This window comes from Cetorhinus maximus, chromosome 14 (genome assembly GCF_964194155.1).
Source record: "Cetorhinus maximus chromosome 14, sCetMax3.hap1.1, whole genome shotgun sequence".
NCBI classification, from domain to species: Eukaryota; Metazoa; Chordata; class Chondrichthyes; order Lamniformes; family Cetorhinidae; genus Cetorhinus; species Cetorhinus maximus.
Genome location: NC_135892.1, coordinates 71,497,361 through 71,615,225, shown reverse-complemented (window position 1 = coordinate 71,615,225; position 117,865 = coordinate 71,497,361). Strand labels below are relative to the sequence as shown.

Below are 117,865 nucleotides of genomic sequence, written 5' to 3'. Positions count from 1 at the left end.
GCTAGTATCAATAGTAGCAACCATGACACGACCAAGTTATTATAAAAACCCATCTGGTTCACTAGAGAACTAGAGAAGGAATGTGGTTTGGTCTATAAGTGACTTCACAGCAGCTTGGTTGACTTTTAGCTATAGACTAAAACCAGATAGACAGTTGGGCAATGAACTATCCACCAGACACAGCAAAGGCACATCCAGCCTAGTCAATCCTGCAAAGTGCTCCTCATTAACATCTGGGGACTTGTGCCAAAATTTGGAAAGCTGCCCCGCAGACCTATTAAGCCACAGCCTGAAATGATCATACTCATGGAATCATACCTTTCAATGTCCCAGGCTCCTGCTTCATCATTCCTGGCTAGGTCTTGCATCACTGGCAGGACAGATGCACCAATGGTGATGGAAGAGTGAGGAGGCCCTGGGGGAAATCAACATTGACTCCAGGCTTCATGATGTCTCATGGCATCAGGTAATGCATAGGCAAGGAAAAGTTCTGCGGATTATGTCCTACTGCCCTCCCTCAGCTCATGAATCAGCACACCTCCATGTGGAAGAAGCACTCAAGGTAGCAATGGTGCAGAATGTACTCTTGAGTGGGGGAACTTCAATATCCATCATCAAGAATGGCTTTGTAGCACCACTACTGATGTAGATGGCAGAGTTCTGAAGGGCATACCTGTCAGCATGGGCCTGCAGCAGGTGGTTACAGAAACATAAGGAAAAAAAGCTTAGGTTCTTATCCTCAACAACGTTCCTGTCACAGATACACCTGTCCATGACAGTATTTGTAGGAGTGATCACCTCACAGTCCTTGGAGATGAAGTTCCGTCTTCACACTGAGGATGTACACTCAATGTTTTTTGAAATTTGATGATGGGATGTAGACAACAGTAGCCAGGCCAGCATTTACTGCCTATTTCTAGCTATTCTTGAGGTGGTAATGAGCTTCCTTCTTGAACTACTGCAGTCTGTGCAGCATTAGGCACATGCTCAGTGCTGTTGGGTTGGGAGTTCCCAGGGTTTAGATCCAGTAACAATGAAAGAATGGCAAAATATTTCCAAATCATGATAGTTTTTGATTTGAGACCTTGCAAGTGATGGTGTACCCATGTGCATGCTGCCCTTGTTTTTCTAGATGGTGAAGAAGGTGCTGTTAAAGGAGCCTTGGTGAGTTACCGCAGTGCATCTTGTGGATGGTGCACAATGTGGCCAGAGTACTGCTAGTACAGGGAGTGAATGTTTAAGGTGAATGGATGGGATGCTAATCAAGCAGGCTGCTTTTTCCTGACCATCCTCAATAAATGAGAGTCTAATCACCTTTCCTTGACATTCAGTGGCATTACCATCGCTGAATACCCCACCATCAACATCATGGAGTTACTATTGACCAGAAATACTGTGGCTGCAAGAACGGGCCCCAGACTGGATATTCTGCTGCAAGTGACTCACCTCCTGCCTCTCCAAAGCCATTACAGCATTTACAAGGCACGAGTCAGGAGAGGGATGGAATAAGCACCACTTGCCTGGATGAGTGTAACTCAACAACACTCAAGACACTTGACACAATCCAAGCCACAGCAACCCGCTCAACTGGCCATCCACCACTTGATAGAGTTCTTCCTCAAAATCACGTCTAATCCACTATGTTACGTTGTAAGGCATCACCTCAAAAGGGCACATTTCATTTTGGTTTTTTTTTGTTCATTTACAGGGTGTGGGCATCGCTGGCTAGGCCAACATTTATTGCCCATCCCTAATTGCCCTTGAGAAGGTGGTAGTGAGCTGCCTTCTTGAACCGCTGCAGTCCATGTGGTGTAGGTACACCCAGACTGCTGTTAGGAAGGGAGTTCGACCCAGCGACAGTGAAGGAATAGCAATATATTTCCAAGTCAGGATGGTGAGTGGCTTGGAGGGGAAATTCCAGATGGTGGTGTTCCCATGTGTCTGCTGCCCTTGTCCTTCAAGATGATAGTGGCCATGGGTTTGGAAGGTGCTGCCTAAGGATCTTTGGTGAGTTCCTGCAGTGTTCACTGCAGGACTGCTGCCACTGTTTGTCAGGGGTGGAAGGAGTGAATATTTGTGAGGAGGTGCCAATCAAGTGGGCTGCTTTGTCCTGGTTGGTATCAAGCTTCTTGAGTGTTGGAGCTGCACTCATCCAGGCAAGCGGAGAGTATTTAATCACACTCCTGACTTGTGCCTTGTAGATGGTGGACAGGCTTTGGGGAGTCAGGAGGTGAGCTACGCATTGCAGGATTCCTAGCCTCTGACCTGCTCTTGTAGCCACAGTATTTATATGGCTAGTCCAGTTCAGTTTCTGGTCAATGGTAACCCCTAGGATGTTGATAGTGGGGAATTCAGTGATGGTAATGCCATTGAACGCCAAGGGTTGGATGGTTAGATTCTCTCTTGTTGGAGATGGTCATTGCCTGGCACTTGTGTGGCATGAATGTTAATTGCCACTTGTCAGCCCAAGCCTGGATATTGTCCAGGTCTTGCAGCATTTGGACATGGACGGTTTTAGTATCTGAGGAGTCGCGAATGGTGCTGAACATTGTGCCTTCATCAGCAAACATCCTCATTTCTGATCTGATGATGGAAGGAAAGTCATGGATGAAGCAGCTGAAGATGTTTGGGCGGAGGACAGTACTGAGGAACTTCTGCAGTGATGTTGTGGAACTGAGATGATTGATCTCCAACAACCACAACTATCTTCCTTTGTGTTAGCTATGACTCCAACCAGTGGAGAGTTTTCCCTGATTCCCATTGACTCCAGTTTTGCTAGGGCTCCTTGATGCCACACTCAGTCAAATGTTGCTTTGATGTCAAGGGCAGTCACTCTCATCTCACCTCTGAAGTTCAGCTCTGTTGTGCATGTTTGAACCAAGGCTGTAATGAGGTCAGAGGCTGCATGACCCTGGTGGAACCCAAACTAAGCGTCAGTGAGCAGGTTATTGCTAAGCTTGATAGCACTGTTGAGGGCCCCTTCCATTACTTTACTGATGATGGAGAGTAGACTTATGGGGCAGTAATTGGCCAGGTTGGATTTGTCCTGCTTTTTGTGTACAGCACACACCTGGACAATTTTCCACATTGCTGGGTAGATGCCAGTGTTGTAGCTGTACTGGAACAGCTTGGCTAGGGGTGCGGCAAGTTCTGGAGCATAAGTCTTCAGTACTATTGTCGAAATATTGTCAGGGCCTATAGCCTTTGCAACATCCAATGCCTTTAGCCATTTCTTGATATCACGTGGAGTGAATCGAATTGGCTGAAGACTGGCATCTGTGATGCTGGGGACCTCCAGAGGAAGCCAAGGTGGATCACCCACTCGGCACTTCTGGTTGAAGATTGTTGCAAATGCTTCAGTTGAATCTGGCTCCTCTGTCATTGAGGATGGGGATATTTGTGGAGCCTCCTCCCCCAGTAAGTTGTTTAATTGTCCAACACCATTCACGACTGGGTTTGCAGTACTGCAGAGGTTAGATCTGGTCTGTTGGTTGTGGAATTGCTTATCACTTGCTGCTTATGCTGTTCGGCATAAGTAGTCCTGTGTTGTAGCTTCACCAGGTTGACACCTCATTTTTAGGTATGCCTGGTTCTGCTCCTGGCATGCCCTCCTGCACTCTTCATTGAAACAGGGCTGATTCTCTGGCTTCATGGTAATGGTAGAGTGGGGGATATGCTGGGTCATGAGGTTACAGATTGCGTTCGAGTACAATTCCGCTGCTGCTGATGGCCCACAGTGCGTCTTGGATGCCCAGTCTTGTGTTGTTAGATCTGTTCCAAATCTATCTCACTTAGCATGGTGGTAGTGCCGCACAACACGATGGATGGTGTCCTCAATGTGAAGATGGGACTTCGTGCCCACAAGAACTAAGTGGTGGTCACTCCTACTGATACTGTCATGGACAGATTAATCTGTGGCAGGCGGGTTGGTGAGGGTGAGGTCAAGTATGTTTTTCCCTCTCGTTAGTTCCCTCACCACCTGCCACAGACCCAGTCTAGCAGCTATGTCCTTTAGGACTCAACCAGCTGTGTCTGTGGTGGTGCTACCAAGTCACTCTTGGTGATGGACATTGAAGTCCCCCACCCAGAGTACATTCTGTGCCTTGGCACCCTCAGCACTTCCTCCAAGCGGTATTCAACATGGAGTAGTACGGGTTCATCAGCTGAGGGGTGCATGGGGGATGGTACGTGGTAATCAGCAGGAGGTTTCCTTGCCCATGTTTGACCTGATGCCATGAGACTTCATAGGGCCCAGAGTCGATGTTGAGGACTCCCAGGGCAACTCCCTCCCAACTGTATACCACTGTGCCACCACCTCTGCTGAGTCTGCCCTGCTGTTGGGAAAGGATATACCCAGAGATAGTGATGGTGGTGTCTGGGACTTGATCTGTAAGGTATGATTCCAGGAGTATGACTATGTCAGGCTGTTGCTTGACGAGTCTGTGAGACAGCTCTGCCAATTTTGGCACAAGTCCCCAGATGTTAGAGGGACTTTGCACGGTCGACAGGGCAGGGTTTAACGTTGTTGTTTCTGGTGTCTAGGTCAATGCTGGGTGGTCCATCCAGTTTCTTTTCTTTTTATTGACTTTGCAGCAGTTTGATACAACTGGTTGGCATGCTAGGCTATTTCAGAGGGCATTTAAGAGTCAACCACGTTACTGCGGGTCTGGAGTCATATGTCACCAGACCAGGCGAGGATGGCGGTTTTAATTCCCTAAAGGACATTAGTGTTATCCATCCTTAGGCAATATTATTAATGATTGTTAAAATACTTACCTGTTAAAATTATCAAATATTTAATTGCATAAATATGAACAAATCAAAAGAACTTCAATTCAGTTACTGAGGAGAATCCTCAATTAAGATAAAGGAAGACATATCAGAAACACTGGGAGAAAAGGAGGCATCATCAGAACAGGTGAGATGGAGACTGGAAAGGATTCCCCTCCAGCTTAGTTAACATGGCCCATGTCCATACCATTTCCCACTCTTCTGTTCTTACCCCTTCCCTAACCTCCCAGAAACACAATAGGGCTCTGCTTGTCCTCACCTTCCATAACACCGATCTTCACATTCAATGCATCATTCACCCTGATTGGGACACCAAACATTTCTCTCCCCCCGCCGTCCCCCCCCAGACTTTTTCAGCATTCTGAAGGGACCATTTCCTCCACGATACCCTGGTTCACTGCTAAATCATCCCTAACACTGCAGCCTCCACCCCACCCACAATTTCTCATGGGACCTTCCTGTGCAAACACACAAGATGAAACATTGCCCTTTGTCCCACTCCTTTCCCATGGTATAGGGTCCCAAACACTCATTCCAGATAAAATAGCAACCTAGACATAGGAGAAGTAAGCCATTCAGCCCATCGAGTCTGCTCTGCCATTCAATGAAATCATGGCTGATCTGATAATTTTCAATTTCATTTTCCTGCCTTTTCCTCATAACCCTTGATCCCTGACGGATTAAAAATCTGTATCTCAGCCTTGAATATACTTAATGACGCACCCTCTACAGCCCTCTGTGGTAAAGAATTCCACAGATTCACTACCCTCAGAGGGGAAATTTCTCCTCATTTTTGTCTTAAATGGGCAACCCCTTACTCTGAGATTATGCCCTCTGGTCCTAGACTCTCTCACAAGGGGAAACAACCTCTCAGCATCTACCCTGTCAAGCCTCCTAAGAATCTTATATGTTTCAATAAGGTCGCCTCTTATTCTTCTAAACTCCAGTGACTACAGGCCCAACCTATTCTACCTCTTCTCATATGAAAATCCCTCCATACCCAGGATCAACCTAGTGAACCTTCTCTGGACTACCTCCAATGCCAGTATATTTTTCCTTAGATAAGGAAACCAAAACTGTTCACAGTATTCTAGGTGTGGTCTAACTAGTGCCTTGTATAGTTTTAGCAAGACTTCCCTATTTTTATACTCCATTCCCTTTGAAATAAAGGCCAACATTCCATTTGCCTTCCCTATTACCTGAACATATATGTTAGCTTCATGAAGCTATGCTGACACTGTTTGATTATATTATGCATTTCTAGATGCTCTATTACATCCTTTATAATAGGCTCATATATAGGATAATGGGAACAAAGGAGTAGGCCATTCAGCCCATCAAGCCTGCTCTGCCATTCAAACAGATCATAGCTGATCTTCTGTTCCAAGGCCAGTTTTCTGCACTATCCTCATATCCCTTGATGTCATGAGTATCCAGAAATCTATCGATTTGTCGAACACATGTGATAGAGAACAAGACACACACAGATAGGAAGCAAAACATGGGGGAGATGAACATGTATACAGCAAAAGTGAAAGACACAGAGGAAGAGATGTAAGCAAGAGGAAAGTCCATTTGAGAGAATCAGACAGCGAAGAACAGATGATTTGGATGTGAGCATGAATGCAACTATAAGAAAGCAAGTATGGTTTTAAGTTGAATTGCTAGGGAAATACAGTATAAAATTGAGAATTCTATAATTAAGTAGAAAAAGGCATTAGCAGTCTTGTATGTAGCTTTGGTCTCCATATGTGTTAAAGAAATTTTGACGACTTGAAGTTGTTACTGGGCGGGGGGGGGGCGGGTGTGTGGTGGGGTTGCGGGCAACCAAAATGATACCCAGTCTTGGAGCTGGTCTTTTCATTCAGTCTGCTAGGTTATTTTGGACGGATGAGAGAGAGTCAGGGGGCATTATCGCAAAACTTAGGTTAAATGCTAGGCAATATTGCTATTCAGTTATTGCCCTCTAACTCCCTGCATTCTTCAGTAGTGTGTTCCAAAGTTATAATAGGTGAATTTCATGATACCTGGGATTAGGGAGCCTGAGCAGTTATCATGTTCTCCTGGAGTTCAGTTCATTGCTTTAGAAGATCGGAGAGGAATTTACCAAAACTTCTCTTCTAGGCAAATGCGTGATTGGAGGGTTCGTGCAGTATATGGATGGACTATGTCTGGAACGGAAAAGGCCTTATGTCTTTTCCTATAGTGCTTGTGGCTCAATGCTGTGTGTGAATTGACTGTCATGTTTCCTACATTACGATAGTGACTACACTTCAAAATTATTTAATTGGCTTAGTGCTTTGCCACTGGTAAACGCTCATTAAAATATTTTTCTTCAATATGGCTTTTGGCTCTCTGCCACGTTAAAATCAAAGCAGAAAAACTGATTTTTCAGAGGAGAAATCGACTTATGTTGTAGAAACAGGAAACTGAAAAAAACCTACGGCAACAATAACTATATGGGATATCAGAAAGTGCAGTATTCCAGGCTTTGTGCATGAGCAATAATGAGTTCAATTCCACACATACTATTGTTTAGCAAGCTCTTTTTTTAATTTATCATTTAAATCCATTACTATGAAACAGGATATGGTGTGCAACAGTTACAAAATTCTGTAGTTAGGCAATTTTACATGAATTAAGTTCTTTGCTGCAGAGCTGTGCAAACTGCTTTTTGAAAAGCGCTGATTTAGTCAGTCATTGGTGTGGTAGAACAATCCATAGCAGTGCAGACACCTGAAAGTTTCAAACAAGCCCCTGGAAGTTCTTAGTTTAAATCTGAAGAACTAAATCACACACTTAGAAACTTTTGGTTACCAGAAATCATTTCTTCTGGTATTTTCTAATGTAGATACCATACCCACTTAAGAAATGCAATTCCCACTTTGGTTGTGATCTTACAAAATAAGCAGGATGTTGATATAACTTGGAAATAAGGGCATTCAAAGAGGCAGAACTTGTCCAAAGAGGTTTGAAGTGGGTCAAAATCATTGTCAATGCAAGCTTTGATAAGATAAAAATTATCAGCTTCCATACTGGGACTTTGGCTGTTTACTGGAATAGTAGAGAATTAGAACTCTGCTATCAAGAGTACTATGCAGTACTGTACTAAAACACTCAAGCCTCCAGGTTCAGCTCATTCAGGTGATGTACGAGATTTTCAGTTTTTACATGGACTGTTATTGTCCGTTTCCCAGATCTCAACCCATCTTCAAGCAAACAAAAATGATGTTATTTACATGAAGCCAGTAATTTTGGATTTTTTGTTAACAGTAAGTAAACAGGATACACTGGCATCAGAAACTGATTGTTAGTCAGCTAGTATTGCGTTTTGAAATCAAGAAACTATCACGGGTCTGGAATTTTCCTGAAATCTGTTTTATACATAAACACATTCATATGTTGGTTGCTCAAACATCATTTGATAATTGGTTCAAATTTTATCCTCCAGCTTTCAAAGTGTGTTAGGTTCTCTGATCTTATCAACTCAGTAACTGATTCATCTCAACTAATACCAGACACCACCACAAAGCCTTTTGTAAGCAGGGCTAAAAAGTGTCTAAGAAGTTTGACTTTTAAGCATCAAAATGACTGTGCATGCATGTTCTAATATTATTACATCTAAAAATGTGGTTTCTCTATCACCAGTCTTGTGCAGATTACTTTTTGCTGGGCTTTTTCCTTCCATGCACTGTACAGATTGCATAGAATTTATCTTTTGAAGCAGAAAAATCAGCTTTCATTTGAATGATGGAAATGAAAGACCTCCATTTGGATATGTACCAAAAACACCCTCATACTAACCACGTTGATTGAGAGCGTCAAACTAAAATTATGGCCTCTACTAATGACCTGTTTTTTTCCCAATAAATTAGAATAGTTACTGCTGCTGGTGTTATCAAACAAAAAATGTTTGGTTAAGACCTGAAACTGGCTTTATTCCAGTACACATTACAATGCTATATTTAAGAGAATTGTCTGCCACCCCCACCAAAAATCATCCAAATTGCCTTTACATTAATTCTATTGGTGGTATTGCTAATTCAGTCAGCATATATGTGCACTGGAGTGAAAATAAAAATAAGCATTATGATGAATTAATTTACAGCCTGTACCACACATGTTCTAAGTATGATTAAATATTGTCCATTTAATAAAAACAATGCTATTGCTGTTGTGTTAAATACTTCACTTGAGTAATCTTGTTTTTATGCAAGATAACTCATTCATGTCTGGAGCATTTTCGACTTGGGAATCTTCTAGAGGAAGTATACTGTCTATAATATTTACTATTTTTTGCTTCAATAGCACCCTCTCTTCAGGTTTTTAAACTTTTGCACATGACCTTTAAAATAAATGCATTTTGAAGCCATCCAGATCAAAGAATGCAGAAAGACAATTAGAATGGGATTTGTACCACTTCAATATACCTGTAAGAATGGACATTTGTTGCACCAACATGATGTCAAAATTAGTGTGTATTACAATGGAAGTCAGACAATTGAGGAATTAACAAATAAAAACAAACTTCAACAGGCTCAGTCACCTGGGAGTGGACACCTCGTGTCAGCTTTTGTAACGATGCTTATGCTGGTGCTTAGTGTACACTAATATAACTGTAATGCAACAAAAAAAACATTAAAAACAAGTAATACTGACAAACAAATTGTAGTAATTCTTTGAACTTGGAATTGTGTTTAGTGTACAACTTATGTGCATGAGAATACTGTAGCATTTTAATAAGTCCTTGCCAACTAAAATCCAAGTTTCTATTGTAGTGATTATATCTCACAAACTGTGATCCTGACACGAAGCCTCAATCTTCCTGTGGCGAGGAGAAGTGGCTCCCTTTGTTGGTGACTGTGAGGCTGCACCATTTGGTTCACTGCCTGTTTCAGGACCAACAGGACATGATGCTAACTGCTGGGCTGCAACAGTTTTTTTCCTGCTCAAAAACCCTCCTTCAAAACTATTTTTCTTCTTGTTCTCAACTTTATCAGTTTCTTCATCCTGCACCTTTTTCTTGAACTCAGCCAGGCTTTCACTTGCTCTCAGAGTCTCTGGTGCCCCATCCAGACTCCTGCTTGCTCGAGTGTCAGTCATCTGGGTCCTTCTGTCATTAATGCTACATTCAATGACTCCAAGTTTCTTTCCTTTTAGCTCACCTTCTGACTGTGCTGAAGAATCAGTCTCAGAAGCAGTGTTCCCTTTATCCAATATATTTTTACTGAATGTAAATGGCTGAAAGTCTCGGTAACTGTGAAAGCTTTCTGTCCGCCTTGCTCTTGCTAGCAGTGGACTCTCCCTATATGGTCTCACAGAACCATATGTTGCAGTCTCATGAAGAGCATCTGTGGCCTGAAGCTGAAGACTGAGGTAAAATACAAAGAAGAAAATCAGAGATCACTTGTAGTGAGCAAAATTATTTTGCTGCGTGTTCAACCATTACCAGCAAAATGTTACAGAATATCATTATTTTTTTAATGTTTCTGCCAATTTTAGTCTACCGCAGGAGGTCTGTAAAGTGGTGTCCCTGCCTCTGAACCAGGAGCTCTGGGTTCAAGACCCATTCCAAGACTTGCTGGCCATGGAAGAAGCACCCATGGCCTGGTTCAACAGGCTGATAATCAGCCTGTTAATCCTTCCAACACTTTGCCACTATTCCCCAAAGGGACAAAAAGTGCGTGAAGATACAAAACAAACAAATCCATTACATTGCTAATATATTACTAAAAATTTACTTCTGTGCTAATTTGAGATTATACTTTCTTCCTTTTCAGGATGTGAGCATGTTATGTGGAAGGTGCGGCATAAATTTGTATTCCAGCACACTCAAATACCACAACAATACTGCTGCAAATTGGATGCAACTGCGAGCCTGATGGTGGCCTATTATAGTGTGTTGTTGCTACCTTTATCATTTTGCAGCTTTCAGCTCCAATGTTATTCCAATACAAAGAAGGGTGGGCAAAGCTAAGGAAAAATTGCTGCCTGTGATGTAAATTATACGTTTCAATTTCCAATGTCATTCATTAAAATCACCATTTCCCATTTTTGTACTGTCCATTGGAAAGACTTATAATTCAGTACAATGGCATAATAATAATGGGTGGAATCTTCTGGATTTAGTCCCTGCCAGAACAGCGGGACCATTTTCGGGTTGGGAACCCAGTTTACTAATGGACAGGCTCAGCTGTGACTCTTTAATTCAGCTATAGCATCAGCATCCCACGTTCAGGTTGCCCAACTAATTGGGAAGAGTGGGCAGAATGATGCATCCATTCTGTGAAAGGAAGGATTTGTAATTAAAGGGACCATAGCATGGGTTAAAAGGGCTCATCCAGCACTTGATCACAGCAGCTGCAGGAATTGAGATGAGACCTGTGAAAGTTGCTCACTGGGTTTTTCATTCTCACCTGGAGGCCCTGCTGTGGTATCTGTGTAGTTGCAATGAGGTGAACTCTCCCAAGGACAGGAGTAAGGAGGACAATCTCTCCAACAAGCAGATGTAGGTAGAGGTGACTGAGTCAGCAGCAGAAGTGTGCCCCCTCCATGGTGAAGGCACTGTACCCAGGGGAGCCAGGAGTGCAGGAGAGGAGAGAAGGACAACATCTGCAGAGAGTGACTCTAGTATGATGGCAGGAGTAAAATAAGATGATGGCGAGTGTTGGCTGCTCAGGAGAGCAAAGCCTTCCCAGCTTTCAGTTTTACTGAAGAAGCCCCCTGCTGTGCACTTGCCTCAAGATCACTGAAAGAAACTATGGCCCTGGCAAGTTGCTGATAGGTTGGAAAACAGGTTGGGAAATTCAGAAATGAGGATTAAAATAGTTCTTATTTGGGCTTTTTAGTTATCTTAATAATTTTCCCACAGATCCAAAGGGGCTCCCTGCTCACCTTCAATCCCACTCCGCAGAAAACCAGAAGAGGGTGGGATGATATTGCGATCCTGTTCAAGTTCAGGGGATTTAACTCAGTGTATGCATGCAAACCCGCCCTTCCTTGCCCGGGAAAATTCCCTCTGATGGGTAGTTAGGTGCTTTGGCCGTCATTTCTCAAAAACATTGAATTTACAACTACTGCAGCCAGAGACAGACCTATTCTCCTCCAATCAGAACAAGGTGCATTCAAACATAGAAATGAAATTCAATATAGTCTGATGTTACAAATATGAAGTTTATAGGATTGTTATGTTTTGGGATGCACCTTAAATTTAGGGTAACACAGAGGAATGAAAGGGGGTCATGAGATCTGTTCTAATTCTGCTGTCAGTAAACCTGGGTGGTTTGATTGTTAAAGATTAAAGAGGGGCCCAGATTGTTTTTTTAGGAATAAGGTGCAAGGTATTCACACTTGTATACAATGGAAGAAGCATCTGTGCTGACAGTGGATGGACTATTAGTCTCCAAAGACCCAGGAAGGAGCTAAGAATGTCAGGTTTTGTAATGGTTATACTTTAACCGTCTATTTAGTTTTAAAATAGAATGGAACAAAAGAAATAGGAGGGGTAGGCCATTTGGCCCCTCAAACCTGCCCCACCATTCAACAAGATCATGGCTGATCTGCCCCAGGCCTCAACTCCTCTTTCGTGCCAGCTCCTCATAGCTCTCAACTCCCCGATATTTCAAAAATCTATCTACCTCCTCTTTAAATACTTTCAGTGATCTAGCCTCCACAACTCTCTGGGGTAGAGAATTTCAGGCATTCACAACCCTCAGAGAAGAAATTCCTTTACATCTCAGTTTTAAATTAGTGTCCCCTAGTTCGAGATTCCCCCACTAGTGTCTCCCACTGATTCCCAGGAATCAGCCTAGTGAATCTCTTCTGAACTGCCTCCAATGCCAGTATATCCTTATTTAATACGGGGGCCAAAACTGTACACAGTACTCCAGGTGTGGCCTCACAAACACCCTGTACAATTGTAACAAGACGTCCTTATTTTTAAATTTCAACCCTCAAAATTCCATTTGCCTTTTCAATTACTTGCTGCACCTACATACTAACTTTTTGTGTTTCATGCACAAGAACACCCAGATCCCTCTGTGCTGCACTTTTTTAGAGTGTCTCTCCACTTAAATAATAGTCTGCCTTTTGATTTTTCCTACCAAGTGTATGACCTCACACTTTGCTATATTAAACTCCATCTGCCAAGTTTTTGCCCATTCACTCAACCTGTCTATAACCCTTGCAGATTCCTTATGTCATCATCACAACATGCCCTCCCATCTATTTTTGTATTGCCTGCAAATTTGGATACATCACACTCTGACCTCCTCCTCCAAGACATTAATATAGATAATAAACATTTGAGGCCCCAGGACTGATCCTTGTGGCACTCCACTAGTTACGTCTTTCCAACCTGAAAAAGACCCATTAATCCCAACTCTCTGCCTTGTGTGTTAACCACAATCCATACTAATACATTACCCTCAATACCTTGAGCTCTTATCTTGTGCAATGACCTGTTATGTGGCACCTTATTTAATGCCTTCTGGAAATCCAAATACACTATATCTACCGGTTCCCCTTTATCAACTCTACTTGTTATATCCTCAAAGAATTCTAGCAAATTTGTCAAACATAATTTCCCTTTCACAAAACCATGTTGACTCTGTTTGATTGCGTTAAGCTTTTCTAAATATCGTGCTATTTCTTCCTTAATAACGGACTCTAGCATTTTCCCAACGACTGATGTTAAGCTGGCTGGCCTATAGTTTCCCGCTTTTTGTCTCCCTCCCTTCTTGAACAGGGACGTCATACTAGTGGTTTTCCAATCCACTCTCCTTTTCACAGGGCCCTCCTGGAATCTAGTGAGTTCTGGAATATTTCAACTAATGCCTCCACTATCTCTGCAGCCACTTCCTTTAAAAAAATTGAATGTAAAGGATAGCTAATTAGCATTTCTACCTTGATATATGACCTATGTGATTGATGTTGCCTTGGAGATGGACTTTGAGAGGGGAAAAGTCCATAGGAAGCCCTCTGTAGGATCGGGTTACAGGCTTTCCAAAAGGCATCCCTGAAACTCTCAAAGGTCAGCCTGCCAGGATCTGAGAGAGAAAGGGTAGAGGCAGCCAGTTTCTATGGTTCATCCTGCAGGTGGGAACTTGCTCTTGGATTGAAAAGTCCAAATCATGAGGATTTTGAAAGACACTGCAAGATTTGCCTAACTGGAACGAGAGGGAGAATCTCTAGGGAAAACCCTCTCTGTGAAGGACAGTTCTGGGGTTAAAAGTTAACCAGCTGGGAAAGGAAAAGAACAGAAGTAAACCCTCGGGAGCGAAGGATCACATCGTTGCAAAAAATTCAGATGAGCTTTTGTTAACAAAAAACACATTTTTAAGTATGGGGTTGCAATTCCAGCCTACAATAGGCAGAACACGCTGCTTGAGTAAGAAGAAGTCGCTGTTCAGGCCACAACTTCCTTCCAGAAACTAATATCACCTTACTTACTCTCCACTCGATACTGAGGCACAAAAAAGAACATTTCTATGGCGATGAGAGGGTTGAGGCACAAAGTCAGGCCCTAGCTTTCCTTGGCAAATGGAAGTAAAAAGAAACAATGAGTTCCAAGGGGGCGGGCACGGGAAAGCATAAAAAGTGGGAAGCGAGAGAAATAATCGGTAGGTATGCATACATTTGGAGGAAGGAGGGATACAAAGAAAAGTGTGAAGCGCACACAGATTAAAAGATTTTCAGAAAAGGAATGCAAAAGATGGAAGGGGAGATTTATTGTCGAGCAAGGAAGCTGAGGGCTGAGGGCAAACAGTAAACATAAAGGAATGGAAAATTCTCAAAGCAAAGGGGTAAACAGGAAAATTAGAAAATAGATAGCTGCAGAAAGTTCCTTTTTCATCTTCCATGTTCGTGAAACAAACTAGTTCTAGTGCGGTCTTTAGTTTGATGAAGCACACAAAATGACTTAACAACACTGCAAGTATGTAGTCAGAAAACATTAAAATATACAAAACACTGCTCCTGTTAACCTTCAGCTAATGCTCAGTGATTTGGCAATTATCTCCACTTTGTATATAAGACCATAAGACATAGGAGCAGAAATTAGGCCATTCGGCCCATCAAGTCTGCTCCGCCATTCAATCATGGCTGATAAGTTTCTCAACCCCATTCTCCCGCCTTCTCCCCGTAACCTTATGTGCATATAAGGTTACATACATATACATATGTAGCCTTATGGGATGAAATAGCAACTGGCTTAAACTTCTTAAGTGAGATAAACATGTACAAAGATTGTATTACAAAGTAGAAGGCAAATTCATGTAATTTTCTTTTCTTAAAAAAGGACCCCAAGATAGTTTTTAAAGTATATTTGTTCATGGGATGTGGGTGTCGCTGGTCAGGCCAGCATTCATTGTGCATCTCTAATTGCCCTTAAGGTGGTGGTGGTGAGCTGCCTTCTTGAACCACTGCAGTCCATGTGGTGCAGGAACACCCATGGAGCTGTTAGGGAGTTCCCAGATTTTGACCAAGCAACAGTGAAGGAACGGCGATATAGTTCCAATCAGGACGGTGTGAGACTGGGAGGAGAACCTGCAGGCGGTGGTGTTCCCACACATCTGGTCCCTATTCCTTCTTGGTGGTAGGGGTCACAGGTTTGGTGATGTCAAAGGAGCCTTGGTGACTTGCTGCAGAACATCTTGTAGATGGTACACACTGCTGCCACTGTGTGTCCATGGTGGAGGGAGTGAATGTTGAAGGTGGTGGTTGGGGTGCTATCAAGAGTGCTGCCTTGTCCTGGATGGTGTTGAGCTTCTTGAGTGTGTTAAAGCTGCATTTATATAGGGAAGTGGAGAGTATTCCATTACACTCCTGACTTACACCTTCTAGATGATGGACAGGCTTTGGGGAGTTAGGAGGTGAGTTGCTTGTTGTCTCTGACCTGCTTTTAGCCACAGTATTTATATGGCTGGTCCAGTTCAGTTTCTGGTAAATGGTAACTCCCAGGAGGTTGATAGAGGGGGATTCAGCGATGGTAATGCCACTGAATGTCAAGGGTAGACAGGTTATTGCCTGGTAGTTTGTGTGGCGTGAAATGTTTCTTGCCACTTATCAGCCCAAAGGTGAATTTTGTCAAGGTCTTGTTGCGTATGGACACAGGCTGCTTCAGTATCTGAGGAATTTGGAACGGCGCTGAACATTATGCAATCATCCGTGAACACGTCCACTTGACCTTATGATAGAGGGAAGGTCATTGATGAAACAACTGAAGATGGTTGGGCCTAGGACACTACCCTGAAGAACTCGTGCAGCAATGCCCCAAGACTGAAATGATTGACTTCCAACAACCAGAACCATCTTCCTTTGTACTAGCTGTGACTCCAACCAATGGACTCCAGATTTGCTAGGGCTCCTTGTTGCCACACTCGGTCAAATGCTGCCTTGATGTCAAGGGCAGTCACTGAGTTCACTCACCTGAGTTCAGCTGTTTTGTCCATGTTTGGACCAAGGCTGTTATGAGGGTCAGGAGCTGACTGGCCCTGGCAGAACCCAAACTGATCATCAGTGAGCAGGTCATTGCTGAGTAAGTGCCACTTGATAGCACTGTAGACAACACTTTCCATTCCCTTTGCTGATGATCAAGTAGACTGTGGGGTGGTAATTGGCTGAGTTGGATTTGTCCTGCTTTTTGTGGACAGGACATGCCTGGGCGATTTTCCACATTGCTGGGTAGATGCCAATGTTGTAGCTGTACTGGGGCAGCTTGGCTAGGGGTGCAGATAGTTCTGGAGAACAAGTCTTCAGTACTATTGCTGTAAGGGCCCATAGCCTTTGCAGTACCCAGAGCCTTCAGCCAGCGAAGCCCACATCCCCTGAAGCAATAAAAAAAAATCATGTGGAGTGAATCAAATTGGCTAAAAACTGGCATCTGTGATGCTTGGAACCTCAGGAAAAGGCCGAGATGGATCATCCACTCGGCACTTCTGGCTGAAGATGGTTGCAACTGCTTCAGTCTTGTCTTTTGCACGGATGTGCTGGGCTCCCCCATTATTGAGGATGGGGATATTTGTGGAACCTCCTCCTCCAGTTAGTTGTTTAATTGTCCACCACCTTTCACAATTGGATGCGGCAGGACTGCAGAGCTTAGATCTGACCTGTTGCTTGTGGGATCGCTTATCTCTCAATCGCATGCTGCTTCCACTGTTTGGCATGCTAGTCCTGTGTTGTAGCTTCACCAGGTGGACATCTCATTTTTAGGGTATGCCTCAACGAGTCATAGAGGTCTACAGCAAAGAAAAAGGCCCTTCGGCCCATCGAGTCTGCACCAGTCAAATGAGTACCTAACTATTCTAATCCCATTTTCCAGCACTAGGCCCATAGCCTTGTAAGCCATGGCACCGCAAGTGCACATCCAAATACATCTTAAATGTTATAAGTGTTTCTGCCTCTACCACCCTTTCAGGCAGTGAGTTCCAGATTCCCATCACCCTCTGGATGAAAAAAATTCTTCCTCACATCCCCTCTAAACCTCCTGCCCCTTACCTTAAATCTGTGCCCCCTGGTTATTGATGCCTCCACAAAGGGGAAAAGTTCCTTCCTGTCTACCCTATCTAGGCCTCATGCTGCTCCTGGCACGCGCTCCTTCACTCTCCAGTGAACCAGGGTTGAACCCCCAGTTTAATGGTAATGGTAGAGTGGGGGTTATGCCGGGTCGTGAGACTACAGATTGTGTGGTTGTATACAATTCTGCTACTGCTGGAGGTCCACAGCGCCGCGAGGGACGCCCAAGATCTGTTCAAAATCTATCCCATTTAGCACATGGTAGTACCACACAACATGAAGGAAGTATCCTCAATGTGTAGATGGGACTTTGTCTCCACATGGACTGTGCGGTGGTTACCCCTACCAATACCATCATGGACAGGCGCATCTGTGACAGGTAGACTGGCGAGCACGAGGTCATCGGTTTTTCTCACTTGTTGATTCCAACACCTGCTGAAGACTCAGTCTAGCAGCTAGGTTCTTTAGGACTTGGCCAGTTCGGTCAGTGGTGGTGCTACTGAGCCACTCTTGGTGGTGGACAACGAAGTCCCCCACCCAAAATACATTCTGTGCCTTTGCCACTCTCAGTGCTTCCTCCAAATGGTGTTCAAATGGAAGAGTACTGATTCATCAGCTGAGAGGGGACAGTAGGTGGTAACCAGGGAGTTTCCTTGTCCATGTTTAACTGATGCCATGAGATTTCAAGGGTCAAAAGCTGATGTTGAGGACTCACAGGCCAACACCCTCCTGACTGTATACCACTGTGCCAGTGCTTCTGTCCTGTCAGTGGGACAGGACATACCCAGGGAATGGCGATGGTGGTGTCTGGGACATAGAATTTTTTAAAAAGACATTCATGGGACGAGGGAGTTGCTGGCTAAGCCACCATTTTTGATGTCCAGCTCTAATTGCCCTTGAGAAAGGGGTGGTGAGCTGCCTTCTTGAACTGCTGCAGTCAATATGGTGTAGTTATACCCACAGTGCTGTTAGGGATGGAGTTCCAGGATTTTGACCTAGCGAGAGTGAATGAACACGAATATAGTTCTAAGTCCGGATGGTGTGTAGCTTGGAGAGGAACTTGCAGGTGGTGGTGTTCCCATACATCTGCTGCCGTTGCCCTTCTAGGTGGTAGGGTTTGAGGGTTTGGAAGATTTGGCTCTGTGAACATGACTATTCAGGCTGCTGCTTGACTTGTCTGTGGGACAACTCTCCCATTTCAGCACAAGCCCCCAGAAGTTACCAAGGAGGATTTTGCACAGTCAACAGGGCTAGGTGTGCTGTTGTCACTTCCGGTGCCTAGGTCAATATTGGGTAATCTTCCGGTTTCATTCCTTTTAGACTTTGTGGTGGTTTGATACAACTGAGTGGTTGGTTAGGCCATTTCAGAAGGAATTTAAGAGTCAACTGCATTGCCGTAAGTGTGGAGTCATATGTAGGGCAGACCACATAAGGATGACAAATTTCCCTCTGTAAAAGGACATTAGTGAACCAGATGGGTTTTTATGACAATTGACAATGGTTTCATGCTCACCATTAGACTACCTTTTAATTCCAGATTTATTAATTAACTTTAAATTCCAGCAGCTGCTGTGGTGGGATTTGAACCTGTGTCCTCAGAGCATTAGCTGGGCCACTGGATTACTAGTCCAGAGACATTACCATCACGCCACTGCTTCCCTTCCTGCCACTACCTCAGAGTTGGTTCCAAGATCTAAACAAGTTATCTGTTAACTAGTCAGTAGAGAATATTTACGGTGTTGAGTATATTCATTCACAGGATGTGGACGTTGCTGGTAAGGCCAGCATTTATTTCCCATCCCTAATTGACCTTGAGAAGATTGTGGTGAGCCATCTTCTTGAATACAACCAAGTGCCTTGCTAGGCCATTTCAGAGGTCAATTCAAATTGGCAAAGGTAGCCTGGAGGATGAGTTCATAGAGTGTATTCAGGACAGTTTCTGAAAACAATGTGTTCTGAAACCTACAAAGGAACAGGCTATTTTGGACCTGGTAACATATAACGAGATAGAATTAATTAAAGACCTCATAGTAAAGGATACTCTGGGCAAGAATGATCAAAACATAATGGAATTTCACACTGAGTCTGACAGTGAGAACTGTGGGTCCAAAACTAGTGTCTTAAACTCAAATAAAAGCAATTGCAAGGATATAAGGACGGAGTTGGCTTAAGTGGATTGGGGGTAAATAGGTTAAAAGGTAAGATGGTAGAGAAGCAATGGCAGACATTTCAGGAGAAGTTTCATAACTCTCAACAAAGATATATTCCATCGAGGAAGAAAGATTCTACCAGAAGAATGCACCATCTGTGGCTAACTAAGGAAGTTAGGATGCTAACAAATTGAAAGAAAAGATATACAATGCTGCAAAGATTATTGGTATGCCACTAGGATTGGGCAAGTTTTAGAAACCAGCAAAGGATGACTATAAAAAGGGAGAAATTGGGAGTATGAGAGAAAACTAGCAAGAAATAGAAAAACAGACAGTAGAAGCTTCTATAAGAAAACAAACAGTAGCTAAAGTGAGCACTGGTCCTTTATAGGGTAAGACTGGGAAATATAGGAAACAAGGCTACAGAAGAGGTTTTGAGCAAGGGTATTTTGTATCCGTCTTCACAGCAGAAGACACAAGAAGCATTCCAAGAATAGTAGAAAATGAAACGGCAAAAGGAGGGAGGAACTTAAAACAATCACTATCACTAGAGAAAAAGTAATGGGAAAACTATTGGAACTTAAGGCTGATAAGTCCTTGCTTTGATGGCCTGCATTCTAGAGTCTAAAAAAAGTGGCTGCAGAGATGGTGGATGCATTGATTGCAATCTTCTAAAATTCCCTAAATTCTGGAAAGAACCCAGTGGATTAGAAAACCACAAATGTGACAGCTCTGTTCAAGAAAGGGTGGAGATTAGAAGGCAGGAAACTATAGACTAGTTAGCCTAACGTCTGTCATCAGAAAATGCTAGAATCCATTACTGAAGAGGTAGTAGCAGGGCATTTAGAAAATCATAATACAATCAAGCAGAGATGACATGCTTTTGTGCAAGAAGAATCGTGTTTGACAAATTTATTAGAGTTTGTCGAGGATGTAACAAGCAAGATGGATAAAAGGGAACCAGTAGATGTAGTATATCTGGATATCCAAACAGCATTTGATAAGGTGCCACATAAAAGGTTACTACAAAGATAAAAGCTTGTGATGTTGGGTCATTTTCAGGTTGGCAAGCTATAACTAGTGAAGTGCCACAGGAATCAGTGCTGGGGCCTCAACTATTTACAATCCATACCAATGACTTGGATGAAGGGGCTGAAGGTACGAAAGCAAGTTATGAGGAGGATACATAGAGTCTGAAAAAGGATATAGATAGGTTGAGTGAGTGGGCAAGAATTTGGCAGATGGAGTATAATGTTGGGGAAATGTGAGGCTGTCCACTTTGGCAGGAAGAATAGAAAAGCAGAATATTATTTAAGTGGAGAGACACTACAGAAAACTGTGGGACTGAGGGATCTGGGTGTCCTTGAACATGAATCACAAAAAGTAGACATGCAGGTACAGCAAGTAATTAGGAAGGCAAACTGAATGTTGGTCTTTATGCAAGGGCAATGGGAGTATAAAAGTAGGGAAGTCTTGCTACAACTGTACAGGGCATTGGTGAGAACGCACCTAGAGTACTGTATACAGTTTTGGTCACCTTACTTAAGAAGGGACATACTTGCATTGGAAGCAGTTCAGAGAAGGTTCAATAGGCTGATTCCTGGGATAAAGGTCTTATGAGGAAAGGTTGAGCAGTTTGGGCCTGTACTCACTGGACTTTAGAAGAATGAGGGATGATCTTATCGAAACATATAAGATTCTGAAGGGGCTTGATAGGGTAGATCCTGAGATGATGTTTTCTCTCATGCAGGAATCTAGCACTAGGGAGCATAGTTTCAAGGTAAAGGGTCTCCCATTTAAGATGGAGATGAGGAGGAATTTCTTTTGAGGGTCGTTAGTCTTTGGAATTCTATTCCCAAGAGAATTATTATTCCTGCTCCTGTTTCTTATGTTCTTACGTTAACATATAACCACATTACTTTGGGTCTGGATTCACATGTAGATCAGGTAAGAATGGCAGACTTCCACCCCCCCCCCCCAAATAACAACAATCCAATAGTTTCATGGTTTTCCATTACTGATGCTAGCTTTTTATTCCAAATTTTACTTAACTGATTGAATTTAAATTCCCCAGCTGCTGTGGTAGGATATGAACCCATGTCTACTGATCATTAGTCCAGTCCTCTGGATTACTCATCCAGTAACATAACCACTATGCTTTTTTTTAATATAAAGCAAGTGCATTTTTTCCCTTTGGAATCCTTGAAGCCTCCCCAAGTTAGGGGAATCCAATTAATAAAAGCAGATTTATACAAAATATGTTGGTTCACCACTCAATTCTTCCCCAACCTCAAAGTTTTGCACTACTTCCAAGAACTGTATGAAAAAATGGACAGCTTTGCAAGTTATGGAAATTAGGTTTAAATAAAAACAGAAAGTGCTGGGAAAACCCATTAGGTCTGGCATCTGTGAAGAGAGAAACAGAGTTAATGCTTCGAGTCCAATGTGACTCTTCCTCAGAACTGGATTCTGAAGAAGTCATATCTGACTTGGAATGTTAACTCTGTTTCGCTCCACAGATGCTGCCAGACATGAATTTTTCCAGTACTTTTGGTATTTATTTCTGATTTCCAGCAACCACAGTATTTTGCTTTTATTTTAGGAATTAGGCTTTATTTCAAGTAGAAATCAGGGACCCACAACGATAATATGAGGCGCAAATATCCAAATAAGAACATGTTTCATAATAACTCAAAGAGCCTTTAACAAAAATGCTGTGACAGCATTTCTAATGACATAAAAGTGTAGAATTTTTAAAAGAAGCTAGAAAAGCCTCTACCTACACTATCCACTGGGACTGTCTTTTTTCTTCTTTGGAAAATCTGCTCCTGCTGTTAAAAGATAGCAAATAAAATAGTCTGTTTGATAACCAATACCTTGAGCTTGACTCCCGCAGTTTGGTATGTTGTACTAGAGAGGCAGCTGGACTGATGTTAGGAGTAGCACAGCGGGATGTGCTCAGATCACACTGATCCAGCAACTTCAGCAGCTCTTCTTCAGTGGGGCCTCCAACATCTAGAAGAAAAAGAATTCATTATTTCATGAACCATACATGTCCTTTTACTGATAGTGGTTTAAATTAGCCATCTGTTGCTATATAAAAGGGCACCAAAACAGACAATTTCACAACTGTGCAAAGTGCTTCGCTTTTAACTGTAGCTTTAAGTTAAACTCTATACTAATTTCTGTATTTATTTCAGCTATGATCTTAAGAGATGCAGATGTGTTTTTAACAGATCCAAACTGTCAGATCACTTCATTTACATTATGATTGTACACATGGCAAGGAATCTGAACTATAGCAAAAATTACCATTAAAAATAATCCAGCAATACACATAATAGACTCTCATGTGTGCACAGAAGCATACACATGATTGCACATAATACCAAATAACAGTAAATGGCTTTAAGTGCCTTTGTATAATTTTCTAATTTAAAGGGCTATATAATTACAGTTTATTGTGGGTGAAAGGGTAATCCAATTTCAGGTTTGCAATAACCACAAAGGACCCAAATTTTGATATTGTCACTTATAATCTCTTGTAAATCCCTGATTGGATTACGTCTCTTCCTCTTGGAGATGCGCTACTCCTAATAGGTTCTCAATGGGCATTATCCATTATTTGAAATGGAACTCACTAACAGCCAGCCTTTTTTTTTTAAAACAGAACTTCCAGAGAACTCTCTGGTGTTCCATATTTAACATTCTTTGCTGAATTCATGAGAATATTAGTTCCAGTCTACTGGCGGCAGAACATTAGAGATTTGTACTTTTTAAGTATATGCTATTTACCAGTTCCTAGAGCTGGAATTTGGTTAGAGGTGGTAACTCGTCATTGGACCTGTCTTAGTAAAAAGCACCTTGACACACATGGGCCAGGATTTTCCTGTCGGCGATTTGGGGACGGGGCCCGCTCATCGACAGGAAAATGATGCAGGATGACGTCGGGAGGAACCCAGTGGGCTCCTGATTATACATGAAACTTCATCCACTGGCGGGATGAGGTTTCATGTCCGTTTTTAAGAAGTTTCATAAAGTTTATGTGTTTCTTATTAACATGTCCCATCTCATGTGACATTGTCACATGAGGGGGACATGTTAATAATTTTAATATTTTTCTATTTTTGGAGTTTTTTTTTAACCTGTCAGTAATCTCCCTGAGACAGCACTTGGTATCGGAGCAGTGCGCTCTTTCGCGCGCATGCGTGAAAGAGCACACTTTGACAGATGGGGAATCCACCCCCCCCCCACCACACAGGAAGCGTATAGTGCTTCCTGTCGGGCAGGCCGCTGGGCGGGCCTTAATTGACCCGCCCACTCAAAATGGTGGCGGGCCCCGTTTTGGCGGCGGAGTTCGGCTGCGAGCCGGTGGGGCCCACCCGCCCACCAAGGGCAAAATTCTACCCATGATCTTTGTTCTAGGGGACAGGCAGTCACGGAATGGAGTTGAGCATGCCGAGCCCAGAAGCAGGGTGTTGGGGTACATGGGGGTGCGCAAGTGCCAAGGCGGGCTGGTTAGAAGGCCCACCTCTATTCTCTGCAACATCATCCCAGTTCTATTAGAAGATTTTAGGCCCTCTAGCTGTGACCCCTCATACCCTCTCACCCCCAACAATTTTATATCCAATTTGGGGGAGGTGGTGGCATAGTGGTATTGTCACTGGACTGGTAATCCAGAGACCCAGGGTAATGCTCTGGGGACCGGGGTTCAAATCCCACCACAGCAGATGGTGGAATTTGAACTCAATAGAAATCTGAAATTAAAAGTCTGATGACGACCATGAAATCATTGTTGATTGTCGTAAAAACCCATCTGGTTCACTAATGTCCTTTAGGGAAGTAAATCTGATGTGCTTACCTGGTCTGGCCTACATTTGACTCCAGACCCATAGCAATGTGGTTGATTCTTAACTGCTTCTGAACAAGGGTAATTAGGGATGGGCAATAAATGCTGTCCTAGCCAGCGACACCCACATCCCATGAATGAATATATAAAAAAAAAATTAAACTTATCACAGCATCTACCTTTAGTTAACATGTCAAAAAGGTGGATAATACATCTCTGAACTGCACTTATTTTTTCCCCCTAATTGCAATAGATTTTCATCTCACCTCTCTCTTCCCCTTTGTTTACCATGTCCATGGCAGTCGTCAGGTCCCACATCTGAATGCTTCCATTTCCATGACCTGTGAAGAGGTACCTCCTTGGTCGAGAACCCATCCGACTAGAACCTTCACATTCCCTCACAGTAAATGCAGTTATTGTCATGCCGTCTACGGCCTGGATCTCACAAATCCTGGAATCAAAAATATCAAAGAGCAGGATTTCTAATGTAATTAGGTGTTAATCATAGTATATGAATCATTCCTGAAGATGCAGGAAAAAAACTGTTAGACTTACCTTTTCCCTGTAGAGGACAAACGGACAAACAGCTTATTAGTGACTGGAACAACTTTCTGGATGAAAACCTGTTGGTCATCCCTCTCCCCAAATGGTCCTATAAATCATGAAATATTCAAAGTTGCAATCAAACAATACACAAAATCAGCACTTAATAGTTTAGTTTGATGTTTAACAGTTAACTCATGCAGCCTGAAAATAGCCACATCATTTCCATCAAAGGTCATAAGACAAATGCAAATAAGGAATGCTATTTGATCCATCTATTTAGGCTCTCCAATCACTCACTGCATCCAACAGGTTATTAAATGCAAGGTTTTTGCACAATTATCTTTTCCAAAGTTCCTTTGTATGTGTTGATCTCCCCCATGTGTGTTAGTAAATTCCTGATGTCCTATATTTGTCTTTCACTAACTTGAACCTGAGGCACTTCTTCTCTCATCAGGGTTCAGCTTGAAGAAATGTTCTGGATTTACCTTTTCTAATCCATTTACAATAGTTTAAGAAATTGTGAGATTCCTTCCTTTGGCACATCAAACAGGCATTTGTTTCCAAACCAATTGATGTTTCCTGATTTACACCAAAGGAATGAATGATGCACTCTACAGCACAAAGCAGGTGGGAAATGAGGCCATCTTTACACTGTGCCAACAATGCAATTAAGCCATTCAAGTGTCATTTCCATTTGTTATACCTGCCAACCTTAAGGCTTTTCAGAAGGAAATTATAAATTAGTGAAACTACAGGAACTTTTACAGATCTGCATCTACTAAAAACTGAGTTCACATTCTCAATCTGAATTCATTTTTGATCATGTAATAGTGATTAGGCAGGGAAATTGATCCTTCTAAACACATTCACTTCTTGTCTCTGCGGTGAAAGAACAGAGTTCCAATGTTGTAAAGTAACGCAAAAGGTGGGAAAAAGAAATTAATACTGAGGTATTGTCAAATGTTGGAAATTAGCACATCTGAACAACATTAACTTCTGCTATGATTTCTAAGTATTTTAACGTCAATAGCTTTATCTCTGAAACCCTGATATTTACCTATGTCATTTCCAGCTGCATAACTTCCATGGCTCTCTGTCTCCTCTAATGAAAGTATTTTGAAAGAGGCCAGCGGGGTGGAGCCTGGCTGTGTGGAGATCATTCCTCTGAAACGAGTGACTGTCCAAGTTCTCACATGATTATTATCGGCACACACTGCACGACAAAAGCAGTTAATCATATCAGCTCACAAGCAACATTCAGAGATAAATAAGGAAAGCAAAAAACATTCAGATTCATTTCATAAATATTTACAAATATAGAAGTATACAGCTTTTACCATGTGAACACCATCAGTACAGAACAAAACAGCACTCCCTTTCAAGCACTTCACATTAGCAGTTAGAAGAGAATAATCCCAATTACTGGAAAAAATACATGTACCATCTCAGATGTATATACGAAGACTGTCTCTAGTCAATATTTCTTGTAAGATAAAGTTTTTTCAAATGCACTACAAATATAAACCAGAGGAAGTATTTATCAATGCTTTTAACTCATGACAAATAACAAACAGAGCAATTCTTCTCCATAGGTTAGACTCAGAAGCCATTCATAATATTACTGTATGTAATTTTCATCAGTGTATAAGCAGAAAGACAGGTACTTCAAGCAATAACCCAGTGGATAAGTATTATGAAAGGTGGATTATTAAAATCCAAACATGTCAAATAGAAATCTGCTTTTGGCATAATAAGAAGTAGGAAATCTACACATGACAACTCACAAGTACTACACTGTTGTAAAACAAAAGAAAATAGAATTATACAGCACAGAAACAGGTCCTTTGGCCCATCGTGTCCATGTCGGCCAAAATGTTGCAGCAATTCTTGTTAAAGACGAGCATTGGCAATGCTCCTTCTGAGTTTTGGTATAAAACTCAGCCTGACCCTACTAATTCATAAAATTGAAAGCACTGGTTTCACTGCACCACGTGCACTCAGCAAACATTTAACGTATTCAAGCATCAGGTTTGCACAGAATTGCTCAATAAGTCCCTTCATATGTAACATATCATGTAACCATCAGCACAGCAATTATATGCTGTATGTGATGTGTAAGGATAAAAGTACAAACCAAATGTGGTGGTGGAGGTAGTTTTATAAGGCATTGGTCAGATCCCATCTCGAATTGTGTGTGATCTTCCAGTCACTTCATCACAGAAAGCATGTTATTGCCCTCACGACTGGTAAGGAATAATGATGATTCAGGGTATCAGGAATTTCTGTTATGAGGAAAGGTTAAAGAGAATCCAGCTTGTATTTACTGAGTGGACACCCTAGTAGTTGAATTGAAGTTGAAGATTATGAAGATCACTGACAACAATGCTCCAGGTAACTTGACTTAGGTGAGTAAGAATTCAAGTACCAGAGGTTAAAATTAGAAACAGGAAGCTAAGTGAAATTGATCTTTCTATTTGAAGGTCTATGGGATGGTGGAATGAAGTTACCAGAAAAAACTACTGAAGTGGAAAATATCAATTGGTTCAAGAGACAACTAGATAGATGTACTTCTGAAAAGAGAAGACATTGACATATATAGTGAAAACCTGCATAGGAGGGGTTAGTCCAACTAAAAGAAAGCTCTGCTCCATTCCTATAATTTCCTATTACGATCTTCATCTGTCTTCTCACCTGTCTAATTTCTGTGGAATTACATTTCCTAATTTGTCTTCTTGTTAGGTTATTTGTATATTTTTTAATAACTGAAAATAACTGAAAATTAAAAAGGCTTACAACAGCTACCACACACTAGGTTATACATAAAAGTTAATTGGGAAGACATTAATGCAGACACTATTAAAAATGTAAACAGAGTCATCTCATATCCAAACAAAACTCAGAAGCTTACCAGACACCAGATATTTTTCAGACAGCATGATTTTAGTTACTGGGCTGCGGTGAACTGTGAAGGTCTGAAAGAGCTGGGGACCTGACCCTACAGTTTCAGGATGTTGGACTATTACACGCACTGCACCAGAACTGGTTCCATATGCAATCTCAATCCAATTGCCACTCACACCTAAAAATGGAGCAAGAAGCATTTGTTCACCATGTATTAGCTGAAACTTTTAAAAACTTGATTATATCCAAAGTCTCCAAGTGTGATAATTATTCAGCCAGAACCCATTCCTTCTTTTCCCTTTTCTCGTTAGACAACTGACTTGTGCTGGGGTACAGCTTCAGTACCTTGCCTGGCCAACTCAAGTAAGCCCATGCAGTGAGTAGTGGAAAGCTATTCTATTGTTAAGGATATTACCTTAAGGCCCAGTCTTATCTCACTAACATACACATCTATTTTCCAGCAGGGGCATCAGTAATGTTCAGGAGTGGGAATTCTGATTGATTTGTAAGTCAAGGGGGCAGCAAGAGCAACAAGTTTTACTTCTACGACCCACTCCTGCTTAAATGAGACCTTAATAAAATTGTTTCCTCCGAGCTTCACTGTATCTGAGCACCACAATTGAATCTACCCCCACAATCTCTCACTGACATTAGCATTTCCGTTTCCCATCACATCATTCAATCCCTAGGAAAGCTTGTTGCCCACTGGAGCCTCTTAAATGGTACTGTCTGCTGTTTTGCCTGGTAATCTATGAGTGATATTAGCAATGGCTTAGTACACACTTCTGTGATTTTAATTAATAGACTATGTTATATTGGTCATTGGCAATGTACATACTTGTTTTTGGAGTGAGGTACACACTTAATGCAGTGATGGCATCGTTTGATGGATCATGATAAAGTTCAGTCACTAGAAGATCATTATCCTTCATCCTTAATGGGAATTTCTGCATATCTACAACCCAGAACAGGATCAATATTATTATTAACCAATGTGCTATAATTTACAGATGAAAAATAAAACATTAAATCAATCAAGTCTGAGAGTAGATGTAACACTTTTATGCTTACATTTTGGAATAAAATACACAAGGGGAATTGTTTGCAGGGTGGAAAAAACATGTCAGGAGACAAATGGCAATATTTAAGGTCAGATAAAAAAAATAGAGGTGAGTGTCAAGTAAGTCACAAGACAAAGTGCAAAAAGGTCAGCAACAAGCTTCAAAGATGTATGCTGGCACACTGGCAAGTAGCTCATAATTTGTATACTTGAAACTGCCAGAATGCTAATCAGATAGAACAGCTACTTTACTGCAAGAATGAGAAATAAGGTAAAGTGAATCTAAACACAAATGAAGCATCAACTTCCTTGGCAAGCATTAAATGAGTGAGGCGCTTATAGTGGAATCTCTATTATTCACCATATAGGAGTGGCCCAATGGTGGGTAATGAAAATCAGCAAATAATAGATGGTCTACAATGTTTTACCATATTCTTATGTGAAAAAAGGAAATCAAGCATCCTGAATGTCAGATGTTGACTGATGCTGCACAGCTAATGTCCATCATTACTGTGTAGTCTCCGAATCCTGACTCCATGTTGACTATCCATCATTGGGGTAAGTAACAAAAGATTTCAAACAATTACAACAGACTTCTTACCTATGTAATATACTGATCCATTGTTACAGCCCAACAGAAGGAATGTCCCCGCTGTGTCACAGCTTGTGATAGGAACGACCTCCTGTACCTGCATATTTCAAGAGAATTTTAAGGAAACATGGATCATATTGCAATTATTGATATCTTCACTTGGCAAAGATAACATTCAAAACCAAAAAAGCAGTGAAAATTGTTGTGATGGAACATATTTAGTCTCAATTAAAAACTATGACAGTTTTGAAAGACTACCAGAAAGATAGATTATAAACAAAAAGTTACACTTACATACATACAAACGAACTAGGAGCCGGAGTAGGCCACTTGGCCCTTCACATCTGCTCCGCCATTCAACAAAATCATGGCTGATCTGATTGTAACCTCCTGCCTACTGCCGATAACCTTTCACCCCCTTATTAATAAAGAATCTATCTAGCTCTGCCCTAAAAATATTCAAAACCCTACTTATACTGTCTTTTGAGGAAGAGTTCCAAAGACTCACGACCCTCAGAGAAAAAAAATTCTCATCTGTCTTAAATGAGCGACTCCCTATTTTTAAACCGTGACCCCTAGTTCTAGGTTCTCCCACAAGAGGAAACATTCTCTCCACATTCACTCTCTCAAGATCCCTCAGGGTCATAATTCTCACCGATCATGTACAACAATCCACACTAACGTAATCTGTCAATTTGTATTGCACTCATGTCTATCAGAAACCGAGTGTGCCAGAATTATTTAACATGTAATACCTATAGCCAGTAGGCAGAGACTAAGTTACACAACACTTGTCAAAACAGAGGTAAAAGAACAATGGGGCTAAGATTTCAGTCCTTGCAGCTGTCTTTGCCTGCCACAAAGGTAGGAAACTGGAGACAGGCCTCGTGCCCAGGCTGCATTTTAAATATGCTGCCTCAGGTTTTATGTTTACTGGGGACAAGTAGCTTGTACCAATCCACTGCACATGCCTAATTAAACCTCCAAATCCTGGTGGCTTGTATCAATCTGACGACAGTATGCATAGCTCCTCTCAGTAAGCAGAGAAATTGGAAGTGACTTCCTGCTTCTCTTGAAACTGTATCTGCCTAGGACTACCAAGTAGTTTTTCAATTTGACCCCAACACTTTGGTTTCTTTTGTTAAATTTATTTCTGACCTTTGTTTTAGTTGTGTTTCAATTTCATTTACTTGGTTTTCATGTTTCTTATTCTCCATATTACCACACATGAAACAGGATGTTTTATTTAATGTGCAGCAGCCCTGTTGGTTGAATGGAAATTCCTGTGGAATTCCTCTTGCTTTCTAGGGAGCTAGAAATCAAGAATCATCAGAGGGATGTGTCTGCCTGTATCTGAGACGAGTGGCACTCTTCCATCATTACCCAGGTAGGCTGGTCCACAGCTTTCACCAGAAATTCTTGGTCATGTCATACAAGGCTTCACAAGGAACTTGGTTTTCTAGTTTGGAATTGAGGCTTAAGGTGGCCTCTGTTCCACCAGCAGAACATTTGTCTCAGGAGGTTGGAAAATAAAATAGCATACGCAAAGTGACAGGCATATACAATTTGCATATTAACCTCCGTGTCAGTAACTGCGATTGCATCATTCAACTTGGTTGATCTCAAATAACTTGATTTAATGGCTTGAAAGATGTGACTATTGTGTGGTTTACAACTCTATCTTGCAAGGAGTGTTCGCCTGCACCATGGGTATGATTGCGATACAAAGTCTGGGCTGTAAGGTTGAGAGAGAACATTGCCTGGATGAGAAGAACCTAAGGAACAAATCACATTTTGTGGAAAACAACTGTTCGATTGTCAAGATGCATTTGCCCTGGGGCCATGTTTGATTGACCAATTCCTACATGTGGACTAATTCTGTCTCTTGCTAATTCTAGCTCCTGCATATTTGGGTATAGTGACAGGAAGAATGGAAGATTTTGGTAAGAGTTGACTACAGTCCTCTTAATATGAACAAATACAGAGATCAGAAGCATGGAACAGAATACTGTTTTAAAACTGAGGAGCAAACAGGCCACACTGGATTTAGTGTTGTGCAACAAACCAGAATTAGTTAACAATCTGACAGTAAGCAACATCTTGCAATAAGTCAGGATAATACATCGGAATTTGATAGAAGGTCAGAGGTGCAGCTGGCTTTAAATTTAAGGAAGGCAAACTTTGAAGAGATCAGATCCAAGTTGCCCATAGTAAACTGGCTGAACAGTTAATGGGTAATTTACACGCCAACACAGGGAAGTATTTGATATGATAGAAAACTAGGGGACAGAATACCCTGAAAAGGAAAAGGTCCCACATGTAGTTAAACAACCATGGTCAATAAACAAGCTAAGGGGAGATAAAAACAAATGCAAAGAAAAGCAGACTATGAGAGCTATAAAAAGCAACAAAAAAGACAAAGTGAATGGGTTAATCTATGGTAACTGGAGTTCAATGTGGGGAAGTATGGGATCATTCACTGTGGCTCTGAGAAAGGCAATTTGAATATTTTCTTAGGTGATGCGAGGCAAGGAGCTGTGGAGGAGCAAAGGGATTTGGGTGCACATCTAAACACATCCCTGAAAGAAAAAGAGTAATTAAAAAGGCTAATGGAATGCTGGGTGTTATCTCAAGGGGATTGGAATTCAATAATGAGGAAATGGTGCTTCAGTTGTACAGGTTCTTGTTTAGACCCCATTTGGAGTACTCGTTCAGTTTTGGGCACCAAACCTCAAAAATTATATTGGGCTGAACTCCGTACAGCACAGATTTACTAGAATTATATCAATGTTTGAAGGGTTAAATCATGAGTGCAGATTGCAGTAATATGGTTGTATTGCTTGGCATTTAGAAGGTGGAGGGTCAATCTAATTTAGGTCCTTAAATGATAAAGAGATTCCTTTGTGCAAATTTAAAGAACCTGATTCCTTTGCTGTGGTAATCAAGAACAAGGGGACATAATCTTAAAATTAGAGCCAGGCTATTTAGGATTGAAATCAGGAAGCACTTTTTTTCACACAAAGGGTAATGGAGATCTGGAACTTTTCCCAAAGGGCTGTGAATGCTTAGTTAATTGAAATTTTCAAGGCTGAGATTGTTAAGATTTTTATTAGGTTAAGGGTATCAAGGGATGTGGGCCAGAGACAAGCAAAGGGGCTGAATGGCCTATTCTTGCTCCTATTGTCCTATGGAAAGCACATAGTGTTAAAGCAGCTGATCACCTGTTGCAAGAAATAGAAACTCTGGTATCCTCTAAATTGCATAATTGAGCAAAGCTCCTCAGACCCATTTTAAGCAGCTACATACTAATTTAGTCATCCTTCAACCAGGGGAATTGGGCGATATTTCACTACTTCATTTGCCCACAGAACTTGCTTTGTCTCTAAATTGGATTTCCTTTCACTTAATTTATTTGCAACACTTATCCTGTCCCATCTTTGGCAAAGGCTGACAAATGTCTGAAATTCATTTAAGTTTGAAGACTGAAAATAATATTTGTCCACATGTGCAGATATTTAAATTCAAAAGGGGAACACAGCTTTTTAATTTGGTCTTGCTGGCTAGAATTCCCATTTATCCCATTTGGCTTGCTCCCCACACAAGTGTAAAGCTGTACTGGCAGCTAGGTATAATTATTTGAATGAACTGAAACAGTTCAATTTCAACAATGAAATTTTGAGTAGTTGGTGCATTGCTTAACCTTTTGCACCAGCAATACAACAAAAAGCCTAATTTTGTGCTGGTGACAGTATTTCAGCCACATTGGGCAGGGGGCGGAGCCTGCTCGCTGACGCATAAAATGACGCGTGGTGACGTTGGGCGGAACTCTTGACATCACCGTGCCCGATTTAAATTTTCAGGAAGGCGGGGGCGCAGCAAAATCAGCTGCGCGCCTGCCGACCTGTCAATGGCCAATTGAGGCCATTGACAGATCAATTAAAGTAATCAGTGGACCTGCCCGTCCAACCTTAAGGTTGGTGGGCAGCCTAGGAGCTCAGGTGGGAAGTAGAAAAAACATGAAACCTTATCCACAGGCGGGATGAGGTTTCATGTAGGGTTTAAAAAATTTTAACAAAGTTTTTTTGGAAATTATGAACATGTCCCAACTCATGTGACATGAAAGGGAATTTTTTAAAAATATTTTTGAAAGTAGAGGCGTTCTCCCTGAGGCAGCACTTAGCATCAGGGAGATGAGTGCGCTCTTTTGTGCGCACTCTCGATTTTAGACATTCCCCCCACCCGCACAGCATAGTGCTTCCCTGCAGACATCACGCTGGGTGGGCCTTAAATCGGCCCACCCACGTAAAATGACGCCACGCCTCCGACTGGGGGCGCCGTTCAGAACCGCGCCCGCACAGGCCCGCCCATCATCCTCTCTCTCTCTCCCCCCCCCACCCCCCCCCCCCCCACCCCATTTCTGCCCATTATGTCTAAGTCTCTGAATCAGCTGTTTTGTACTCGGCAACATTTTCAGTGAGATTATGAATAGAAGAATTTCATCCCACCCCACCTTCCAATGGTGGTTGGAACATAGGACTTAGGAGTAGACCATTCAGCCCTTAGAGTGCTCTGCCATTCAATAAGATCAAGGCTGACCTGGTTGTGGCCTGAACTCCACTTTGCTCTCTGCCCCCCCATAACCTTTGTCTATATAAAATCTAACTCTGCCTTTAACAAATAACAAGTAACCAGTCTCCAATGCTTTTTTGCCACTGGATTTTGCATATCTTAAGGCATGAACGAACACAGGAGCTTTGATGCAGTATTGCCAAATTACTAATTTGCTAAGCTTGACAAAAAAAAATTCAGCACCCTGTTTGTTCTGACCATTTGCGCACATGAATCCCTATGGATTAGATTTATACTAAACCTGCATATTTGTATGAATGAATGATCCTGGATACAGAAAATAATTTACTCAGCATCTTACAACATTTGCAACGAATGAACGTGAGGAGTCAGCGAAATAGATATGGTCACCTTATTCTATTCTATCTCCAGCATAGGATCAAAAATGGTAAAAATAGCAAATGAAAGTTAACAAGATTTCCTTAAGGTTGTAGCTCACCTGCCAGTGTTGGGTGACTGCATTCCACACTCCTACTTTCCCAGTGTGACTGGTTGCAACCAGCTGATTTCCAATAAAGAAGAGTGCATCCACTGGGACGCCAAGACTAAACACACCTACAAATCAAAAAAAGCAGACAAGTTTGTTTCTACATTTCGCAGCAATTCCCTCATTTTAGAGCTGACAAATGTAGTAATGAATAGGATCTCTCTTTTATTGAAACTCAAGGTCATGAGGTGGTAACATCACTGTGCGATGAACACCTTTTTCTGACATAAAAACTGTCTTTTCTCCTTTCAACTGACAAACATTTTATTAAAATAAATGGTATATCATAACTTTGCTTAAATATGTGGATTAAGTGGAACTACTGTACAGATAAACGCCTGTGATTGTTGTTTTGTTTTGCACTTCTATAAAACCAAAGAATGACAACCAACCTGCACATTTTTGAGCCATGCAACAGAGCTGCAAACAGCTAGCAGATCCAGAAGTAAATAACAGGCCTATGAGCAATGCCACTCTGCATTTCTTTTTAATTCATGTTTACAGGGTTACAAGGGAACAGAGAAAATGAATGCAAAGAGTGTAGATTACTCCAGAGGGAGGACACACTCAGTGAAAATTATTCACAACAGCATGTCAACTCCTTCCATATTTGAAGTGTCTCTCCTGTTTAGTTTAAGCAGTCTTGAAAGCTGCCAGAAAAATAAAGTATTTCATGAAGAATGACAGGATTGCTGTCCTGAGGGTGACAGAGGGTGGGGTGCAGCGAAAGTATCCCAAGGAGCAGTAATGGAATTGTGTTTCCTTTTAGGAAGGAAGGTGCAAAACCACAGGAGGCAGACAGTAATAAATACAATATGTCACTGGGCACAATTTCCTTTTAGTTTTGGAAGATGTTTGCATAAATTTCTTTACACTGACAGTGTAAAAGTGGTTCCCATCTTTTGGAATTTTGAGTCATTTAACAGTGGCCTTCAAACTCTTTACTGTCAAGGACCCTCAACTAAAATTCTGAAAGGGATCAAACTCCCACTGACATGTTGGAATGTGGGGTTCTGTACTTCTTAGCGCACCACCATTTTATCATCAAAGCCCCACTACATTGTGCTAAGTGTTCCCTTTTTAGAAAGGCTTACAGGATTACACAACTGGTTGGCTTGTTTTATCTACAGCAACTTGTAGGAGGCTTTTATTTATAAATTGTGTACGATAGTGGATTTTAGCAAACTAGGGACTGTCATAGGAGAAGGTAGAAAGGGTATTACATCAAAATAAACACACACGTTAGTGAATTCAATAATGCCATTAACTACCAGCATTATAGTAAATTAAGACTTGAATTTGTTTTCAGTAATGACCCAGGCTTACTGCTACCATAGAATGCAGTATATCTTTGATGTGGTAGAAATTATGGTGGTTTTCCTAGCCTTTAGTGGGCTTTGGAGGGGCCTGTGGCCCTGATCTGCCAGTTAATCTTTTTTTAAAAGGAAACTTTTAATCTGATCAAAATTGTAGCCTAAATATGTGCAATTGATCTTCCTATGATGAATGGCATTGGCTCGACAAGCCTTAAAAAATTAAACACCACTCATATAACAATGCTGGATGCAAAGGGCAAGTAGATGCCTTCTGAATTCAGCGCTATGACACAGATGACAAAAGAAGAATATTCCCATTATTTGAATATTAAAATATTCCTGCCCATATTTGGATGGATGTACTGTATGCCACCTGCCACTTGCAGAAAGAAATAGGACAACTATTAAAACAGACAAGGAACTGGTTTAATGCGTCTGCAGCCCATTTGTTGTGGGTGGTGGAAAATCCCAGCCATTACCTCAACTTCAGAGAGAAAAAAAGTGGTGTGTGTGTGTCTGTGTTGGAAATAAAATCAAATATTGTGTAGATCAGAGACGTTTGTCTAAAAAAACTAAGATTCCCTTATCCTCACTCATATCTAATTACATAGAATTGAACAAGACATGCATATATTGAGAAAAGGATGCTTACCATGCCAGTAATTTCTCTGGCACAAGATGAAGCAGAATTCAAATACAATCCTTGCTGTGATAAAAACATAATGCAATGCTCGCTTCAAGTCATTGATATAACTGAATTACAATTCTAAAAACTTTACTTGCTGATCTATATGGATCTGATACACTCGATTGGAAAGGGTATTAAACTGCATCAGACTTTAAACACTGTTCAAACCAGGAATGGTCACCAGTTGGAGAAAAGGCAAGCAGAATATTTGAAAGAAGGAATGCAGATGATAAAACTAGAGATTCAGTCCTCAATGAGAATATTTTTTAAATGCTTTACAATGGTATGTTAGCCACTTAACAGTGACATTGAGGTCACTGACAGACAGCAAGGCTATTTCACAAATCTTTATGTCAGTCTTTAGCCTACAATCTCTCTATTGCTATGTTTTCATTATCACTGTTACTATACACACTGAAGTTTGATGTTTCAGTATATATTGCAAAAAATTAAAAATGAGGCATTTCATTAACTTATGGATTTCACTTAGCTCCCCAGACAATATGTAATGTATATAGATTTTCATGCAAGAAACTTGCAACATGTTCTCACTGTCGGAGTTAGTCAAAATCAGAACAAAATTCAGATATTTGAAGAACAATATTTTATGCATTTTCCTAGACTTCAATATATTTTATTTTAGATGATATTGGACATTTAAAATGCTATTTGGAAGTTATGCCAAATGTTAAGTTACTGACTTGAAATGTAGATTCTCTATAAATGTTATAGCCAAATTTTAAACACAAATACAGTCCCCACTGCATATAGCGAGCTATATTCCAGTGAGAATTTGTCTGCTATACACAGCAACCAATATCGTCCAAAATCTGAATACAAATTGCAGCTAATGTGTCTCCACTTTCCAACTGTTTCCCATAGTTGTTACCAGCAGAAAGAGTGACTAAAGCGGCTTGATGATCTAATTTTCTCTGAAATAAGCAAAGCTTTTAAAATAGTAAGTACCGAACTGCCAAAGTAGCCAGCATGCTTAATTAGTTTTAAGTGATGACTTTGCAATTGACACTTATGGTTATCACAAAAGGTTAATGCCATTTGCCTGATATAGCCCGCTGTCCGTAATAAGCTTGGACAATGCAAGTCACGGGAACTTTATAAAGAAAGCATTTATGATTTCACTGCAAAGAATAAACAGTAAATTTCCCTCTTTTTAACATGCAACCGTGGGAGGCAGGGAACAAGGAGAGCAAGCAGTGGCTAATACAGAAAGGAAGGGAAAATAAATAAACTAAGCAATCTGATAGGTCATGTCTGCACACCCTTAGGACAACTTTAAAGGTGACATTGGTGGTGAAGATCTGGAAATAGGCTGCTGCCCACTGCCCATTCCTTTGATGCATTATGGTGCTGCAGAAATTATAAACAAATATTAACAAAGAGTATCTCAGTCTCAGAATAAACAAATGCCACATAACCACATTAGGACATTCTGTAGCTTTATCGTCATTATACTACATGAAAACTCCTTCATGCAGAGATATTTCTCTTACGCATTAGCAATATATTTCCTTCTGACTTCAAGCCATTATTATGCCATAGGTTCAGCAGTTTATATGATCAATCTATATGATCTTCATTAGGAACTGGTGTGGCCCTTGGAGTGGTCTAAGCACATTTTTGACACATGCATCTGTTTAAACTCTCACAGTAGGATGTGCAATTAAAACAATGTTGTCATATGTATAACTTTTAATACAATAATTAAGAAATTTAAACCTAGTTGGTGCCCTTCTTCATTCCTGACTCAGTGAAATTCAGTGTTACCATGACAGTGAGTTGTCTCTTACTAATAACAAATTAAACAGACCATAATTCTTTAACATGTGAAACAAAAACCTATACAATGAAATATTGCAGATACATTAGTGAGAAGTAGGAAGCAGCACTTTAAAATCCCTTTTAGGGAAGTCAATCTTTCCTAAGCAAAACTACTTGCTGGAGAGCACCCACCATGTTTAATTCCACTTCCAGCCTCATGCACGTCAAGTGTCATAAATATTCATGCCAATTAAATAATGCTACAATTTACATAAACATCTGTTGTGCATATTAAACCCCCTTTTTCCAATTGTATGTTGACAACTGGTAACTTGTAATAAATTCACCTGGGGAGAGGAACCATCTCCCGAGCTCAGCAAAGGAATGACAGCCTTACAGGCAGGCACAGTAATGGTGATAACTTGCTTTAATTTATTTTCAAAATATGCATTAGAAGCTATTCTGAAATAGATTTGGGTTGACACATAAATCTGCTTATTTGCTGGGTTTGTCCCTGTAGAAATCTACTGTGCAGCTTGCAACAAAGAAACAATAGGTATGAAAAATGCAAAATCAGGGATTTTCAGAAACATCTCTCTCTCTTAAGGAGCCTTGAATTAAAAGGCTAAAACTGCTAGAAACTTCACAAAGGCAAAATAGTGCAGATGCTGGAAATCTGAAATATAAACAGAAAATGCTGGAAAGGCTCAGCAGGCAATGAAGCATTAATGTTGCCTGACCTGCTGAGTATTTCCATAATTTTCTGATTATAAGCTAGAAACTTCAGATTTCATCAAAATAAAGTTAAGGAAAAGAATGCCTCAGACATAGTTGATTCGCGCAAAATACCAATTCTTTGAGTAATCTGCCAGATTATCGTGTATGCAATATAATTCCTTTTCTTTCTGCAACTCCTACCCACTTAACCCTGCTTCAACCTTCAATTCTCCAAAAGTTGGTAACTCATGTTAAACCATCGTTCATGGATGCCTTCGGCTCTCTGGTGCCTGTCAAGTGACTATTTTTACCAGGTGACACTACACTGAGTGTTGGCAAGCCAACTCCCTGCTAGCACATCACAGCTGAGACCATTACTGCCCTTACAAGACATCCCACACATGCAAGGTGCAGCACAGATTACTGGACACCTTGAGAATCATCTAACATTTCCCCTCCCTAGACCAGGGGTTACAGCCAATTATAAGCACCTTTACAGACACCCCAGGAATGATCAGCTTACTCAACATACTCCAAGAATCAAACCTGGGACCTCCTGTACCGTAGGCTCAATATCATGCCAAATGGTGCAACCTTTAGATTACCCCAAGGTCCCAGTCCAAATAAAGCTAATTCAAGTTAGTGCTGCCCGATTGATCCTAGTGCTGATTTCTTTATCATCTGAATAATAGCAAAAATGAAACAAATCTATTCACTCCACAATATAGTTGGTAATCACTTTCAAAAACTATTTTTTGTTAAGAAGATTTAAAAATTAGCAACAGAATCTTACAATTGATAAAGTGCCTCTAAGGCAACAAAACATCCCAAGATACCAAGATGAACGGTGGACATTAACCTGGAATTAACAGAAATTGCAAGACCAAAACTGAAAGGCTGGTGTTAAGGCAGCTTTTGTTATGGGGAAAAATTAAGAGGTTTAGGGAAACAGAGCTTGAGTATGCAACTGTGCCAGCTAATGGCTTTGCTACCAATTGCATAGTAAATGTTCGGTGCCTGAATCCAAGAAACAGATTCAACAAGATCATGGCTGATCTACCTAAATTCCAGTGTCCTGCAATATCCCTCTTAATTCCTTTAGCACCCAAAAATCTATTGATCTCTGTCTTGAATATACTTAATGACTAAGCATCCACTGCTCTGTTGGGTAAAGAATTTGAAACATTCACCGCCCTTTCAGTGAAGAAATTTCTCACCACAATTGTAAGTGGCTAACCCCTTAATTTAAGAATGTGATCATGTAAGATTTTGATAATACTACTCATTTTTAAGGTTCAATGTTGATCTGAAAGAACATTTATGGATTTTAACTTGACCACTTTTTAAACAGTTCAGTTTGAATTTCTGTGAGTGAGATAATTAACAGTTAAGGCAGGCTGGGAATGGGAAGGCAGTTACTTGTAAGAAGCTATTCTTGATGAACTCCTTCCTCCTTCAGTACCATGCCCTAAGAGAGCATTGGCAACCTTGGACTTCCATTGTTATAACAATGTTTGTTATAATTATGCTTGACAAAGTACTGCAGCGGTTTGCCATTGCCTTCTGCAGTATGGCTGACCAGGAGACTCTCCCACTCTTACTGCCTGCCATTAGACTTATTGGAAGGATTTACACGCTGATAATCAACCTGTTTGGCACCTGTGGCTATCAAGTCCTGAAGTGGGATTTGAACCCAGAGCTTCTGGCTCAGAGGTAGGGATGCTACCACTGTGCCACAAGACCTCACTGATGAACCTAAATTACCTAAAAGGTGCCAAGATGTCTGGGTTCAAGGATTGTATTTGCTTTAAATACACTAAGTGCAATTGAAGGCTTCTTTATCAGTTTTAAAGAAATAAACAAAAGGGTTGAACATAGCAGTTTGAACTTAGTATAACATCTTGTCTTTAAACAAGAGCCATGTGTATTATTAGGTTTTGGTTTACTAACTGCCTTAATCGATTAACCATATTGGTAGAACAGAACATCAGTATTTTTAAAAGTGCATCTTTTTCTGACATTATGGTCGGAATTATTACTCAAGTTATAGAGGTGGGGTGTCACCAGATAACCCTCAGCCTAAGCCTAATGAAAAAGGTTAATTTTGACTATTTGCTAACAAGGAAGAGCAACAGTCAGAATTAGGGGTAAAAGTAGGAAAATCAGAATCTTTGTTGGCACAGTTTTACCATTGCTTCTGTTATATGATTCTTCTGAGACACAGTCCAACATTAATTCAGAGACAGAAGGGGGAGGGAATTGCCTGTGCTGGCAGTATTCAAGGAATCCTAAGGCCTTGAGAGATAAGAACTTCCATGTTGTCTTCACTGCTTCTGTGGATGCATATGTAACATCTTGCTTAATAAGTTCTACTTGAATTATAAATACTAGTTATTTGTAACTTGTTCGGTCAGGCACAACTGAGGACCCTATTGTTATAAATTAAGAATTCAGAACTTAGATATTTTAAATAAAGGGGTTTTAAACCTCAACCTCCACCCCCCCGCCCCCCAATCTTACAATCCTTTGCTCTAGATTCCCCAGCGAGGTGAAACTTTTCAGAATCTACCCTGCCAAGCCCTTTAAGAATTTTATACCTTTCAATTAGATCACCTCTCATTCTTCTAAACTCTAGCGAATATAGATCTAGCCTACCCAATCTCTCCTCATAGGGCAATTCCCTCATCCTCAGAAACAGTCTAGTGAACCTTCGCTGCACCCTCGAGGGCAAGTATATCCTTCCTTAGGTAAGGAGACCAAAACAGCATACAGTGCTCCAGGTATGACCTCACCAATGCCCTATATAATTGTAGCAAGACTTCTTTACTCTTGTATTCCAACCCCTTTGTAACCAAAGCTAGCATACTATTTGTCTTCCTAATTGCTTCCCATATTTGCACGTTAACTTTCATAATTAATGTCCAAGAACACCCACTGAAAGCAAACATTTACCAGTTTCTCACCATTCAAAAAAAATTAGTTATTTTTCCAACCACTCAACATTCCGCCACACAGTATGTCATCTGTCATGCTCTTGCCCACATATCTAAAAAGCCTTTTGCCCTCTGCAGCTTCTTTGCATCCCCTTCACCACTTACTTTCCCAAGGACTGTCTGTGGGGTGGAAGATAATTATTGGAGAATAGACTAGGAATTAGAGATGCAAACTGGGATATAGGACTGGAGAAGGTTGCCAAGGCAAGATGGAATGAGAGCATAGAGGTAGCTGAATAAAAGGGTGATTTTAAAATTAATACCCAGAGAACAAGGTGTATATGAGGCTGATGAGGGTTTAAATTACAAGGACAACTTGTACAAACATTGTTTGTATTTTGAGTTTAGAAGGTTGAGGGGTGATCTAAGTGAGGTCTTTCAAATGATAGTGATTCCACAGTGTTCAACCAGAGCACTATTTCCTCTGGTGGGGGAACCCACAAAGAGGCATAACCTTAAAATCAAGAGTTGGGCCATTTAAGAGTGATTTAAAGGAGCAATTTTTCACACAAAGTGGAGTGGAAATCTGGAATACTGTTCCCCAAATGGCTACAGATGCTGGGCCAATTTAAACTTTCAAGATTGAGATTGATAGATTTTTATTAGGTAGGAGTATCAAGAGATATGGAGAAATGGCAAACAAATGTAACTCTTTCGAGTTATCAACAGATCGCATGTAACTCTTTCGAGTACATTCACAGTTCTTGGTTTCCGGGAGTGGGACATGAACCCACAACCCTCTGATTCAAAGGCGAGGGTGCTATGAACTGAGCCACAGCTGACACTCGGCAAATAAATGTAACTCTTTCGAGTTATCAACAGTCACAGATTGCAACTCTTTCGAGTACAATCACAGTTCTTGGTTTCCGGGAGTGGGACATGAACCCACAACCCTCTGATTCAAAGGCGAGGGTGCTATGAACTGAGCCACAGCTGACACCTCGGCAAATAAATGTAGTTGCAGTACAGTTTAGCCATAGTCTAATTGAATAGCAGAACAACTTCAAGGGGATTAATAGCCTGCACCTGTTTCTATCTCTTCATGTCCATAGGACAGGGGTTGATGACAGTGCAGACTTTTTGCAAGACAGAATCCAAGACACAACCTTGAGTTGGAGTTTGTGCAAGGCTGAAAAAAAGCGATCCTTGAAGCAATAGATATGATTTCGTTGGTAGTGGGGCTGGAGTATGGACTTAGGTAGGATCACCAGTCTGATTCAGAAATGGTTCCACTTATTCATATTGAATTTTCCTCTGCCTACGCTGAAGATCTAGTTAATGGTAAAATTGGGCCATTGTATTAATCACCTCTTATGTACAGGCTAGCCCACACTAGCTTCCAAAGAGACCATGGAAGTTGTTCCGCTCGTTCAACTTCTGGGAGCTATGAATCATGTTTAAATAGCCACATCCCCATGAAAGACAAAATAGAATTCTGTTTTATTCCACAAATGTGCAATACATACCTATTTCATTGCCACTGCCTCCATCCTGAATGCTCCACAGGATTATGCTACTCTCAGATGCCACAGCTACCATCTTGTCTTTATCACCAAAAGGTCCTCCAACAACTTTAGCATTAACTGCTACTCGTTCTATTGTCCAGTCCAAGTATGGACTTGTGAAAACCTGCTGCCATCCAGAGGACTCTTTAATTCTAGAAGTGAACAAGAAACCTTACTCAGTAAGGAATCCTCATCAATATAATGCATACAATGCTTTAGAAACCAGAACATTTTCTAACAATTTGCAACAGATTAACTTAGTGGGTTGATGACTATCCTCAAAAGGACAGAGAAGTAAATTATGAAAATCTAAGAAAGTTGATCTCATTTTCTTTGGAACAGAGATTTCAAGATGAAATGCTAACTTAAGTTTTTAAGATGACCAAGGGAATTGATAAAGTTGATGCAAAATATAGTGTGTGTTCAAATACCATAGCATACAAATTAAAAATTAGAAAGCTGGAAGCTAAAAGGAAAATAAAGTAACACTAAAGAAAAATGATCAAGAATAATTTACCTCAGATGAGTTCATTTCTGGAGAAAGTGAGGATTGAATATGGCTTAATAGTCTTTGCCAGTTTCTAGAAATTCAGATGTTAACAAATTCTAATAGACTAGTCAGCAAACACTAATCCCTGATTAAATGCTGCATTTCACAATTGGCCCTCTTAAGGCTGCAGTTTAAAATCTAACCAGGCAATACTGATCTATTAGCAATAACATCTATTAGCTAACCTGAGTGGCTTTTATCACCTAGATAAAAGCAAAATACTGTGGATGCTGGAAATCTGAAACAAAGACAAAAATTGTTGGAAAAACTCAGCAGGTTTGACAGCATCTGTGGAGAGGAACACAGTTGACGTTTCGAATCCGTATGACTCTTCATCAGAACTAAGGAAATAGAGAAATGAGGTGAAATATATGCTGGTAGAGGGGGGTGGGACAGGTAGAGCTGGATAGAGGGCCAGTGATAGGTGGAGGCAAAGAAGAGATTGCCAAAGATGTCATAGACAAAAGGACAAAGGGGTGTTGACGGAGGTGATATTATCTAAGGAATGTGCTAATGGGGACATTAAGGGTAGCAAGCAGGACAAGCTAAAGGCAGATGGCCCTAGTGGGGGTGGGGTGAGGGGAAGGGATCGAAATGGGCTAAAAGGTGGAGATAAAGCAATAGATCAAAATAAATTTAAAAATAGGTGGGAAAAGTATATATTTTTTAAATTATAAATTATTGGAAAAAGGGGGATAGGAAAGGGGGTGGGGATGGAGGAGAGAATTCATGATCTGAAATTGTTGAACTCAATATTAAGTCCGGAGGGCTGTAAGGTGCCTAATCGGAATATGAGGTGCTGTTCCTCCAGTTTGCGTTGAGCTTCACTGGAACATTGCAGCCGGCCAAGGACGGACATGTGGGCATGAGAGCAGGGTGGTGTGTTGACCTTCGGTCTGTCCGCAAGCATGACCCAGACCTCCTTGTCGCATGCCATTTCAACACACCACCCTGCTCTCATGCCCACGTGTCCGTCCTTGGCCTGCTGCAATGTTCCAGTGAAGCTCAACGCAAACTGGAGGAACAGCACCTCATCTGCCGACTAGGCACCTTACAGCCTTCCGGACTTAATATTGAGTTCAACAATTTCAGATCATGAACTTTCTCCTCCATCCCCATCCCCTTTCCAATCCCCCTTTTTCTAATAATTTATAATTTAAAAAAAATATATTTTTCTTTTCCCACCTATTTTTAAATTTATTTTGATCTATTGTTTTATCTCCACCTTTTAGCCCATTTCGATCCCTTCCCCCCCCACCCCACCCCCACTAGGGCCATCTGCTTGTCCTGCTTGCTACCCTTAATGTCCCCATTAACACATTCCTTAGATAATATCACCACCGTCAACACCCCTTTGTCCTTTTGTCCATGACATCTTTGGCAATCTCTTTGCCTCCACCTATCACTGTCCCTCTATCCAGCTCTACCTGTCCCACCCCCCTCTACCAGCTTATATTTCACCTCATTTCTCTATTTCCTTATTTCTGATGAAGAGTCGTACGGACTTGAAATGTCAACTGTGTTCCTCTCCACAGATGCTGTCAGATCTGCTGGGTTTTTCCAGCTATTTTTGTTTTTGGCTTTTATCACCAATTATAATAATCACCTCTTCCACTGTCTCTATGTCTTCAGATTTTCATATTTGTCTTGCCAAAGGTGGAAGTTCCAGAGCAAGCTCAGTTCCTCAAAACCCCTTGCGATGTTAAAAATTTCCATCCCAATGTCGCCATTTTATTTTTATCATCCACACCGGTCATTCTCATTTTCCCCAATGATATTTGAAGCAGTTCTTTTCATCATTCAGACTTTCCTTGCAAGAAAGCATGCAAGTATAGTACCTCCTCAATGGTTCAACAGCAAGGCATAAACTCACCAATTGCACATCTCCTCAAACTGTTGCTTTGGCTCCTCTACTATCATTCAGGCCCATATGCCAATCAGCCATCCATGCTCTGTGCCTTGCCTACTTAGCCCGAAACCACAGCCATCAGCCAATGAGCAAATTCCCAAACCCTGAATTATTGAGATAATGAGGCACCAGAGAGTCTTTCAACCTCCCACAAGGTCCTTGACTTTCACCATGATTGTCAATATGGATTCAAACCCAAATAATAAGTCATTATATGCAACTCAAGACTATTTCTCTGTCACTTCCAAACTACAGGAACTCTCCTCTGTTGATCAGTTGAGTCCTTCACCTCCATTATAACATGTTTCTCACTTTTTCTTCCTCTTCCATGTACTCTTGGTCCTGCTACTCATTCACTGCTATTCCCCTGCTGATTGGGTTTCTTGTTGTCATCTCAGGTTTGAGTTATGCTATCCTATACTAGCTCTATTCTCCTCCATTTCAATAGCAATCTTTCCAACTTGCACCAGTCCCTCTGTACCTTTCTCTGTGGGTCCAGTATTCCCACCCATTCTGCACTGATAATCAAAATGTCCCTTCCAAACATCTTCAATTCTGAGGCTTGGGAAGGGAATCGGAAATTCAGAGACCTGGGGTGGGTGCAAAAGAAAGGGAAATCAGGGATTCAGGGGCCTGGAGGGGAAATCAAAGGACTGCCTGGGAAGCAAACCAGATGGCTGGGGATTGGGGTTTGGAAAACCTGGGTGGTGATACCTGATAACTTTGTCCACACAGGTATGCTGGATCCAGCAAGTAGGTGTAAAGGCAATTATCTCCTGGATCAGGCACCCACATCTGGGTGCAACTTTTAAATACAAAAAGTTGAACAACAATGAAGCTCACAGCCTCATTATCAGATTTTAAGTGCCCAACCTGCCGCCTTGGTACAGGTTGGTCACCCATCTACCTTCCCACCTCCATTAAAGCCGGAACCTAGTTGCATTCTGGATTCTGATTTTTAAGGCTTTAAAACTCATCTGACACAAATCTTCTGCTTTTGGATGGTTAAAATTTCCTCCCTAGCTGGGCTATTGATGAATTATCACATTATAAAATTTAATGGAAGTGTTAATGGGAAATGATGAATTTTTCCTGATCGCTGGACCAACATCAAACTTTTCTGTCTTTTCTCATTCCTCTGCATTTTAACCCTCATTCTCTAGCTCCCTGAGGGCAAGAGGAATTGCCAGAAAATGCTATCTGACAACATAAATTACTTTAAGTGGGTTTAAGCTTCAATGTGAAGATGTGGAATAACACACAAAAGCCAAAAATGCAACAAAAGTCAAAAATATTAAACAAAAACAAAAATAGTTGGAAAAACTCAGCAGTTCTGTGGAAGGGTCATTCGGACTCGAAACGTTGACTGTGCTCCTCTCCACAGACGCTGCCAGACCTGCTGAGTTTTTCCAGGTATTTTTGTTTTTGTTTTGGATTTCCAGCATCCGCAGTTTTTTGCTTTTGTCAAAAATATTAAACCAAGCAACAAGTTGTAAGAAAAAAAATAGCAAATCAGAAACACAATTATCTTCAAAATAATCCCAAAGCAGCACAACTTTAAGGAGGACTTTTTTTTTTTAAGGTCAAGAAATACTTCCGTTGCAACCTAATTTTGATACTCTGAGAAATGCCCATGCATTTCCAGGGTAATCCTTTTGTTTCCATAATATTTATAGCCTTGATGGGGTTCTTGTTCACTAGTAGTGAAAGCCTTCAGTGACAGCTAAGCTGCATAAAATAACTCAGCAATTTTTGCCTGATTTTCCACTTGCCCTACAGGTGAAAAAGAACTTGTATTCCTACCCACATATTTTAACCTTCAAAGAATGTCACAAAAGAAATATCACACCCTGCAAAATTCCTCAATTCATCACATGTATATGTTAAGAGTTGCCAATGAACTGTCAAAAGATGGTGAATAGATTTAAAAGTCACTGTAGGAAGGTGCATAATTTACAGCATGTCTGGTTACCTACAATATTATTTTGATCCCTTTATCAATGCTTGCCTCAATTTTCCCGAGGTGCTGTATGAGATTTATTTCATTTATGCAGCCTTTCATCTTCAAAAATAAAAGTCTATTTATTCTAGAACTACAGAGGCTACTGACTGCCAGTCTCTTAGATTGCAAGTTTTTATCCTTTATATATTGGGAGAGAAAAGTACTTAAAATTCAAACTGGCAGGAATTAAAACACAAGTGAATTCCTTTAAATACCCAAAGACTAAGGAAACAATTGAACATGAGGATTCCCAAGTGAGGCTGTCAGAATATAGATTGTTTCCTGCAATAAAAACAGAAAATGCTGAAAATATTCAGCAGGTCAGGCAGTATCTGTGGAGAGAGAAGCAGAGTTAACATTTCAGATGACCTGAAATGTTGGGGAGAATTTTCTCCTTGTCGGGCGGGCCGGTCACAAGCGGGAGCAGAGCCAATTGCTGCCCGCGATCGGCTGCGCACTGCCATTTTACATGGGTAGCCCTGACAATTAGGTTGATCAGTGTATTAATGGCCTTAACAGGCCTTTGACAGTTCAGCGGGTGCACAGCCGACTCTGGTGCATGCCCACCGAATGAAAGATTGGAATGACGTGTGGTGACGTCAGGACACACGGCCAACGTCACCGCGCATCATTTTACACGTCGGCGTGCGGGGCCCACCCCCGCACACTGAACAGAAGATTCTGCCCATTAACTCTGTTTTTATCCCCACAGATGCTGCCTGACCTACTGATTATTTCCAACATTTACTGTTTTAATTTCGGATTTCCAGCATCCATAATATTTTACTTCTGGATTGTTTCCTGCAGTTGTGTCATGTCATGCCATAACACAAACTGCAGTTCAAGTGCACAAGAGAATCATCTAAAATATGAAATGAATATGTTTTCATAATGTTAGTAAATTCTACATACATGTTAATGTATCAACCAAGATAATTAGTCATAATCTGAAGCTGGATTGATATCGTGGTTGGAGGAGATAAAGAGCATGCACAGGATTGGAACCAAAATTAGAAGAGGTCTATAAGAGAATAGTGATGAAATATGTAGAGTTTGAGACTGTTAAGATGCTGGAAGTTGGAGGTGGTCTTAGCAGAGATAAGATGTGGTTGAAGCATGAATGGACAGTGTCTTAAGGAGGCTATAAGAAGAATAAGGATTGGTTTCATGATGAAAAAGACTAAAATCTCCATGAGTAGAGTAGATGTCAGAAAGGACTACTATCACGAGTCCAGAATAAAAATGACTATGCAGGGGCTGTTAGGGATGTCTGCTGACAATCCCTTTAGCTGATTTCCCAGGTTGAATAGTAATAATGCAAGGGCCATAACAGCAATGTTGCCTGACAATGTAAGATTACCTGGTGTAAGCTGCACTCTTTTGCTGCTTGGGTGATATAATGGGTGCTATGATACAAAGCCTCTATTTTAAAATAATGATAACTGATGAGAGTATTCAAGAAAATCAGAGGGGCCGAGTTCCATTCGTGCATTAAGCAGGCGCCATCACAACTCTGGAATAACTCATTTATGCCGAGATGGAGTGACAAACAATCTCCCAGATTCCTCATTAAACGCGATCAAAAGTATGATTAAAAATATGAAAAGTGATCAAAACTATGAAGAAAGAAAAATACAGAATGTTGAGAAACATACAACAGGTGCAAAGGTTGTGCTGAGATGTTAAGTTGCTCCCCCTTTCACATGATGGAGAATCTACTTCAAGCAATTTTTAAACATCAATCTGTACATCTTTTGTTGTGTTCCTAATTACATATGTCTATCCTGTTCTTGTATCCCTTCAATCCCTTTTTCTTTATCCACCTATCTAACCTAATCTTGACTACTGACACACGTTCTGTCCCAACCACTAACCCTGGATGTGAATTCAACCTCAAGTGTGGGTGAAGAATTTTCTCTTGCCCTCTGTCCTACAGCTTTTACATGTAACATTGTACATACTGCCGTTCATTTTAGACTCAACTAACGGAAACAGTCTATCTGCTAGAATGTTAAATACTTCTATTATATCACGTTGTAATCTGCAATGTTTTAATGAAAAGTATCCAACTTTTCAAGTCTTTCTTTGCATTTGTATTTTCTCATACAACAACAACTTATAATTGCACTTAACTTTTAACAATTATAAATCCCAAAACTTTATGAGGGCATTACAAAAAAAAAATATACCAGGCAGCACCCTGGTGAACCTGTATTGTACTCTGCCTAAAGTCTCAATATTCTTCCTTTAGGCTGAAGTCTAATATTGTATACTGAGGCCTTTGGAGGTACTTTTAAATGATATACAGAAATTCCACAGAACTTTGAGTTCTCATCAGAAGACTCCAATTGCAATTTCTCTCAAGAAGGCACTTTACCAGGCTGTCCTGTAAACAGCAAAATTCTGCCATCTTTTAGCAAGTTGATTTTTGACTCCTGTTAACAGAATGATACATTAACTGAACTGACACTTTGGTACCTGTAACAAACCACGAAGTGTGCATAAGCTACAACAATCCAGTTGTGATGACCAGCTACTATCAGAACTTTCCGGGGATCCACTACTGTGCCTGCCAAAAACATAAAATGTAAGAAAATTACAAAAAAAAATTAAAGCTCAATTTCAAACTGTGTAGATACATTACGCTTCATAATTTCATAAAGAAATATTGGAATATATTTCACACTGTTGACCATCTGTTTCTTTAATGATATCTGAAAGAACAGTAAAAGGCACAATGCGTAATGTATATTTGTGAACATAGAGGGTGGTTCTCTGGGTATGTAAAAAAAAATTAAATCTTAATTTCAAATTGTGTACATACATTTCATTTCAGTAAAACACATGCATGATCCCGATACCAATATGTCAAAACCTGCTTGCAATGAATTGGTGATGGGGAACCTGCTGCCAGTGGATAGCCGTGGGCATTATGTCCATTCTTCATGAAAACATATGCATCATCGCAATATCAATATGGAAAAACCTACTTGTAATGAAATCAATGACTGAAATTTGAATTAATTTATAGTGAAAACTTGAGCTTTCAACTGTTTAGCCTATAAGGAGCAATGGGATAGTTGCCAATGGAACAGTTCAGTCCTCCACAATCAAAGCATTTTGAGTTCTCCAATTCTATTCTTCAATTCAGAGTTAATCATCTAGTGAATCAGAACCAGTGTGATATACCCTGAAGAACAGCATATAATATTCAGATTCCAAACCATACCTCTCACATATCTCATCTGATGCCACTTCAGCAGTGTTAAAGTATTACCTCTTGATTTTGTTCAAAACAGGAACAACGCTCATGAGGCCTGAGATTGTTACCGATAGAATGTTAAGCTCACCCAGAGAATGAAAATCACCTGGATATTTTCCAGCTTCTCTCATGGGTGGAAGCAATTTCAAAGCCTGTTAAGTACAAAAGAAAAACCTCCAAACATGAAAAGGCTTTGATACTCCTGTACATCACTGGTTGATCAACAGGTCAGATTTGTAATCTGGTAGCTCTGTAGAGGCGAGTCTCATGAGTGCATGTTAATAACTATTTTAATAGTATGATCTTCTTATTTAATCAAGACTCCATGACATTGCATTCCAACTCTAACTACAATAGTCATCCACAGTGATAGTATATTGTATGAATAAATATCAATAATTTGGCACTATGGGGTATTTTTCTGAGTGCATGCTAGTGCAGCGAACTTCGCTCACCAGCAATGCATGCCACAGAACCATGGATATCCACTGGCAGCAGATTCCCCATCACCAATTCATTACAAGTAGGTTTTTCCATATTGATATTGCGATGATGCATATATTTTCATGAAGAATGGACATAATGCCCATGGATATCCACTGGCAGCAGGTTCCCCATCACCAATTCATAGCAAGCAGGTTTTGACATATTGGTATCGGGATCATGCATGTGTTTTACTGAAATGAAATGTATATACACAATTCGAAATTAAGATTTAATTTTTTTTTTTTTACATACCCAGAGAACCACCCTCTATGTTCACAAATATACATTATGCAGTGTGCCTTTTACTGTTCTTTCAGATATCACTAAAGAAACAGATGGTCAACAGTGTGAAATATATTCCAATATTTCTTTATAATTTAATGAAAGTGGCGTCTGCTCAAATGAGCTCAAGGTCCAATTCAAAGGAAACATTTGATTAAAAAGCAGATGGTGGAGTGGTCTAACTATAATCATTCAGCTAGCTTATTAAGAGATAAATATTTGCGCGTGTGTGTGTGTGTGTGTGTGTGTGTGTTTTAGAGGAAAAGGAAATATGTCTCTTCTTACCCAATCTGGCAGACCCTTCAGTCGAGATAACTCCAGCTGACACGGAAGGAGCTATGTTTGAACGAACCACACCCTCTGCTGTGCTCTGTCCAGCTTTAATTTCCTGTGAGGGTCCGGGCCCTCCAATACTTCCTTTTCTACTGGGAATAGCTAGCAGTGTTAAACACATCAATCTTTAACTACTTAAAAAAAGTGAAACATGTGAATATTCTCCTAATATCTAGAAGACAGCACTTACACCTGCCACATACAAATTTAGTCAGTTTTCTTTCACAGCTTCTCCACTACTGTGTCTTTCTCATTTAAAGAATAGTCACAGTCAGTGCCACTTTGCAAGCACCTGGCACCCTTTGTTCTAATATACTGTGCTACCCAGAGTCACCTAAATCACTGATAAGTATTCCCTTTTTCTATACTTGGGGATACCAAATTTTGTATTTTAACAGATTTACTTCTACAGCCTGTTATAGAATGGTAGAGTTCTGCAGTCAAGGTTCTTTGTTATCACTACCTGTCTCCAATTTGTACTGTTAGGTTCAACTCTTGCACACCAGTCAGTATCATATAAAACACTTGCATTTGGAGAAGCCTTTCCACATCTCTCCTAGGCACCCAGACAGTTGACGAAGTTTTTTGCCTGATGGGCAATGAGTCCCTCATCTCTTGTCTCCAACCTCTCTCACCCCTATCTTAGCCTATCCTTGCTCTTCTTTCTCTATTTTATCAATATTGTAATGGTCAGTGCCCCAAACAGCATTTCACTCATTCCTCCCAAGCCCTACTCCCAAGCACACCCCCACACACAAAAACACTTAAATACAATGGTCCAAGTCTTCTGGTATAGGGAGCGGAGAATGACCCAATTTAAATCGCTAATGCACCTCAGGACCCTGAGGAAGACCCAATGAGTGCACATGCGGAAAGTTTAAATTTCCAACTGCCGGTTTTACCATGCCCGTATTGTTGCAGGACTAATGGCTGAGGCTAAATGGTCATAACCATAAAGACTTGGGCTGTTTGCTCTATATTCTGGTGGGTTTTTACGCTGGTTTACTTAGGGCTTTTCAGAGCAGGTGTAAAACATGCTGAGCAGAGTAACTCTAAATCAGCTGCAATGTAAAAGGACAATGGCAACCACAACTATGTTCATCCCATCCCAACACTGCTCAACACGCCCTCAACAATATATAGTAAGCCCCCAGCCCCGTTCTGGCAATGTTCGCCCCCTGCTGGCTCACCCTTCCCTCAACAACCCTCCAAGCAATGCCACCCCATCCCGTACTGCCCCACCTAACTCAACTTCCAGAATTCCTCACTCCTATCTAGCCAATGTCGGAACAATCAGCATTGTCAGAGTTCTGAAGTGGGGGAGGGTGGGCACTGTCGACGGTGAGGGGGGAGGTTGAGCACTGTTGGGTTTAGCAGGGTGGAGTGAGTACTGTAGGGGTGTGAGGGATGGAGGATGAGAATTTTTGAGGTGAGGAAGAGGACTGAGCATTGTTGGAGTGTGAGGGAGGAGGTTGAACAATTTTGGGGGTGAGGGAGGGTGAGCACTGTGGGGAGGGGTGCAGGAGTGTGCTGAGCATTATCAGAGGTTGAGGGAGGGGTTTGAGCCTTGCTGGGGGATGAGGGATGGTGAGCATTGTCGTTGAGGGGAATATGTTCAATGTCAGGGGTGACAACTCCATTTAAAACAGTGTAAGTCATTGAACTGAAGATAGACATTAAGGGACATGTCTTCAGTCCATGATGAAAAAAGGGCCATGTTTTCACTGGAATTACACTCACCACTTGGGCTCTTCACTCTGTTCATTAGTGCATCCCTGCTGGAGCTGGCATTTGAAGGTGCAAAGGCTCCAGAGTAAAATGGTTAAGTGGGCAGATTATATAGCAGTCAGTGGCAGACACACCATCTCTGCCATTGATCAGAAGATCTGGGCCAATTTAGGTTTCTGATATATTGGTAGCAAATCACAAATGGATCCTTGCACTTCCCGTCAAAAAAATGTTCTCTCATATAACTCCATGTCCACAATTATAATGAAAACTGCCCATGTAAAACTTGTCTAGCTGTAATTGGGGAAAGATGGGAGTATATGGGGAAGGGAGAGAGAAAGCGAGAATGGGCAAGCAGAAGAGGTCAAGGAAACTGTGAGCAAAAAAAAAATTGCTTGGAGGAAGGCCAGAATAAGAGTCTGTGATTAGAAAAGCAGGCAACAGAGCACAGGAGGCAGCAGGAGTGAAAAAAGTCAGCTTTAGGGAGCAGGTGGCAATCATAGGCTGGGTGATTAGTTGGAAAATTGAACCGGCTATGGGAGATTGGGGAGAGGGAAAAAATGGCAACTAACAGCCTTTGTAAGCAGTGAGACACAATGAAAATCGAAACCATGGCGATGGAGGATGGTTGGCAGGAAACTATACTCATCAGGCAGCTAACAAGGGAAAGTTGCAGTCAGTAAGGTTGGAAGCTGCCATCAATACATTAGTGCAATGTTGTACATAGATGCTGCGGGATAGAGAAATATCAGGAATTCTATTTGAGGAAGCAAAGCTAGGCAGCATCAAGAGCCAGTTGGTTTGGAGCAACTGCACATGTTACTGGCTTAGTGTGGGGGAAAGAGGGGTGTCGGCAGCAACAAGACCTACTGGAAATGGCATATTAATGAGACAGGAAGAATGGTGGTAATGGAGTCATAGATCCACTGCATACAGGCAATATGATGCAGGGACAGAAGACAATCAGCAGTGTGGGAAAGATGATACACAGAACAGTTGCAAGGGGAAAAATAATTTTTAAAACTCAATCTAGCTGCAGATGTTCCTGCTTGTTTCCTTCGCTACTCTACAGGAACATAGCTTTTGGTTAAAGTAATAAATGCTCCACAGTGACATTCAGTGGTCAGAGCCTGTAACTGTGTGCAGATTTCTCTTTTAACTAGCAGCCATTGTTTTAGCAGTGAATCTTCTGTGAGATTAACATTGAAATCCTCTATCAGATTGCCATCTACAGGTACAATAACCATCACTTATACAAGATGCAACTTTTATAATGGATTTTGCTGTGAATGCAGGCTGAAAAAAAAAGTTCTTCGGTGTAATTGATTGTTCAGGGCTAATCACTTTAATTCTTAATTTCTGAGTGTTGAATCAAAATATTGCATTTAAATCACCAAAGGTAAAATAGCAGCTGATGTAGAGGTCCTTTCAAAAATTCTGAAATCTTCCTAATGAACTATGGATATAACCAGCAGTAATACTACTGATGATGGAAACTGAGTTTTGTAACTCAGTAGTGTTCCCTATTTGCCACAAACTGCCCATTAATGTTAAATGTTAGTCATTTTAAAATTTGAACTGGGTAAGTTCAAGCTCATTTAGAATTTGCCAAATCTACAGAATTTAAACTAAATAACCTAAAGTTCAAATCAAATCTGAAGTCTGGATCCAGATTATTTATACCATGCCTTGATCTGACCTCATTAACCCCAAACTTGATCAGTGAGGGAAATATCTTTATACTTCAACAATAGCAGCTTGCATTTATATAGCATCTTTAACATTGGCGCATTACAAAATTGTTACTAAATCAAAATTTGACACCAAGTCACCAAAGGAGCTATCAAGGCAAATTGGTCAAATAGGTAGGTTTTAAGGAGCGTCTTAAAGGAGAGGTAGAGAGGCAGGGGGGCTTAGAGAGGGCTAGGGCAGCTGAACATATGACCAGCACTGGTGGAGCAACTACAATCCGAAATGTACAAGATGCCAAACTTGGATAAGCGCAGAGTTTTCAAAGGTTTGTAGGGCTGGGGGAGGCTAGAGATAGGAGGAACAAGGCCATGGATGGATTTAAAAACGAGGATGGGAATTTTAAAGACAAGACTCTGCCAGGCCTAAATTCAGTCTTAAAATCTGCTTTGGTGGATTTTTAAACCTGCATAATGAAGTCTCAGTTGTCAAATGTTAAACATTGACACAATGTGGTAAAGTTTGAATCGCACTTCAGGTTCTATCTTAGGTTTTTAGTCTGATTGGCATATGAATTGCCTTTCAGTAGCGGTGGCAGAACTTGTATTAAGGGATAAAAGAAAGATTTAAAATAATAAGGACAGTAACAACTGGCTAATAACTACACCCCAAGTGACAAAATACATCATTTTTGGTCAACCCAGAACAGTGTTGTGGAGAAACCTGTAGCCTAGACTATGCCACCTACCCTACAACAAAAGTAGCACTGTCATGGAAAGAGTTAAAGATAACAACCAAATAAAGCAAAAATAATCAACATGAAAAAGGAATGCATGTTATTAGCTTGCATATTTATGAAGTAGTGGTATATTACTCAGAAGACTATTGACCATGACGGTATGAAGGGAACATTATTAGCAGAGCCATGGTCTCACATGCTGAAATATTCAGTTCCAGCTTAAAATAAAAACAATGTACCTGGAGGCGGCAGATAACCATGGAAGAGAACACTGCCACATGATGACCGCTCAAGTTCTTCACACAGCAACAGACGCCGAACTAAGTAGATTAAAAAAAATACATAAAGCAAATGGTTCTATATAATATTTACCTTCTCAGGCATCAACCATTTCCAATTAAAAGTTCATGGAACACACTGCTAGCATTTAACAAACTCTGACATTCTTTTTCGTTTAAAAATAAGAAACTCCATTGGCAAGTAATGACACAGGTGGCACAAATACAAAACAATTCCTCAATCTCTTAAAAAAAATACCCACGGAAGGAAAAAAATAATCCAATTTAAATTTAATCTGAACAAAAATTAAATCTTTGTTTGTAGTCGATCCCAAAACCCTGATTTTTATCAACTCAAATCCAAAAAGCCCGAGAGGGTTAAAATATAAAAGAAAGGTATATTTGAAGAAGGGATTAATCCTCTTCAAGGGAGGTTTTATGAACGAACACAATTCCACAGATAACTTGTGCCAAACTACTTAGATCCATAATAGGTATAGCTTCTACTGAGTTTTGGTAGAAAGGTTATAGTATATATTTAAAAGAAAAATGCATCTATAGTTATAAAACTAAAGTGAAGGGTTGAGATTGTATACAGGATAATCAACAAAATTGAAAAAGAGAAGTCGAGAAAAATTGGGAAGCTACTGATTAAATGACGTTACCATAGACAGTGGGGGAAAAGTAAAGACAAGGAGAAATAAAAAGTTCCACAATTATACAAGCTTGAGATCCTGAAAAAGAAAAGCAAGAGATTGAAGAGTTGACTGTTAATACAGTGAATGTGTAAAACATTGCACTTAGACTTTAGAAGAAACAACAGGGAAAATTTAGAGTTTGAAAGCTAGAGGTAAGCGAGGGATCAGGCTCATCAGTTGACAACCTTTACTTGCATTCAGGTATGTAAGAAGCGTTAGAAATGCCTCTCCAGATATGGGAGCAGTATCCAAGTTTCAACACACTTTTTTTTAAGAAGTTAAAAAAAGTTGAAGGAAAATGAAGTGTTTAGCAATAAAGAGAAAACAAAGATACGCAAGGCTTTAGCTGTGGAGAGGGGAGCACTTCAGTTAAGTGAGAAGCAATAGTGAGGACAAGACTATTAGTAAATGAAGAAAGACTAAGGCACAAGGTGGAAGCTACAACTGAAAAGTAAGATATTCCACCTTGACTTTGTAGACAACAATTTTTACATATTTTTAAATTTCACCCATGGTATGAACAAACTATACGAATGAACAATTGAATGTCAGCATACCACACTTTGCTAAAAAGATTCAAGACTGGTTATTTGTGGAATATGTAATAAATCTGAACCATGCTGCACAAGCAGAAATTGTTAAACAAGACATACTAAGTACTCAATAGATGTTTGTGCATTCTTCCATTCATTGAGCGATTTTTTTTTTCACCTCCCTCAATTTTGATTTACAGTTCTAATTTTATATTCTCTGCCAACCATTTTACAACTTAGATTGCACAGTAGAACTAGAATGAACAGTATAAATTCATTCGATTGAACCGTTAAAGAGGAACTTTAGTGTTGAGACAAGTACTAGAAATAGTAACTGCTTACCCCTAGGTAAGTACAGTAATATTTGTTACCTGGCTTTCTCCCTTCCTCAGAGCGCTGACTCATTCTGTTGCAGTTTCACAAGTGTGAGCTATCCTCCAGTACCTTAATTAAGGTAATTTCCCATATTTAAGTCTAGACATTGAGTGTTTATAGACAATTAACCAAGGAGGGCATCAAAGACTAACCCAATCCTGTTCACTCAAATGTCCACACTTTGCAGCAGAGCTCACTCAACAGAAATTACAGGTGTATTTCCTGGTTTATTTTACTCCCTCCATTTTCCCAAGCCCCCAGACTAAAGTCATCGGTCAGAACCTTACCAGTGTCCCAATGTTAGTCTAAAAGCAGCTCCCAAGCCCATGCAGTCAGATTGTGGGACTGCAAGGGTGATTTACCAGTGGCGGTCAATTAAGAGGCCTGCGCTGCGCTGCACTGCCCTTCAATTAAGGTCCAATCAGAGGGCCACCATCACTGCAGCCTCACCAGCACCACTGATAGAGGTAGTCACGTCTGAGGCTGCAAGGAATAGGAGAGGGCACCGCCACGTAGAGGCTGGTGAGCGATTGCTGGATGTGTCAGGGCCAGGCAGCAGAAAACAAAGGTAAACAAAGCTGTGAACCTTCCAGTGGCGGTTTTGGAGCCATGGGGGTGGCCATTACTGCCAGAGGTGCCCTTCCTTGGATCATGAAGCCTTCAATAAGGACCCCATCCCTTGAAAGTTGCAAGGCCATAGTTGACGGACTCATCATGCAGGGGGGGGGGCGGCATTTTGGGGCTTGTGAAATCCTGGTGGGATCGCAAAATGGCCGACAATAGGCTAATTAATTGGCCACCTGCCTCTGGGAGGCAGATAAGCCACTCCCATTCCCACCTTTGGAAATATCCCCTAGCAGCTGGTACACATGGGCTGTCCTCCTGAAGCCTTCACCATCATTTTATCCTGGAAAAATTCAGCCCAATGAGTTTGAATAGTCCCAAACTGAGATGAAGTAATTTACCATAGGTTAGAGATTGAATTTCAGACCTGCCCACTTTGTACTCCTCAGACCTATACCAGGTGGTACATTTAAGCAATTATTGGGATGAACTCCAATTGAACATTTTTTAATGTATTTTATTATTTATTAATTACTGCCCTTTAGGCTCCTCCATTTCACTGGGCCAGCACATATAAAACAATGGAGGTAGATTCACAAAAAAATAGAATTGGTCTGTTAATTGACTAAACCAATAGATCACAACATTAGGGAGCTGACACACCAGTAGAGCCCTTATAATTTCGCCAGAGTGAAAAGGATGAATGCAGGTACAGTCCTGTAAAAGGTGTCAAACAACAAATGGATAGTATATGAGGACTTAGCCCTAGAATAACGTTCTGCTGTACTGTGAACAGCACTTAGAGTAATAATCAGAGTTAATCATCTATAGACTATATGATTTCATTTATTACATAACCCTATACCCTGCAAAAAAGCTTTTCATATATTGCAACAACAGAATAATGATAAATCCTACCTAACGGAGTAATCCCGTAAAATTCAGCTTCATGCCTCAGAACATTGATGTTTACTCCCCTGCATGATAAGCAAAGTTGTATCAGCATTGTTTTTAATCAATGTCTCTTAACAAACCATTTAAGAATCAAAATGAAATACAATATTAAATATGGAATTCGCTTCCCCAGATAGTTTGTGGATGCCAGTCTTTGAGTATATTCAAGGCTGAGATCAATAGGTTTTTAGATTCCAAGGAAATCAAAGGATTTGGGGATCGTGTGGGTTGATGGTCAGCCATAATCTTATTAAATGGCAGAGAGGCACAAAGGGCTGTATAGTCTATTCCTGCTCCTATTTCTTTTGTTCTTATATGGTGCCTCAAGATGTCTTCAGGACCTCCCAAGAGGTTTCATGCACTTTTTAGTCATTATGAAAGTAAACATGGCATCTAATGTGCATGAAGTAAAGCCTCACCAACAGCAAGCGAGATGTGTGGCCAGTTAATTATTTTTGGCGGCATTGGTTGAAGGAGAAATATTAGCAGGACATTGGGAGAGCTTGACTTTTCTCTCAATAGAAGCATGGGATCTTTGATGTTCACCTGAACTATGGGACAAGCAGACAGCACCTTGGTCTTTATATCTCATCTGAAATAAATTCCCTCAGTACTGTAATGAGTCAGTCTGGATGACAAATTCAAGCTAGAAAGAAACCCCAGAATATGTTTAAGAATAGGTTGGAGTTAACCTCTTTTGTAATTTAAGCTCACAATTTCAGTGAAATTTCTAGTGCCTAAAACATTGGGAGCATGGATATGAATATCACTGGAATTAGCGCATATATACCAAATAACGAAAGTGTATGCTCTCCATATGAAACTTGCCCATTGCTACTTATATTTGGCCCCATTCTCCCTACAGATGTTTAAAGAATGAACAGTATTATATTTAACTGATATTTCAATCCTACATTCTGATTAATGTGGACAGTGAACAATGAAACAAAAGGTTAATTTAAGACAATATTAACAAACATTCCATGGGAATATATCATGAAAAGTGAATTTTGTGCACTGAAATAGAAAACACTAAATTTGGTCCATGCGCCAGCACACACCAACTGAACAGTTTACACCTGATCCTGATAAACAGCCTACAGGATTCCCAATAAGACAAATTTACTGAACCTAAAACAATTAGATAGAGAAAATAAAACTGCAATAGTCAGGGTTCTGAATCTTGGTTAGGTCAGGAATTCTAAAATAAACTTGTACAGCCTCAACTTACTTTGAAATTAATATTCTAGATTTGTTCCATTAGACATTCTGTAGGACCTAATGCAAAGATCACAGGGAAGGTATCCTCCGTTCACTATTTCTACTGAAATCATAATCATGCTCTCTATACTCATAGTTGATTTTGCTACAGACATCAAAGATTGTAAAACTTATCCCATGTAATCAAACATATTCAATGTGCTCAGAGGCATCACTGGAAATCATTTTAAGAAATAAATTTTTGAAGGAAGGAAAAACAAATCAATTACATTGCGCATTTCTGTTGGGTGTGTTGATTGTTACTTCTGTGTAGCTAGTGCTTTAATTTTGAGAAAGTTTTCCTTACCTTAAATCTAACTCTTTTGTTCGAAGAAAATTTAGAATTGGTGCAAATGCTGTAGGATCTCTGTCAATAAATATCTATGGGGAGAACATACATATTTTAGCAGCAATGAAAGGCACTTATTTTAAATATTTAATGAGGCACTGATCGCTGTACATACTATTGTAAGTGTAATGCAACATGGTGACCATAAAAAAAGGGATTTTTTTTAAGCTTCAAAGCTTTGGATGATATTTTGGGATCCTTCTGTCAGATAAACATTGAACAAGAACAAATATTGTGAAAATGCCAGTCCTGTTTGACATAATAAGTGACTTGATTGCTTGCTTATTCATTGGCCAAAGAATCAATAAAGGCCAAGTACTTCCACTTTGGGCACAACGGCCAATCAAAGCACAATCTGTTCCAATCATTTCCCGTTTTGAGAAGTCTTTTCTTTTCTCTAGTTTCCATTCAAACCCATTTATTTGCATAGCACCAAATGCAAAATCTGCTATGAACCACCGCACTTGGGCAGAATTTTACAATCATCAACACCCGCCCACCCTGGGTGGGAGGGGGTTGCAGGTGGAAGTGCCTGTAAAATTCCCCAAGAGACTTTCCCTCTACCATCCCCAGCCTGTCCACAATTTTACAGGTGGAGGGTGAAGTCTAGGTCAGCCCACCTGCCCTCAAACCAACTAAGGCCCTTAAGTGGCCAATTACTGTCCGTTTAAGGGCTGCTTCCCTCCCAGCTCCAATTTTGACTCCGGTGGGAGAAGTACAGGGGGGGAGAAGCCCAGTAGGCCTCGACTGGGGAGTGGGAGCGACTCGTTCAAGGGCCCCCTTGCCACATCAAGTGCCCTGCCACTGCCCCCACCACCCCAAGGTCTGCCCACCGTGGGTGCCCCCTCTTCCCCGGCCTCTCCATCAAACATCCCGCCTTTTTCCCAGTCACACCTCCCCTCCCTGCTATGAGAGCCTCACACCATCTCCCTCCCCCAACTCCCACCACACCTACGAGTTCCAGGTCTCCAGCTCTTATAGTCTGGGGACTGCTTGAAGTTCCAGTCCTGGCCACTGCTGCCAGTGGCGCTGATGGGACAACAAAGCTCCAGGCTAATCAGATTGGCTGGCAGCTCTCTGAGGTGGGACTTCCATCCAAATGAGGGCGCTAAATGACTGCAGGGCCACTGTGATTGGCAGGGTTGCATTCCCCGCTGACTCCATGTAGCAGAGCAGGAAACTCTGTCTGAAAATTCCTGACTGTACTGTTTTAAAAAAATTGTTCCTTCAAAATATTTTTGTTGATGTATTTAAAAGTGGTAACTTGGTGCAGTTTGGTTAAAACAACTGAAAATGTATTTATCACAAGCAGCAAGCATTTTTACTCAGTGTGATTTCGCAACCCAAGTGACACAATTTTAAATTACGGATAATAGCTTAAGTTTTATTGGGGTACGGTGGTCAGTTTTCTGCATTACATCCTCCAATATCTGAAAGTTAGAATGGACTGAATGTTTACTTACCTGACCTGACAGAAACAGGGGATCAGAAAACGTAGGGAACCCGGAAATTAGGATTCCTCACAGGTTCACCTGCACACAGTATGAGTTATTTGTTCGGGTTACACCATTGTTAAATACCCCTCCCAAAGCCAAGCTTAATCGGCAGGCTTAACTTCCAGTTTGGCAGGGAGCTGGGCTGCAGGGCCAGCAAAGTCTATGCTGACGTGGGGCGGTGAACTCAGACAAAGCAGCTTGACCGTTTAGGAAAGGGTGCCCCAAAGCTAGGAGCAGTCACTGATTAATTTACCAATGAAGCATAACATATTGATACAATACTGATCTCTTGAACTGTAAGGGTAAGTACATAATACAAAACCTCTATTAGTACATGGGGGTAGGTGGTGGCGAGGTGATATTGTTATTGGGCTAGAAATCCAGAGGCCAAGCGTAATGCTCTGGGGACTCGGGTTCGAATCCCACCAGATGGTGAAATTTTAATTCAATAAAAATCTGGAATTAAAAGTCTGATGATGACCATGATTTGATTGACGTAAAAACCCATATGGTTCATTAATGTCCTTCAGGGAAGGAAATCTGGTGTCCTGACCTGGTCTGGCCTGGCCTACATGTGACTCTAGACCCACAGTAACGTGGTTGACTCCTCTGAAATGGCCGATGAAGCCACACAGCTGGAACAAACCACTGTGAAGTCTTTAAAAAGTTATGAAACCGGACAGACCATCCGGCATCGACCCAGGCACCAGAAACGAAAATGGCAAAGGCAAACTCCTCAGGCAGGCGTACTGAATCCAGGTGGGTGTAAAGGCACACACCTTCTGTATCCATCAAGTCCTCACCACAATGAAGCTTTCGGGCACAGGTATCCCAGTTGGCCAGAGGACCAATTGAAAAACTGAATGACAACGAAGCGCAGAGCCTCTTAATCATGTGAAGTTCCACACTGCCTCTTTAGAGCAGATTGGCTGCCTGCCCACCTGTCAGCTGTGGCTCAGTTCATAGCACCCTCACCTTTGAATCAGAGGGTTGTGGGTTCATGTCCCACTCCTGGAAACCAAGAACTGTGATTGTACTCGAAAAGAGTTGCAATCTGTGACTGTTGGTAACTCGAAAGAGTTTCCAGCTTCAAATAAATTTGGAAGTGGGCAGGCTGGAGGAGGGAATCTGATTTTAAAACTTTAAACCTACCCCATAACATTTATTTTTAGGTCAAAATTCCACCCAATATTTCCATTTTTCAGATTCTGATCAAAAAACATCTGTACTTTGCCTGTAGTCTTGTTTTCACTTTATTCTATGTGGCTACCATTGCAACCTAGACACATGGTCATTCAGAGATGTTATATAGTGACACTGAAGGCTTTTAGTTTGTTATTCACTGTGTAGTAATACTGAAATCCTGCTTCTCTCAGCTCAAATCTGCGTTTGTCTTCAGAATTCACAGAACATTAAGGGGATCTTGAGCTCCACTCATCAATAGCTTCTGGCAGAAACAATTCTTGATTTAGAACCCAATTTCTTAAAGCTTCTAAGGAGGCATATGACCTGCCCCACAACTTATTTTCTCTCTTCTCCAAACACCCTCCAGCCCAATCTGGAACTGTATTTTCTACAAGCCTGACTAGACCTCCATTTGTTATTCTAATTTTGAAAACATCTGCTTTTGTTAGATTCATTTAGAAAACCAGACTTGAAGGGGAAGCTGACTTTTTCCGGTTTTAGCCTTAAGGTAAAATACATCTTTTCCAAAGTAGCACTGATCAGAAACAAGCTACTTTGTTTACTTTTATTATAATAAGGAAGGATGCCAAGGCCTTGGACAGGTGAATTACCAGGGTGCTGCCAGGGATTAAGGGTTTTGGTGAAGATAGGAGAAGCTGAAATTGTTTTCCATAGAGCAGAGGTGGTGAAGCAGAGAGGCATTTAAAATTATGAATTGTTGGCAAAACTCTTTCTTCCAACAAGTGGGTCAGCAACCAGGTGTCACAGATTTAAAATAAATGGCAAAAGAACCTAAGAATAAAGGAGGATAATTTTTTTTTCACGGTGGGCTGTCAAGAATTGGAGCACACTGCCTGATAAATTGGCGGAATTAGGTTCCATTGGAACATTCAGAGGGCATTTGGACATGTCAGGGGTACGGGGATAAAACTGGAGTGTGGTACTAAATTGCAAAGAGCCACATTGGCATGACAGACCAAATGGCTTCCTTCTGTACTGTAACATTCAATGATTCGATAAGTTAGTTTATCTGCCAATTTCAAAAAGTGAAGCTGAAATGCTAAACTTCTACCACCAGATGGCATTAAAGGCTACAGTATATTGCTGAAATGGAGCTTTGTTGCAATAGACTTAGCATCACTACAGGAAAGGTTGCAATCTTTTGCCCAGCCCACAATCACACAGGAGTGCTGTTCAGGACAAGGATTATAGCTTATGCAAGAGGAGATAATTCCATAAATAAAAAGCGGATCTGTTTACTCATACATTTTTAACATAAAACAAAACCAGAATGTTATTGCCTCATTGTCAGAAACATGTTTAATTGCTGTGGAATGCAACACATCCAACTGCCAGATATTTGCCTGACCACAGGTCTAATATCATTACTCTGACATATCACAGGACAACATTATCCATTGTATGCATCAGAAGATAGTTAACTTGAGATTATAGCTTGAGATTTTGCTTTTTAAGCAATTCAAGGGAAAAAAAAAGGCACCATCCAACCAACACCAACTATTGAAATAGTTTTCAAAATTTTGACCTTGTCACTGAAAAGGCTGAAACCCCTACCCTCCTGGGGTACAATATCATACCAATCATTCCCAACAGCACTGAAGCACCAGAATGATAATCTACTGGAAATGCAAGGTCCAGTTATGTAGCCTCTTTTCACTAAGTTCAACACCAACTCATGCAATTTACCAATGAAAACACATTTTCTCTAGCAAAAGCAGAAAAATTAATTACCATTGAGTATTTATATCAAAAATCTCCCACATTATGTTTTGAGAAACTATGCAACAGGTTGTGGTGTTTAACAATTTCAATGCCAATTAGACAGTATAGTTACCTGTCAATCAACCTAATTTAAGTCAAAATGTGTGTAATCTGAATTTAAAACCTAAGTGACCCAAGTGTATGTGCATACTATATAGAAAGGTCCAGTTAAATAATTACTTGGAGCCACAGAATATGTTCAAGTATCATTCATAGCACAACTTTGGGGGTCAATGTGGCTTTTCTCCACTTCACCTGTGGTGCTCAGCTGTTGTGGCTCCATTCATAGCATGTTTGATATGGGATTCTCAGAAGGTCACAAAATAGATTCAGACAACAAAGGCCATTCAAACGATCAAGGCTCATTCGTGTAGAGACACAGTATTCCACTGATTCTTAAATGATTCAAGACTTTTAGCTTTCACTAATGTACCTGGAAATTTATTCAAGATTGATCTTTTGCTGGGCCAAAAAAAAGTTCTAACATCAATCCTAAATCACTTGTTCTATAGTCACAATTTAATGTGAAATAAGATTTCAGATAAAACATTTTCAACACAGCGTATACTGTACATATTCTTCATGTAAAAGTCAAAAGTTTCTTAAACCAAATTTTTTAGGCCAAAAGTCATGGGTCAACTTTTACATGGGTAATGTTTTTGAGGGATTGACAGGCATGCTTGATTTGGGCCTAAAAATGACCATCGCAATGGAGTAATGTAAAAACAAACACCACTAAAGAATTAATATTAATTCTCTAACATTTATTATATAAAATTACAAACTATAAACATTTCATCCAATACAATATAAATATATACCATGACAAATTAGCTACAATGTTTCACATTGCAATCCTTTGAACTCACTCTGATCACTATCTCAATCACCAAACTATTCATCCCAATAGCCTGGTTGTATAACATCACTACATGGATCTTCCTCATCTTCATTATCATAATTGAGAGTACTGGTAACCTCAGAATCATCATTCTACAAGTAATCATCCTCAGTAACTTTGGGCGCATTCAATATTGCACATTTTAGAAATAATTTTTTGACAACATCGGGATCTAGTTCAAGCCACTTGTCTATGACCCACTGGCACAATGTTGCTAGTGAGGGTTCCGCCATTAGTGGATATTTTTTCACCTTCCAACATCCAATCGTTCCACAGCTTTCGAATACTGCTCATGAGAGGGTTATTTATACAGACATCCAAGGGTTGAACAACACTGGCAGGAATAACTGCCACATCGGTGTTGATTGATGTCACATTATGAACTACATCATTGACAAAATGGAATTTGAACATGTCCCAAATGAGCAAACCTTTTCCTTTGCATAGTCCTCCTGGTCTCAAATTACACACTTTTGATCCATTTGTTGCAACTGTCCTCTTCCATCCAGCCTCTCTCACGAACATGGATGACAATGCATTTCTGAAATTTCTCTTTGGGAAGAGAACTTGAAGATCGCTGTCCACTCTAATTTTGTGCCATCCGCCATAGAAGATGGAACCACGATGAACCGAGTCTTTACATGGTCAATCATCTTTACAGGGGAGGCTTTTTCACCAATCTTGGTAACAGTGCTGTTTGCCGGCATGTCAAAGTTCAATGGTGTTTCATCCACATTTCCCGTGCAGACCAATCAATACACATTCTTCTCTTGATGTCAGATGACAAAACGGTGGAATTTGATGATTTTATCATCAAGTTCAGGTGGCAGATGCTGTGAAATTTTTCTTTTCTCACCGTGCTAAATCATGCCCTTTCATGAATCTTGAGTACCTTCTAGCACTGGCCTTGAATTCCGAAATACCATCTTACTTTGCTTCTCTGAGGGCATAGAGTCAGATGGTTCTGCAGGTGATATGACCATTTGCCAATGCTTGTTAAACCATTCCGCCACTTTTTTCTCCAGTTTAAAATTGAGTTACGTACTTATTCTTTCATGAAGGCATGATAGATCATATGGCACACATTAGTTTTGCCGATTAGTTGGCAGATTGCTACTAGAATTGACGGAAGGAAAGTCTAAAGATTCTTGCCTGTGCCTTTAAATTAATGAATCTTAGTAATTACCGGTAAGTGATAATCACAACGCAGCTTGATCCCCGAAAATCTGGTCAACTTTTACGCAAGGTATATGAAAAATTATTGCTTGTAACTTCCGAACTCTGGGGAGTATCCAAAGCATGCGCTGAGGATCACCACTCACCACCACCCCCACTGAAGTCCCCAGGTAAGGATAGCCCCACGATTGCTTGGGAAATTCAGACTTCCATTGGGCAATTGCCCTCCAATGGGAACCATCCAAATGTATGATATAAACCATAAACAATGGATAGTTCCGACTGTCTTAGAGTAATAGTTACCCGGAAAAAGTTAGAAGAATTAAAACCACTTTTAACTTCTGGTAACTATAGTGCTGACTAAACCCCATCGACAACTCCTCCCCCACAGGTCTCCCCACAATCGCCCCAACCCTCCCAAACAATCCCTCATCCCCACCAAATCCCCATCCCCATGGGACTCCCCCCCAACACCCCACCCCCAAAGGGGCAAGCCACGAGCCCCCCAATGGGGCTCCCTGCAAAAGCCCCGACAGCCCCTCAGGGGACTCCCCCCTCTACTGCCTTCCACAAACCCCTCTACAAGGGATTACCACCCACAACCCCCAGGCCCCCCTATGGGACTCCCACCCCACAAACCCACCCGCGTGAGTCCCTCCCCACAAACTGCTGACCCCCCAAAGGGATTTCCCCCTGGAACCCTGAGAACACCCCCCAACGAGACCACTAACCCATCAACAACCTGCCCCCGCCCCCCCAAACGGGACTTCCTCCCCAGAACCCCCCACCCCAACTTGCCCTTAGAACCTCCCCACCCCCGCCACCGACCCCTCACCCCACGGGTCTCCTTCTCCACAACCCCCTGACCACCCCCACCACACTCCCTCCCCACAATCCCGCCAACCCCACCCCCCCCACAAGGGGATCCCTCCGCACAACCTCCAAACCCCGCATGGGACTCCGCCAACACCCACCCCTGGCCTCCCAAGGGACCCTCCATACAGGACTGCCCCAACACCCCCCACTCCACAACCCCCCCATGTGACTCCCTCCCACAACCCCCTGGCACCCCCACGGGACTCCCCCCCCCCACCCACAACAACCCCGTGACCCCGCCCCCCCCCCACCCTCCCCATTACCCACCCCCCCCGATGGGATTCCCTCCCCACAATCCTCCCCGACACCCACCTCCTCACGACCCAACAGAACTCTCTCCCTACAACTTCCAGGCCACTCATGGACTACCCCCCACTCACCCAAAGCAACACCCCCCTCAACAACAGCCCCCCATGGGACCCCCCCCCCCCCCTCCCCCCACACCCACCCCTCCCCCCACACCCACCCCAAACAGGACTCTCTCCCCATAACCCCCTGACGGGACTCCCTGCCCACAACACTCCTGACACCCAACCCCCCACCCTAAACAGGACTCCCTCTCCACGGAACTCCGCCTCTCCCCACCCACAAGCCCCACACCCCCTCCAGAACCGCCCCATGTGACTCCCCCCCACCCCCCCCCCACCAACACCATCGCCCCATGGGACTCCCTCCTCCACAACCTCCAGACACCCCCATGGATTCCCCCCCACAACCCCGTTACTGTACCCAACTCCCCCCGATGGGACTCCCTCCCTACAGCCCCCGACCCCCCCCCCCCCCCCCCACACCCCCAAAACCCGGGTTGCCACTCCATGCAAATTATGGGCCTGTTATTTTTAGGCCAAAAGTTGTGGGGTCAACTTTTATGAGATTGACTTTTACACAGTGTATATGGCACATCTATAAAATTACCTATCAATCACTTTCAACATCAAAAAGTCCATGTTCCTGTAGTGTTTCCTCACAAGTCACTGCTCTGATATTAGTGATCAGTCATGCGATTTTTTTTTGCTAAACAGCCTTCAGAACTTGACTACCTTGCTTGTGCTCGTGTCTTAATGACAAGGCTCAGGCACAATGTCTTGGTGTGGTCTGAGTAGAGAACAATTTCCTCTAATTGATATTCTACTGTTCAAGCTATATGGTTCATCATTCAATTTGCTTTGTTGACAGTTTCTGCACATCGATTCAAATCTGGGCATCAAAAGGCGCTAAAACAACTCGACTTCTTTGAATTTCAACTTTAGCTATTGTTAACTGCTGGGATTCAATGTTATTCCCTCCCCAAAAACAAAATAGCTGTTGGGAATGAGGCTATTCCAGTTTCAACCCAGAAAGTGAAAGGGCATGTATAACAGAGTTATTACTGTCATTGTCCAACAATACTTTCTTCCTTTTCTAGTAGGAAAATGCCTGGCCTCCACAGTGGCATGATTGAAAAAAAGGTCATTTGTGTGGGGAAATAACACTGGTCCTTGGCACAATCCTTCCCTGCTGCAGAATTCCTACTGATCTTCAGGACTAATTAATGGCTGCACCTACTGGCACTGCAACACTCGCAGAGGACTTCCCATACATCTGGTAAGTAACCATAACCCATGCATAAACAAAGATGTAACAACTTGAAATACAATATCATTTACATCTGAGTATTCCAATATAAGTAACAAGGATAATACAGTCTAAAATGTTTTATAGATTAACAACTAGAGATAGTTATTTACTAGGAACATCAACAACAGTAAGGAGGGAATGGTATATCTTCTATATGCCCTGAAATATTTTCTGTATTTGAAACTTTTCCAGATTAAAAAAAAAAATCAATAATGATGATCAAATCCATGATTTCATGTTCGAGAGTCGCCGATGGTATATGTGCTGAAGACATGCTGACCATGGGGAGTGACACAGAGAAGGAACCAGAGAAAAGTCCTCGAGTCTCATTATTAGGCACCCTGGTAACTGATATAAGTTACACTCACTAAGCAAACACAGTCATTGCACCATTGTCAGAACACTTGACTCCTTCGAGAGCCAGAGCAGGCGCAACAAGCTGAATGGCCTCCTTCTGTGCTGTGACTATTCTGTGATTACTACAAGAGTCTGGCTCACCTTATTATACATCGTGCATCTGTGGGAACTGGTTTTGCTGATTCCTGTTTTGAGGATATAGCCACCTTATTCTGCGTAAGAGCAAATAAGGCTTGCAAACTATGTCAGGAGTTGCTTTGGTAATCAATAACACTGTATAAAAGGAACAGCCATCCAAGGAATCTTCCACTACAAATCTCTTTGTGCAACTAACACAATCACTGTTTTAAAAAAATATGCTTACAATAACCTAATGCCCCTGTACACAATGTAACATTTGACAATTTTAATCACCTTAACAAGTATTTTTTTTGAAAAGGGATTCTGATTTTCCAGAAATTTGAGTCTTTGGCGGTTTTGATAGTGGGAGTGTATATAAATGCAATGCAGCCATATCAAATTTTATATACTGTCAAGTCAGGAAAGGAGAAATTAGGAGTGTACATGAAAAGTACATGTTAACATCATAACTCATGACATCGCTATTGTGTAGCAAAGCCATCCAGGAAGTTAATGAGCAGGGTGATCAGTTACACTGCTTTGTACGAAGTGCAAATGGCCCAGAGTAATTTGCTGAGTTAGCTGTGGGCACTTAAATTCTTGGTAATCAGTTCCAAAGCACTGTTCAGGTGCCTGGGAGTAGAAAGTGGCAAATAGTTAAGTGAAGGGACAAAAAAAGGTTGGTTAGTATTAAGTTTTGAAAAAAAAAAATCATTACGAATGCAAAGAAAAAGGGAAAGCGGCAATGATGACTTCTGTATTTGCAACTTTGCTGACTAAAGTAACTAAGCATGATTCATTATTTGTGCATAAATGAATGCAGGCAGATTCTTTATACAGTGTGCTCCTTCAGAAGGATTAAAGAACATTCATAAGCAACAATAGCGCTTTGCTTTAAAAAAAAATTAAATCAAAAGTATCAGCTTACCGCTCCAGTTTCATCCCGTAGTGTTGAGATTCTCCCACTCAGCAAGCTGGAACAAAACAGTTACTAGTAAATTAGTGTGAAGGTCAGTCCTTTCTCTAATTTGAAGAGCCTGTTCAACAATTTTGAACAATATGTACTTGTTTATATTAGAGGATGAACTGCCACAGGAGGTTATAAATATAAAGTTAGATCCATATGATTGGTACACGCAAATATTAACAAAAGCAATGGTAAAAAGGTCCTATCAGGGCAAAAAGCAAAATATGGCAAATGCTGAAAATTTGAAATCAAACAGAAAATGCTGGAAACACACCCGGCAGTATTTGTGAAGAAAAAAAAAGTTAGGTTGGATTTACATTTAGGTCATTGACCCTTCGTCAGAACCAAAAGATATGAGACATCTGTAAACTGAGATGCGCCTCCAACCTCATTCGTGCCGTCATTCAGAGTCTTTTTCTACCTCCATAACATCACTCAACTTCACCCCTGTGTCAGCTCATCTGCTGTTCAACCATGTCTTCATTATCTTTAGCAACAAATTCCTGGTTGATCTCCCACATTCAACCCTCCAAAACTCTGCTGCCTGTGTCTTAACTCACAGCAAGTCCCAATTTCCTATCACCCTTATGCTCACTGACCAACATCAGCTTCTGGTCAAGCAACATCTTGATTTTAAGTTCCCTCCCTTGTTTTCAAATCCCTCTGTGGCCTTGCTCCTCCTATCTCTGTAATCTCCTCCAACCCCACAAAATATCTGCACTCCTCTAATTCTGGTCTCTTGTGCATTTCCAACTATAACTGCTCCGCTATTGCTCCTTCACTTCCCTAGGCCCCAAGATCTGGAATTCCTTCTCTCCATCTCTCTACTTCGCTTTCCTCCTTTAAGACACTTATTAAAACCTACATTTTGACCAAGCCTTTGCTCATCTGATCTAATATCCCCTTACGTGGCTCAGTGTCATACTTTGTTTGATAATGCTCCTTAAGATGTTTCATTACATTAAAGGCGCTATATAAATACAAGTTGCTGTTATAATATCTTCTGGTTCTGACGAAGGATCATAAACCTAAATGTAGGACTAATCTAACCTTTCTTCTTTCTCTACAGATGCTGCCTGACCTGCTGAGCATTTCCAATAGATTTTAATTTCTATTAAGAGGATAGTACAATTTATATTTAAAGATGTTTTAAATCGACCCAGTGATGGAGCAACATAAATCTTCCAATTAACACTGCACAATGTGCCTGTTTAACGTTGATCATTGAGTAACTAATAAAGCCACAAAACACTGTCTAACACATGACATTCAGTGTAGACACATCATGCTGGTTAAACACTAGTTTAATATCAATAGGAAAGTTACAAACGTTTATGATTTTGAGCTTGCTGGTGGTGGGAAAAGTGCACCCTTTCACCCTGTATTTAGAAGTAGGGTAAGAGATGACACCGAGACACGTGTAGGGCAAGGGATTGGCTAGCTTACAAAAGGGGGGAAATGTTCTTCTGAATCTACCGACCAGTTATTTTTTTTTTAATGGCAGGAATGAAGCCAGGTGCAGGTCAACCTTGTTCCTACCACTGATTTTTTTTTAAGTTTGTAGGGCATTCCAATTGGTATGATTTTAATCTGGTCCTTAACAATAGAGTATTCTGTCCACAAGATATAACTATATTCACAGAAACCAAATAAAAGGTTTCTTTGAACTGTAGAACTGGTCCATTCTAACCACTAGAGTAGATTCCATCTCTTAGGCTGGCCAAAGTCTAGAAATATAGTTACTGCAATAGTTCAAGTTAGCCAACAAGACATTTAAACATGGTGAGTTTCCTAGTTACTGCCAGAAGAGGAAAATTAGAAATGGACTTTATGTCAGTAAAGCAAAAAACTCACTGTTAGCTGTCTGCATTAAAATCCAGTTAAACAAAATGAGGAATGTGTGGCAACTTAGTGATGCCCTTCTCCCTTCAAATAACTTTCTTCACGATTAACTGCATCTCCCAAATTACAGGGCTTCACTCCAGTAACTTTAAAGTTAGATTTGAAGTTCACTAAGTTTGTTAAATATTTACAAGATTGCTTTATTCACAAAAGTAGAAACATCATGAGGATAAAACAATTAAAAATGATTACCAATCGCAATGGGTATTAACAGTAACATAAATATGAAAACAAGATACTGCAAATACTGGAAATCTGAAATAAAAACCAAAAATGCTGGAAATACTCAGCCAGTCAGGCAGCATCTATAGAGAGAAAGAGTTAATGTTTCAGGTCAATGATTTGAAAGGTCATCAACCTGAAACATTAACTCTTGCTTTCTCTCCATAGATGCTGCCTGACCTGTTGAGTATTCCTAGCATTTTTGTTTTTTTTCTTTTCAACATTATGTTAAGAATAACTTTTGTCTTATTTTTACTTTTTAAAAATCTGTCTAAAAATTCAAGTTGTCGTCCTGATTTGTACAGACCAGGAAAAATTTGAGTTAGCCAATCTTGTTCAGATCAACAACAAAGGAACGACAACCAGCATTCCGTCCCATCCTTGGGGGGGGAATGGTTTCAGTTACTGATCACGATTTAAGAGACCACTGCTGGAGACTGCACTTTGTTTCTATGTCAAGTGAGGGTATTTCTCGCCTAAAATGATCTGGAGAGAGTACCAGAACTCTAGTGAAAAGCCACTGATCTGAAACGTTTCTCTCGGCACAGATGCTGCCTTACCTGCTGAGTATTTCGAGCATTTTCCATTTTTATTTCAGCTGCCCAGCATCTGCAGCATTTTGCTCTGTTATAACCTGGCCTGCCTCAGATGCCCTCTCACACTCAATATCTAAGCTATTGAATAACAAATGAACATTTAGGTGAGACGCCATGGGGCTGCTTTGGAACCATTCTGAAGTACCTTCAGAAGTGGGAGGAAAAGAAAAAGAATAAAATTCATCTTCATGTAAAAACTGCATGCCTAGAAAATCTTCAAAGCCAGAGTAAATTTCAAAAAATGAACACTAGTTAAAATAGTCATTAGAAATACATACTACCACGTTCACATCAGTGAAAAAGTGGAAGTATATCTCCAGACTCAGGTCAGCAATCTGATTACTGTAATAAAGCCAAGAGTTTAAAAAACTTCCAGGAAGCACTCTTAGGTTTTGTATCACCTGCAACATAACTGCATCAGAAAGAGCAAAAACATACCTAAACTCAAAGGGAATTTATTTTAAGATAGATAGGGCAAACAAGTGGGAGAAATTGCAAGACAGCTAAGGTCTAAAATTGGTAATGGTAATGTTTAGAACAGAAGGCAAAAAATGAGACAGAAAATGTTGGGAATACTCAGCAGGTCTGACAATATCTGTGCAGAGAGAAGCAGTTCCGGTTGATGATCGTTCTCTCTCCACAGATGTTGCCAGGCTTGATGCGTCTTTCCAGCATTTTCTGTTTTTACTTTGGATTTCCAGCATCTGCAGTATTTTGCTTATAAGAAAGATGACACTGTCCTGAAGTATAATATTCAACACTAACCATTAACTTACCCTGCACATAAGTTTGAACAAAATACAAAGAGAAACAGCACAAATCTATAGTTAAGAATCGCTGTTATCTTCATTTTGTTTACAATCAATTAAAAAATATGCATTTATGCTGCATTAAATAAAATTGAGCAAATTTGGGAACAGAAAAAGCAACTTTAATCATGGTAAGAACAGCGTTAAACATCCTTACAGAAGAACATTATCATGCTCTTTGAGATGCCATTCCAAATTGTATATATTTTTAAAATATGCTCGAGGAAAAAAAGATTTTTTCTCCAAACAATACACATATGGGTCATTTCAGGCTGTTCCGTGGACTATAGCAGTGACTACAGAGTTAATCAGAGAATGTAGTAGCCTCGTGAAAAGGACCCACTCGAATTGAATAAATACTGATGTGGTCAGGCGTTGCTCCAGAAAATCAAACATTTTAAACTCATTTTACTTCTGGTAAGTTTCAGGGATTTCCATTTTTAAATGGACATTAGATAATTAAAATGTCAACATACATTTCTGGACTTGAGCAATTGTTGATCCAATCCAATCAAATGGAACCTTGGCAACTGTATCACCTGGTAGTTCTGTGGAGTCACATTCATAGTCTTGGGAACAGCCTAAATGTGTCCCAAGTATGTATTTTTCCTCTCTTTGTAAATATTGGTAAACTGGAATGATTTCTAAAGAACGTTATAATGTTACCATGTCAATTAGGATCATAACACAGTCAAAGCCGTTTTTCTATATTGTTTTTACATTTCCACTGCAGCTTGGAGGATTTTTTTTTTACAAATACTCTTCATAGATCTAGCTTTGTGAGAATTACAATTTGAACCTCAATCTTACCTAGAGAAAAAGGAGTCTGGAATCCACATTAGTGTTTGTCTTGAGGTGCTGAATCTACAACCACAAAAAAGTACTGTTTTATTTTGCAATGTAGCAATAAATTGAAGACATCAAACGACGCTTACCAGATTCCTCATAATGGACTGCTTAGTTTTTCAATTTTGTTTTAAGTTTCTACCAAACGAATAATACAAATCTGGGTTAGCGTGATCATGGCCTGGATTTTCAATCACCCATGAGGACAAGAACAGGAGCTAGCACATTTTGAAATTGGTGTTCTTGAATGGTGTGTCACTGGCCTGATGCCTCCGGGATGCAGTGGTATTTTCAAAATGAGGGCAGGAGAGTGGAGAAGAGCTGAGAACCCATTGGCTTCAAATTTGGGACCTATTAAGCTCCTTGAGGAGCCTGTTAACAGGCCAGAAGGCAATTTTCAAATCACAAGTTGCCAACTCAGTCTGGTACACATTAGGGCGCAGCTGTTGGATTCAATGTGGGGAGCTATTAGATACTTTATTTTAATCAGAAAGAGTTTTTGGCACTATGGATTTTTAATGAGAGATCCGACGCAGTAACTTTTAGTTGGCCACTGACCACTTCTCTGCATAGTGAGGTTGCTGGCCCTCAGATGTTCTGTCTCTTCTGCAAGGCAGAAGCAGGCCCTGTCATGCCATCTGCCTTTGACGATCATGCTCAGCAGGCAGCTCCAGCCTTGATGCCACTATTTGGACGCCTAGTTTGCCACCAGCCCAATTAGGGCACCTACATTTGAGGATTGTATCGCAGATGTGGGCGTGGTAAGGACCTGGAAATTATTCAGGCATCAAGTTCCTGACCACCAGATTGAAAATCAAGCCACAAGTTTCTTAATTTTAGTCTTTCCCCTTAATAAAAGAAACACATTGGGTAGAGACCCAGTGGATGCCATAGGCTGCTCAGATTTATAGATTATATTGTCAACGCTCAAGTATTTAATTTGCCTCCTATTCACTGGATTTTTTCTTTTACATTTGAGATTATGTTTGCCTATTATTAATTGCATACCATGTTTTTGTGGCGTGCGGGGGGGGGGGGGGGGAGAGTGGTGAAAGGGAGCCGATGCATTGTTTAAGGACAGTTTTATACCCTTCTTGCATTTTATAATAAAATTACTAACTGTCAAAGATGTCACTGATGGCCAAAACAGTGTGGCATCTCACAAAGCACAAAATGAACCACCGCAATGTTACAAAATTATAACATGTAACTAATTGCCAGAAAGCTATAGAGGGGAAATAGTGTAACAACATTCTCAAAAGTTAAACATTAGCACACTCAATATCAACAGTCCTAGTCCATAATATACTCTACTACACTATGGCATAGCGTTACTGTTTACATTGATGCAAAAGTTAACATTGTTGGAAACTATGTAGAACAACTTGAGTGTAAGATCATCCAAATCCACTTAGGCAAAGTACACCTGGAGGAAGTAGTCTGACTATGCTTTGGCTTCACAGTAGCTTCATTATTTTTAATCTTTTAATATCCTATTGGCAAGTACACAGCCGCTAGAACAGAACTCTATTTCCCTGACCAGAAATGACAAACAGCCAACAGTGTAATTCAGAAATAGCAATCAAGCAGTGATTCCAGCAGGTACCAAACCATAGGGAAGAACTTTGTGCTAATATTCAATTTTTAACGAACAGGATCACTACAACATTCTGGAATGACTTGGTAGATATACAAGACTCAACCACAAGGGGCTAGAAACTGAATCTCAGCTTAAAGAAATATTTGGCAAGTTGGGGGTTTGGCGGGGGGTGGGGAGTAGTGGGGGAGAGGCAGGGCGGAGCCATCGACAGTGACATGTGGAGATGTCTAAATCCAAACATATTCTCTCCCAGCTTAAGAAAACACGTGGCATCAGGCTAAGTATAAAAAAAACTGAATTGAAGGAAGCCACGTGCGGAAGGGAAGAATAGATATACATTTTAAAGTTTTATTCACATGGCTACACGTGGGAGGGAATTAGGAAAAGTATCCAAACAGATTGTTCAATATAGCAGAGGGTTGCAAAGAGGAGGGATTCAGTGATTGCATGCAGTCAGCGTTATGACAAATCTCATGCTTATATGCTAGTCTTTTGTTTTGAGTGCCAATTCCGTGGATAATTTGTTGGTTTCAGTTCTGGCTCCTTTTGCAGTTGCAGAATCAGAAAGCCACTTTTTCACAGTTTTATCACTCTGGCCTGAAGTAAAAGCAGTGTAAGTGCAGGAAACAGGCAAGTAAATGTCAACCTCTGGTACTCCAAACTAAACATTTGTCAGGGTAAAGTTCTGTCTGCATGGTGATGTAGAGTAGCCAGAGGTGAGCAACAGTGAGCTACTGAGAAAGATCCAATGTCCGTTTAAGTTCCAAAAGCTACTCCTGCACTATGGGAGAGGAATAGGGGCTTAGGTAAATGCAAACTGTCTTTCTTAAAATACTTATTTTGAGATCAAGGCCATTGCACTTGTTTATATAGTATGAGTGTGTGGAGCTAGCTAATCTATGCCAGCCATGGGAACAACTCAAACATTTCAATATTCTCGGACCAGGGAGGATTAATTGTAAACTTCTGAGTAACAACTATCGTCACAGGCTATTGCATCCCAGCAAACACAGAGGGGGAATGAGCGCGCACAGGGAAAACTGTAAAAAGATACGAGGAAACATCAAAGAAATTATGCTGTTCATCCAAATATTATATTCTGCATGTAGATTAACAACTATTGATTGCTGCAGAGCCGAGCTGATGCAAGTGGATCGTCTAACACTTTCCCCTCCTTGGTAATGACATAAAATGAAATGGTGTGTGTCACTAATGGTAGTTCTTACATAAATGGGCTACAGTGGGTCAAGGCGGGGGCTCACCACCACATTATCAAGGGAAATTAGGGATGGGAAACAAATGCTGACCGTCCCAGTGATGCCCACATCCCGTGAATGAATAATTTTTTAAAAATGGAACCGACCTCAGATCCAGTGCATTTCTATTTCCCTTTATGAATAAGCAAGAAATGCATAATTTACATTATAGCACCAAACTTGTTTTTGTGGCCTTGAGAGATCTGGACCACAGTCTTATGGCCATTAATAAGCTTAAAAGAAATGTTCTCATTAATTGCCTCTATCTCAAGTTGCCAGTGTTAACAGATTTGCTTTTATTAAATATTCAAATAGAGAAGTTTCAAAACATGTTCTGTAACCTTAATCTTGGAGGTAGAATTCCAGAATAGGAAATATAAACACAAACAAAAATTGAGCTGGTGGGACTTCACAGGTCAGACAGCCATCTGGTCTGCTGACCACAGCATCAACATCCAAGGTTTATATAAATTAATAGGTGTTTCAATGGTTGAAGCAAAGCAACCTGGTAAAATATTCAAGGTTTTCATAAAGGGATCTTATATGCAAAGATAAATTTCAGGAATTTGCTACAATGCTGCACCACTGTTATTTGAAAATTTATGTAAAATTCGGCAATTACCTGAATCCCAACAACAAAAAAGGGCACAGACCATGTCAGTCAACAATCATAAAATGTGCCTGATCAGATTTTCCCTACAATTCTGTTCTAATCTTATCATTGAATGTACATCAAAATGGTGGTGTGATTTTAACTTAAATCAGAGTTTCAGAAAATGTGTTTGCCTCTTGTTTTCCCTTATTCCTTCTACCATACCTCTAGCTTATTGCACATTACCAAAGTAAAAAGTAAACTAAGTATATATTTTCTTCTATATCTACAACGCTACGCCATTTTAGAGGTGGGACCCAGGTCATTAAACTGCAGTCTTTGGCTGGGTTGGAAAAATCTTTTTTTTTTAAAACCAGGTACCACCCCACCAGGAAACGAAACATCAAGTACTTGCGAAATGGTGATGTAGTGGGAGTGTCAAATTCCCTGGGGACACGGGTTCAAATCCCACCAAGACAGGTGGTAGAATTTAAATTCAATTAATAAATCTAGAATTGAAAAGCCAATCTCAGTAATGGTAACCTTGATATCATCAATTGTCATTAAAAAAACCATCTGATTCACTAATGTCCTTTAGGGAAGGAAACTTGCCATCTTTACTTGATCTGGCCTTCATGTGACTCCAGACCCACAGCGATGTGGTTGACTCTTAACTTCTGAAACTGCACAGCAAGCTGCTCAGTTCAAGGGCAAATAGGGATGGGCAACAAATGTTGGCCTTGCCAGCGGCACATGAAAAAAGAAAAAAGCCCTAACAGCAGTGATACAACATTGGTTCATGTCTAGAACTTTTTTTTAGAAAACCATAATTTTACCAGAAAATTTAGAAAACAACATTCAAGTTTATAGTAGTGCCCAAGGCAGTGTAAGCTTTCCCAAATGGTCACAGTAGCAATGAATTCAAAACATACTGTTACAACATCGAATTGTGTCCGTTTGACAAACTTATTTTGAGATCTCTTTTCATAATTATGACGTATCTTTCAAGTCCAGGGAAATAGATACATTGAAGCAACTTCCCATTAATGGCAGCCCAGGGTTTCAAACATGTTCAGTCACATTTCAAGGTGTAAAAACCTTTATAACAAAGCATTCTACTGAACACGAAGGCGATGCTTACAGTTACTTGAGACGACTTCCAGTAACTCAGCATACATGCCAAACACCACAGTTTGTATTAATTAGTACAACAGTACAGTACTTTCTAGCAGCTTCAGTTCATGTTCTGAACACTACCATGTTGGCTAATTAAGAATATAGCTGTTGCAATGAGTAGGTATCTAAAATTTTCTGCAATATTTCATTAAAATAAAGACTTTAATTTTGTGCTCAAGTGATGTGGTGACATTGGGTGACCCAACTTGCAAAAGTTCCAGTGGCAGATACAAGACACTCCATAGCTCGGAGCCTTGTCTCCAGGGAGCAGACTTGGAGGGAGGAGCACCGGAGCGGTGAGTACAAATCTAGCTTACCTCAGGGATTCGCGGCCTTGTCTCCAGGGAGCAGACTCAGAGGGAGGAGCACCGGAACGGTGACCTCGGGGCACAGAGTAACTGAAGCCAAAACTGAAAAAGTGACGTCACAGGAAAGCTGTGACCTGATTAGTTGGTAGGAAATCTGCACCAAATTTGAAAAAAAAACTGCAAAGCTAATTAATAAATTAATTAACTAAGTAGAGATGGCTGGGCAGGTGATGTGCTATAGCTGTGTGATGTGGGAGCTGGCAGATCCCATTGCGAGCCGCAGTGACCACATCTGCAGCAGCATTGGTTGCTGGAGGTACTCTGGCTCAGAACTGATGAGCTGAAATCCGAGCTCCGGATGCTGCGGCACATCCGGGAGGGGGAGAGTTACCTGGACGCTTTGTGTCAGGAGGCGGTCACACCCGGTATATTAAGTACCTCAAAATCCTGTGCACCATGGCACAGGAGGCCATTCAAGAGGGGGGAGCAAAAAGACAAGTCGCAGTTGTAGGGGATTCTATAATTAGGGGAATTGATAGCATCCTTTGTAAGCAGGATCGAGAGTTCCGCATGGTATGTTGCCTGCCCGGTACCAGGGTGAGGGACACCTCTGACCGGTTTTGAAAGGATATTGGAAATGGAGGGGGAGGATCCAGTTGTTGTGGTCCACGTTGGGACAAATAACATAGGTAAGATTAGGAAAGAGGACCTGTTTGGGGATTATCAGGAACTAGGAACTAAATTAAAGAACAGGTCCTCAAGGGTTATAATCTCCGGATTACTACCCGAGCCATGTGCAAATTGGCATAGGGACGTGAGAATAAGGGAAGTAAACACGTGGCTAAAGGAGTGGTGTGGGAAAGAGGGGTTCCATTACGTGGGGCGCTGGCATCAGTATTGGAACAGGAGGGATCTGTACCATTGGGACAGTCTCCATCTGAACTGATCTGGGACTAATGACCTAGCGAAAAGGGTAAATAGGGTGGTCAAAAGAACTTAAACTAGAAAGTGGGGGAGGGGAAGGGAAGGGTAAAACTCCAAGAAGTATGACTAATGGGAAACAAAGCAGCAGTTTAGCATAAGGGGGGGTGGATTCAACTTCATGGAAAATTATGAAAAAACTGAAAAGGAGAGCCCAGGAGAGGCAATTAAAGTCTCCAGAACACAAATTAGGACAGAGTGTTTGGAAAGGGCTAGGAATCTAACTTCAAACAGATCAGATAAAGGGACGACAATGAGAAGGGGGACAGGAAATATGGGACTGAAGGTGTTGTATCTGAATGCACGCAGTATATGAAATAAGGTAAACGAGCTTGTGGCGCAGATTGAAATTGGCAGGTATGATGTGGTGGGCATCACGGAGACATGGTTGCAAGTGGATCACGACTGGGAGCTAAATATCCAAGGACATACATCCTATCGAAAAGATAGGCCGGTTGGCAGAGGGGGTGGGGTTGCTTTGTTAGTAAGAAATGAAATTAAATCGATAGCAAGAAACAACGTAGGGTCAGATGATGTAGAATCTGTGTGCGTAGAGTTGAGGAACCGCAAAGGTTAAAAAACCATAATGGGAGTTATTACAGGCCTCCGAACAGTAGTCAGGTTGTGGGGCACAAGATACACCAAGAGATAGAAAAGGTGTGTAAGAAAGGCAAGGTTACAGTGATAATGGGGGATTTCAATAGGCAGGCAGACTGGGAAAATCAGGTGGGGAGTGGATCCCAAGAAAAGGAATTTGTGGAATGTCTACGAGATGGCTTTTTGGAGCAGCTTGTGGTGGAGCCCACTAGGGAACAGGCAATTCTAGATTTAGTGATGTGTAATGAGGCAGATTTGATAAGGGAACTTAAGGTGAAGGAACCCTAAGGAGGAAGTGACCATAATATGATAGAATTTACCCTGCAATTTGAGAGGAAAAAGCTGGAATCAGATGTAACGGTATTACAGTTGAATATAGGCAACTACAGAGGCATGAGGGAGCAGCTGGCCAGAATTGACTGGGAGATTAGCCTAGCAGGAAAGACAGTGGAACAGCAATGGCAGGAGTTTCTGGGAGTAATTTGGGAGACACAGCAAAAATTCATCCCAAGGAAGAAGCAGCATACTAAAGGGAGGACGAGGCAACCATGGCTGACAAGGGAAGTCAGGGACAGCATAAAAGCTAAAGCTTTCACATTTTTAACATATTTGTATTTTTCTAAACATTAAGCATGTTTTTACAGCAAATATGTAGTCACTTAGCAATAAGCGCACCTACAGACTATTTCCCAACATTTCTTTAGTCAGAAATTTGGGTTGAAGCATTAAGCGCATTGCTGCTGGAAAGTGCTAGAAGGTCAGCCGAGCAAGAAATTGGCAAACATTATGCTAGCCTGCTCATTTCTTTAGCATTGGGACCTGAAAAGTTTAGTTCATGTCTTGTGCTTAATTTATTTTGTTATATGTGAAGGCTAGTTCTACATTTGCATTTTCTTTTTCTTCCCATTTTGGATCAGAACCTCTTAGCAACCAAACAAAAAAAAATTCATTTGCTGGTTCTCGAAATCCCATTTGTAAGCAAGCTTGTTTAGATTCTTTTTTACAGGTATCTGCAAAGTTTTCTAACATTTTAACAATATCAATTTGACTTTTAAGGTAGGGTGACCTAAATCGATTAGTGTTTCTTTAAATTTTATTCATTCACAGGATGTGGATTCATCTCTAATTGCCCTTGAGAAGGTGGTGATGAGCCACCTTCTTCAACTGTTGAACTTCATGTGGTGAAGGTACTCTCATAGTGCTATTAAACATGCAGTTCCAGGATTTTGATCCAGTGATGATGTGAGAGTGATGGTATATGTGACCCCAGTTATCTTTACTGTAGCTATTCCTAGCTCATGGATTTAACATTTTTGTCAAGTGCATAATCCTTCTCAGTAACTGACTTAATGACACTTGTTTCCACTGCCTTCCATTGTTATAACTTTTTAGCATGTAAAATCTCTTCCAGAATTAACACAAGTGTGAAATGTGATCCTGCCCATTAGAAACTAGTGATCAGTGTTAATTCTGAATGAAAAAATCATGCTGCAAATAGCTGCCGTCCAGTCTTCATGGTTTGTGGAAAATTTATGAAATCAGCCATGACAGCCTTTGTTTCCCCTTGACCTGAAATTGTACTGGGTTCCAAAATATGTGATCTGACCTTTAATTAAATATATTAATGAGTCCCCTCCCTGTTGTCGGTGAAAATGCTGGCCCTTAAATCAAGGTCCACCTGAAAATCAGAACCGGTGGACCTCATGTCACAAAATAGGACAGAGTGTTTGGAAAGGGCTAGGAATCTAACTTCAAGCACATCAGATAAAGGGACGGCAATGAGAGGGGGGACAGGAAATATGGGACTGAAGGTGTTGTATCTGAATGCACGCAGTATATGAAATAAGGTAAATGAGCTTGTGGCACAGATTGAAATTGGCAGGTATGATGTGGTGGGCATCGCGGAGACATGGCTGCAGGGGGATCAGGACTGGGAGCTAAATATCCAAGGATATACATCCTATTGAAAAGATAGGCAGGTTGGCAGAGGGTGTGGGGTTGCTTTGTTAGTAAGAAATGAAATTAAATCAATAGCAAGAAACGACATAGGGTCAGATGATGTAGAATCTGTGTGCGTAGAGTTGAGGAACCGCAAAGGTAAAAAAACCATAATGGGAGTTATGTAAAGGCCTCCGAACAGTAGTCAGGATGTGGGGCACAAGATACACCAAGAGATAGAAAAGGTGTGTAAGAAAGGCAAGATTACAGTGATCATGGGGGATTTCAATATGCAGGCAGACTGGGAAAATAAGGTTGGGAGTGGATCCCAAGAAAAGGAATTTGTGGAATGTCTACGAGATGGCTTTTTGGAGCAGCTTGTGGTGGAGCCCACTAGGGAACAGGCAATTCTGGATTTAGTGATGTGTAATGAGGCAGATTTGATAAGGGAGCTTAAGGTGAAGGAACCCTTAGGAGGAAGTGACCATAATATGATAGAATTTACCCTGCAATTTGAAAGGAAAAAGCTGGAATCAGATGTAACGGTATTACAGCTGAATAAAGGTAACTACAGAGGCATGAGGGAGCAGCTGGCCAGAATTGACTGGGAGATTAGCCTAGCAGGAAAGACAGTGGAAAAGCAATGGCAGGAGTTTCTGGGAGTAATTTGGGAGACACAGCAAAAATTCATCCCGAGGAAGAAGAAGCATACTAAAGGGAGGACGAGGCAACCATGGCTGACAAGGGAAATCAGGGACAGCATAAAAGCTAAACAATGTGGCGAAGAGCAGTGGGAAACCAGGGGATTGGGAAGCCTACAAAGACCAACAGCGGACACTTAAAAAAGAAATAAGGAGGGAGAAGATTAAATATGAGGGTAAACTAGCCAGTAAAGATTGCAAGAGTTTTTTTAGATATATAAAGGGTAAGAGAGAGGCAAAAGTGGACATTGGGCCGCTGGAAAATGATGCTGGAGAAGTAGTAGTGGAGAACAAAGAAATGGCGGAGGAACTGAATAGGTACTTTGCGTCAGTCTTCATGGTAGAAGACACGAGTAACATCCCCAAAGTTCAAGAGAGTCGGGGGGGCAGAGGTGAGTATGGTGGCCATTATCAAGGAGAAGGTGCTAGGAAAACTGAAAGGTTTGAAGGTGGGTAAATCACCTGGACCAGATGGATTACACCCCAGAGTTCTGAAGGAGATAGCTGAAGAGATAGTGGTGGCGTTAGTGGTGATCTTTCAGGAATCACTGGAGTCAGGGAGGTTCCCAGAGGACTGGAAAATCGCTAATGTAACCCCCCTGTTTAAGAAGGGAGTGAGGCAAAAGACAGGAAATTACAGGCTGATTAGCCTGACCTCGGTCGTTGGTAAGATTTTAGAGTCCGTTATTAAGAATGAGATTTCAGAATACTTGGAAGCGCATGGTAAAATAGGGCGAAGTCAGCATGATTTCATCAAGGGAAGGTCATGCTTGACAAATCTGTTAGAATTCTTTGAGGTGGTAATGAGCAGGTTAGACAAAGTAGAGCCAGTGGATGTTATCTACTTGGACTTCCAGAAGGCCTTTGACAAGGTGCCACACAGGAGGCTGCTCAGTATGATGGTGTTAGGGGCAAGGTACTAGCATGAATAGAAGATTGGCTGGCTGGCAGGAGGCAGAGAGTGGGGATAAGGGGGTCCTTCTCAGGATGGCGGCCGGTGACTTGTGGAGTTCTGCAGGGGTCAGTGTTGGGACCACAACTTTTCACTTTATACATTAATGATCTAGATGAAGGAACTGAGGGCATTCTGGCTAAGTTTGCAGATGATACAAAGATAGGTGGAGGGACAGGTAGTATTGAGGAGGCAGGGCGGCTGCAGAAGGATTTAGACAGGTTAGGAGAATGGGCAAAGAAGAGGCAGATGCAATACAACGTGGGGAAGTGTAAGGTCATGCACTTTGATAGGAAGAATAGAGGCATAGACTATTTTCTAAATGGAGAGAGAATTCAGAAATCTGGAGTGCAAAGGGACTTGGGAGTCCTTGTCCAGGATTCTCTTAAGGTTAACTTGCAGGTTGAGTCGGTAGTTAGGAAGGCAAAAGCAAAGTTGTCATTTATTTCGAGAGGACTAGAATATAAAAGCAGGGATGTGCTGCTGAGGCTTTATAAGGGCTCTGGTCAGACCACATTTAGAATATTGTGAGCAATTCTGGGCCCCGTATCTCAGGAAGGATGTGCTGGCCCTGGAGAGGGTTCAGAGGAGGTTCACGAGAATGATCCCAGGAATGAAAGGCTTAACATATGAGGAACGTTTGAGGACTCTGGGTCTATACTTGATGGAGTTTAGAAGGATGAGGGGGGGTGGAATCTGATTGAAACTTACAGAATACTGAAAGGCCTGGATAGAGTGGACGTGGGGAAGATGTTTCCATTAGTAGGAGAGACTAGGACCCGAGGGCACAGCCTCAGAGTAAAGGGAAGACCTTTTAGAACAGAGATGAGGAGAAACTTCTTTAGCCAGAGAGTGGTGAATCTATGGAAGTCATTGCCACAGAAGGCTGTGGAGGCCAGGTCATTGAGTGTATTTAAGACCGAGATAGATAGGTTCTTGATTGGTAAGGGGATCAAAGGTTACGGGAAGAAGGCGGGAGAATGGGGTTGAGAAAGTTATCAGCCATGATTGAATGGCGGAGCAGACTCGAAGGGCCGAATGGCCTAATTTCTGCTCCTATGTCTTATGGTCTTACGGTGATGTGTAAAGCTCTCTCATCTGCTGCAATATGCCTCAGCCCCAACCTCATAAAAGTACCCTTCTGCAGCAGGGTGACATCCTTTTTTCCATTTCCCACACAAGCTGCACCTTCTGATTAAGGTCAATGAATGCCCAATTATACAGTCTCATCGCCCTGCACTTCCACCCAACTTTCTTAGAAAGACTTTAAGTTTCATCCATGAACAGACATTAAGAATTAATTTAGTATACTTGTCTGCCCTTGATCATTCCATATAATGTCACCTTTAGAATCCTTCAGAATATAAATGCTTTCCTCACTACTTGTTTGCTACAAATGTGTTAACAAAAGTCATTCATTTGGTGCTTAATATTCTCAACAATTCTGTGATACTATTTTGGCTTTACTGACCAGTTTCTAAGCCTCCCTAAAATCATTCTTACATTCACTCTAACCTCAACTACACCAGTTGAATTCTTGAGGCAAGGTGAGAGCAACTGCCCTTCACATCAAGGCAACATTAGACAAGGGTTGCACCAAAGAGCCCTAATAAAATTGGAGTCAATGCAAATCAGCAGGGAAACTCTCCATGGGTTGGAGTCCTACTCAGCAGAAAGATGATTGTGGATGTTGGATATCAATCATCTCAGCCCTGGGACATCACTACAGGATTTCTTCAAGGCACTCTCCTAGGCCCAACTATCTTCAATTGCTTCATCAATGGCCTTCCCTCCATCAAAAGATCAGAAGCTGGAATGTTCGCTAACGATTGGACTATGTTCAGTTACATTCACAAGTCCTCAGATAATGATGCAATCTGCATCTGCATGCAGCAAGATCTAAACAACATGCAGGCTTGGGCTAATGTGTGGTAAGTAACATCATGCCACACAAATGTCAAGCAATTACCATCCTCAATAAGGGAATCTAAACAGCTCCCTTTCAGATTCAACTGCCTTACCATCACAGAATCTTCTACAGCATGGAATTTTGGCCTGTATTGCTAGGGGGTTGGAGTTTAAAAATAGGGAAGTCTTGTTACAATTGCACAGGGCATTGGTGAGGCCGCACCAGGAGTAATATGTGCAGTTCTGGTCCCCATATTTAAAAAAGGATATATTGGCATTGGAAGCAGTTCAAAAGAGATTCATGGGGCTGATTCCTGAGATGAAGGGATTGACTTATCAAGAACGGCTAAACAGGTTAGACCTTTATTCATTAGAGTTTACAAGAATGAGGGGTGATCTTATTGAAACATACAAGGTTCTGAGGGGGCTTGATAGGGTAGATGTTGAGATGATGTTTCCACTAGTGGGGGAATTTCAAACAAGGGGACATAGTTACAGAATAAGGGGACACTCATTTAAAACTGAGATGCGAAGAAATTTCTTCTCTCAGAGGGTAGTGAATATCTGGAATTCTCTACCCCAGGGTTGTGGATGCTAGATCACTGAAAGTATTTAAAGAGGTAGATAGATTTTTGAAAAATCAGGGAGTTGAGGGCTATGAGGAGCTGGCACGAAAGAGGGGATGAGGCCTGGGGCAGATCAGCAGGTCTGGCTTGAGGGGTCGAATGGCCTGCTTCTATTTCTTATGTTCTTATCTCCCAAACGCACGACCTCTATTGCCTAGAAAGACAAGGCAGTAGCCACGCAGGCAATGCACACATTGACCCTTTTAAGATACCATGGCTATGCAAAAAAGAATTAAAAGGTACTGCACATTTAAATAGGCCACGCACAACAAAAAAAGTTACATGGAATGTTGAACACCACCATCTCCAAGCTAAACACCATCCTGACTTGGAAAATATTGCCGCTCCTTCATTATTTTGGGGTCAAAAACCTGCAACTCCCTTTCTGTCACCTTCACCATACAGCTGAAGCAGTTCAAACTGAACTGAAAGCATCGCACCACAATCTTCTTGATGGCAACTGGGGATGGGCAATAAACGTTGGCCTCGTCAGCAACACCCATATCCCAAGAAGTAATACATTTTTGAAGAGCTTTTTTTTGCCCAACTCCTTGCAACTGTTTCCTTTGTCACGGACAGTCCACTTCTTTCTCCAACTGATATGTAATTGTGTATAATTTATTTCCGAAGATTGAGTTGTTGTTGCTCTCCCCCTATGGGGCTATAACTCCACAATATTTGGTGGTCATTAACAAATAAGGAAACTGCACAGACCCATAAAGCAATCTATAACTCTGGAAATATGTTTTCCCTAACCGCTGATGGTCCTTCAATGGTTGAAGGTTGACAGATGAGAGGAACTCGGGGCAGAGGCACCACCCAGCCTGAAGCACCCTTGGGAGACCTTCTGTCACCCACCGAGGCACCATGAAGATTTAAATGAGGCTGTAAATGAGAAAGATGAGGGTGAAGATGATAAATTACCGAGTGCCACCCAGTAAAAGGCTGTAGGAGAGATGCTGGTTACAGGGAGCTCAGTGGGACCCGACCCGAATGACTATCTGAGCAGGCGGCAGAGCAGCAACGTGCCCTCCTCAGTACCAGGCCGGCCCGGTGCCCGGCTCCTTGTTTACCTGGTGCCGCCCACATTGAGCTGGATGATCTCTGCAGCCGCCGCCGCCGTCGTCAAGTTGCTGCAGTTCCTCGCCATTTTCGGCCGCACTCTCCTTTGCCCCCCTCCCCGCTCGGCTCGGCTCGGCCCGGCCGACACACCGAGCTCGGCCTCGGCTCACACCGTCGCTGCCCGACTCTGGCTCCACACCACGGCCCCAATAGACAGCATCATCTCCCTAGGGCGTCCCGGGCCTGGCTTGCCCTGCCTGGGCCCAGGCACTCTCTGCAGCTGACGACAAGCTCACTTCGCCCCGCCCGGCCCTGGGCCCGTCACCCTCCGCCGCCGCCTCACAGCTCAGCAGCGCCCCCCAGCCGCTCCAGTGCCCATCTGTCGCTGACTGTGCCCCACTCCATCTGGGTCCACATTCCTCTTTCCTTCACTCTGTGTTTAGTTCGTCTTCCTTTCGAAACTTAAGGTGTCAGCTGTGGCTCAGTTCATAGCACCCTCGCCTTTGAATCAGAGGGTTGTGGGTTCATGTCCCACTCCCGGAAACCAAGAACTGTGATTGTACTCAAAAGAGTTGCAATCTGTGACTGTTGATAACTCGAAAGAGTTTCCTTTCGAAACTTCACCATCATGATGTTTATCTTCACGTTTTTTAAACCCCTTCCCATTTATATGTTTAAAATTTACATCTATGGTATGGTAACGTGACCACACATCCCTGGTTAAATCATATCCCTGGAAGAATCCCTGGTTTACAAAACTCGTACCTGAATAAATATCCTACCTATTAATGGTTACATGGGTTCAAATCAGGAGCCTCATGATCTCGAATTGCCCTGCGGTCAGCCAATAAAGAGGATGAGCTGCATAGCAGGACACACTTCAATTAATGGGAGGGATGTCAATCTGCTTTCTTCCACCAGCAAAATGGGCTTCGCTGTCTCAGACTTATCCTCAGCATCTCTTAACAGAACAAAGTCACCAACTCAGGGATCCTGGATTCATCATCATGCACTCATTGCTAAGCTAACAATGTTAGCACTGGCTCGCCCATGTACATTGGATGGATGACAGGCATATACCCTAAGACCTTCTGTATGGTGAAGTGGCCACTGGGTCACACCCTCTTGCGAGTCCAGACCTTCACTACAAGGACACCAGCAAGCGAGATATGAAGATGATGGATATTGACACTGACAACTGGGAGACAGTTGCCAATGGCCATAACCTCTGGAGGCTGACTGTTGGAGGGGCTGAGGAAGAGGTGAGCAGAAACAAAAAGTTTAGTTGGTCAAGAAGAGGGCCCAGAGAAAACAGAGGCCAGCGAATCCTGCATCCCCTCTGCTAACCCTCTTCCTCTGCAGCAATTGCAGCAGAGACTGCCATGCCAGAGTGGGGCTCCTGAGCCACTCCAAGTGATTCTTAACAAAGAGTTGACCACCACAGTGCAAACCATCATCTTACGAGATAAAAGGCTGCCAATGGAGTGGCAGCTGGGGCTAGGCCATGTCGAAGTCCCAGGAACTGAAAGTGCATTCCGTTGCCTTGAATGGTGTTAGTATCAGGCTGTCCCCTCCTCAAACAAAAATTGTGTCACTTTCTCATGAAGACAGTACCTTTTATGCTGCACAATCAAGTGAAGAAATGAAGGCAACATAAGCTTAAGCCTCTTAAAGGTGCTGTGTAGTAAATTCTGATAACAAATATCAGTAATGTAAGTTGCTGCTTGTTTATATGGCAGTCCGTGTAATTAACAATTTTCATAAAAACAAAATAAATCTTAATGACAAAAGTAAATTTTACTGATTGACAGCTGGTAAGTTATAGTACTGGAAACACTGCAAAATAAGATGTTTTAAAGGAGCTATAGTTGGCAGTTTGTCTCCCTCAATATATTAAGTGAACAAAGAAAGACCTTGCTTTGATATAGTGCATCTCACAACCTGAGGTTGCCCCAAAACTAGTTTGTAGCCAATTCCCATTGAAGTATAGCCACTAGAGTAATGTAGGGAAACACAAATGATTTGCACATAGGAAGATCCCACAAACAGCAATGTAATAATTTTTTGTAAATTAACATGAGTTAATCTAACAATCAGGGGAGTACACCCCTGCTCCTCTTCAGAACAGTATTATGGGGTATTTTACATTCACCTGAGAGGCCTTAGTTTCATTTCTCATCTGAAGGACTGTACCTCTGTCAGTGCAGCACACCCTCAATACTACACTGGAGCATCAGTCTAGATTTTGTGCTCAAGCCTCAGAGGGAAATTTGAACTCACAATCTCCTGATTTAGAGGCAAAAGTGCTACCACTGAGCCAACCTGGTGAATCTCAGGAGTCCCTTCTCGAGAAGTTAACCATTCAGCTCTTGCTTTTATTAATGATTTGGCCCATGTTAGTCCAATGTCTATGATCAAACACAAACAACAACAAATTGCTTTTATATAACTCTTAATACAAATGTTCTCCAAATCCTTTCGAATGTTAGAAAAATTACTTGTCTCTCTCTGAGAACAGCCCATAACACTTCGCTTTATACCTGTTGCCTTCCAGACTATCAGCAGTAGTCTACCTCTACATATCAGATTCATGGGTGAAGGATCCTGTGCTGAAAAATCATTACTTTCACTTTGAGAAATTCTTTTCTTCATTTAAAGTAATTAATTTCTAAGTCAATTCAGAGCATGCTTTTACTAATGAGATACTAGTTTCATAGTAACCCCCTTACTATTCAGTGGACTTTACAGAAATTGTGAGAACAATGTGCAGTGAGCGTTGCATTCACTATACTCACCTAGACTCCAGAACGGAAGATTCTGCCCTTAGTCCAGTGGTGGTGGGAAAGTAGGCATGATTCCCGCTGGGCGGCGGGATGGCTGGATATGCACAAACGTCAGCTGCTCAGCTTATTAATTATGTATCTGCGAGGAGCTTGGTGAATCTCATGGCATGGTGGGCAGTAAGTCACCCGCCCCGCTGTTCGATGTTATGAGACCCATGAGTTGGGAACAAACCTGCTGCCGTGTGGGCTTCACCATAGAGAGGAGAACACACCTAAGCATGGTGAAACTCAGTTGCCTCATAATTATTAGGCTTTCCCTTTAGTTGGCCACTTGGGTTGACCTTGAACTCCACCCACCCAATAAGACCATCCTCCTGCTTTGAGACATCTCACTGACTGACTAACTGCATGGTCAAGGTGAGATTTGAAAAATGGTGCACATCACCTTCCAGACTCAGTCCACCACATTTTACCCTCCCCCTATCACCACCAGCACCACCCCCATCACCCTTGACCCACCCTATATCACGTTTCCTCTCCCGTGTCATTCTTGAACCTTCCCCCATTACGTTGAACCCTATAACGATCCACCTTCACATGCCTTCCCTCCCCTCAGAGCCGACACCTATTGCTATCCCATGCCCACACTGACCCTACCTCCTCTTGTTATCTAACTTACCTGTCTAGTGACCCCCACCACACCCCCATGCAAATCTTCACCTATCAGACTCTCACCCTGGACCTGCCCCCTACCGCATTTCACTACACCCTCTGACTCTAACTGTTTCCTCCTATCACTGAGTTCACCCCCAGGAACCCAGAGTCGACACCACTGACCCCGCCCTCTAAGACACTCCCTCCCCACCCGGACACACTCTCCCCCCCACTTCCCTTGACGCTTTTTCCTTCCCCCTTACCTACTTAGTCTGCCTCCTCTCTCCAGCGCTTGCTTCCCCCTTCCACCCTATACCCCCTCCCCCCAACCTTCCAGCCCTCACCTGCCTCCTGTGCCCAGCCTTGGAGCAGCTTTTGCTACCAGCACTCAACATGGATGAAGCTAGGTGAGTTCCCCAAGAAGGCAAAAGCAACAGCTACTGGCCTTAACGTCATGAAAGAGGTGAATCTCACCAGGTGCATGCCGCTTATATACAGTCATAAAACTGAACATTCTAATTCTCGCTGCCGGGAAACTTAATTTGGAGGACAAACTTAATTCTGGTGAGGTGGCCTTTTAATGAGCATGCATGAGTTGCTAATACTTGCAAATGGGATTCTTGCCATTGTTCATTGGGAAACTTGAACCATCTTGAACCCACCTTGAAAGCCGGAAGAACAAAATTCAAACAGTTTATCCTGCTGTCGGGGAACAGATTTTTTGCTTCTCATCAAATTAAGTGCCCTCTCCCGCCACGATTCCCAATGCTGGTGGGATTGGATGATTCCACCCATGGTCTTGACACTACTCCTACTGAAACTTCTGGGGTCAAGCCTAAATAAATGTGCATTGTGCACTCTTGACATGTCCATCAGTCAGTGGGAGTTTTTTAGCAACTGTGAATATACTTTGCAAATGCAATAGATGTCCATATTTTAGCAGGGCACTTTGCATTGTCGCAATGACAACATGTTTGACTTTGAGCCCGTAAAATGCCTCAAGAAACAAATACCAAGCCAATAGGCAAATTAGTGAGAAATATGTTATATTCAGAGGTCCTGATGTTAGGTTAGAATATGGGACATCATACTTTATTTGTCCAGGGTATTAAGCATATATAGAAACGGCTTGTGTTTTTGCAGTTCACTGCAAGTGTCTGGTATTACATATTACCATATCACTCTGACTGATTGGATGAACAGGTGTATGGTCTTGGATGAATAGCTTTTGCTGTGTGTCATCTGTAACCTGCTATGTGGTAATGTATGTTAACAAGAAGAAACCACAAAAATGTTGGACATTTGTCCTAGGCTGCACCATAGTTCTCCCCCAATCAATCCAAGTATCTGAACCTTTGCTTCACAATGCCATTATTTTACTCTACTAAGGTGATGGTGGCAGCATATGATTCATTATATCACTCCTCCATTTTTGTGTTTGGCTTGTTTAATGAGACAATCACCAATAGCTGGCTATCCTATTTTTCTGCACCTACAGATAATGTAAAAGGAGAAATGAAAAATAATTGAGAGCCAGAGAGTCATTTACAGCATAGAAGGACGAAGTTGTAATGTGTTGGATGTAGTTCATTAGGCCTTATTAAGGTATTCGTAGTCTTAGGTAGTTCAACAGTAAGTATTTATTAATCACTAGAACCTACATACATTGGTACAGCAAAGGTCCAAGCTAGGATCTGTCTCCATGCTTGCTCCTACACATGGCTCTGTCCAACACTACACTGACCCCTGGGTGTGGATCATGCATTCTCTTACATCACTGTGTGGGCAGCATTGTACGGAGTCCCAAGTTAAGCATTTATGTGCCAGGCCCTTATATTACACCTCCCCTCAAGTCTTTATTCAACGTATTTACAATCTATTCCTATTTACCCCATGTATTTACATCATTATTACTACCCCATCTTCCTCCACTCCCCACTCCCCCACCCCCCAAGTCTCTAAGTTCATAGGTTCAGGAAGTCTGGAGGCCGTTTAACCCTTCCAAATCTTGCTCTCACTATCGTTGGAGTAGTAGGCTCTGTCGCTGCAGGTAAACTTTGATGAATTGGAGGTTGTTCTGGCACTTGGGTATCACCCTCAATTTCTCTCCACTGTACAGTGGCAAGAACCCTTTGAGGGATGAGGAGGAGGCTCCTCCCGTTTCTTCTGACAATACCCCCTGGGGTGCCAACTAGGTATGACCGGGGTTGGTCATTGTCTTTCCGAATGATATGCCCACTCTCTCTATCGGTATTTAATCCAGACCTTGTTGTCCTTTAGTAGTTGTGGCAAGCGTTTGGTGCAGTTCCTTTTGTTTAAGGCAGAAGCTTAAGTTTCTTCAGCAGGATTGAGAGCCGTGTGCAGAGTTTTCTGGCCAACAGAAATTTGGCTAGGCTAGGCCGCATTGTAAGTTGGTGGACCTGCAGGTTAACAGTGCCACTTGGAAGTCTAGGTTCTTTTTTAGGAGGGCTTTTATAGTGAGGACCCCTCCTTTGGCCTCCCAGTTTGAGCTGGTATGGTAGTGGAAGCCGGATGTGATGGCAAATTGGGCGAAGTATTTGTTTGAAAACTGTGGGTCATTATTGGATACAACCTCATCCGGGATGCCATGGCCTGTGAATATCTCTTTTAGTACTTTAACTACTGCATCTCTGCTTATTGTGTACAGTTGCTTCACCTCAGCCCATCTGGAAAAGTAATTGATCACAATAAGGAATGATTTGCCGTTGGAGACAAATAAATCGATGTCCAACCCCTCCCAGGGCCTGATAGGGAACTGTGTGGGGATAAAGGGCTCCCTTTGGTCCTGCTTGTGCAGCCCACACATCTGACAGTTTACTATTGTGCCTTCAATTGCCCTGAAAATCCTGGCAACCAGATGACAGCTTGGGTGCATTCCCTGCACTTGGTGATGCTCAGGCGATCCTGGCGTATATTTTGGAGGATCTCGTGCCGAAGAGAAACCGGGATGCCCAGCAGCTCATTATAGGCCAGGAGATTGTCAATGACAATAAAGTGTATTTGTTGTTTGAACCAAGCTTTCATGTTGCCACCATGCAGTCTCTGTTGTGACCACCCTTGTAGGCAGTAACAGCAGATGCCGGAAGACTCCTCATCTCGCATTTGTTCCTGACGAATCTGTTGGAGTTTACTTGCAGTTGCCAGCAGGTGTCTCCTTGTCAATTGGGAGGATGCTTCAGGCTCCTTGTTCAGATTGACATCCTGTTTTGTGGGAAAGTCCATTGTGGTCCCGGAAAGTGTGTCTACCATTGTTTTGTTTTTGCCCTGGATGTATACCATCTCATAGATGAACCTCATGAGGCATAGACGGAATCTCTGGATTCTGGGAGGCATCTTTGCCAGTTCCCTCTCTTCTAACAATGAGACCAGTAGCTTATAGTTTGTTTCAATTGTGACCTTTAGCCAATGATGTAGTCTGAAAATTTCTCACATGCCCCTGTGACTGTGAGGGCTTCCTTTTCAATGGTGGCCTGCCTCATCTGTGTGTCCAATAGTTCCCTGGAAGCGTAGCAAACCAGCTGGCAACTTCCATCCAGCTTCTCTTGAAATAAGACTGCTCTGAGGCCTGTGAATGAAGAATCCCACTACTATGGTAGTGGGCAGGGATGGGTCATAGGGGCCAAAATGTCGGTTGAGAGCAGCATCATTTTGACACAAATGAATGCTTGCTCTTGATGTGAGCTCCAGCACCATGCTTGGTCTTTCTTAAGTAGGTGTCTCAAAGGTTTCTGACCTGTGCCAGATTTGTTAAGAATTTGGCCAACTGGTTTACCATCCCCAAGAATCTCTGGAGGTCCAGAATCAAAGATGGGGTTGGGAACTCAGTAATAGCTTTTGTTTTCTGTGGGTCCACAGTGATGCCTTTATTGCTTATGATGTGTCCCAGGAACCGAATTGGTGTCTTTGGGAACTCTTATTTCTCATTCAGCGTCAGGCCTGCTGGGAGTCTTTTGTCATGTTCCCCCACTATTATGCCATGAACCAAAACATTGTCCATATGAAGATGACATCCTGTAGCACTTGCTAAATGGCCGACATTGTACATTGAAATATTTCTGGTGCCAAGGTAATTCCAAACGGCAGACGATTGAAGCAGAATTGCCAAAGTGGGTAATGAATGTAGTCAGAAACCTGGACTCTTCATCTTGGGGAAGATGTCAAAAGCCACTGTTTGGTGTTGAATTTTGAAAGCACCATGTTCTTTGAGAATTTAGTCAGGCTTTTGTCCATTGAGGGCATCGGTTGTACTTCTCTGGCTATGGCTTTACTGATGTGTCAAGTTGACACAAATATGAATGGACTTATTCAGTTTTGGGATTGGGACCATCCTGAAACACTGTGCGGTTGGTTGTGTGACTGGGGAGCTGACCTCCATGTTTGTCAACTCATCCAGCCACTGCTGCATTTGCCTCATGAATGCATGGAGAATCTTACGTGGCATGAACTGGCACACAGGTTTAGCATCCTCTCTCAGTGTGGTCTTGTATGCATTCTTCAGTCACCCCAATGCTGTAAAGAACTTCAGGAACCCCTTTTTATACTTGGAGCCAGGCATGTGTTGGTTTACCTCATCAATTTTTTGTAAAGGTTAAGATCAGCGCAGGCTTTTCAGCAGAGCAGTGAACAGTCCTGGTTTTGGACCACGAACAGGGTTTCTCAGATTCTTTTGTCTTTGTAACTGAGTGTCACCTGCAGAATACCATTCATTGGTTATTTGATGCCTACTGCTCCATACAGGTGTGTTGTGGATGGCATCAAACATTGGGTCACCAGCCATGGTTCTCTGTCCGATAGGACTGTAACACTGACCCCCGTGCCAACTTAAAGTTTGTAAGACGGCCATTAACTGAGATGTCCATGTTCCAGAATGAAAATTCAAAATCTTTTGACCTCACCGAAGAAGCATGGTTGTTTGTCCTCTTGATGTGCTGTTTTAACCTTGTGAATCCTCTTGGGATCTACTGTGCATTTTGATGTTGTAGCTTTGCACAAGTGTCCTATTTGGTTACATTGAAATCATTGGGCTGAAATTGCTATGTTGATGATGCCTGGTGGGGAGGGGGGTGGTGGTGTTGGGTTTGCTCTGTGCAGTCACACACATGCACTGTAAACCCAGTTAAGACCTCATTGCTGCTCCTCTTATTCTGAGCCCACCTAACACCTTACTAGTTCTTACTCTAGTGCTCTCTGTCTCTCCCAATTCTTTATGCACCTTGCTTCTTCTTTCTAATGCTACCCCCTGGTTCCCATCCCCTGCTAAGTTAATTTAAACCCTCCCCGACAGCACTAGTAAAATGCCCCACAAGGAAATTGGTCCCAGCTCTATTCAGGTGCAACCCATCTGTACTGGTTCCACATCCCCCAGAACTGACCCCAATATGCCAGGAATCTAAAGCCCTTCCTCTTACACCATCACTTCCACCACACATTCACCTGCTCTATCCTTCTATTCCTATACTCACTAGTTGGAAGTAATCCATTGATTACTATCTTTGAGGTCCTGTTTGCTAATTTCTTTCCTAGTTTCCTAAAATCTGCCTGCAGGACCTTATCTTTGGTTTCCCTCTGTCAACTTTCTTAAATAGCGGAGTGAAGTGTGCAGTGTTCCAATCTAAAGGAACTATTCCTGAATTGAGAGAACTTTGGCAGATTATAATTAGGGCAGCTGTAATGTTCTTGCCTACTTCTTTGAAAATCCTGGGATAGAAACTATCTGGTGCTGGGATTTGTTGCCCTTTAGTGTCATTAATTTCTCTTTTACTGTCATCTTGTTTATGTTAATTTTGTTGAGTCTCTTCCCTGATTTAATAATAATTTCCTTGGGATGTCTAGTATGCTGACCCACATATACTGATGCAAAGTAATTATTCAGCATGCCACCATTTCCTTACTTTCATTGATAGCCTCACCCTTTTCAGTGTCATGGGTTGCACGTTGCTTCTGGCCACTCTCTTTATCCGAATGTAATTGTAAAAGCTTTTCATGTTGATTTTGATACACATTGCAAGTTTCTTTTCATGCTACCTTTTTGTTTCTCTTACTATTTGGTTTGTCACCCTTTGCTGCTCTTTGTATCTTTGCCACTGACTAATGATGCAATCCTAGATTGGACCTCCAAATTTTGTTACAAACCAGTTAGGGACCAGTAACCTCTTGCTTAAAACAGATGAAATTTGAAATTCCAGTTACTTACAAGAATAAAACCACAAAATTCCACAGTATCAAACAAACAGAAGAAATTTTACTATGCAAGAGTCAACAAAGCAAATGGTCAATACTATATTTTTCATACTTTAACATTCAGGATTAACAAGAGGTAAACATGAATTACCAGGCAAACTGTGATCAAACACACCACAAACTGCACATTAAATAGCAGACACAACCAAGGCAGATCCCCTGAACTTCTCAGCAACCCACCCAGACGCCAGTCATCACTGTGCATCACAAAAATTCTTTAAAACTCTGTCTTCCTTACATGGAATTTCAGCTCCCCTCTTTTGAGGATCTATCCTCTGACTTCCCACAACAGCAACCCTAATTCAGACTGACCGATGCCTGCTTCCCTCATAGCTGCTCAATCTCTTCTCCCAAGACTGTGTCTCGCCATGCTGGCCAAGCTACTCTCCACAGGCATGGTCTGAGCTATCTGGCTGCTCTGAGTAGAATGCCACTGCTCCTGGGCTTCCCTGAACCCCAATCTTCCCAGCTACACTGAGCCTCTCCAAGCTCCAGCTGCAGCGAGCCTATACACAACTTCTGCCACAGTCTTAAATCCTTTTTCATCAATTCTGCCCAAAAAGTCTCCACTGCCTGCTTACCTCCTGTTAAATCCTCCCTCATAATTGAAGTCTTTTCATCCTTAGTCTTTAAGGCTACTTCTTCCCCTCCACCAATTTCTCAATCATTCCTGTAGATCTTATAACCTGATATATTTAATTCCCAGTCCTGACTGTCTGGCAGCCAGGTCTCCATAATGGCTACCATGTCATAGCCTCCAAGTTGAATTTGCACCTGCAACTCATTCAATTCATTCCTTACACTCTGTGCATTTGTGTAAAGAGCACTAATTTGGACCATACATCTTAACCTCTCTTTCTGTTCTAATGTTTTACCCACACATTTCCTATTTCTCTCTCCTGTTTTAAAGGCATTACATCTTTTAATTTCCTTTTACCTGCAGTATCTGCAAATGAGGAGACTGAGGTGAGGAGAAATTTTTTCTCTCAGAGGGTCATTAATATGTGGAATTCTCTTTCCCAGAGAGCAGTGGAGACTAGATCATTGAATTTATTCAAGGCAGAGTTACACAGGTTTCTGATAGACAAGGGAATCAAAGGTAATGGGGTTGGGGGTGCGGCACAGACAGCAAAGTGGAGTTGAGACCACAACCAGATCAGCCATGATCTTATTGAATGGTGGAGCGGATTCGAAGGGCTGAATGGTCTACTCCTGCTCCTAAGTCCTACGTTCCAGTACCTAAAGCACATTTTTTGATGGTGGACGGGATTTTCCCCTCTGCACATTAAGTGCGGCAGCGAGAGGCAAAAGCAGTGTTTTTCCCGCCGGCCGCAATGGCAGGTTTTCACACCGCATTGTCTGCTTCTCGCCTCATTAAATATGCATTAGCAGGAAACATGTCATATTTGGCCAGAGGTCAGCCAGTTGGCCTCTGATTCGCCCACCCCGCCATGATGTCAGCGGATCATTGCTCCGGGCGCCATATTTAAACCACGCCCACGCACAGATTTCTCAATGTCTTCATCCCAGGACTGCTCCAGGCGAGAGATGGCCCCCAAAGGCGAGAAGCATTCAGCCCCCAAGTTCAGCAATGCCTTGCTGAGCCACCTTCTGGATGCCATGAAGACCCACCGGCAGATGTTGTACCCCAGTGATGGCCAGAGGAGGTCCACAAACCTCTCAACTGTGGCCTGGGAGGCAGGGTCCACAGTGGTGAATGCCAACGCTGCACAGAAGAGGTCAGCCATCCAGTGCAGAAAGATGATAAATGATCTCATTCCTCCAGGTAAGTGAACCAAGTCCTCACTCTCAACTCACACACTCACAAGCCCAACAGACGTTTGCAAGATGACGTTCCACAAGGATCTCTCACACTGCCAGCTCAAGGGACATCACCACTCACCCTCTCACGCACATCTTCACATCTCCATCAGGGATCATATCCTACATAGCTCGCGTCCTCATCCTGTGAACAGCTCCACTCACCACCCACACAAGGCAGGCATCCTTATCCTCTACCTTGGCATGGTGTCCTAATCGTACTCTCTCCATCTGTCTTTATGCAGGACAAGCTCACTCTCAATAGGAGGGAGAGGTCCCAGACTGCTGGAAGAATGACCAAGGTCAAATCTCTCACTCCTTTTGAGGAGTGGGCTATTGAGCTGGCTGGAGAGGGACAGGACTGATCATATGGTGATGGTGAGGTCAGCGCTGCACACCCTGCACCAGCTAATTCCTCAGACAATGACTCTCTGTGTCAATTGTCCTGTTTTCGAGTCGAGTAATTTTCTCTACTCTCTTTCATAGGCAGTTCTGCAAAGCATCCCAGCGACATCACGAGCCAGCCCTTCATCTTCAACCCTGAGGACACACCGGATGAGGATGCTGAAGAAATGCGTGCAGAACACCCATCACAGCATTCGCCCATACCATCCACCAGCACAGAGACACACATCCTGGTGGGACCTAGTTCTAGAGCAGGCTTGGGGTCACAAACTGGTGAGCACACAATCTGGTCCACAGCAGGCAGAGGCAGGGACAGCCAAGGTAGGCAGCACTCAGAGACAGCTGGAGACCAGGATTCTGCTGAGTCCACGTCAGATGACGAGCCTCTGGACTCAGTCGTAGCTCAGTTGGTGGAGCTGTAGCAATAGTCAGGAGAATATCAGGAAGGGTTGTCAGCTGTTTTCCACAGATTGCAATGTACGATGGAGGAGTCTGTCTGCGTTCAGTCTGAGGTAATAGTATCGGCATGCCAGCGCAATACTGAGGTCAATGCTGGTGGGATTGCGGCAGTCATGGACATCTTGGTCCAGGACATAGCACCTGTGCTGCTGCAGGAGTTGCACACCATTGCTGTAGGCATTGGTGTCATCCAGCACTGCCTATGCAAGAGGAGGCCAGGGCACCTCAATCTCACTCCAACTGCCCATTGTACTCAAGGAGTCAACCAGGGGCCTTCGGGCACCCATAAGGAGGAGGACCAGCAGCTGGAACCCCGGGGCCATCTATCCAGATGATTTCGGGAGTGTCCAGCTGATATCAATCCCCTTTTCCTGTGATTCCATCACCTCCAGCTCCACAGGGCGAAGAGGATGCACCTGCCCACATCAAAAGACACAAAGCAGGCCGGGGACCACCAGGTCTCGGCCCTCCAGAGGACACCCGCCAAAGCCATCACAGACAACAGGGTGTAGCAGTCATCAGGCAGACTCCACCTCCGCTATGGATGTTGGGGAAGCACCATGACGTAGCAACAGGGTTAGGAAGATCAAGAAATATTAGGAACACAAATGGTGGCACGCGTGTTCACCACATGTATATACTTCTCTGCATTGTAAATAGAAAGGCATCCATTTCACATGTCTTCTTGTGCATGCCTCCTCTTTATGCAGAGCTGTGTTGTATTCGATCAGGCGTAACACCATGATCCCTCCCTCTACTTATCGCAATGTCGCTATCATGTGGCACTGATCGATGTTGTGTGCATCCATCTCACCAGAGCGTGTGTCCATTCTCTGATAATTTCTGACATCAGTGATGCCTCACCCTCAATGTAAAGTGTTCTTGTTGAAGTCACCTCGTTCACATGCTTTGCTGGATCATGTCATGTTCATTCTTGGCTGTGTAAGATTGAGCCTGAGATGTTCACCTGACTCGTCTTCATTCTTGAAAGGTGAAGGTGTAGTGTAGCAGGTTAGATGTTGAAATACCTGGAGAAGGAGAATAGTTCTTGCGATTCCATGTACTCACTGTCATCCAGCAGGGTTGTCAATCTATAAGCCCGTTTTCAGAGCTCGTGTGTGCTCCTTTCTGCCTTGCGTGTTGCTGACTCTCCAAGTGTACATCTGCTAAGCTTACCAATACAGGTGAGCACCTTCTCACCTCAATGAGCCAGAGATCTGCCCATCATAGCCACATTATTGTCCTGGCACCTGAACCTACAACAATGAGCATTTCCCACCCTGTAGTTGTCTGTATTGCAGCCACAAGGCTCTTGTTACAATGTAGGGATGCAGCGTTGGGCCATACGTTATGCTCAGCATCCCTTCACCTAAACACCCACCGAGGTCAGCAATGATAAATCCAAATGGTAATATGTTGCGGTCCATGGAACCTTGGAGTACTCTTTCAATGTGCATATGTTCACTTGATGGAAATACCATGTTAAGGGCAGCAATGGGCTAGGAGCAAGGATGTAACAAAGCCAATGTGTGCTCTTTATTATCAAAGAGGTGTCACCTTGAGGGCTCCATGGAATGTTCTCACTTTTGAGTTTGTAAGGGCCAGGGCTGGCCATTAGGGGAAACTAATTGTGTTATAGAGCAGGCATTTGGATGCATGGCAGGCAAGTGTGTGAACATGGTCATGTTGAGGTGCTCCACCTCCATTGGAAGATCCAGCTAAATGCGGGCCTGCATCGCTATCTGAGAGTACCAGATATCAATGTGATGGAGATGAAGGTGAGACAGAGGGTTGAGTGCTCTCAAAATGAATGAACACCTATAGAATGTCCTCGGCTGCCTTGGCACACGTGTCAACTATCAGCATCACCATCGAGGTGACACAGGCTATGTTGCTCTGTTGCTGGAGATGGATCTCCTTGAGGAGCTTTGTCAGACTGAAGGCATACTGCTACGAGCTCACTCAGTATTGTAGAACAGGTCCTGTTTCTTGTGGGGTACCCTTGCGACTGGGATGCTGGAGAGACACTTGAACACATAGCACCTTCTGATGTCTGATGTTGGGAGGCCCTCCCCTAAGTAGCACCTCATCTCAGCAAAGACATATGCCCCTAAGGCTTCATCAAACTTCAAAGGATTAGGACAATGGTGAGCCTAATGTGTAACTGCTCATTGTCAGATTGATGTGGATGGTTGAAATGAGAGGAATAGCAATGCTGGTATTCATAAAGACAAAATACTGTGGATGCTGGAAATCTGAAACAAGCTGGTGTTCATGTTGACCCATGATGGAGGGCACTTTCCCAAGAGGGTACTGACTGCAGCTCGTCATCCTCCCCATGGAATCTGGTGGCAATGAAGGCCTCGTATGCATGCCTGCCTTGTCTGGCCCATGCTATGGTCTTTTCCCCTATAGCCTCTTCTTCCTCGAACTCATCGCCCTCATCCCTTTTGATATCCTCCTCATCGGAGGAGACGTGCAGCTCCTTCATGTCGGCATCTGGCAGGTTCTCCCACCTTTGCAGCGCCAGGTTGTACAACGTGCAGCAAGCCACGATGATCTGTAAGACCCTCTGGGGAGTGTACTGGAGAGCCCTGCCAGATCTGTCAAGGCATCGGAATCGCATTTTCAATATGCCAATGCTCTGCTCTACCAATGTTCAGATAGTGGCGTGAGCATTATTGTACCTTCTCTCAGCTGGATTTTGTGGCCAATGCATGGGCATCATCAGCCACGTCCTTGATGGGCAGCTTTTGTCACCAAGGAGCCAACCCTGGATCTTGTGTGTTCCCTCGAAGATGCCTGGGATCTGTGATCTACTCAAGATGTAGGAGTCATGGCAGCTTCCTGGGTATCTCGTGCAAACCTGCATGATCTGTTTCTTCTGGTCGCAGACCAGCTATACATTAAGCGAGTTGAAGCCTTTCCTGTTGATGTACTGGAGTGCCTGTTGCCAGGGAACTTTTACAGCCACATGAGTACAGTCAATGGCACCCTGCACCTGTGGGAATCTGGAAATAGCTGCAAAGCCCAGGGCTCTTGTGTCAACATAGTTGTAGGCCTTGGCAAAAAGGCCATTGGTGAGCTCCTGTATGCACTTGTGGGTGGAAGCTTGAGAGACTCTGCAGAGGTCCCCGATGGAGCCCTGCAAAGAGCCACATGCATAGAAATTAAGGGCGGCGGTGACTTTCAGAGCCACTGGCAATGAATCTTCTCCCAGTCTCCATGACATTAACTCTTGGAGAATATGGCAGATGTGAGCCACCAGATCCCTGGACATGTGGAGTGTGGTGACACCATCTCTCGCTCATCTGCAGAAAAGACATTCGTGCTCTTTAGACCATCTTCAGATTGAGTTATCTTTCAGTTTTATTCTCTACTGCGCCATCATTTCAGTTTAAGATTGGGGTGCTGAGGTTCAACTACCAGACCAACTCGGTCCCTCCCTGTGTGAGTGTGGAAATCCCTCCCATCTTCCTGGGGGAGCTTAATGTTCAGGTTTCCCTGCCTCAAATAACTCTCGGCCCTCCCCCTGTAATCCTTAATCCCATTGTGATGATGGTGGATATCCCTGTATGACTCTTGAATCCTTTGAGGTGGATATGCCTTAGCCCCATGTGGACCTCACCCATCCCTATCTTGAAGCCTATTACATAGTGAAATATAGAGATTGCCCCATGAGACTTTTGAGTGTTCCTACACTACCTTTCACCCATCCAAGAGCTGCGGATGCTTCCCCTGACTGTGAGTGTGCCATCTGCTGCCCAGTATTATGCCAGAGACCCCCGGACCAACCCTCAAGATATTATGACCACAACCTGCACACAACATGCTCGGCATGACTGACACTGGACTGACATGCCCTCCCCTCCCTGGACTTGGACCAGGACAGTCTTTGCAAGCTCAAGCACTTCTTTACTCAGTGATCCTCCCATTCTGGCCTCAACTTGCTTATGTTCTTCTGTAAGAGACTTTCTCCCTATTTTGACCCAGAGGATGCTCTCCCTCCGCACAGCCTCCCGTAATGTATCTGCGTAACCTTTCCCAGTCTCCCTCCACTCCAAGTCGAGGCCATGCCCTGCAGCCCATTGCAACCCGCCCCTGCCTTACCACTGGTCTGGTATATAGAGCCTTGCCTCTGAAAGTGCCATGAAAGCAATGTGGTGCTGCCTATGAAGCCTAGCGTGGAGTCGGAGTTGCCACGAGTGCTGCATGATGCAATATCGTTGAACAAACCTTGAAGTCACGAGCGAAGTGCAGATCGCCATGTGAATGTTGCTTATATATGGTTGTGAAATGCGCTGGTCCAATTAGACACTGGCGTGGCCTATTAATACAGCGTAGGGGTGTGATTCCGGTGAGGGTCCTTTGTAATGAGCATTAATGACATTCAAATCTATTCAAATTGTGTTCCCGACATGGTGCAGCGGGAAATGCGCACTGCCATTGAGGTCTGCAGTGGACAATCGCAACCTTGTTTCACTCTGATGTGGAACTGATTTTTTTTCATTCCCACGATATTTTCTGGTTTCGCCATGACAGGGAGCAGGAGGTCCCGCCCAGTTACTCTATCCTCTTCCCTGTTGTTTGTTTTTGAATTATTTCTATACAACCTTTTTCAGTTGAGCCCTCCCTGCCACTCAGTAGCTTAAAGTTCTTGTGACCACCCTAGTTAAACTTCCCACTGGCACCCTGGTCCCAGCCTAGTTCAGGTGGAGCCTGTGCTAGTGGAACGTTCCTTCCTGAAAAGCACCATGAAATGGAACCCATTTTTCCAAAACCACACCTTCAGGCACGTGTTTGCTTCCCTCATCTGTTTATCCCGTGCCAATTTGCACGTGTCTCAGGTAATAATCTAGAAATTATAACCCTTAAAATCCTGCCCTTTAAATTAGCTCCTAGTTCCTGGTACTCTCTACACAGGACCTCTTGCCTACTCTTTCCTATGTTGTTGGACCTTACATGGACCACTTCTCCAATATCCTTTCAAGCTTTTTCGAGATGTTCCTCACCCTGGCACCAGCTAGGCAACAAACCTAGTGGGATTCACGATCCTCCACATAAAGGTTAAATCTGTCCCCTTAATAATTGAATCCCCTACAACTACCACTCTGGGCTTCTTTGCCCCTCCCTTTGTACAGCCTCCTTCTCCCGAGTTGCACAGTCCACCTTCTGGCTGTCCTTCTGATAGTTTTTATCCTTACCTTCACAAGTAGCATGTGCATTGTACCTGTTGGATAGGATATTTCTGTGGTTCCTCCTTCTCCAGCTCACCTAGCTTCTTCTTATTCTGTACACCATTAGTCACATCAACCTGAACTTGTACTTTCTTTGAGGTAAAATTGAAGTCTGGAGCAAACTGTCCAGATATTGCTCCCACTTTGTCGATGTGTCTCCTTGTCAAAGTCTCTCCAACTCACACTGCAGCTCAATGACTCTGAGCCAGAGGGATTTGAGATGGAGATATCCACTGCAGGTTTGTTCACTCAGGACAGTCTTGCTGTCCACAAACTCCCACATACTGCAGTTCTGGCATGCTTCCTTTTCCCTATGCACTTAATTCCCACCCATACTAAATTCCTGAGTTTAGCACTCTGTTAATGATGCATTCAGTTTTGCGGTCACTCTGTCCACCCCATTCTGGGCGGTAGCAAATCCTGTTTAGTTATATAGGGCTTATCACTCACACCCAAATTATCTCTGAAATCTCTATAATTACAGCCCAACAATAACTATGAAGCATTAACTGGGATAGGAATAAGTTAGTAAATTGACAATTAAATGTGATCAATTATATAAAATATTACAGGTGTTAAATTTAGTTAGTGCTTTGCCACAATTAAGCTCAAATGAGATTATTGAGTTATAATTGTGAACAAACAGAAACTGCAGAATTTACCATAATTTAAATACATACATAGACACAGGCATTTATATATTGGGAGAGCCTACGATTTTGCAGACAGCCTTGATCGTGATCGTGTGAGATGAAAGAATTTCCCAATATATGCAATGCTTTTGAAAGTCCAGAAGATGGCACTCAGTGATTAACAAAGTACTTCAGTGGTATAAGGCAGCTTTCTACCAATATTAGTATTGAGTTTGTCAATAGTTTTTTATATATCATAAAAAATTATGGTGAGTACAAAGGTGACTTTTATTATAATCCAGAGTACAATTTCTCTGTTATTTTGCTGTGTTTGTGACGATACTAACTGGAATTTTCTGGATACCGCTTCAGAAGAAATTTAAGCACGCAAACAATAATACCCTGCCGTATTTAAGGCTGAAAACAATGCTGCTTTTCTTTTGAATCACAGCTTAGTTGAAAGTGTGTTGGCCAGGTAATAGGTTACGGTTGTATGTCATCAACATTTGTAGTCACTAACAGCATCAAACAAGGTTGTGTTCTTGTCTTAACTCTGTTCAGCAAACTGTTTGCTGTGACACCGCTCAAGGTATTCAAGAACGCACAACCTTCTGACTCAGACTTGAAAGTTACCACTGAACTAGATGTTTATCCTTATTCAAATTAGTGCCCTTCAATTACAAAGCAAAAGTCATAAGTCAGAAATCAAAGCATACATATTAACTAATATACTTATGCTGTGTTCACACCTTGCCATCTCTCTCTTTTCACAATTAGTTCTTACTTTTCCATACTAATGTGTTGCAATAGAATTACTGGCACTAACAATTACACAATGTCTCCACCTCACCTAAATGGTATGTGGATTGCAAATTAAGAAATAAATGAGGAAGGTTTCATGTCCCAAAAATATTTGTTCTGTGCTTTTAACTACGCTATGAACAATAGGACATTTATGTCTTGAAAATAAAATTCACGGGAATTCTAAATGCTGTAGAATGGGAAAAAAATGATTATTCATCCTACAGATTTCAACTGTCAACTTCAGGTCTTATTGCTTGTTACACAAGTCCATTATTGTTTGGGCTTTCTCCAGATACATTTTTGTCATGCACAATAGAAAAATCTGCTTCCATTGATAAGCAATCAGTGCCCCTAACCCCACCCCCAGCCCCTCCTCCAATGACCATTTGTACAGACTAACCTAGAATAGTGGGCTACAAATTGAACAATGAGCCCTATTTTTGATTAAGTGCTGGAAAATGTATTGGATATATTTTCTGTCTATCTAATTAGATTTCTATTCTCTCCAAACCAGTGGAACATAATACATTGCTCAAGGTGGAAATGACTAATTAGACGTATAATTTTCATGGGAGTACTCTCAATCTTTTCATTGGGAATTGGCAGAAACCAGGAACAATGGTATTTCTCCACAGTTTCAATGCCAAATTGGGAAATTGAGAAAGCCCTTCTTGAAATTCCAAACATTTGTTTCTATTAAGACTTGAAAATAGCACAAAAGCAAAGTGGATCCATCAACAAAATGAAACCTAACTCTACCTCACTATCACTTCTCTTGATCCTCCCCTCTACTACCTCTGTGTTGCCAGACTCCTTCCTTGGTTTGACACCTTGACATTGTGGAGAGGCTTGTGCACTCCGACGATCACTTGAACAATACTGCCGGGAGCTCCTTGCTCCTGGTAGGGCCACCCATGGTGACAAGGTCAGGGGAGGCGCCAGATAAAGTGGATCCAAAACGTTTTCGAAGGCAGAACATGTGAAGGAAGACTGTGTGTCTCACCAGCTGCGAAGGCAGAAGAAGGCTGCAGTGACAAGGTAATCCTGTCATCAAGGTATAACACATCATCAAAATCTGACCACCAACCTGTCATGTGGATAATGACAGCATCCCACGGCCCCCATGTTAAACAAAGCCATGTGCAGGCTTCTACCAGGGTCCATTTGCCAAGTCCTGTGGTGATGGTGACAGGGCTGTGAATTAGAACCTATTCAAGAATCTGCACACGGGTGACAGATGCTTGAAGGTCATTGGACAGAGGTGTTTATGGGCAACAGCATCTGTAACTGAGCAGTCCTCTTTAGGATACTCTCAACTCACCCCAGATAGAGAGTGGGCTAGCAAGGTGCCATAAAAATAGACTGTCCCACTTTCCCCTATCTAGGAACCAAACCCTGCGGAATCACAATCTTTGTGGTCAAAGAAAAAAAACTTTAAATTTTGAAACTTGGAATATTAGTACGCTCATGGATAATCTCAAGAGTGACTATGCGGAAAGAAGAACTGCAATTGTATCACATGAACTATCAAGATTCCAAATTGACATTGCCACCCTCAGTCCTGGGGAGGGGGAACTGAAGGAGCAAGCAGAGGGATACACCTTTTCCTGGAAAGGAAAGGCTGACAGTGACCCTCGTGTCCATGGTATTGGCCTTGTCATCCGGAATAAGATCTCAGGTGCACTGCCAGAGCTCCCCAGTTGTATAAATGAAAGTCTCATGACACCTCACCTACAGCTCAGCCGTAACCAACATGCCGCTGTCATCAGCATTCATGCCCTGAACCTTGACTCTGATGAAGATAAGGAAAAGTTCTATTCTGACCTTGATGAAATCCTCAATGCCATCGCAAAAGAAAAGATCATCCTTCCGGGGGAACTTTAATGCCAGGGTGAGAAAAGTCAATGCAAACGGTGTCCTCCTGCTGACAAAGTGTTCTTAGTATGGCTTCATTATAACAGAGACCTTCTTCTGCCAGAAGGACAATTATAAACCCACATGGAGACATCCTAGATCTAAGCATTGGCACCTCCTGGACTATGTCATTGATTGGGTCAAAGATCTAAATGATATCTGTATCACTTGATCCAAGATAGACTGATGCCTGCTGGACAGATCGCCAACTTGTTCGATTGGTGATGAACATCCACCTAGCACCAAGACATTGCAAGGCCCAAAAATCCAATCTGGAAAATTTTCACAAATCCAACTCAATTCCAGAACAAAGTTAGCTGCATTGGATTCCCGTTTCAAAAACCTTTGGGTACAAGCATTTTCATCACCAGAACTGGTTTGATGAAAACAATGCTGAAATATGTGACCTCCTAGAATAAAATGAGCAGCTTTCATTGACTGGCAGAACAACCCAAGGTCGCAAGTCAGGAAGACAGCATTCTAACAACTAAGGCTGGCAACCAAAGGTAAATCTGGAAGATAAAGGACATGTGATGAGGAGAGAAAGCACGAGAGATCCAACAATATGATGATCATCATGACATGTGTCATTAAAGCCGCTTACAGCCACAAATTACTTACGGGCGTTTTGAACTTAAGGAAGACTTGTGTGTTTTTAAAGAAATACAAGCAAGGACACTGAACAAAAGATAGCTGACAATATAAAGTGACCACTTTCTGGAAAATTCTTATGTGGATTATACTGACTGACCTGTCCTGGGAGAACATGGAATGTTGCACATGAAAAGGTGTCATGGCCTTCTTCAAGCAGAGACACTTAAAAGGGAGATAGGAAAAATGCAAACGACTGAACTCTAATCTCCCGTGGTTGCAAAGGCAAAAGACTGCTTACCACATCTCAGCAGTCGTCTAAAATGCATCTCCTGTTGATTCATATCTCAGAATGTGTAAAATGGTCGGAGATCAAAGAAAACAACCTCCGGGAGCAAGGCAAGGGGGAGGATTTTCCCCTTGTCGGACAGGCGGGCCCGGGAGCGGCTGTGCAATGGTCTGCCACCTGTGATCGGGCCCTGACTGCGATTTCATGCTGGCTGACCAATTAACAAGCAGCCAATGTGAATCGCGCACTGAAATGCTCAGCGCTGCCTGGGTGGGGGTGGGGGAGGTGGGCGAGCACAGAAGTCAGTGCATGCACGTGGTTGCACTCAGTGGAGGCTCCCTGAAGGCACAGAGCTGCCTCAGGGAGCTGAAGATTTTTAACATGAGAAATAAAAAATGGAAAAATAAGGAAAACATGTCCCCTCATTTGAGCAGGGACATGTTAAAAATGAGTTGTAAAAGTTTTAATTTTTAAAAAATCACTGGTCAAAACCTCATTCCGCCCATTGATGAGGTTTCGCAAAAAAAGCAAAGGCCACTTGGTCTATTTTCCCGCCCGCCAACCGAATGGTTGGACAGACAGCGAAAAATTTGATTTAATTAATTGATTAAGGGCCTTAATAGGCCTCTTAAATGTCGGCGGGTGCACTGCACCTCCCGCGTGCACCCACCAAGTGAAATATCGTGAGAGTGCGCGATGACATTGGGACGCTCACCCGATGTTATTGCGCACTATTTCACTCTCGTTCGGGTTGGGCATGCGCCTGCCTGATTAGGGAAAAATCCTGCCAATGGATTTTTTCCCTTACAGGAATTCACATGGAAAAATGGGTTAAAAAGCTAACAGCAGAGCTGTGCTAGTGTGCTGTGAGAGTGACAGTACAAGAAGACCAACTAGTCACCCCTGAAGCTGCAGGTGAAGTCTCTCTCTCTCTTGCTGGAGGCAAAGCTCAGCAAAGTCACAATCAAAAAGGAAATAGGACAGCTTCATCAGCCAACCTGCAGAACCAATTGTCTTCAAACCAACTGCTAAACTGCCAAACTCAGCTCCACCGGAATCACCCAACTTAACGGCCACAACGTATTGCCATCTATGCCTCATGGATAAGCCAAAGACTTTTATTCGTTTATCTTTTTAAATTTTATTTTTGGACTCTTAACTTCGCAGTTCTGATCTGTGTATATGTGTGTTGTGTTTTTATTATTATTCTCAAGTTTTTAGTAATTAATAAACTTATTCTTTGACTCAAGAAAGCCTAGTTAAATTGGGTCCTTCTAAAACATAAATACATTTGGACTGGGAAAAGGTCCACGGTGGGAGGAATCCCTTTTAAACTAACCTTGTTGCAACCAACCAAGATGGTTGAATAAAGAAGGGCCAGCTCATTCCTCCTCACCCGGGAGCATCACAAAATTGCGGTCACGTTCATGACTTTAACAAATTGGAAGACCTCACCCAAGGACCGGTTATAACACATGCAAAGCTTTTTTTAAAGCCACCAGGGCTATCTTTAGACCAAGGTCAAATGGACAAATCCCCTTCACTTGCAGGGTGGCATTTCACTCCTTAAGGGTAGCAATGCTAGAAAGAAGATTTTCAAAAACTCCTCAACCGTGAACCACAGTGGCAGCTGATAATCTCCTGGCTATCCTCCATTACCTTGTGGTAGAATCCATGGGTGGACCGCCATTGATAGGAGAGCTGCAATAAGCAATCAAATTGATGAAAAACAACAAAGCCTGTGGCCCCAATGGTATTCCAGCTGAGGTCTTTAAAGCTGGTGGGCTTTTGCTCACATCAAGACTGCATGCGTTCATCCTATGGATTTTGGAAGAAAAACAACTCCCCTCCCTCCCCACCCCCCCAACCCCACCCCACTCCCAACCCTAGGAATGTGGCAATTGTAACTATCTTCAAGAAGAGAGATAAACCATGCTGTGGGAACTATCAAGGTATTTCCCTTCAGAGTAAATCCTGACATGCATTCTCCTGAATCGCCCATTTCAAGTGGCTGGGGTTTTCCTCCCAGAGAGACACAGTGTGGCTTTAGACCTTCCAGAGGAACCTCTGACATGGCCTTTATTGCGAGACAAATCCAAGAACACCAGCAGGACTGCTTCATTGCATTCATCAGCCTGAGCAAAGTATTGGACTCAGTAAATTGCAAGGCTCCATGGATTGTGTTGCAAAGATTTGGATGTCCAAGAAATTTCCTCTCAATCTTGCAACTGCTTCTTGTTGGTATGATTGCAACTGTCTTGAGCGGGAGATCTGAAATGGATGTCTTCAAAATCTGGACCGAGGTCAAGCAAGGCTGTGTGATAGCCCTCATACTATTTATAATCTACCTGACAGTGGTTACTCAACTCAAAGATCAACTGTCCTCTGGTGCCAATATTACATATCACATATATGGAAAACCCTGTAACATCAGCTGCCTCCATGCCAAAAACTAAACTGACCACCATAAACACACATGATCTACAGTTTGTGGATGACTGCAGCGATGCCCACTTCACACCATAGTTGCAAGCCACTCTCGATTTCTTCAATTTTGCAGACAAAAAACTTCTCTTGTCCTTGAAGGTTTCTAAAGTACAATTCATATCTCAACCCACATTTGGTCAACCAAATAGTTTACCTCCCATAAATTCTGGAGGAGAGAATCTGGAATATGTTGAGCACTTCTCATACTTTGCCAGCTACTTTTTTGCAAAAGGCCACTGTTGATGCAGAGATCCAACACCAGATCAGTTGTGCCAGCTCAGCCTTCTACAAACTACAGCAGCGAGTGTTTGACAACAAAGACCTCCACAAATCAACAAAAGTCCTAGTGCACAGAATGATTGACATCTCTACACTCCTCTACTGAAGTGAGACCTACACGTGTATCAGCAACACTTAAGTGCTCCAGAAAATTCAGTCAGCAAGGTCTCTGCCGCATCCTCCAGATTCAATGAAGGACCTTCAAACAAACACTAGTGTCCTTCTTGAAGCCAGCTCCACAACCATTCAGGCAAAACTCCTGCAAAATTAACTTTGATAAATTGAAGACTGTATCAAGTGGCCAAAACGCATCTCCCCTGCCAGGTTCTGTTTTCTCAACTCTCAAATAGTCAACATTTCAGCGGAAAACAAAAAAAAATGTTTCAAAGACACTCTGAAACTCTCTGGGAAGCACGGCTGCATTGACATTAGTGACTGGGAGAAACTAGCTACCAATCAATAAAAATGGCAACAACTTATCCTTCAAGCTGCATCACATTTTGAGTCACAATGTCTTAATAATGGGGCAGGCCAGCAGATAAAAAGGAAAGGAAAGGAAGCAAATGCAGCACTCCGGATCCCACTGTCTCATGGGACATCCTACCCCCTGTGTCCAATGATTTATGGGTTGAGAATCGACCTGTTCAGTCACATGAGGACCCATGGCAGAAACTCGCAACCCTGAGTAGATGTCACCCTCGAATTGAAGGACAGGCAATGACAATGACATTGTCAGACCTTTTGTCTGACATTTAATCCTGGACAAGCTGAAAGTTTCTCCAATTAAACACTGAGGGGACTGACTCCATTGCCATTAGCCTTTCCACAAATTCTGTTTCCTAGCCATCGATTCCATCTCCCTCCCTGGCAATTATCAGAGGTGAAGGAAGAGTATCCGCAATGACTCAACCCTGAGCTGAGTTTCCAACATCATATCTTCAACATCATAGGAAGAGTTGCACTTCTATTGCCTCTTCCATGACCCCTGGATGTCTTCTAAGCCAGAGACAAGAGCGTTACAATCACTGAACCATAGCTACTTCCATCTTTTGCAATGTTGCCAATTTCTACCCTCACCTCAGCCCATTCAAATTCAAGAAGTTGCTGTTGAATACCATATTGGAAAAATTGATTTCTCTGCAGTGCTCTGAATCCATCTCAAAACAGTAAAGCTCCAGAGGCTGTAATAATTTTTGTAATTTTGGACCACAAATTTATTAAATATAAAGATTTTGTGCAAGAACGACAGCCCATCTCGCAGTACCCAAGGAGGAAACTGAAGAATAATTCAAACCTTAGACACATCTCTTTCCTTTGGTCCAGGTTGGAATGATAGAGAATTATAGCTCGCCATTAAATAAAATCCAATCTGGCCATCATTCTACTCAACCATCAGCAAAGTAGTAGAAGGTGTCATTGACAATGCTATCAAGCAACACTTACTCAGCAATAATCTGCTCACTGGTGCTCAGTTTGGGTTCTGCTAAGGGGACTTAACTCCAGAATTCATTACAACCTTGGTCCGAATATGGACAAAAAAACTGAATTCCAGAGATGACTTGAGAGTGATTGCTCGTGACACCAAGGCAACATGTGACCAAGTGTGACACCAAGAAGCCATAACCAAATTGAAGTAAATTGGAATAAGGGGGAAAACTTACCACTAGTTGGAGTCATACCTAATACAAAGGAAAATGGTTGTGGTTGTTGGAGGCAATCATCCCAGCCCCAGGACATCACCACAGGATTTCCTCAGGGTAGTGTCTAAGGCCCAACCATCTTCAACATCAATGGCATTCCCTCCATCATAAGGTCAGAAGTGGGGATGTTCACTGATGATTGCGCAGTGCCCAATATCATTCATGGCTCAGATACTGAAGAAGTCTGAACACGCATGTTGCAAGATGTTGACAACAATCAGGCTTGGGCTGATATGTGGCAAGTGACATATGCAAGTGCCAGTCAATGACCATCTCTAACAAGAAAGGATCTAATCATACCCCCTTGACGTTCAACAACATTGGCCAGGATTTTTCAGTCGGCGTGCAGGGGTGGCACCTACACGGCAGCATGTAAATTGACACGTGATGATGTCGGGCATGCGTTCTGACATTATCACGCTGTCTTACGATGTTTCGTTTGGCAGATGCATGCTGGAGTCGGCTGCACGCCTGCCAATATTTAAAAGGCCTATTAAAGCCATTAAGGAAGTAATTAAGGTCAACTTTATGCTGCCCGTCCAACCTTATGGTTGGCAGGCAGGCGAAAAGGCCAAACGGCCTTTACATTTTTTGAGAAATCTCATCCACGAGCATAATGAGGTTTTCTAAAGCTTTTATGAATTAATTTTTTTTAAATTCTGAAATATAAAAACATTTCCCATCTCATGTGACACAGTCACTTGAGGGGACATGTTTAATTGTTTTTCCTATTTATTTATTTATTTCAAAAGCGCTTGTATGACAGAGTGCTGGCTCCGACTCTCACTCCTCCCCCTGCCCGTACAGTTAGCGTGAGCGCTTCCTCTCATGTCTTACGTTGGGTGGGCCTTAATTTGCCCGTCCTTGTAAAATGGCGGCGCGGAGCCGATCGCGGGCGGTGGTTGGCTCCACCAATGTTCCCGCCGAGCCCGCACAACGCGGGCAAAACTCAGGCCGTTAGGTTAGGAAATAGAGGCAGCTTAAGTAAGTTATATTTATATTCGTGGGAGTTAGGAATGAATTTTAACCTAAAGTTTAAGTTTGATTTGTATCTCTGTATTTGTGTGTTAAAAAAAAGCCTAGTTGAGTTTTAGTTTCTCTTTAAAAGGTGCCTGCATTTTTAATAAGTTTTATGACACTAAGAGAAGCTAAAGCAAACAGAAGAGTACAAAGACCTGGCTGTTGCCTAGCAACAGGGGTCCAGAGAGAGTGACCCACCCACGCGAGCACACACACGCACACACACACAAAAAATCTAGAAGAAGCAATTTGAGTTCAGTTGAAAGCAGTTGCCAGCAGAGCAGATTTCCCCAAAGAAACTAAAGAATAAAGTTCCCAAATCCAGGGGAGTGAAACAGGAGAAAGTCCCAAGAAGACTTTCTAGTCCAAGAAGGACAGGATCCTGGAAGAAGGTCCTGTTAAGTGAAGTTAAGAGTGAGGGGCAGAGGAAGACTTAAAGCTTCAAGCTTAAAGAAAGAAAAGCTGCAGAAAGC

At 42.1% G+C, this 117,865-nt stretch overlaps 1 protein-coding gene across 5 annotated transcripts; it reads right to left on the bottom strand.

The window, feature by feature from the left end:
- Positions 1-7,322: 7,322 nt before the first annotated feature.
- Positions 7,323-90,360, bottom strand: kctd3 (potassium channel tetramerization domain containing 3). Of its 5 annotated transcripts, none has more exons than XM_078557067.1 (19): positions 90,068-90,360; positions 76,324-76,377; positions 71,946-71,991; positions 61,466-61,539; positions 59,863-59,921; positions 56,736-56,816; positions 52,293-52,442; positions 50,456-50,546; positions 43,478-43,668; positions 36,487-36,540; positions 34,471-34,586; positions 29,412-29,499; positions 28,589-28,705; positions 27,758-27,928; positions 25,907-26,062; positions 24,859-24,955; positions 24,570-24,754; positions 22,331-22,469; positions 7,323-10,162 (listed from the first exon to the last, which is right to left on the bottom strand). In XM_078557067.1, the coding sequence occupies exons 1-19, from the start codon at positions 90,142-90,144 to the stop codon at positions 9,580-9,582; spliced, it is 2,529 nt and encodes an 842-aa protein (XP_078413193.1). In that variant the 5' UTR covers positions 90,145-90,360; the 3' UTR covers positions 7,323-9,579. The 5 variants fall into 5 exon arrangements, with proteins under 5 accessions (XP_078413193.1, XP_078413195.1, XP_078413194.1 ...); XM_078557069.1 differs by lacking the exon at positions 90,068-90,360 and adding an exon at positions 89,919-90,029; XM_078557068.1 differs by lacking the exon at positions 36,487-36,540.
- Between the last annotated feature and the right edge of the window lie 27,505 nt (positions 90,361-117,865).

What these genes read in the sequence shown, in the direction of transcription:
- kctd3 (XM_078557067.1), bottom strand. Translation starts at nt 90,144, where the DNA reads ATGGCGAGGAACTGCAGCAACTTGACGACGGCGGCGGCGGCTGCAGAG. An exon ending in TGGTTATCTGCCGCCTCCAG is followed by an intron (nt 52,443 to 56,735) that starts GTACATTGTTTT and finishes TAACACTGCTAG; the next exon opens with CTATTCCCAGTAGAAAAGGA. An exon ending in AGGCAGTGGCAATGAAATAG is followed by an intron (nt 36,541 to 43,477) that starts GTATGTATTGCA and finishes TTTTTATCACAG; the next exon opens with CAAGGATTGTATTTGAATTC.